The sequence below is a fragment of the Bufo bufo genome, chromosome 2 (genome assembly GCF_905171765.1).
Source record: "Bufo bufo chromosome 2, aBufBuf1.1, whole genome shotgun sequence".
Lineage (NCBI taxonomy): Eukaryota > Metazoa > Chordata > Amphibia > Anura > Bufonidae > Bufo > Bufo bufo.
Genome location: NC_053390.1, coordinates 251,709,406 through 251,853,584, shown reverse-complemented (window position 1 = coordinate 251,853,584; position 144,179 = coordinate 251,709,406). Strand labels below are relative to the sequence as shown.

The following is a 144,179-nucleotide window of genomic DNA, read 5'->3' as shown; positions in this document are numbered from 1 at the left end:
TTGTTATACTATAGCGCAATTGTTAATTGTTGTATTTTGGATATTTCACACTCTTTTGGAGTGTACCCTAATTTAAAAAAATAAATAAAAAATTATTAAAACCAAAAATCAGTGTTGGTTATCTCGTCCTCCTCCACCGCCACTTCCACCTACACCACTACATCCACCGTCTCCTCAAACTCCTACTCCATATGGACCTCCACCTCGTACATCAAGTTTATTTTTTTTAATTTGTACGTATTTTATTTTATGTCATTTCACTAATTTGTCTGTTACATTTTCTGGTGAAATTCACCAATTTTTGGGTGTGATATACCCCTGCTCTACCTAGTAGACAGGTAACATTTCATTAATTTGTCTGTTACATATTCGGGTGAAATTCACCAATTTTTGGGTGTGATATACCCCGGCTGTAACTAGTAGACAGGTAAAAACATTTCATAAATTTGTCTGTTACATTTTCTGGTGAAATTTACCAATTTGTGGGTGTGATATACCCCGGCTGTATCTAGTAGACAGGCAACATTTCACTAATTTGTCTGTTACATATTTGGGTGTAATTCACCCATTTCTGGAGATTAAAAAACCCTGCTCTGCATAGGTGACAGGGAATTAAATTTGTAAAATTCGTCTTTAATTGGCCCTTTCATTCGATCCTTCTGCTTTAATAACTTGTCCCACATTTCAGCTCAATCACATTGCAGCCATTGACCTCCCTTGGATGTGGTATCCCTTTCTCACGCTCCCTCTTTGGCGTGGAACCCTGATTCGCCGATAACCATGATCAACATGGTAGGCTCAGAAAAGAACATCAAAAGTTGATAGAGAAGATATCCAAATGGATCGTGGACGTCACGGGGACGTACGATCATGCAGAAGTTATCTAGAGTCAACAAAGCGGCAGCAGGGCCTCTCCTGTCTAACGTTTCCAAATCCAAAATACCCCAGTGACATTCCCTATAATTTTTTATTAATCATTCCAATAACAGGGCATCTTAAGAGTCCTGTATTGTTATTTATCAAGAAAGAAAGGTGTGCAGGAGCAGCACAGCAAGCGGCTAATGTAGAGCGATAATGGAAGTCATGCAGCAGCTGGGCAGGAGATCACAGATCCAAAGCAATCCAAGGTATGTAGAAAAAGTGGAGGGCCACAGCAGCATATCCAAAATCATTCTTTATTTCAATCGATCACCGCATAACACAGCATAAAAACAGCAGCAACGTTTCGGCTAAGAGTAGCCTTTGTCAAGCATATTTTACAATTAAAACACGAAGTATATATCAAACATATCAATGCCGCCCACAATGATAACAATCCAATCAACTGTTGTTTCTCTATGTTACACCCACCTAGTTAATATGCACCAAGCTGCTATACAACATTCATTAGCTGTTTCAAACAAACATGGGCTGAATTCACATATTCACATATTCACCTGTGTGGTATAGTGACGTGCAGGCATCCTCATAGTAGCTGGCGTCTCAAGCTAGAAAGTGCGCATGCACGTGAGCGTCATCAGAAGGCGACACAAACCGAGCCGCGCCACAACCACTATTGACAAAAAAAAAAAAAAAAAACAACGTGGTGGCTAGCGTCCCAATGTTCACACTGCGCATGTCCGTAAACGTCATCAGAGGGCGGCTGGCTAGCGTCACGATGCCGCGCCTATTAGTGACGTGGCAGGCAGCGTGACAGGGGAGGCAACATGACTGCAAATGAGGAATATCCGCGTTGCTAAGATACAAAGCAACGTGCAAACTGGTAGATACAATGACACATGGTAAAGATACAATGTGTAGCGTACCTCAGTTAAAACGGAGATCGCCATGTAGATGAATGGACGCAATACCCACACAGGTGTATACATATGATAATATACAGAAATACAGAAGTATAAAGCATGTGTAGCCAGCATATAGCATTATAATGAAAAAGATCATCCTGACTGATGACGTGTCAATAGAAACTAAAGATCGGGTTGTTATCAATTAGTAATCGCAGGGCTATGCATTGTGATATATTACAACGGTTTTCAAATACATAAAACATAACATAAAGAGATACATATAACAGAAAAGAGTCTAGCTGATTCCTGCCACATTGAACTCAAGATTGAGTCCAAACGGCTGTAAGGACCTCAGCGTATAGATCTATTTGAGTTCCTTTTTTCTCAATATCGCATCCTTGTCACCACCTCTCCGTAAAAAACCCACACTATCAATAACTCTAAAGCGAAGCTGGTTGACAGAATGTCCCGCCTCAACAAAATGTTTAGCGACAGGTTTATCCATGTTCTTCTTGCGTATAGTGCTTTTGTGCTTATTAATGCGTTCCCTAACTTCCATGGTAGTCTCTCCCACATAAGAGATTGTATTGTTATTTATCGTCACTACCTCCCCGAGTCAGGAGTGGGTAAAAGCCCTGAGAACCCGTTTAATTTCTAATACCTGTATTTTTAAAAAGTTGGGAATATATGCTTGCATTTTTATCCTACAGCGCATGTTGGAGCAGGGATACGACAATACCCGGTCCCAAGCTGACAAGCGATGTATAGTGAGGAGGATCGGGTATGAGCTGTGGAGGGATGGCCAGCACAAGCAGATGGCCATCTTGAAGAAATGGTCCGATCTGAAGTGTTGGATCTCAGATAGGATCAGAGAGATCCGTGACAAAATTTTCCCAGGTACAATGCTTACATAACTTTTGTATCTTTCACCAACACTCTGTAATGTATATGTACAGTTATGCTTTAAGAGTTGCTTTTATAAATTATGAAAATTGTGTCATTATAGATGTTCCTGTTACCTCCGTCCACCGCAGGCCTTCCAGAAAGGCGGTGGTGGAGGTCTCTGCGTCGGAGGAGAAGCATGCCGGACACTCTGGGCAGCAGAATGCCCCTACCCCACCTGATATGCGTGAAGTTATGGAGGCTGTAGAGGCCGCAGCCTCACACCACCCCGCTTCACCCCTCCCAGCTTCCCAGGAGGATGACGAGGACGAGGAAGAGATTATGACAACACCCCGCCAGGAGGGTAAATATGTGCTGTGGGTGTTTTAACTCAGTCACTGTTCATACACACACACACACACACACAGGTGTTAGTTTAGTCTTCACCACAGGCACAGTTTATTGTAGCAAACAATAATAAACATGTTCAAGCTTTACCTTTAATCTTTCTTCAGCCCACATATATTGGATAATATAAAGTCCCACACTTTGAGTTCAGTCCAAGCAGGGTACCAAAACAGTAGTATCTCATCACTCTTTACAGTCTTTCAGAGATCACGTTCCCCTCTCAGCTTGTTCAGCATTCAGATCGCCTGTCCACACTTTATCTCCCCAACCTTTTTAACCACATCTTTATAAAAAGCCTGGATGGAGTACGGGGGTGACCTGTCCCACTAATTGTCTCTGGTCATGCCTAAAACCCAAACCCAATATCACTTTAATGATAACCTCCCAGGAACCTAGTGTTACTGGCCTACTGATTCCCGGGAATTATCTCAATGAGGCATACATTTTCAGTGAGACATACCGACCATCCTTGATTCTCCCATTTTGGCTACTACAGTGCACACAGTAATATTAATCTTTATCTATAACATGGTAGAAATGTTATAAAAAAAAAAAAAAAAAAAATAAAGGGCAACGATGAAGGTATAAAAAAACACCACAGTAATATAAAACAGCAACACTATACACTTAATTAATTAATATACATTATAACCATTAACTTAATTACTAAATAACACTAGACGCTAATGAACTATTCCTAACTAAACAACTATATGATGAATTGAGATACAAATTGTCAGCTGCTTTATACACTAATCACTAATTGGCTTTTAATCTGATCAGAAATTATTATTATTATTTTTTTTTTTACACAGTACTAATACATCTGAAAATAAAAATCTTACAGCTGCAGCGGGAGCACTACAAAGATTTAAAGGAGCTACGGGAGCACCAGCTGCAAAAGTTGTGGGAGCTGAAACTGCAGTTTTCCCACAAAATTATGATGCTGGAGGAGAAGCTCAATAAGGCCGTGGAGGTGCTGTTAAACCTCCATGACCAACTTAAAGCTTTTCCATAGTTTTACATGTAAATATAAAGCTTTTTGATAATTTTAAATGTTAATATAAAGGTTTTCTAGTTAACTTATAACGTCAGTTTTTTTCTTGAAAATAATTTCATGGTTTCTGTTATATTTTAACCAATAGGGTTACAGTAATGACCCTTTAGTCCAGCACAAACTCATCATTAACATGAAATACAGCAGCTGCAGGTACATAGAAATGGTGGAGTATAAGGCCTACACATAACTCTGAAGGATCAGGATATCAGCAGCAGTCATTGGTAACGGTGGAGTATACAGCCTACACATAACTCTGAAGGATCAGGATAATAGCACCAGTTATTGTTAACGGTGGAGTATAAGGCCTACACATAACTCTGAAGGATCAGGATAATAGCACCAGTCATTGATAACAGTGGAGTATAAGGCCTACACATAACTCTGAAGGATCAGGATAATAGCAGCAGTTATTGTTAACAGTGGAGTATAAGGCCTACACATAACTCTGAAGGATCAGGATAACAGCAGCAGACATTGGTAATGGTGGAGTTTAAGGCCTACACATAACTCTGAAGGATCAGGATAATAGCAGCAGTTATTGTTAATGGTTAGGTATAAGGCCTACACATATAACTCTGAAGGATCAGGGTAATAGCAGCAGTCATTGGTAACGGTGGAGTATAAGGCCTACACATAACTCTGAAGGTTCAGGATAATAGCATCAGTCATTGGTAACGGTGGAGAATAAGGCCTAAACATAACTCTGAAGGTTCAGGATAATAGCATCAGTCATTGGTAACAATGGAGTATAAGGCCTACACATAACTCTGAAGGATCAGGATAATAGCAGCAGTTATTGTTAACGGTGGAGTATAAGGCCTACACACAATTCTGAAGGATCAGGATAATAGCAGCAGTTATTGTTAACGGTGGAGTATAAGGCCTACACATAACTCTGAAGGTTCAGGATAATAGCAGCAGTTATTGTTAACGGTGGAGTATAAGGCCTACACATAACTCTGAAGGATCAGGATAATAGTAGCAGTCAATGGTAACGGTGGAGTATAAGGCCAACACATAACTCTGAAGGATCAAGACAAGAGCAGCAGGCAGATGATAAGTTAACGTTATATTATAAGGCCTGCATAAAGCTCGGCCTATCTCAGCAGGAACAGACATGTTCTTAGTTTGCAGCAGGAAAGTGTTTCCAGAAATGGGGCCCCGGCAGACGGGGTAATTAACTATCAAAAAATTATACAACCCCAACTGCAGCATGTTTGTTCTTTGCTTATATCAAGAGTGTTCTCCCACTCATAAAAACTTCAATTTTTTCCACATAAAATTTATAATTTTATTAATTTTTTTAAATATTGTAAAGGCCAATATAAAATAGTACAATATACCAGATAAGAAAAAACAAATGCCCCGTAAGTTCTGTACGAAACTGTGTGTTTATGGGACCTTTCTCAAGTAGTAGTGACCAAACCAAATAGTGCCAAGTACAAGGCTAAATACCAAATGTGTTGATTTTTAACAATAACATATTATTACGTGCACCACCAAAAATTAACCTGATTATTAAATTTTTAATTAATTAAATATACTTAAAAAAAATAAGTACTTTTGATTCAAGTATCCATACAGTGAACAGATTATTAACCTCAATAACACTATGTTTAATAATAACATTAGCTTAATTCACATTACTGACAATTATAACAAAAATATGAAAAACCAAATGTGCCATAAAAAAAAAGCATTTCCGTTAAGAAAAAAATGTAAGGAGTGGGCTAAGAACTAGCCAGCATGAATCCGATATAGTGTCCCATTTTGTTAACTGTGCATGTCGGAGCATAGCTTCCGCCTTACAGACAGAAACATGTGATGCAATGAGTAGAATCACTCGAAAAATGGTGACATGGGTTCAAGAATATTATATAGTCCACAGTTTATACTGCAAAGTTTAAACCTGTGTTTATATAAAATTAGCATGTGCAAATTATCATTAAATAATTGTCAAGAAGTAACATTAAACATAAATGTATATATCGATATATACATGTGGCAATAACGCTCCATTCCTAAAACCGGATTACCACACGGATGAGTATAAAGCCAATCACACCCAACCATGTAGAGAGGTCAACACGGAAGTCAGGCATCCTTTCCAGGACAACAGACAACACATGTTTGAACCTAAGTCCGTATTCTAAACAAAAAAGAAAATAAGAAAATAATAAACTTTTATTACGTTCATCAATCAGTCCTGTACAATGTTATGTGCACAAAACCTTTTGACAAGGGAAGCCCACATACGGTCCCCACCTTGCTACAGTAAGAACCACAACAGGGCCACCCAAAACCCAAGTAAAGCAAAGTTATAACTTATAAACTGAAATAAATAAATAAAAAAATCTTTGGTGAATGAAGCGTAACACTGCATGATTGTATGTTATTTTAAAGTTTTTGAATATACATATAAATATATAATTTTTGACAATATACGATGAATAGTGCACATGCGCAAATATTAAACATGCACACCAGTTCACGAGAATTATAATACTCAATACTTGTCATAGTACGAGGGCGAATAAGTGGTCCATGCTGGTTGTCCTCAGCATGATCTTGACAGAAAACATCAACAGTTAATTATTAACACTTTACTATAATGCAGACACATAACTTGGCAGGATTAGGCCAGACAGTAGCAGGTAAATAGTAACGAAACAGTAGAAGGCATACAAATCGAAGGCTCAAACTATGCAGGATCCTGACAGACAGCAGCATGTAAATGGAAACTCTGTAGTATAAGGGCCACACATTCCTCGCCTCAAATCTGCAGGATCAGGACAGACCAAAGCAGGTAAATGGTAACACCATAGTTTAAGGTCTACACCTAGCTCGCCTAACTCAGCAGGAAAGGCAGCAGCAGCATGTAAAGGTAATCGTGTAGTATAAGGACTAAACATAAGTCAGCATGTTCAGGACAGACAGCTGCAGCATCAACAGGATGGAAGATGGAAATGGTCGAGGATAAGGCCTACACATAGCTCAGCATAACTCTGCAGGACAGGCAGCATCAGCATATAAAGGTAATGTTGTAGTATAAGGAATAAACATAACTCAGCATGTTCAGGACAGACAGCTGCAGCATCAACAGGATGGAAGATGGAAACGGTTGAGTATAAGGCCTACACATAGCTCGGCATAACTCTGCAGGGTAGGCAGCATCGGCATGTAAAGGTAATGTAGTATAAGGACTAAACATATCTCAGCATGATCAGAACAGACAGCAGCAGCATCAACAGGATGGAAGATGGAAATGGTCAAGTATAAGGCCTACACATAGCTCGGAATAACTCTGCAGGGTAGGCAGCATCAGCATGTAAAGGTAATTTTGTAGTATAAGGACCAAACATAACTCAGCATGATCAGGACAGACAACAGCAGCATCAACAGGATGGAAGATGGAAATGGTCGAGTATAAGGCCTACACATAGCTCAGCATAACTCTGCAGGACAGGCAGCATCAGCATGTAAAGGTAATTTTGTAGTATAAGGACTAAACATAACTCAGCACGATCAGGACAGACAGTAGCAGCATCAACAGGATGGAAGATGGAAATGGTCGAAGTATAAGGCCTAAACATAGCTCGGAATAACTCAGCAGGACAGGCAGCAGCAGGTTCAAGTGTGCAGCAGCAATGTGTTCCCAGGAATGGGCCCCCACCAGACCAAGGCAACACCATAACTAAAATAAGATACCTCTGACAGAAGCAGGTTCTAAGTGTGCAGCAGGAATGTGTTCCCAGGAATGGGCTCCCACCAGACCTGGGCAACACCATAACTAAAATAAGACACCTCTGACAGCAGCAGATTCTAACTGTGCAGCAGGAATATGTTCCCAGGAATGGGCCCCCACCAGACTAGGGCAACACCATAACCAAAATAAGACACCTCTGACATCAGCAGGTTCTAAGTGTGCAGCAGGAATGTGGTAACATGCATACTAATTGCAATATTTTACATTGTTAAACTTACATTATTTTTACGTTTAGATACCACACTAAAAATTTGTACTAAATTAACAAGACACGCTATACGCACTGGTCTGCTATCATTTTTCATATCAGGCACATCGAGTCAGTAGCAGAACACTGCGCTTGCACAGCCAGTCTAACCGTGTGATGATTCCTCCAAGCCAGAGGGCAGTAGGAGTGGTGGTGTTTCATCCTCCTTTAGTCTGTAAGGAGTAATGGGTACCACCGCTCTCCCCACCCATACATAATTATCACCGCACACACGCTGGGCTCCGGCCAACGGCAGGACTCATCCGTCCTGTGCCCGTCTGAGCACAGAAGGCAGTGATGAGCCAGCTTGCCTCGGCCAGGTTCTGGAAGTGTCCCCTGCTCAGGCGCCGGGATTAGTTCACCTTCCCATCGATGATGACTGGGCTGCATTCCCCGGCTGTCCTAGGAGGTTGCCTCCAATGCGCAGCCCGGATCATCGATCGTATGTCATGGTGTAGAATAAGCCTTTAGATGCGAGGCTTGTCTACACCCGGAGGGGTAGTGTCACACAGCCCGTGGCAGACTTCACCAGGAAGGGGCTGACAGACAAAGTGGAGCACCTTCACTGTCATTCAGCAGAGCGCAGTTTGGAGTCTGATCCGAAGGCACCATGTGTTCAGGAGTTACATAGAACTTGCAGTAAACTGTCCCCGCATAACGAATGCAGCTGTGCTTCATTTTGGTTGACTTGAAATATAAATTTATATTCCTTGAAGTTCTATAAAAATGTACACTAATACGGCCCTCTACAATGATGATGTCTCAAGGGAGAGAAAATTTGAGGGCTTCCATGGAGAGATGGGGTAGATAGATATATTATAGCAGGATAGACCACATGTATATATCTATCTACCCCATCTCTCCCGGGAAGCGCTGCATCAGCATTGTAGAGGACCTGATTAATGTATGTTTTTCTTGAACTTAAAGGAATAATAATTTATATTTCAAGTTAAAAAAAATGATGCACAGCTGCATTCGTTATACGGGGAAAGTTTACCGCAAGTTCTATGTAACTCCTAAAAAAATAGTGCCTTCACAACAGACTCCAAACTGCGCTCTGTTGAATGACAGAGAAGTTGCTCCACTTTGCCTGTCAGCCCCTTCCCGGTAAAGTCTGCAAGTGCTGTGTGACACTATCCCTCCGGATGTGGATAAGCCTCGCATCTAAAGGCTTATTCTGCACCATGACGTGCGATCGATGATCCGGGCTGCGCACTGGAGGCAACCGCCAAGGACCCCGCCAGCAGCCAGGGAATGCAGCCAAGTCGTCATCGATGGAAAGATGAACTAATCCCGGCACCTGAGCAGGGGACACTTCCAGACACTGGCCGAGGCAAGCTGACTCATCACTGCCTTCTGTGCTCAGACGGGCACAGGACGGATGGGTCCTGCCGTTGGCCGAAGCCCAGCGTGTGTGCGGTGATGATCGTGTAAGGGTGGGGAGAGCGGCGGTACCCATTACTCCTCACAGACTAAAGGAGGATGAGAGAGCCGCTGCTAAACACCACCACTCCTACTGCCCTCTGGCTTGGAGGAATCATCACACGGTTAGGCTGGCTGTGCAACCGCAGTGTTCTGCTACTGACTCGATGTGCCTGATATGAAAAATAATAGCAGACTGGTGCAAGCAGCGTTTTTAGCGCTGTGTGCCAATTACATTAATTAAATAAATTAACTAAAAACCTGATATTTAGAAAATAATCTATATAGAAAATAATTTATACATAGTTAAATATAATAAAAAAACAACCATTCAAAAAATTATAAAATGTATCTACATATACATGATTCCTCAAATTCATCAGTACAAATATGAAAATAAAGATAAAATCTAATATATTAAAAATTTCAAATTTCATTAACTTAATATATTATTAACAAAATACCTGATTATAATAATTTACTATATTATAAATATATAAATAAATAAATAAATACATATATTAAAATATTCAAACCTCAATCAATTAATCTAGAAATACATGATTTAAATAAATAAATAATAATAAAAATATATAAAAACATTATAACATAAATATATTTAACATTTCATCATTAAATAAAAACAAAAAATTATTATATACATCAATAAATACATTTAATAATTCATAATTAATTAAATAAATCATTAATCATATACATAAATAAATTAAGAAATTCATAATTAAAATTTTTTAATAAATAAATAATTTAAAAGATCAATAAATAATAAAAAAATAAAAAAAACAGAGTTTAGGAGGGAGAGACAAGGAGAGGGATGGACAAGGGACCTTCAACGGCCTGAAGCGACAGCAGGGCCCAAGAAGTCACTGCCGATCCAGGACTCGTTAATTTTGATGAATCCCATCCCACCTCATCCCTAACCTCACCACAGTGTTTATCCCAGCCCTAACTCATCTCTTCAACCTATCACTAACCTCTGGTGTCTTCGCCTCTGCTTTTAAACACGCTACCATTACACCCATCCTCAAAAAGCCTTCACTTGACCCATCTTCTTTGTCCAGTTATCGCCCCATATCACTTCTTCCGTATGCCTCAAAGCTACTTGAACAACATGTCCATTCTGAACTGCCCTCTCACCTTTCCTCCTGCTCCCTTTTTGACCGCCAACAATCTGGCTTCCGACCCCACCACTCGACTGAGACTGCCCTCACAAAAGTCACCAATGACCTACTGACAACCAAAACCAAGAAACAATACTCTGTCCTCCTTCTCCTTGACCTGTCCTCTGCCTACGACACTGTTGACCACTCCTTTCTGTTGCAAACTCTCTCATCTCTTGGCATCACTGACCTGGCCCTCTCCTGGATCACATCATACCTCACAGACCGGACGTTTAGCGTCTCCCACTCCCGCACCACCTCCTCGTTTCATTCCCTCTCTGTTGGTGTCCCGCAAGGCTCTGTCCTAGGACCCCTGCTCTTCTCTATCTACACTTTTGGCCTGGGACAGCTCATAGAGTCCCATGGCTTTCAGTATCACTCCTACGCTGACGACACACAAATCTACCTCTCTGGTCCAGACATCACCACCTTACTATCCAGAATCCCACAATGTCTATCTTCTCTATCATCCTTCTTCTCCTCTCGCTTTCTAAAACTTAACATGGATAAAACAGAAATAATCCTCTTTCCCACAATCTTGCTCTACCCCCCCAACAGACCTATCTATCACGATCAATGGCTGCACACTCTCCCCGTTCAACCAAGTCTGCTGCCTTGGAGTGACCTTGGATTCTGCCCTCTCCTTCAGACCGCACATCCAAACCCTTTCCACCACCTGCCGCCTCCAACTCAAAAACATCTCCCGCATCCGTGCTTTCCTTAACTTTGAATCTGCGAAAATGCTTGTACATGCCCTCTCCCGCCTAGACTACTGCAACACTCTCCTCTTTGGCCTTCCATCTAGCACTCTCGCACCCCTCCAATCTATCCTCAACTCTGCTGCCCGACTAATCCACCTTCCACCCTATTACTCCTCTGCCTCTCCCCTCTGCCAATCCCTTCACTGGCTCCCCATTGCCCAGCGAATTCACTTCAAAGTACTAACAAATACATACAAGGCTGTCCATAACCTGTCCCCTCCCTACATCTCTGAGCTACTTTCCCGATACACCCCCACACGCCCTCTCCGATCCTCACAAGACCTCCTTCTCTCCTCTCCTCTTATCGCCTCTTCCCACAATCGACTCCAAGATTTCTCCCGTGCATCCCCCATACTCTGGAACTCGCTACCCCAACATATCAGACTCTCACCTACAGTGGAATCCTTCAAAAGAAACCTGAAATCCCACCTCTTCAGACAAGCCTACAACCAGTGACCCTGCTGCCTCTATACCACCATGACCAACATCACCCGCACCTACTGTGTCCTTCTCCCATACCATGTAGATTGTAAGCCCTCACGGGCAGGGCCCTCTCTCCTTCTGTACCAGTTTGTAACTCGTCTTGTTTATGATTAGTGCAATTGTCTGTATTATGTATGTATACCTCTTCTCATATGTACAGCGCTATGGAATGAATGGCGCTTTAATAATGAATAATAATAATGAATGTCAGTCTGTCCACGGAGTCAGTGGACAGACGTGTCCGCTTGTCGGTGACGACCCCACCTGCCACGCTGAATGTCCGCTCAGAGAGTACGCTGGAGGAGGGGCAAAATAGTAACTCCAGGGCATACTGAGCGAGCTCACGGCAGGTGTCCAGCCTGGCAACCCAGTACTCCATGGGGTCGTCGGTGCTCATGCTGTCCAAAGCACCAACAGACCCCATGTAGTCTGCCAGCATGTGGGCCAGCCACTAGTGGTGACTGCTGCTGCTGCTACTGGGTCACGCAGACTGGTAGAACAACCTCATCTCACCTATAAGGTCACCTGCTCGGCTTGTGCTGCTGGGTCCAGCCGCCTGCTGGGTGAGATGGGCGGGAAGAACTGGAGTGAGAGGCCGAGGGTTTGCCTGCTCCAGCTGGTTGATCAGACAGGCCCGCAGTTGATCCATCTGGGCCTCTCTCCGGCTGGCTGGGATGAACTGTTCCAGTTTCCCCTTCCAGCGAGGGTCTAAAAGGGTGGCTAACCAATAATCATCCCTCTCATTCATTTTCCTGATCCAGGGGTCCCTCCTGAGGCATCGTAGCATGTGGGCAGCCACGGGGAAGAGGACAGCCCGCTGTGACTGTTCATGGCTGCCTGGGACCATGACCCCTTGGTCCTCCTGCTGCTGTTGCTGCTGCTCCTGGTGGGAGCTGCCCCACCCCCGGACTAACAGTGCCCCCAGCAGCGGCTCTCCCTCCTGACCAGGCCCAGACTCCTGGACATCGAAAAATTCTTCCTCCTCCTCATCCTGGGCCTGGTGGAGCATTGTTGCCTCTTCTTGCTCCACCAAGGCACTCTCCCCAGCCTTAAGCAGGTGATCTAGTGTCCTGTCCAGCACTTCATTGAGGCCATCATGTTCCCCGCTGACCATCTTGGGCGCCTGATAAAATAAGGCAAACACGTGGTAGACCTGCTGTATCTGCCCCCACTCCGCATTAGTGATGTAGGGGAGTGGGTGTGATGGCCCTGGAGTGCCTAGATCTAGCAGGTATTCCCTCACCGCCCGTCGCTGCTCCCATAACCTGTCCAGCATGTGGAGGGTAGAGTTCAACCGTGTCACGCTGTTCACAATCAGCCTGTGAGGGGGCAGGCTGTTGTCCCGCTGCAGTTTGGACAGGGATGTGGTGGCGGTTGGGGAGCGTCGGAAGTGGCTGGCAATCCTCCGTACCCTTGACACAATGTCACTCAACCTTTGGTATGTGCGGAGGAACTTCTGTACCACAAGGTTCAGGACATGTGCCATGCAGGGTACGTGTGTGAAACTGCCAGCATGGAGGGCGCTGAGTAGGTTGCTGCCGTTGTCACAGACAACCATGCCTGCCTCTAGCCTGCCGGGTGTCAGCCACTTCTGGACCTGAGCCTGTAGTGCGGCCAGAACATCAGGTCCATTGTGTCTCCGTTCCCCTAAGCTCACAAGCTGGAGCACGGCCTGGCAGCGGATGTGCCCCACACTTGCGTAGCTATAGGTGATGCTTGCTGTGGGGCTCAGCAGCCGTGGAGACAGTAGCTTGTGGGGGGAAAGCAGCAGTTCTCCCATGGACACCCCAGGGCAGCACCACAAAGTCAGATGCCGCTGATCCCTCCCTGGCGCCTCAGAGGGACACCCAATGGGCAGTAAAACTTATGTATCATCCCTGCCCATGTCTGCTGGTCCAAGCATCCGTTGTCAGATGCACCCTGTCGCTGACAGCGTGATCCAGCGACAGGGATACATTCTGAACAATGTGCTGGTGTAGGGCAGGGACGCCGGTCGTAGCAAAGAAATGGCGGCTGGGGACACGCCTTCTGGGTTGGGCCTGCTCCAACCTCTGCCTGAATGGATTGCTGTCCACAAGATTGAAGGGCAGCAGATGTTGGGCGATAACCCTTGCCAGGAGCCCATTGAGTAAACGCATGCGTCGGTCCCTGGGGGCGTAGGGCACGGTGCGTTTAAAGGCATCAGCAACTGATGGCTGGCGCTGGATGGCAGAGATGGAGGAGATAGAGGAGGGTGCAGTTGAGGCAGAGGTATGGCTGCCGGTACCAGTGCCTCTAGTAGAGGGAGCGGGGGAGTGGGAATGAATTGGTGGAAGGGGTTGGGATGGCTGCAGTACAGTGGCAGGAGCTACTGTCCCTTGCACACTGCTGGTGGCGCTGCTACCACCACCCGTTCCCACTCCCGCCAGTGGTTGACTCGCATGTGCTGGGTCAGGGCAGTGGTACCCAGCCGAAACACAGACCTCCCTCTCCTCACCCTGGCATGGTACAGCTGACAGATGCCAATTGAGACATCATCTGCTGCCAAGGGGAAGTAAGCCCAAACAGGCGACTTCCACACCGACCTCCTGTCAGATGAGTTGGTGCTCACTTGTGCCTTTTCGGGCTCAGTGTGCACAAGTAGAGCTGGCTGCTGCTGCCTACTCCTGCTGCCATTACAAGTGAAGCCCCTGACACTGGGCTCCCTGGTGACCTAGCGCACCATTTGCCTTGGGTGCCTACCTTCATCGGTGCGGCAGTTACCTGACAAAGGAGGTGGCACCCATTCTGGATCACCCTCCTCTTCATCCCCTATAATGTCAGACCCAGGGCCAACCAGTGGTGGACTGAGGGGAACAGCAGACGTGGAGCCCCTGACTGGGCTCCGCTGTCCCCTTGGTGACTTCTGGGTCTGACTAGGTGCAGGGGTTGTGTGGCTGACACCACCCACACCAGTTGGAAGGAATGTGACTGGTGTATTGACAGGCATTACCCCCTCCTCCTCCATCCCTTCCCAAAGGTCCTGCCCATCAGGAGGACTAAACTCCAATTCAGCCTCCTGCATTGCCTCCAACAAATCGTCCCTCTCAGTGTCTCTGTCATCATGTAGGAGCAGGGAAGATTCTTGGGGGCTGGGGTTTGGTCCTGCAGGAGGCGTATTGATGCTGCTGCTCGGAGCTGGGGCAGAGGACTCTGTGGCACTGGAATGTGCCACGAGAGCCACCACTGCCTCTGCGTTTTCGGAACTAATGGGGCGGCTGCCACACCCAAAGAAATCCTGTATCAGGCGAACGCCCCTGACACCTGCGCCCGCCTGTCCGTGGCTAGAGGAGTGGCCCCATGCTGGCAGCGGTCCAGCACCGGAACCAACTCCCCTAGTACCCCTACCACGACCACGGCTGCCTGCAAGGCCACTCATGCTGCTTATAAATATATCCCCCCCTTCCAAAAAAAAATATAATAATAATAATTTTATTAAAAAGTGAATTTGGCCAAACATTATTGGTGTAGGGACGATGGGGAAAAGATGAAATGAAATATAACAAAAAAAACTGTTAAACTTAATTAAAATTTTATACACACACTAAAGAGATGCAGACACCAACTAAAAGATTTAAAAAAATGAAATAAATAATTTTTTTTTTTTAACTAACTGAAGGAGAAAAAGCTACACTAAACACAGAAAAACTAAGGCTATAAGATTTTTTATTTTTTTTTAAACACAAAAGACTGACATTTACTAAATACTAAAATACAGAGACTAAAAGACTGTTTTGTTTTTGTTTTTTTTGTTTTTTTTCACTAACAGAAGATGAAAAAGCTACATTAAACACAGAAAAACTAAGATTATCAAACTTTTTTTTTTAAACACAAAAGATGCAGACACTAACTAAATACTAAAACACAGTTACTAAAAGACTGTTTTTTGTTTTCTTTTTTTCACTAACAAGATGAAAAAGCTAGACGAAACACAGAAAAACTGAGACTATAAAAGGTTGTTTTTCTTTTTTTTTTAACACAAAAGATGCAGACACTAACTAAATACTAAAATACAGAGACTAAAAGACTGCTTTTTTAGGGTTTTTTTCACTAACAGAAGACAAAAAAGCTACACTAAACAGAAAAACTAAAACTATAAAAGTTTTTTCTTTTTTTTTTTTTAACACAAAGACACAGAAGCTAACTAAATACTAAAACACAGAGACGAAAACACTACACTAAACGCAGAAAAACTAAGCTGTGTCAAAGCCTTCTCATTGGCTATTCAAGCTAGGCGAAGGGAGGGATAATGAGTCACCTCATGTACAGAAGAAGAAAAAAACAGCGAATATTCGTTATTACGAATATAGCGCTATATTCTACATATTCGGAAATTCTTTAAATAATGAAGAATATTCTAAATCACTACAGACTAAGATATTGCAGCCTTCTCACATTGGCCCACAAGCAAGAAGCAGGCAGGTAATGGGTTCAGATGAAAAAACAAAGACGAATATTTGTTTTTTCAAATATATATCACTATATATATATCACTATATTATAAATATTCGCGAATTCTCGAAGTGCCGATATTCACGCAAAATATTTGTTATTTGAATATTCGTGTTAAACACTAGTCGTCTTCCCTTCTAACTTGACAGACGTGGCTGTGGTAAGCAGGACTTGGTAAGGCCCCTCAAATCTTGGTTCCAGCATTTTTCTAACGTGTTTTTTCACGAGGACCCAATCTCCTGACTGGAGTGAGTGACTTCCAGGAATCTGGTTGAGATCTGGAAGGGAAGAAAACACGTGAAAATGTAGATCAGTCAACTGTTTACATAAAGCAGTCACATAATCTGTCATGCAGTCATGTTGCAGTGCAAGTTCCTGGGGGAAATATTGTCCTAACTTGGGTGCACTGCCAAACAATATCTCAAAGGGAGACAGTATATCTGATACTAGAAAGGGCAATGGGAAGAGTCTCAGGCCAGGGTCTTCCAGTTTCCTGTGGCATCTTTAACATCTTCAGCTTGAGGGTGCTATTCATTCTTTCAACTTTTCCGCTGCTTTGTGGTCTGTAGGGGTTGTTAAAAGCCAAGTGGGTCCCTAGTGCCTTCCATATTTCTTGTGCTATATCAGCTGTGAACGCAGCTCCTTGATCACTTTCTATCACCTCAGGTACCCCAAATCTGCAGACAAATTCGTTCAATAACTTTTTTACTGTTGTTTTTGCGGTCTGATTCTTCACGGGGTAGCCTTCAGGCCATCCAGAGAACATGTCTATGACCACTAATGCGTACTGCAATCCCTGGGCAGGGGGCATTTGTATGTGGTCAATTTGAACCCTTTGAAAAGGGTACAAGGGTTTTGGTAGGCACTTCATGGGGACCTTTTCTAGTTTTCCTGGGTTACACTTTGCACACACCATGCAGCTGTTGACATACCGGGTGGTGAACGTGGAGATGGCTGGGGCCAAGAAGATGGAGGATATGAGGTTATTCATGGCTTCTTTCCCGAGATGAGTAGGGCCGTGTGCCCAAGTCACAGTCATAGGGTAAAGACTTTGGGTTAGGCATATTAGATGCCCAAGCTTCCATATGTAATCATCATCTGAGTCTGGGCTCACTCCCTTTCTACCCCATTCAGCCACTTCTTCATCAGATGCTTCATTTTGTCTTTCTATCAAGAACCATTTGTCCCCATAGAGTCCTTTTGGAATTCTTTCAGAAGTTTTCTCCACCTTTCTTGGGACATGGACAGTTTCTTTGGTAGGGTGGGATCCACGTGGCATACCTGTCTTGTCTTTTTCCACTCTTGGGGGTGCTGATGTCATAATCGCCGTCTTTCTTGGCTGCCTTATCCGCTTTAGCATTCCCTTGGGTCTCTGGAGTATCCATTTTGGAATGAGCCGTAACTTTAAGTATTGAAACCCTAGTTGGAAGGGCAAGAGCTTCTATTAGTCTTTGTATGGCTTCGGCATTTTTTATTGGAGTTCCATTTGCTGTAATGAAGTTTCTACTTTTCCATATGGGTCCAAAATCATGGGCAACTCCCAAAGCATACTGGGAATCTGTGTAGATGTTGGCCGTCTTCCCCTCTGCAATCTTACATGCCTCAGTTAGTGCAATGAGTTCAGCTTCTTGTGCTGATTTGTCAGGTAGGAGTGGTTGGGCCTGTAGCACGTCACTAGGAGAGGTTACAGCATAGCCAGTGTGGTATGTGCCTCGTTCATCAGCATACCTGGACCCATTCACAAAGAGAGTAACATCTGGGGAGGCTAGTGGCATTTCTTCAATGTTTGGTAGGGGCTCAGTTTCCTGCTTGATGAGTTCCAAACAGTCGTGCGTGTCCCCAGAGTAAAATTCATAATCGGAGTAGACTTTGTCGGTGAACCTTTTGTGTATCTGTGTCTATCCCCCCTTGAGGGAAAGGAAGGAGGGAGGCGCGTTCAACACATGACATCTAGAGATTGTGACAGAATCAGGTAGGAGTAATGAACACTGCATTCTAAGGTGCAGGGCAGCCGAGAGGTGTTTTGGCTGTATTTGTTGTAGAATGGCTGAAATATCATGCGGGGCTAGGATTTGTAGGGGGTGTCCTAGCACCACATCAGAGGTTTTGTCCAGCAGGAGATGACAAGCATTGATGGCCCATATGCCTCTTCTGAGAGGTAAAACGTAAGTGTGAGATGCAGACATACAGGGGTTGCATTAATATTGAGGCATTCAATATCTATGGTCTACAGTAGGAGATAAGACCCAGGAAGGCCTGAAGTTGTTTAGCGGTTGTAGGCTGAGGAATGTCTAAGATAGCCTTTTTACTTTCTTCAGTCAGGTGTTTTTCCCCCTGGCTGAGGCAATGTCCGAGGAAACCAACTTTGTTTCTGCACCACTGGACTTTGTCCAGGCTAACTTTGCACCCTTGTTGTGCTAGGAAGAGAAGTAGAGACAATGAAGCTTCAGAGCAAAGGTGAGGGGTGTCAGCGCATACTAGGAGGTCATCCACATATTGTAGGAGGACTACAGATTCATGGCCTTGCCGCCACTCATCCAGAATGGAAGACATGGCTTTGCTAAACTGGGAGGGGCTATTCTGGGCTCCCTGGGGCATCACAGTCCAAGTGTACTGGGATCCTGCATGTGTAAAGGCAAATAGATACTGACATTCAGGATGTAGTGGGACAGAGAAGAAGGCATTTGCAAGATTTATGACTATAAAACTGGTAGCCTCAGGAGGTACAGCTGACAGAAGGGTGTGGGGGTTTGGGACTATTGGGATTTCCAAGACAGTGAGCTCATTAACAGCCCATAAATCATGAACCATCCTGCAGGTGTCAGGCTGACCTTTCTTGCCCTTCTTCTTTACTGGGAAAAGGGGTGTGTTTTGCACAGGCTGGTGGTAGGAAGTATGGCTCCCACCTTTAGGAAGACTTGGATCTGTTTAGTTACTGCATCCATTTGAGCCACGGACAGAGGGAATTGTGGTTTTCGTGGGAGAACTGCCCCAGGCTTAAGGACTACCATCACAGGCTGGACCCTTAGTCTCCATATATCTTGTGGACCAGAGGACCAAAGGGTATCCGGGATTGCCTTCATTATTTCAGGAGGGATGGGATGACTGATGGTGTCGGTGGTATCTGTATTGTGTACCATCTGCAGGGCTGCTAGCATTATAGTCTCTTCAGGCTGAAAGGGAGAGGTTAGGATTACTGTGCCATTAGGTTGGAATTGAATGTTATCTTGCATTTTCTGCTATAGATCTGCCCCAAGTAAGTTGAGTGGCCACGTGTTGGACATGACAAACTGAGACAAAACCACTGCATGATCATCATAGCAGAATTAAACATCCAATGGCTTTGTTATGACAGAGAACTGGGGTTTGCCATCAATACCGACACATTGTACTGTTATAAGATCATGGAACGAAGGATCAGTAATCTCATCACGTCAGAGCACACCTCTGGCTGCACCAGTATCCACAAGAAACGTATGGGTGTTGCCTTCTACTTGGAGCTGCACAGTAGGTGCAGGTCCACATTGAGGTGGTAACAGGGCCATGGTGTTATCTGCCCTACCGACGTGTGGATCTCGCTTGCCCATGTCCTATGCTGACTGCACCCCTTCCCCCTGTGCAGTGGTGGGGGGTGGAGACCATGGAAAGGTACGAGTCGGTCTTCGACGCCCCCTTTCCTCCTGAGGGCGGCGTGGGCATTCTCTTTTAAACTGTCCATTTTGACCACACCCATAACAAACAAGTGGGGGTCTGGTGTCCTGGGGTCCCTTCCCAGTTATTGGTTCTTCTCTGCCTGCGTACATTATGTGGGATCTGGGGGCTTCTTTGATTCCCTTTGCAACTAACACTGCTCTAAATTCTGGTCTGGAAATTTTTAGAGCTTTCTGAATATGCGGTTTTAGACCGTCAGCAAAAGCACTTGAAAACTTTTTTTTCTGTATTGCATCTGTTTTACTGAACCCCAGGTCTCTGAACATTTGTTCCATTCTGTTTGCAAATTTCTTTACTGACTCTCCCTTGTCTTGTTTCATGTCTTGAATTTGAATTGCCTGATCGGTTAGGCTAGTCCTAGCCCAATTCTGTAATAATTCACAGAACTGTTCTCCAGATTGGTATGTTTTCTGGTATTCGTCATCCCTGTGGTCATGGTTGGCCAAAAGGAATCCCCTGCCTTAATTTGAGTAAGCCCAGATAGGTCCCTTCATGTGGCAGAGTGCGTTTTTCTGATTTGTTCTAATGCCCTATAGAAGGGCATGGGATGTTGTTCAGGGTCAGGGAGAGAGTTCACCAGATTAGTGGCTTGCGTAGGGTTAAAAGTCACATATCTCCCTTGCTGGTTTATTTTAGGGGGAGATCTGGGAGTCAGGATTTGTCTAGCCAGGGGATCTATTTGTCCCGCTAACCTGTTCATCACTCTATCTCTCTCTCCCACTCTGCATTTCATACTATCTCAGTTTATTCCCCCTCCCCTCCTTCTGCTGCTCCATGCTGTGTGTCAGGAGGGGGGTTGTCTTCGGAGTCTGAATTTGTAGAAAGTTTTGATTCCTCCTCCCCCTGCTTGTTCTGTTTTATCCTGGCCATCATAATGGGCACAGAAGATAGAGCAAAACGTTTTTTACCCCTATACACGGCGCCAGCATCCCTTAGATCAGCAATATATACGGAAGATGAAAGCAGTTTGTTTTTTCAGATAAATTCAGAGTTTTTTGTGTATTTAAAATTCAAATTTCAATTTACTGGCATGTATATTCCCACCAGTTAAGGTAGTGGCTGTGATGTCATATAAGAAAATATATTGGATATACTATATATATAAAAATATTAAAAACAATTTTCACTCACTTCACCCAGGAGGCACCGGATGGGATAATCACAAAACACCCACCGGATCACCTCCTGCGCCTGGGTCGCCTATAAGATCCCACGGAATGACAGCAGTCCAGTCGAGCTTCTTGTCAATCGACTTTTATTCAAACCACAGGGTAGGGTGAAGGAATCTTGCTCTACGCGTTTCGGGGTATAGAGGACCCCTTCATCAGGAGCATATGACATCATACATCTTTTGGGGGGTATAAATACACAAGCTGTTTGTGGAAAATGCGCCAAAAAGCGCTGGAAAACGTCACTTCCGGTTTGCGTTCCAGCATGGAACGCACCGGGAGTGGCGTTCCCTCATATATGCATATATAATTCTATACAGATCGCAATATGTAGGTAATAAAATACAATTTCAGTAGTAGTAGAATGCAATTTTTCGTTATTTTAACATGGAATTTGTCTTGCCGTCTGTACAGGGTCCTTTGTGTTATTTCCGGTTTGTGTTCCACTAGGAACAAGCCGTATCTGATATCGAAACGTCACTTCCGGTATGCGTTCCACCATGGAACGCACCGGAAGTGACGATCCACTAATGCAAAGGACTCGACTCGGGCGATGTAAAGAGACTATTTCTTCATATATGTATATATATAAATCTCTATTTTTGTTTTGTTTAGATTGCTAGGATCCTGCGACCAGGCCTCTTATTGTTTTTTATTTATTATCGACTTGGAACATTTTCTCCTTATATATTTACGTTCTTAAGTAACTTCCGGTCTGCGGTTCACCCTGGAACGCATCGGCAATTTCTATTTTCCTGTAATAGGAGACATGATTCTTTGTGTCTATCTTCCTCTATATATATATATATATGTAAGGGGTATGGTCGGAGGGAAGTGATTGTGTGCTCCGGATGACCATGTATATGTCTGTGTGTACATGAGGCCACAAGGGTGTCAACAAACATATACACATGTACACATACATATACGGAAGTAAGCGATATATTACAAAAAATTGAATTTCATCAGAATAAAACTTCCTAACGGTATAAAAAATGTTGTTACATCGTTGTTTTTAAAATTATTAATAAAATTATTAGTATTGATTAATAGATATCTTAGATTGCAAAATGACCGTATAAAAAATATAAATAATATATGATGTAAAATACACACATAAAATATATATATATAATATACATATAAATATGATTAATCTGGATCCTTTTATAAGAAATGGTGTGTTGATATGTATAGCATTATATTGTATTGATTGAGATATTCGAAGAAGCATAATTGTTGATGCGCTAGTTTTGTTTATTTTTTATATATATAAATAGATATATAAATAAATAAATAAGATGTAGCAGAAATTTAATAGTTCGAATATTCAAGGGTCTCATTCAGTCCAAAAGGGGCAAGGGTATTAAGTTTGTAAATCCAGTGCATCTCTTTGCGACAAAGTTGCTGGTAGGTGTGTGTCTGTTCTAACGGTGACACCCTCAGGCTTGATGGGTCACTGTTATGAGTCTCTGCATAGTGTCGCGAGACGCTGTGGGTAAGAATACTCCGTCTGATGTTTGAGCGGTGCTCGTTCATCCGCTCTCTAACTGTCTGTGTGGTCCTTCCAATGTATTTTAGACCACACGGACAGTAGAGGAGATAGATTATGTTTCTCGACCCACAGTTTAATTCCTGTTTGATGGTCCAAACGGACTCATCTTTAATTTTTTTGGTGGTTTCTTTAGGATTAGGGATGCTGACTGTTTTGACCCCGTGGGTAATCATAGGGCAACAGAGACATTTTCTTGAGGTACATTTTTGTATTCCTGTCTTATCTATAGGGTCGATTGGGCTAGCTTCAGAATTCGAGGTTATTTTTGGACATGAGGGTGCAATCAAATTTTTTAAGGTTTTGGCTCTTCTAAACGTTATTGAAGGTTGTTTTGGTAAAAGTTTTTTAAGGATGGGGTCTTTGAGGAGAATGCCCCAATGTTTATTCAGAGTTTGTCTGATGTTGGTGTGATGAATGTTATACCGGGTGATGAGATTATACTGATATCTATCGTCTTTTATGGTTTTGACTGGGGCAGGTTGTAGCGCAGTGTCTTGACTGATGGAAGAGCCACTTCCATCAGTCAAGACACTGCGCTACAACCTGCCCCAGTCAAAACCATAAAAGACGATAGATATCAGTATAATCTCATCACCCGGTATAACATTCATCACACCAACATCAGACAAACTCTGAATAAACATTGGGGCATTCTCCTCAAAGACCCCATCCTTAAAAAACTTTTACCAAAACAACCTTCAATAACGTTTAGAAGAGCCAAAACCTTAAAAAATTTGATTGCACCCTCATGTCCAAAAATAACCTCGAATTCTGAAGCTAGCCCAATCGACCCTATAGATAAGACAGGAATCCAAAAATGTACCTCAAGAAAATGTCTCTGTTGCCCTATGATTACCCACGGGGTCAAAACAGTCAGCATCCCTAATCCTAAAGAAACCACCAAAAAAATTAAAGATGAGTCCGTTTGGACCATCAAACAGGAATTAAACTGTGGGTCGAGAAACATAATCTATCTCCTCTACTGTCCGTGTGGTCTAAAATACATTGGAAGGACCACACAGACAGTTAGAGAGCGGATGAACGAGCACCGCTCAAACATCAGACGGAGTATTCTTACCCACAGCGTCTCGCGACACTATGCAGAGACTCATAACAGTGACCCATCAAGCCTGAGGGTGTCACCGTTAGAACAGACACACACCTACCAGCAACTTTGTCGCAAAGAGATGCACTGGATTTACAAACTTAATACCCTTGCCCCTTTTGGACTGAATGAGACCCTTGAATATTCGAACTATTAAATTTCTGCTACATCTTATTTATTTATTTATATATCTATTTATATATATAAAAAATAAACAAAACTAGCGCATCAACAATTATGCTTCTTCGAATATCTCAATCAATACAATATAATGCTATACATATCAACACACCATTTCTTATAAAAGGATCCAGATTAATCATATTTATATGTATATTATATATATATATTTTATGTGTGTATTTTACATCATATATTATTTATATTTTTTATACGGTCATTTTGCAATCTAAGATATCTATTAATCAATACTAATAATTTTATTAATAATTTTAAAAACAACGATGTAACAACATTTTTTATACCGTTAGGAAGTTTTATTCTGATGAAATTCAATTTTTTGTAATATATCGCTTACTTCCGTATATGTATGTGTACATGTGTATATGTTTGTTGACACCCTTGTGGCCTCATGTACACACAGACATATACATGGTCATCCGGAGCACACAATCACTTCCCTCCGACCATACCCCTTACATATATATATATATATAGAGGAAGATAGACACAAAGAATCATGTCTCCTATTACAGGAAAATAGAAATTGCCGATGCGTTCCAGGGTGAACCGCAGACCGGAAGTTACTTAAGAACGTAAATATATAAGGAGAAAATGTTCCAAGTCGATAATAAATAAAAAACAATAAGAGGCCTGGTCGCAGGATCCTAGCAATCTAAACAAAACAAAAATAGAGATTTATATATATACATATATGAAGAAATAGTCTCTTTACATCGCCCGAGTCGAGTCCTTTGCATTAGTGGATCGTCACTTCCGGTGCGTTCCATGGTGGAACGCATACCGGAAGTGACGTTTCGATATCAGATACGGCTTGTTCCTAGTGGAACACAAACCGGAAATAACACAAAGGACCCTGTACAGACGGCAAGACAAATTCCATGTTAAAATAACCAAAAATTGCATTCTACTACTACTGAAATTGTATTTTATTACCTACATATTGCGATCTGTATAGAATTATATATGCATATATGAGGGAACGCCACTCCCGGTGCGTTCCATGCTGGAACGCAAACCGGAAGTGACGTTTTCCAGCGCTTTTTGGCGCATTTTCCACAAACAGCTTGTGTATTTATACCCCCCAAAAGATGTATGATGTCATATGCTCCTGATGAAGGGGTCCTCTATACCCCGAAACGCGTAGAGCAAGATTCCTTCACCCTACCCTGTGGTTTGAATAAAAGTCGATTGACAAGAAGCTCGACTGGACTGCTGTCATTCCGTGGGATCTTATAGGCGACCCAGGCGCAGGAGGTGATCCGGTGGGTGTTTTGTGATTATCCCATCCGGTGCCCCCTGGGTGAAGTGAGTGAAAATTGTTTTTAATATTTTTATATATATAGTATATCCAATATATTTTCTTATATGACATCACAGCCACTACCTTAACTGGTGGGAATATACATGCCAGTAAATTGAAATTTGAATTTTAAATACACAAAAAACTCTGAATTTATCTGAAAAAACAAACTGCTTTCATCTTCCGTATATATTGCTGATCTAAGGGATGCTGGCGCCGTGTATAGGGGTAAAAAACGTTTTGCTCTATCTTCTGTGCTTATATCCTCTCCATTAGGGGATCCCCCCTGATGGTGTGTTTACCCCTGGCAGCCTAAAGATCCCTCCAATATCAAAAATACGAAAAAACATAACAATTTTTTTTTGCCTTTGGCAAATACAAATACAGTTTTCAAATCCCTCCTCTGGCGCCCTGCTGGAAACTCTCAAAACTTCCCTTGGGAAGAATAGAGATTAACCCCCCTCCTTTTTTTCTCTCCTCCTCTCCATCATAATGGGCACAGGGAGGGGTGCAGCAAGGTGGGTGATCAGCCCCCCTGGCAAGTAGTAGGTGCCATCCGGATTTAACACAGGATACAGGGGGGGTATGGGCTTAAGCATTTTCCCCACTGTGTGACTGACTGAGTTCTCACAGGGCTGTTTTGTCTCCTCAAATGTTATCAGAGGAGAGTCAGGGCAACTAGGAGTGGTCTGTTCACCACTTTATGATGGGGGCTGGGCAGGGCAGAGGACCGTTTGTACCGGGATGTGGATATCTACAGGTTGGGGCTGCATTGTCACAGAGGTCCTCCCACTTCTGAGGGGGTGGGGTCGGGAAGCACCACAAGCAAGACAAGTAACACAGGAGTCAGCATTTTGTTGTCCGCAGACCTTACAGGTCCATCCCCTGGCCCCCTCCCCCTCCATTTCCGTGGTGGTCGGTGGCCTATGAGGGTGTTGGACAGCCGGGACAGATTTATCTGCGACATTCTAGGGTGGAGGCTAGCCCCCCCCCCCCCAACCACCATGTACAGATACACTTTTTGATCTTTTTCCCATCTTTCTGCCCCCCCCTGTAGCCCTTAATCACTTACACTGTCTCAAAACACATTTCCACAATTCAACATCTAGTTCTCCATTTGCATCACATCCTGCGATTTTCACTAACTTCTTGTAATTCTTCACATACTTGTTTCCTTCTTCACGGGCTACTAATTGGGGGGCGGTGTATTCACTGCCTTGCAAAAACTGAGACTGTCCCATCTCACTATGATTCAGACAAACCAAACAAAACAAACACACAGACTCATAGGACGTCCCCCTCCCTCTGACTGAGAAACGAGTTTACCTTTCTCTGGTGAGACCATGCTCAAGACTGGCTCTCCGCGTCCTGTCTGCCAAATCCTGGATCTACTATACTCCGTACCTCTCTCCAATATCAGATCAGGCGGATATTTTCTACCTCCGCAACACTGGGGTTCCTCCGCACCTCTCTCTGATATCAGATCAGCCGGTCTTAGTGATCCTCTCTCTCAGTGTCTGACGGGCTCTCCACGTCTGGTCTGCCAGGTCAGCACTCCCCGTTCTCATCAAGAAGTTACAGTATGTTATCATGTTCTCAAGTCAGGAGGAGTACACTACACAACGTTACATATAATTTCACAACACAGCGATCCTCTCCTCACTTCTCATACCGAGGTTCTAGGAGCCAGAATTTTCAACATCAGCCAAGTTAACCAAGATGTAACATCATCCAGCAGACTCAACCACAGCCACATTACGAAAACAATGCAACTTAGAGGCAGGCCAGATAAACAAGTTTTCTTACCTTCTCTTTGGGACCGCAGTTCCCCTCCTCCAGTGCGTTTGTCAGATTCCTGGGGTTGCTTTAGGTCAGCTATCGGTGTTACGGGAGGCTGATATTGCATTCTTTCTGGCCCCATGTTGGGTGCCATCTGATATAGTCACCCCTAAACAGTGTAATTAGGGTTTGCTCTGTTGCTCCAAATTAGAATGGTATTTCTGGTATATGTGCATGCACAGAAAGAAATCACACTGACTCAAGTAGGGTCAAAGTAACTTCTCCACTTTATTGAGGAACAGCTGACATTATATAGGGCAGCAAATATAGAAGAGGAAGAAGCGGGGGATGTAGGGTGGCGTATATCTTCTCTATTGGCTAAAAACTCTGCCTAGATACATCTATCTATTTTCTGCCACATCTGTGTGCAAGAGGTAGCCCCCCCCCCCCCCTTCTAGACGGGTGAAACTGTTAGCCTTTGTTTCTTTGTTTGCTTGAAGCTGCTTGCTTGAGATGAACAGAAGCTGTAGCCGGATATGGGAGCCATTTTGTCTGTGGAAGCCATCTTGTTCTGTTCTTTTTAAGCAGAAGCTGAGTAAGGGAAACTGAATGATATTCATTTCTCTATCAATCGCTTTCCCATATACTCTGCCACCTGCTGGTGAACCAGGCATATTACATGAACAAAACAGTTGCATAACAGTAATATCAATGCACACTTGTTAAGAACCTGGAATTAAATACACAGATGATATAGGCATTAGCAGTAAAAGACAGTAGCGAAGTGAAAGAATAGTAACACCACCCCGGGGTGTTACACAAGTAGCTTTGAGGCATATGGGAGAAGTGATATGGGGTGGTAACTGGTGTAGGAAGGCGCAAGGGGCCGTCATTGATGGAAGGTATGTCACCGAGATTCCTGGCCTCGGTGAGGTAAGAGCCAGTAATTTTAAGTGTCAGCGGCAGATAGTGCTGACTGACACAGTTTTTTGTTAGTATGGCTGTAAAGCAGATCTGGGCCCGCTCTTACTGGGAGTAGCCAAAGTGCTGGGTGGGTGGCTGGGTCTTTTTGGCCTATATAAAAAACCCAGCCAGAAATCTCAGCTGGGTGCGGTTTATTCTCCATCTGACAGAGGAGCTGGGGAGTCTCTTTGTTTTGGGACCTGTGAAGTTGTGCCATGCTAAAGGGCTGAGAGCCGCATGCCGGGAAACAGGCCCCTAAAGCCTGCTGTGGACTGCGGGTGGAAAACTGCTAACCAGGTGAAAATTTTGTTCTATGGACATTGCATGGTGTGAACAAACACTAAGACGGTGAACGGTCATTTTTGTTTTTCCTTATGTGTGAATAAACACCAAACTGTTTAAAGGGAGTCTGTCACCTCCATATGGCCATATACAGTGCTTACATGGCTCTGTAGCACACCTATACAGGATTGTAATGGTACCTTTGTTCTTTTCTTTAGACTTGCACCAGCAGGAAAAACGAAGTTTAATTCATATGCAAATGAGCACTGGCAAGTGCCCAGGGGCAGCGTTCAGTATGTAGGTGCCCAGGCTGCTCTGCCTTCTTTTCACTTTACTAATCCCCAGTCTCTGCCTTTGCCCACCCTCCAAGTCTCTTGCCTCATCGATAGGTCCAGACTTGGAGGGCGGGAAATGGCAGAGACTGGGGAGGAGTAAAGTGAAAAGAAGGCAGAGCAGCCTGGGAACTTACACACTGAACTACCAGAGCAAAACTCCACACTGGACAAAGAAGATGGGTGAAGGAAAGGCAGTATCAAATGATTAGAAGGTACAACTTCAAAGATCAAGCTCTCAAATGGCTAAGTGAACAAAAATTTTTTTTTAAAAAGTTACAGCTCCAGAAATGAAGGGAGTAAAAAAAAGAAAACAAAAAAATGGAAAATGGCTACATCAGGAAGATGATAATTGGGAGGTGTTTCAAGTTTATGGCAGCTGAGCTGTAGAAAACAATATGGCTGTACACAGAGAAGGGAGCTGTGCTTCTGGTTGTACTCTCTGTGTTAATCCAGGGGACAGCAGTTACTGAAAACTATTGATGGGTGGGGGTGTCCGGCGTCGGACCCCCATCATTCTGATACTGATGACCTGCCCTGAGAATAGTTCATCAATATCTGAAGCCCAGAAAACCTCTGTAAATGCTGTATAAATTCCATTCTGAGGGTCAGAAGACGGCATGTATACAGCTTTATGTCCTGTACATTATAGAGGTGGAGTTCTACCTGGTCACAGTATGTAGTCTCCTATCAGATGTCATCACATTTACATACATATACTATATAATAGAGCAGTAGAGCCATACACCGCAGAGATCTCAGGCTGACTTCACAAGCATCATGTCCTGGGCGGCCTTATTCATCACTATTGTCTATATTAGCACATGTAAGATGGGATCTGATGGGAAAAGGACTTTTCATTTATGACTGAATCTCACTTTATTCTGTATTTTCTGACATTTCTTTCTGTATTTCAGATTGTGCTGCACAGATCACATTGACACAGTCACCTTCTGAATCCGTGTCTCCTGGGAGTACAGTGAAAATCCCCTGTACGGCTAGTGGAATCACCATAAGTGATCGCTATGTTTCCTGGTATCAGCAGAAGGAAGGGAATAGTCCTCGATATCTTCTGTACTATTATGATGACAGCGACAAACACCAAGGAACAGGAGTCCCTGATCGGTTTTCTGGGTCTAAAGACAACTCAAAAAACGCTGGCTATTTAACCATCAGAGGGGCTTTGACAGAGGATGAGGCAGATTACTACTGTGCGGTGTGGGACTCTAACGCACACAGTGATACCTGACTATAGAGAAGTGAAACAATAATCTCATCAATGTGTCATTTCATAAGGGAACAATGTTCCTCCAGGGAAACCATAAAAACAGCTCAGACTTATAATTTATCAAATGTAAAAAGAGAAAATCATTAGTTATAAGGAATCCCTCATACAAAGAAGGATAGCGACCAGCAGAATGGTGGTAGAAAAAAATAAACTAAAAAGACGCAGACTTGGAGAAAATAGTAAGCAAATGGGGAATAGCAGATAGAGGTGCTAATTTTTATATCACAATTTATTCAGAGTGAAGTTTATAGGTCTGTGAAAAACCACTGACTGTTTTAACGTGCATTTGATGATTTGAGAATGAATATGCTTACACAGTCTAAGTGAATAAATATATTTAACCCCTTAAGGATTTAGGGCGTACCGGTACGCCCTATTTCCCGAATCATTAAGGACTCAGGGCGTACCGGTACGTCCTAAGTTTAAATCGAGTTTGCGGAGCTGCGGTGGTTAATCCGAACAGGATGCCGGCTGAAATCATTCAGCTGGCATTCTGTCACAACGCCAGGGGGGGTCATGTGACCCCCCGTATTGGCGATCGCCACAATCCGCAGGTCAATTCAGATCTGTGGTTTGCGGCGCTTTCTGCAGTTTCTGAATCCCCGCGGTCCCTGACCGCGGAGATCAGAAACTTTAGTGTGCCTAAAATATAGATTTTGCACACCCCCTGCACCCCTGCATGATTTTTTGCCGGCAGGTGGTGTAGGGGGGGGGGGGGTTGTGGGCGGTGCGGGAGGTGGGCGGTGCGACAGGCGGGATCGCGATCCCCCGCCCGCCTCCTCTTGAAAATTCGTTGGTGGCCAGTGGGTATACCAGGGTGTCAGCACATTGCTAACACCCTGGTATAAACGGCTGACATCTGTGCAGATGTCAGCCATTTAACCCTTTCCATACCGCGGTCCGTACAGACCGATATATGGAAAAAGTTAACAGTGAGAGGGAGCTCCCTCCCTCTTCCATCGGGGGGCTGCTGTGCCTTTGCAGCCCCCCAATGGAGAGCCCCCAGAGAGCCCCCCTCCTTACCCTTCCCCGTCTGCGAAGTTGTGGCCACAACTGAGCAGACGGGGAAGGTTCCCATGGCAACAGGGCGCCTTCTCAGGCATCCTGCTGTCCATGGTGCTGAACAGATCTGTGCTAAAGGCATAGATCTGTTCAGACAAAGTGTAAGTAAAATACAGTACAAAACACTATATAGTGTACTGTACTGTATTATGCAGACATCAGACCCACTGGATCTTCAAGAACCAAGTGGGTCTGGGTCAAAAAAAAAGTTAAAAAAAGTTAAAAAAAAGTAAAAATCAAAAAACACATTTATCACTGATTAAAAATGAAAAAAATAAAATTCCCTACACATGTTGGTATCGCCGCGTTCATAATGACCTGATATATAAAACGGTCATGTTACTTTCCCTGCACGGTGAACGCCATAAAAATAAAAAAATAAAAACTATGAGGAAATTGTAATTTTGCCCACCTTACTTCCCAAAAAAGGTAATAAAAGTGATCAAAAAAGTCGCATGTACGCCAAAATAGTACCAATCAAACCGTCATCTGATCCTGCAAAAATCATACCCTACCCAAGATAATCGCCCAGAAACTGAAGAAACTATGGCTCTTAGACTATGGAAACACTAAAACATGATTTTTTTTGTTTCAAAAATGAAATCATTGTGTAAAACTTAAATAAATAAAAAAAAAGTATACATATTAGGTATCGCCCGTGTCCGTATCGAGTGGCTCTATAAAAATATCACATGACCTAACCCCTCAGGTGACCACCGTAAAAAAATATAAATAAAAACGGTGTAAAAAAAGCCATTTTTTGTCATCTTACGTCACAAAAAGTGTAATAGCAAGCGATCATAAAGTCATATGCACCCCAAAATAGTGCCAATGAAACCGTCATGTCATCCCGCAAAAAATTAGACCCTATTTAAGATAATCGCCCAAAAACAAAAAAAAATATGGCTCTTAGACTATGGCGACACTAAAACATTTTTTTTGTTTTAAAAATGAAATCATTGTGTAAAACTTACATAACTAAAAAAAATTGTATACATATTAGGTATCGCCGCGTCCGTGACAACCTGCTCTATGAAATTACCACATGATCTAACCTGTCAGATGAATGTTGTAAATAATAACAAAAAAACTTCCAAAAAAGCTATTTCTTGTTACCTTGCCGCACAAAAAAGTGTAATATAGAGCAATCAAAAATCATATGTACCCTTAACTAGTACCAACAAAACTGCCACCCTATCCCGTAGTTTCTAAAATGGGGTCACTTTTTTTGAGTTTCTACCCTAGGGGTGCATCAGGGGGGCGTCAAATGGGACATAATGTCATGGTGCGCTTGCACAGCCAGCCTAACCGTGTGATGATTCCTCCAAGCCAGAGGGCAGTAGGAGTGGCGGTGTTTCATCCTCCTTTAGTCTGTAAGGAGTAATGGGTACCGCCGCTCTCCCCACCCATACATAATCATCACCGCACACACGCTGGGCTCCGGCCAACGGCAGGACTCATCCGTCCTGTGCCCGTCTGAGCACAGAAGGCAGTGATGAGCCAGCTTGCCTCGACCAGGTTCTGGAAGTGTCCCCTGCTCAGGCGCCGGGATTAGTTCACCTTCCCATCGATGACGACTTGGCTGCATTCCCCGGCTGTCCTAGGCGGTTGCCTCCAATGCGCAGCCCGGATCATCGATCGTATGTCATGGTGCAGAATAAGCCTTTAGATGCGAGGCTTGTCTACACCCGGAGGGGTAGTGTCACACAGCCCGTGGCAGACTTCACCAGGAAGGGGCTGACAGGCAAAGTGGAGCAACTTCACTGTCATTCAGCAGAGCGCAGTTTGGAGTCTGATCCGAAGGCACCATGTGTTCAGGAGTTACATAGAACTTGCAGTAAACTGTCCCCGCATAACGAATGCAGCTGTGCTTCATTTTGGTTGACTTGAAATATTAATTTATATTCCTTGAAGTTCTATAAAAATGTACACTAATACGGCCCTCTACAATGATGATGTCTCAAGGGGGAGAAAATTTGAGGGCTTCCATGGAGAGATGGGGTAGATAGATATATTATAGCAGGATAGACCACATGTATATATCTATCTACCCCATCTCTCCCGGGAAGCGCTGCATCAGCATTGTAGAGGACCTGATTAATGTATGTTTTTCTTGAACTTAAAGGAATAATAATTTATATTTCAAGTTAAAAAAAAATGATGCACAGCTGCATTCGTTATACGGGGAAAGTTTACCGCAAGTTCTATGTAACTCCTAAAAAAATAGTGCCTTCACAACAGACTCCAAACTGCGCTCTGTTGAATGACAGAGAAGTTGCTCCACTTTGCCTGTCAGCCCCTTCCCGGTAAAGTCTGCAAGTGCTGTGTGACACTATCCCTCCGGATGTAGATAAGCCTCGCATCTAAAGGCTTATTCTGCACCATGACGTGCGATCGATGATCTGGGCTGCGCACTGGAGGCAACCGTCAAGGACCCCGCCAGCAGCCAGGGAATGCAGCCAAGTCGTCATCGATGGGAAGATGAACTAATCCCGGCACCTGAGCAGGGGACACTTCCAGACCCTGGCCGAGGCAAGCTGACTCATCACTGCCTTCTGTGCTCAGACGGGCACAGGACGGATGGGTCCTGCCGTTGGCCGAAGCCCAGCGTGTGTGCGGTGATGAGCGTGTATGGGTGGGGAGAGCGGCGGTACCCATTACTCCTCACAGACTAAAGGAGGATGCTAAACACCGCCACTCCTACTGCCCTCTGGCTTGGAGAAATCATCACACGGTTAGGCTGGCTGTTCTGCTACTGACTCGATGTGCCTGATATGAAAAATAATAGCAGACTGGTGCGAGCAGCGTTTGTAGCGCTGTGTGCCAATTACATTAATTAAATTAATTAACTAAAAACCTGATATTTAGAAAATAATCTATATACAAAATAATTTATACATAATTAAATATAATAAAAAAACAACCATTAAAAAAATTATAAAAGTAATCTACATATACATGATTCCTCAAATTCATCAGTACAAATATGAAAATAAAGATAAAATCTAATATATAAAAAATTTCAATTTCAATATTTATTATATCTGGGTATCCAGATGGGGACCAAATTGGAACACTATACGAAATTGAACATACTTCCAATAATAGATAGAGTTAAGGAAAAAATTAAAACATGGCTTAAATTTCCCCTGTCACAAATCAATCGCATAGCACTTATAAAAATGACGTTACTTCCAATGTTACTATATGTATTCAGTGCTAGCCCAATAACGATAGAAGATAAATTTTTTAATAAGCTAGAGTCCCTCTTCAATGAACTAATATGGGGGCGCAAACGAGTCAGAATTAATCTATATAAAGAAGAGGGCGGACTTTCCGTCCCGTTTCTAAAAGGATATTATATAGCTGCCCAATTGAGATGGTGTGTGAGGAATCGAAAGAATAAATGCATTCGGCTTATTTATGGGGAGTACTGTAGACCCTGGGAGGATCTCTTTCACATTCTTGAAACGGGCACCATGGAGAAGAGAATAATAATGAACCCGTTTGGTAGGATGCTTGGGTATATTTGGCAACAAGTTAGATATATGGTTGGAGTAACCCAGGCAGTTCAGTACACCCCACTGTGGGGGAATGCACATTTACCGCAAGTTATGTTATTGGGGGATGTTGAATATTGGGAAAAATATGGGATATGCTTAATTGCACAAGTTTTTTATAAAGGACAGCTTAAGCCTTTAAATGAAATCCTACCAGATATTACTCTAGGATTTATCGATAAATTTAGATATGAACAATTACGACACGCTATTCACTACACGGAGAATAAGAATTATTTAAATATTGTAAGGAACACCTTTTTAGATTTCTGTCAAGATATGACTTTTGATACTTCTATATCACACATCTATGCAAAATTAAAATATGAATACACTAAAACAATCACATTTAGAAGTGAGGCTAAATGGGAAAAGGACCTGCAGAATGGGGAACCCATCCCGTGGAATGCTGTGTACAGAAATATTAAAAGATCGACGGTCTCCCCTGCCCATGCATGGATTCTTTTGAAAATTATACTCCGTCTCTATTATACACCAGCCTTTTTGCATTCTATTTATAATGATAGGAAACAGAATTGTTATTAATGCAGCAAAGATAGAGGAGACTATATACATCTACTGTGAGAATGCCCAGGGATTAAAGAGTATTGGATCAAAATATTCCGGAAATTGCGGGATAGTTCCCCTATGAAATACGAAGTTTGCATTAGTTATGCCATCCTGGGCGCCTTCCCAGATATAGATAAAAATAAAATTGAACAGATACTCTGGCTTCGGGGTATAGCACTGGCTAAAATATTAATTGTTAAATATTGGGGTACTACGGAATACCCTAACTTTCAGGAGTGGATGGAACGGATGAACAGGGTTAAGCAATATGAATACATCCTCGCCCAAAGAGTAAAAAAAAAAAAAAGACAGCCTGGATGCGGATATGGGGTAATTTGAAGTGATAATATTAGGCGTAATGACAGTAGCTCCGCGGAAAAGAAAAGGGGGTTGGAGGGAGGGAAGGGGGGGTTAAAAAATAAGAGGGAAATTTAGTATATGATGAGACTATGTACTACTGTATTATTGTTTTGTGATACCAAGCTGGAATATTGTAGATTTTTACTATCTGAAAATAATAAAGTGTTAAAAAAAAAAATTAAAATTTCATTAACTTAATATATTATTAACAAAATACCTGATTATAATAATTTACTAAATTATAAATATATAAATAAATAAATACATATATTAAAATATTCAAACCTCAATCAATTAATCTAGAAATACATGATTTAAATAAATAAATAATAATAAAAATATATAAAAACATTATAACATAAATATATTTAACATTTCATCATTAAATAAAAACAAAAAATTATTATATACATCAATAAATACATTTAATAATTCATAATTAATTAAATAAATCATTAATCATATACATAAATAAATGAAGAAATTCATAATTAAAATTTTTAAATAAATAAATAATTAAAAAGATCAATAAATAATAAAAAAAAAAAAAAACTGAGTTTAGGAGGGAGAGACAAGGAGAGGGATAGACAAGGGACCTTCAACGGCCTGAAGCGACAGCAGGGCCCAAGAAGTCACTGCCGATCCAGGACTCGTTAATTTTGATGAATCCCATCCCACCTCATCCCTAACCTCACCACAGTGTTTATCCCAGCCCTAACTCATCTCTTCAACCTATCACTAACCTCTGGTGTCTTCACCTCTGCTTTTAAACACGCTACCATTACACCCATCCTCAAAAAGCCTTCACTTGACCCATCTTCTTTGTCCAGTTATCGCCCCATATCACTTCTTCCGTATGCCTCAAAGCTACTTGAACAACATGTCCATTCTGAACTGTCCTCTCACCTTTCCTCCTGCTCCCTCTTTGACCGCCAACAATCTGGCTTCCGACCCCACCACTCGACTGAGACTGCCCTCACCAAAGTCACCAATGACCTACTGACAGCCAAAACCAAGAAACAATACTCTGTCCTCCTTCTCCTTGACCTGTCCTCTGCCTTCGACACTGTTGACCACTCCTTTCTATTGCAAACTCTCTCATCTCTTGGCATCACTGACCTGGCCCTCTCCTGGATCACATCATACCTCACAGACCGGACGTTTAGCGTCTCCCACTCCCGCACCATCTCCTCGTTTCATTACCTCTCTGTTGGTGTCCCGCAAGGCTCTGTCCTAGGACCCCTGCTCTTCTCTATCTACACTTTTGGCCTGGGACAGCTCATAGAGTCCCATGGCTTTCAGTATCACTCCTACGCTGACGACACCCAAATCTACCTCTCTGGTCCAGACATCACCACCTTACTATCCAGAATCCCACAATGTCTTATCTTCTTTATCATCCTTCTTCTCCTCTCGCTTTCTAAAACTTAACATGGATAAAACAGAAATAATCCTCTTTCCCTCATCTTGCTCAACCCCCCCCAACAGACCTATCTATCACGATCAATGGCTGCACACTCTCCCCGTTCAACCAAGTCTGCTGCCTTGGAGTGACCTTCTCCCATACCATGTAGATTGTAAGCCCTCACGGGCAGGGCCCTCTCTCCTTCTGTACCAGTTTGTAACTCATCTTGTTTATGATTAGGGCAATTGTCTGTATTATGTATGTATACCTCTTCTCATATGTACAGCGCTATGGAATGAATGGCGCTTTAATAATGAATAATAATAATGAATGTCAGTCTGTCCACGGAGTCAGTGGACAGACGTGTCCGCTTGTCGGTGACCACCCCACCTGCCGCGCTGAATGTCCGCTCAGAGAGTACGCTGGAGGAGGAGCAAGATAGTAACTCCAGGGCATACTGAGCGAGCTCACGGCAGGTGTCCAGCCTGGCAACCCAGTACTCCATGGGGTCGTCGGTGCTAATGCTGTCCGAAGCACCAACAGACGCCATGTAGTCTGCCAGCATGTGGGCCAGCCACTAGTGGTGACTGCTGCTGCTGCTACTGGGTCGCGCAGACTGGTAGAACAACCTCATCTCACCTATAAGGTCACCTGCTCAGCTTGTGCTGCTGGGGCCAGCCGCCTGCTGGGTGAGATGGGCGGGAAGAACTGGAGTGAGAGGCCGAGGGTTTGCCTGCTCCAGCTGGTTGATCAGACAGGCCCGCAGTTGATCCATCTGGGCCTCTCTCCGGCTGGCTGGGATGAACTGCTCCAGTTTCCCCTTGCAGCAAGGGTCTAAAAGGGTGTCTAACCAATAATCATCCATCTCATTCATTTTCCTGATCCAGGAGTCCCTCCTGAGGCATCGCAGCATGTGGGCAGCCATGGGGAAGAGGACAGCCCGCTGTGACTGTTCATGGCTGCCTGGGACCATGACCCCTTGGTCCTCCTGCTGCTGTTGCTGCTGCTCCTGGTGGGAGCTGCCCCACCCCCGGACTAACAGCGCCCCCAGCAGCGGCTCTCCCTCCTGACCAGGCCCAGACTCCTGGACGTCAACAAATTCTTCCTCCTCCTCCTCCTCCTGGGCCTGGTGGAGCATTGTTGCCTCTTCTTGCTCCACCAAGGCACTCTCCCCAGCCTTAAGCAGGTGATCTAGTGTCCTGTCCAGCACTTCATTGAAGCCATCATGTTCCCCGCTGACCATCTTGGTCGCCTGATAAAATAAGGCAAACACGTGGTAGACCTGCTGTATCTGCCCCCCACTCCGCATTAGTGATGTAGGGGAGTGGGTGTGATGGCCCTGGAGTGCCTAGATCTAGCAGGTATTCCCTCACCGCCCGTCGCTGCTCCCATAACCTGTTCAGCATGTGGAGGGTAGAGTTCAACCGTGTCACGCTGTTCACAATCAGCCTGTGAGGGGGCAGGCTGTTGTCCCGCTGCAGTTTGGACAGGGATGCGGTGGCGGTTGGGGAGCGTCGGAAGTGGCTGGCAATCCTCCGTACCCTTGACACAATGTCACTCAACCCTTGGTATGTGCGGAGGAACTTCTGTACCACAAGGTTGAGGACATGTGCCATGCAGGGCACGTGTGTGAAACTGCCAGCATGCAGGGCATTGAGTAGGTTGCTGCCGTTGTCACAGACAACCATGCCTTCCTCTAGCCTGCCGGGTGTCAGCCACTTCTGGACCTGAGCCTGTAGTGCGGCCAGAACATCAGGTCCATTGTGTCTCCGTTCCCCTAAGCTCACAAGCTGGAGCACGGCCTGGCAGCGGATGTGCCCCACACTTGCGTAGCTATAGGTGATGCTTGCTGTGGGGCTCAGCAGCCGTGGAGACAGTAGCTTGTGGGGGGAAAGCAGCAGTTCTCCCATGGACACCCCGGGGCAGCACCACAAAGTCAGATGCCGCTGATCCCTCCCTGGCGCCTCAGAGGGACACCCAATGGGCAGTAAAACTTATGTATCATCCCTGCCCATGTCTGCTGGTCCAAGCATCCATTGTCAGATGCACCCTGTCGCTGACAGCGTGATCCAGCAACAGGGATACATTCTGAACAATGTACTGGTGTAGGGCAGGGACGCCGGTCGTAGCAAAGAAATGGCGGCTGGGGACACTCCTTCTGGGTTGGGCCTGCTCCAACCTCTGCCTGAATGGATTGCTGACCACAAGATTGAAGGGCAGCTGTTGGGCGATAACCCTTGCCAGCCCATTGAGTAAACGCACGTGACGGTCCATGGGGGCGTAGGGCATGGTGCGTTTAAAGGCATCGGCAACTGATGGCTGGCGCTGGACGGCAGAGATGGAGGAGATAGAGGAGGGTGCAGTTGAGGCAGAGGTATGGCTGCCGGTACCAGTGCCTCTAGTAGAGGGAGCGGGGGAGTGGGAATGAATTGGTGGAAGGGGTTGGGATGGCTGCAGTACAGTGGCAGGAGCTACTGTCCCTTGCACGCTGCTGGTGGCGCTGCTACCACCACCCCTTTCCCACTCCCGCCAGTGGTTGACTCGCATGTGCTGGGTCAGGGCAGTGGTACCCAGCCGAAACACAGACCTCCCTCTCCTCACCCTGGCATGGTACAGCTGACAGATGCCAATTGAGACATCATCTGCTGCCAAGTTGAAGTAAGCCCAAACAGGCGACTTCCGCACCGACCTCCTGTCAGATGAGTTGGTGCTGACTTGTGCCTGTTCGGGCTCAGTGTGCACAAGTAGAGCTGGCTGCTGCTGCCTACTCCTGCTGCCATTACAAGTGAAGCCCCTGACACTGGGCTCCCTGGTGACCTAGCGCACCATTTGCCTCGGGTGCCTACTTTCATCGGTGCTGCAGTTACATGACAAAGGAGGTGGCACCCATTCTGGATCACCCTCCTCTTCATCCCCTATAATGTCAGACCCAGGGCCAACCAGTGGTGGACTGAGCGGAACAGCAGACGTGGAGCCCCTGACTGGGCTCCGCTGTCCCCTTGCTGACTTCTGGGTCTGACTAGGTGCAGGGGTTGTGTGGCTGACACCACCCACACCAGTTGGAAGGAATGTGACTGGTGTATTGACAGGCATTACCCCCTCCTCCTCCATCCCTTCCCAAAGGTCCTGCCCATCAGGAGGACTAAACTCCAATTCAGTCTCCTGCATTGCCTCCAACAAAACATCCCTCTCAGTGTCGCTGTCATCATGTAGGAGCAGGGAAGATTCTTGGGGGCTGGGGGTTGGTCCTGCAGGAGGCGTATTGCTGCTGCTGCTCGGAGCTGGGGCAGAGGACTCTGTGGCACTGGAATGTGCCACGAGAGCCACCACTGCCTCTGTGTTTTCGGAACTAATGGGGCGGCTGCCACGCCCAAAGAAATCCTGTATCAGGCGGACGCCCCTGACACCTGCGCCCGCCTGTCCGTGGCTAGAGGAGTGGCCCCATGCTGGCAGCGGTCCAGCACCGGAACCAACTCCCCTAGTACCCCTACCACGACCACGGCTGCCTTCAAGGCCACTCATGCTGCATATAAATATATCCCCCCCTTCCAAAAAAAAATATAATAATAATAATTTTATTAAAAAGTGAATTTGGCCAAACATTATTGGTGTAGGGACGATGGGGAAAAGATGAAATGAAATATAACAAAAAAAACTGTTAAACTTAATTAAAATTTTATACACACACTAAAGAGATGCAGACACCAACTAAAAGATTTAAAAAAATGAAATGAATTTTTTTTTTTTTTTAACTAACTGAAGGAGAAAAAGCTACACTAAACACAGAAAAACTAAGGCTATAAGATTTTTTTTTTTTTTTTAAACACAAAAGACTCGGACATTTACTAAATACTAAAATACAGAGACTAAAAGACTGTTTTGTTTTTGGTTTTTTTGTTTTTTTTCACTGACAGAAGATGAAAAAGCTACACTGAACACAGAAAAACTAAGATTATCAAACTTTTTTTTAAACACAAAAGATGCAGACACTAACTAAATACTAAAACACAGTTACTAAAAGACTGTTTTTTGTTTTGTTTTTTTCACTAACAAGATGAAAAAGCTAGACGAAACACAGAAAAACTAAGACTATAAAAGGTTGTTTTTCTTTTTTTTAACACAAAAGATGCAGACACTAACTAAATACTAAAATACAGAGACTAAAAGACTGCTTTTTTAGGGTTTTTTTCACTAACAGAAGACAAAAAAGCTACACTAAACAGAAAAACCAAGACTATAAAAGTTTTTTCTTTTTTTTTTTTTAACACAAATACACAGACACTAACTAAATACTAAAACACAGAGACAAAGACACTACACTAAACGCAGAAAAACTAAGCTGTGTCAAAGCCTTCTCATTGGCTATTCAAGCTAGGCGAAGGGAGGGATAATGAGTCACCTCATGTACAGAAGAAAAAAAAACTGTGAATATTCGTTTTTACGAATATAGCGCTATATTCTACATATTCGGAAATTCTTTAAATAATGAAGAATATTCTAAATCACTACAGACTAAGATATTGCAGCCTTCTCACATTGGCCCACAAGCAAGAAGCAGGCAGGTAATGGGTTCAGATGAAAAAACAAAGACGAATATTTGTTTTTTCAAATATATATCACTATATATATATCACTATATTATAAATATTCGCGAATTCTCGAAGTGCCGATATTCACGCAAAAAATTCGTTATTCGAATATTCGTGTTAAACACTAGTCGTCTTCCCTTCTAACTTTACAGACGTGGCTGTGGTAAGCAGGACTTGGTAAGGCCCCTCAAATCTTGGTTCCAGCATTTTTCTAACGTGTTTTTTCACGAGGACCCAATCTCCTGACTGGAGTGAGTGACTTCCACGAATCTGGTTGGGATCTGGAAGGGAAGAAAACACGTGAAAATGTAGATCAGTCAACTGTTTACATAAAGCAGTCACATAATCTGTCATGCAGTCATGTTGCAGTGCAAGTTCCTTGGGGAAATATTGTCCTAACTTGGGCGCACTGCCAAACAATATCTCAAAGGGAGACAGTATATCTGATACTAGAAAGGGCAATGGGAAGAGTCTCAGGCCAGGGTCTTCCAGTTTCCTGTGCCATCTTCAACATCTTCAGCTTGAGGGTGCTATTCATTCTTTCAACTTTTCCGCTGCTTTGTGGTCTGTAGGGGTTGTTAAAAGCCAAGTGTGTCCCTAGTGCCTTCCATATTTCTTGTGCTATATCAGCTGTGAACGCAGCTCCTTGATCACTTTCTATCACCTCAGGCACCCCAAATCTGCAGACAAATTCGTTCAATAACTTTTTTGCTGTTGTTTTTGCGGTCTGATTCTTCACGGGGTAGCCTTCAGGCCATCCAGAGAACATGTCTATGACCACTAATGCGTACTGCAATCCCTGGGCAGGGGGCATTTGTATGTGGTCAATCTGAACCCTTTGAAAAGGGTACAAGGGTTTTGGTAGGCACTTCATGGGGACCTTTTCTAGTTTTCCTGGGTTACACTTTGCACACACCATGCAGCTGTTGACATACCGGGTGGTGAACATGGAGATGGCTGGGGCCAAGAAGATGGAGGATATGAGGTTATTCATGGCTTCTTTCCCGAGATGAGTAGGGCCGTGTGCCCAAGTCACAGTCATAGGGTAAAGACTTTGGGTTAGGCATATTAGATGCCCAAGCTTCCATATGTAATCATCATCTGAGTCTGGGCTCACTCCCTTTCTACCCCATTCAGCCACTTCTTCATCAGATGCTTCATTCTGTCTTTTTATGAAGAACCATTTGTCCCCATAGAGTCCTTTTGGAATTCTTTCAGAAGTTTTCTCCACCTTTCTTGGGACATGGACAGTTTCTTTGGTAGGGTGGGATCCACGTGGCATACCTGTCTTGTCTTTTTCCACTCTTGGGGGTGCTGATGTCATGATCGCCGTCTTTCTTGGCTGCCTTATCCGCTTTAGCATTCCCTTGGGTCTCTGGAGTATCCATTTTGGAATGAGCCTTAACTTTCCTGCTCAGTTTCCTGCTTGATGAGTTCCAAACAGTCGTGCGTGTCCCCAGAGTAAAATTCATAATCGGAGTAGACTTTGTCGGTGAACCTTTTGTGTATCTGTGTCTATCCCCCTTTGAGGGAAAGGAAGGAGGGAGGCGCGTTCAACACATGACATCTAGAGATTGTGACAGAATCAGGTAGGAGTAATGAACACTGCATTCTAAGGTGCAGGGCAGCCGAGAGGTGTTTTGGCTGTGTTTGTTGTAGAATGGCTGAAATATCATGCGGGGCTAGGATTTGTAGGGGGTGTCCTAGCACCACATCAGAGGTTTTGTCCAGCAGGAGATGACAAGCATTGATGGCCCATATGCAGGAAGAAGTGCTACCGCATCCAGCCGGGCGGAGTAATACCCCAATGAGCGATTGCAGCCTCCATGTTGTTGTGTGAGCACTCCTGTGGTGTGGCCTTGTCTTTCCATGACATATAATGGAAAGGGGATGTCATAATTGGGTAGGCCCAATGCAGGAGAGGAGGCTTCTGCAAGTTGAAGCTGTTTGAAACATCCCTGTGCCTCTTCTGAGAGGTAGAACGTAAGTGTGAGATGCAGACATACAGGGGTTGCATTAATATTGAGGCATTCAATATCTATGGTCTACAGTAGGAGATAAGACCCAGGAAGGCCTGAAGTTGTTTAGTGGTTGTAGGCTGAGGAATGTCTAAGATAGCCTTTTTACTTTCTTCAGTCAGGTGTTTTGCCCCCTGGCTGAGGCAATGTCCGAGGAAACCAACTTTGTTTCTGCACCACTGGACTTTGTCCAGGCTAACTTTGCACCCTTGTTGTGCTAGGAAGAGAAGTAGAGACAATGAAGCTTCAGAGCAAAGGTGAGGGGTGTCAGCGCATACTAGGAGGTCATCCACATATTGTAGGAGGACTACAGATTCATGGCCTTGCCGCCACTCATCCAGAATGGAAGACATGGCTTTGCTAAACTGGGAGGGGCTATTCTGGGCTCCCTGGGGCATCACAGTCCAAGTGTACTGGGATCCTGCATGTGTAAAGGCAAATAGATACTGACATTCAGGATGTAGTGGGACAGAGAAGAAGGCATTTGCAAGATTTATGACTGTAAAACTGGTAGCCTCAGGAGGTACAGCTGACAGAAGGATGTGGGGGTTTGGGACTATTGGGATTTCCAAGACAGTGAGCTCATTAACAGCCCATAAATCATGTACCATCCTGTAGGAGTCAGGCTGACCTTTCTTGCCCTTCTTTACTGGGAAAAGGGGTGTGTTTTGTACAGGCTGGTGGTAGGAAGTATGGCTCCCACCTTTAGGAAGACTTTGATCTGTTTAGTTACTGCATCCATTTGAGCCACGGACAGAGGGAATTGTGGTTTTCGTGGGAGAACTGCCCCAGGCTTAAGGACTACCATCACAGGCTGGACCCTTAGTCTCCATATATCTTGTGGACCAGAGGACCAAAGGGTATCCGGGATTGCCTTCATTATTTCAGGAGGGATGGGATGACTGATGGTGTCGGTGGTATCTGTATTGTGTACTATCTGCAGGGCTGCTAGCATTATAGTCTCTTCAGGCTGAAAGGGAGAGGTTAGGATTACTGTGCCATTAGGTTGGAATTGAATGTTATCTTGCATTTTCTGCTATAGATCTGCCCCAAGTAAGTTGAGTGGCCACGTGTTGGACATTACAAACTGAGACAAAACCACTGCATGATCATCATAGCAGAATTAAACATCCAATGGCTTTGTTATGACAGAGAACTGGGGTTTGCCATCAATACCGACACATTGTACTGTTATAAAATCATGGAACGAAGGATCAGTAATCTCATCACGTCAGAGCACACTTCTGGCTGCACCAGTATCCACAAGAAACGTATGGGTGTTGCCTTCTACTTGGAGCTGCACAGTAGGTGCAGGTCCACATTGAGGTGGTAACAGCGCCATGGTGTTATCTGCCCTACCGACGTGTGGATCTCGCTTGCCCATGTCCTATGCTGACTGCACCCCTTCCCCCTGTGCAGTGGCGGGGGGTGGAGACCATGGAAAGGTACGAGTCGGTATTCGACGCCCCCTTTCCTCCTGAGGGCGGCGTGGGCATTCTCTTTTAAACTGTCCATTTTGACCACACCCATAACAAACAAGTGGGGGTCTGGGGTCCTGGGGTCCCTTCCCAGTTAATGGTTCTTCTCTGCCTGCGTACATTATGTGGGATCTGGGGGCTTCTTCGATTCCCTTTGCGACTAACACTGCTCTAAATTCTGGTCTGGAAATTTTTAGAGCTTTCTGAATATGCGGTTTTAGACCGTCAGCAAAAGCACTTGAAAACTTTTTTTTCTGTATTGCATCTGTTTTACTGAACCCCAGGTCTCTGAACATTTGTTCCATTCTGTTTGCAAATTTCTTTACTGACTCTCCCTTGTCTTGTTTCATGTCTTGAATTTGAATTGCCTGATCGGCTAGGCTAGTCCTAGCCCAATTCTGTAATAATTCACAGAACTGTTCTCCAGATTGGTATGTTTTCTGGTATTCGTCATCCCTGTGGTCATGGTTGGCCAAAAGGAATCCCCTGCCTTAATTTGAGTAAGCCCAGATAGGTCCCTTCATGTGGCAGAGTGCGTTTTTCTGATTTGTTCTAATGCCCTATAGAAGGGCATGGGATGTTGTTCAGGGTCAGGGAGTGAGTTCACCAGATTAGTGGCTTGCGTAGGGTTAAAAGTCACATATCTCCCTTGCTGGTTTATTTCAGGGGGAGATCTGGGAGTCAGGATTTGTCTAGCCAGGGGATCTATTTGTCCCGCTAACCTGTTCATCACTCTATCTCTCTCTCCCACTCTGCATTTCATACTATCTCAGTTTATTCCCCCTCCCCTCCTTCTGCTGCTCTATGCTGTGTGTCAGGAGGGGGGTTGTCTTTGGAGTCTGAATTTGTAGAAAGTTTTGATTCCTCCTCCCCCTGCTTGTTCTGTTTTATCATGGCCATCATAATGGGCACAGGGAGGGGTGCAGCAGGATGGGTGATCAGCCCCCCTGGCAAGTAGTAGGTGCCATCCGGATTTAACACAGAATACAGGGGGATTATGGGCTTTAGCATTTTCCCCACTGTGTGACTGACTGAATTCTCACAGGGCTGTTTTGTCTCCTCAAATGTTATCAGAGGAGAGTCAGGGCAACTAGGAGTGGTCTGTTCACCACTTTATGATGGGGGCTGGGCAGGGCAGAGGACCGTTTGTACCGGGATGTGGATATCTACAGGTTGGGGCTGCATTGTCACAGAGGTCCTCCCACTTCTGAGGGGGTGGGGTCGGGAAGCACCACAAGCAAGACAAGTAACACAGGAGTCAGAATTTTGTTGACCGCAGACCTTACAGGTCCATCCCCTGGCCCCCTGCCCCTCCATTTCCATGGTGGTCGGTGGCCTATGAGGGCGTTGGACAGCCGGGACAGATTTATCTGCGACATTCTAGGGTGGAGGCTAGCACCCCCCCACCACCACCACCGTGTACAGATACACTTTTTGATCTTTATCCCATCTTTCTGCCCCCCCTGTAGCCCTTAATCACTTACACTGTCTCAAAACACGTTTCCACAATTCAACATCTAGTTCTCCATTTGCATCACATCCTGCGATTTTCATTAACTTCTTGTAATTCTTCACATACTTGTTTCCTTCTTCATGGGCTACTAAATGGGGGGCGGTATATTCACTGCCTTGCAAAGACTGAGACTGTCCCATCTCACTATGATTCAGACAAACCAAACCAAACAAACACACAGACTCATAGGACGTCCCCCTCCCTCTGACTGAGAAACGAGTTTACCTTTCTCTGGTGAGACCATGCTCAAGACTGGCTCTCCGCGTCCTGTCTGCCAAATCCTGGATCTACTATACTCCGTTCCTCTCTCCAATATCAGATCAGGCGGATATTTTCTACCTCCGCAACACTGGGGTTCCTCTGCACCTCTCTCTGATATCAGATCAGCCGGTCTTAGTGATCCTCTCTCTCAGTGTCTGACGGGCTCTCCACGTCTGGTCTGCCAGGTCAGCACTCCCCGTTCTCATCAGGAAGTTACAGTATGTTATCGTGTTCTCAAGTCAGGAGGAGTACACTACACAACGTTACATATAATTTCACAACACAGCGATCCTCTCCTCACTTCTCATACCGAGGTTCTAGGAGCCAGAATTTTCAACATCAGCCAAGTTAACCAAGATGTAACATCATCCAGCAGACTCAACTGCAGCCACATTACGAAAACAATGCAACTTAGAGGCAGGCCAGATAAACAAGTTTTCTTACCTTCTCTTTGGGACCGCAGTTCCCCTCCTCCAGTGCGTTCGTCAAATTCCTGGGGTTGCTTTAGGTCAGCTATCGGTGTTACGGGAGGCTGATATTGCATTCTTTCTGGCCCCATGTTGGGTGCCATCTGATATAGTCACCCTTAAACAGTGTAATTAGGGTTTGCTCTGTTGCTCCAAATTAGAATGGTATTTCTGGTATATGTGCATGCACAGAAAGAAATCACACTGACTCAAGTAGGGTCAAAGTAACTTCTCTACTTTATTGCGGAACAGCTGACATTATATAGGGCAGCAAATATAGAAGAGGAAGAAGCGGGGGATGTAGGGTGGCGTATATCTTCTCTATTGGCTAAAAACTCTGCCTAGATACATCTATCTATTTTCTGCCACATCTGTGTGCAAGAGGTAGCCCCCCCCCCCCCCCCCCCCTTCTAGACGGGTGAAGCTGTTAGCCTTTGTTTCTTTGTTTGCTTGAAGCTGCTTGCTTGAGATGAACAGAAGCTGTAGCCGGATATGGGAGCCATTTTGTCTGTGGAAGCCATCTTGTTCTGTTCTTTTTAAGCAGAAGCTGAGTAAGGGAAACTGAATGATATTCATTTCTCTATCAATAGCTTTCCCATATACTCTGCCACCTGCTGGTGAACCAGGCATATTACATGAACAAAACAGTTGCATAACAGTAATATCAATGCACACTTGTTAAGAATCTGAAATTAAATACACAGATGACATAGGCATTAGCAGTAAAAGACAGTAGCGAAGTGAAAGAATAGTAACACCACCCCGGGGTGTTACACAAGTAGCTTTGAGGCATATGGGAGAAGTGATATGGGGTGGTAACTGGTGTAGGAAGGCCACAAGGGGCCGTCATTGATGGAAGGTATGTCACCGAGATTCCTGGCCTCGGTGAGGTAAGAGCTGGTAATTTTAAGAGTGTATGGCTGTAAAGCAGATCTGGGCCCGCTCTTACTGGGAGTAGCCAAAGTGCTGGGTGGGTGGCTTCTCCCCATGCTCCAGGCTGGGTCTTTTTGGCCTATATAAAAAACCCAGCCAGAAATCTCAGCTGGGTGTGGTTTATCCTCCATCTGACAGAGAAGCTGGGGAGTCTCTTTGTTTTGGGACCTATGAAGTTGTGCCGTGCTAAAGGGCTGAGAGATGCATGCCGGGAAACAGGCCCCTAAAGCCTGCTGTGGACTGCGGGTGGAAAACTGCTAACCAGGTGAAAATTCTGTTCTATGGACATTGCATGGTGTGAACAAACACTAAGACTGTGAACGGTCATTTTTGTTTTTCCTTATGTGTGAATAAACACCAAACTGTTTAGAGGGAGTCTGTCACCTCCATATGGCCATATACAGTGCTTACATGGCTCTGTAGCACACCTATACAGGATTGTAATGGTACCTTTGCCTGCCCTCCAAGTCTCTTGCCTCATCGATAGGTCGACTTGGAGGGCGGGCAAAGGCAGAGACTGGGGAGGAGTAAAGTGAAAAGAAGGCAGAGCAGCCTGGGCACCTACACACTGAACGCCGCCCCTGGGCACTTGCCAGTGCTCATTTGCATATGAATTAAACTTCGTTTTTCCTGCTGGTGCAAGTCTAAAGAAAAGAACAAAGGTACCGTTACAATCCTGTATAGGTGTGCTACAGAGCCATGTAAGCACTGTATATGGCCATATGGAGGTGACAGACTCCCTTTAAGTTAAAGACTTTGTGATTGCCTCTATACTGCGTCCGCTAGCCTGTCTACCAGAGCAAAACTCCACACTGGACAAAGAAGATGGGTAAAGGAAAGGCAGTATCAAATGATTAGAAGGTGCAACTGCAAAGATCAAGCTCTCAAATGGCTAAGTGAACAAAAAAAATTTAAAAAAAGTTACAGCTCCAGAAATGCAGGGAGTAAAAAAAAAAAGAAAAAAAAAATGGAAAATGGCTACATCAGGAAGATGATAATTGGGAGGTGTTTCAATTTTATGGCAGCTGAGCTGTAGAAAACAATATGGCAGTACACAGAGAAGGGAGCTGTGCTTCTGGTTGTACTCTCTGTGTTAGTCCTGGGGACAGCAGTTACTGAAAACTATTGATAGGTGGGGGTGTCCGGCGTCGGACCCCCATCATTCTGATACTGATGACCTGCCCTGAGGATAGTTCATCAATATTTAGAGCCCAGAAAACCTCTGTAAATGCTGTATGAATTCCATTCTGAGGGTCAGAAGACGGCATGTATACAGCTTTATGCCCTGTACATTATAGAGGTGGAGTTCTACCTGGTCACAGTATGTAGTCTCCTATCAGATGACATCACATTTACATACATATACTATATAATAGAGCAGTAGAGCCATACACCGCAGAGATCTCAGGCTGACTTCACAAGCAACATGTCCTGGGCGGCCTTTTTCATCACTATTGTCTATATTAGCACATGTAAGATGGGATCTGATGGGAAAAGGACTTTTCATTTATGACTGACTCTCACTTTATTCTGTGTTGTGACATTTCTTCCTGTATTTCAGATTGTGCTGCACAGATCACATTGACACAGTCACCTTCTGAATCCGTGTCTCCTGGGAGTACAGTGAAAATCCCCTGTACGGCTAGTGGAATCACCATAAGTGATCGCTATGTTTCCTGGTATCAGCAGAAGGAAGGGAATAGTCCTCGATATCTTCTGTACTATTATGATGACAGCGACAAACACCAAGGAACAGGAGTCCCTGATCGGTTTTCTGGGTCTAAAGACAACTCAAAAAACGCTGGCTATTTAACCATCAGAGGGGCTTTGACAGAGGATGAGGCAGATTACTACTGTGCGGTGTGGGACTCTAACGCACACAGTGATACCTGACTATAGAGAAGTGAAACAATAATCTCATCAATGTGTCATTTCATAAGGGAACAATGTTCCTCCAGGGAAACCATAAAAACAGCTCAGACTTATAATTTATCAAATGTAAAAAGAGAAAATCATTAGTTATAAGGAATCCCTCATACAAAGAAGGATAGCGACCAGCAGAATGGTGGTAGAAAAAAATAAACTAAAAAGACGCAGACTTGGAGAAAATAGTAAGCAAATGGGGAATAGCAGATAGAGGTGCTAATTTTTATATCAGAATTTATTCAGAGTGAAGTTTATAGGTCTGTGAAAAACCACTGACTGTTTTAACGTGCATTTGATGATTTGAGAATGAATATGCTTACACAGTCTAAGTGAATAAATATATTTAATAAGTGTGGTTAAATATAAGGCAATACAGACAAATTACACACAGAAAAAATAATAATCACATGGCCTGCCCGATACAATATGGAGGGGACTCCATGTCCGCCATGTCATAGCACATGGCCGACGTGCCATGGTCATACAAGAGATAGGAATAGAATTTCAATCACATCCTACCCGAATGCTTTCTTCAATGGAGTGCCAGTTACCTATCTGTGTGCAGCCAAGTTTATACCCTTTCAGCCCCTCCTCCCAAAGATGTCCAGTGTGCAGCAGTTATCGCCGAGGAATATGAGGGGTTGTGTATGTACCTAATTCACTATGTTACAAGGAATGTCATTATACGGAATATTAACCCCTTCAGGACCCTGACATTTTTGACCTTCAGGACCAGGCCATTTTTTGCAAAATCTGACATGTGTCACTTTATGTGGTGATAACTTTAAAACGCTTTTACTTATCCAGGCCATTCTGAGATTGCTTTCTCGTCACATATTGTACTTCATGACAGTGGTAAAATTGAGTTAAAATATTTCATTTTTATTTATATAAAAATACCAAATTTACCATGTTTGGATCATTCTGTAAATAATATTTTCTTTTTTTGGGACGTTAGAAGGCTTAGAAGTTTAGAAGCAAATCTTAAAATTTTAAAGAAAATTTCCAAAACCCAATTTTTAAGGACCAGTTCAGGTCTGAAGTCACTTTGTGGGGCTTACATAATAGAAACCACCCATAAATGGCCCAATTTTAGAAACTAGACCCCTCAAGGTATTCAAAACAGATTTTACAAACTTTGTTAACCCTTTAGGTGTAAGTGGTACCTTGGAACCGAATCAGAGTTTGGGAAATGTTTTTTTTACAGTAGAAATTGATTTATGAAGTTATTATACAAGACTTCATGAAGTAAACGCTTCGGCTCATCGGAGCCAATACATTCTAATACTGTACGGAGCTCCTGCTCTGTACTGTATTAGAACAAAGTTTTATACGAATCGACTTCGGATGTTTCATCCAAAGTCGATTCGCTGATCCCTAAATACAACCTGTATTTTAATGCATTGGCTGTCAGCTTTTATGCTGACAGCCTGCCTGTGAGACCCAGCCTAAGGGCTGGATCACACAGGCTTCCGTAGAAGGCAAGCTCCGATGCCTATGGAAGGCATTGGGCTTGCCTTCTCTGCCATCGGGTCCCCTTGACTGCAGCGCGGGGACTCGATGGGGAAGCGGAGGGCACCCGTACCCTCTACAAACTCTCTGCATGCCGTGGTCAGCTTTGACCATGGCATACAAGGGGTTAACACGCCGGCATCAGTGTTTTCACTGATGCCGGCGTATGCAGCAGGGGCCCGACTGTCAGTGACTGCCGGGTCCATGCCGCTGATCGGTACATGTACATGTAGGGCGCTGGTCCTTAAAGGGTTTCTGTCATGAGAAATAACGTTATGTAGCTGACTGACATTAGCGATGTGCTAATGTCAGCAGTACATAACAGTGTGCTTTATAACTCCCTGCCTGCCGCCGTTCCCTCAAAATGAAGACTTTTATAATATGCTAATGAGCCTCTAGGTGCTATTAGGGCAATGCTTCAGCACCTAGAGGCTCCGTCTACGCACCCTTTGGCACGCCCAGGTCTAGTTGATTGACTTTCGAGTTCTCCTCATCGTCGTGTAAATCCCGCGACAGCGCCGTCCAGTTTAGTATTTAGGAAAGAAAGCTGGCAGCAGGAGTGCGTCCTTCACTCACTGCGCCTGCGCCGAATAGTAAACGGAGGGCGCAGGCGTGGGATTTACGGGACACTGAGGAGAACTCGAAAGTCAATCAACTGGACCTGGGCGTGCCAAAGGGTGCATAGACCGAGCCTCTAGGTGCTAAAGCACCGCCCTAATAGCACCTAGAGGCTCATTAGCATATTATACAAGTCTTTATTTTCAGGGAACGGCGGCAGGCAGGGAGTTATAAAGCATACTGTTATGTACTGCTAACATTAGCACATCACTAATGTCAGTCAGCTACATAACGTTATTTCTCATGACAGAAACCCTTTAAGTCACGTACACCAGCACCGTACATGTCCTTAAGGGGATAAAAGGGACAGAACCAATCAGTACTTAAAAATACTCTAACAACACATTCTACCTCTGGTTCTTCCACTTTAATCAATGTTCATGTATCCCAAAATATAGTAACCAATATCATTGTTGGAAAAGCAGGATTAGATATGATGGCCCGCCATGTTGTCTAAGGCTACTTTCACACCTGGATTCAGTGCGGACTCATTTTGTATTGCACAGACTGATCCGCACCGATAATGCAAACGCTTTTATCCATTCAGAACGGATCCGTTTGCATTATTCTTTCAAAAAAAAGTCTAAGTCAAAACGAATCCGTCCTGACTTACATTGAAAGCCAATGGGGGACGGATCCGTTTTCAATTGCACCATATTGTGTCAGTGAAAACGGATCCGTCCCTATTGACTTTACATTGTAAGTCAGGACGGATCGGTTTGGCTCCGCATCGTCAGGCGGACATCAAAACGCTGCAAGCAGCGTTTTGGTGTCCGCCTCCAGAGTGGAATGGAGGCTGATCGGAGGCAAACTGATGCATTCTGAGTGGATCCTTATCCATTCAGAATGTTCATGCCCCCCAGAGCGTTTCGCTTGGGGGACACATGGGGGCAATGACACCATTATTATGTGTTTTTGTATGGTTTTGCTGGTTTTTCTATCTCCCCCCCCTCCTTTTTCTTGTTTTCCCGCTCTTTTATTTCAGGTTTTTATGAAAGGGTTAAGTCCTGTCAGAATCAGCTGGTTTTATCCGGTCTCACCTGAGCCTTGGATGTCAAGCAGTGATCCTCTCTGATTGGTGCAGCTGGTTGCTGGGGGAGATTTCTGGACAGCTGATTGGTTTTGGATGTCAGCGGCGGGAAAGTTTAGTCCTTAAAAAGAGGGTCAGTTTTATCAAGACCGGATCGTCTCCCCGCCCTCCCTCCCTATTCTTATGCTCATGTCGCTTTGCTTTATTAGAGGGGCTGTATCACTCAGCTATTGCTGAGTGGATTTCGGTAATTATTGGAATTTTTAATGGTTATTTATTTATGAATTTGAAGTTTTAATTATTTATTAATTTATTTACCCTTAATCAAGCATTGCGGCCATTTTTATTCCACCACAAAGTTGTCATGTCATTATTTTTAGTATTTATTTAGGTTAAGTTAAGTCAGAAATAGGTCATTTGCCTCCATGCATTTGGGGTGAACTGATCCGTTTTGGGACGCTTGTGAGAGCCCTGAACGGATCTCACAAGCGGACCCAGAAACGCCAGTGTGAAAGTAGCCTTAGTCAGACATCTTCTATTTCTATCTTAAAGCTTAGCTAAAGAGTTACCTTGAATACTGATATACTCTTGCTAAGAAAATATAGGTCCTTAGGTGAACAATTAAAGCATATGTTCTCTGTTTAGGACTAGCGAGTAATGAGATCATGAAGTCTTAGTGACATATTTATGTCCTCCATAGCTTCTTTTAGATACTTGGTTAGTGGACACTTGTCAGCTTCTTTAGTTTGTGGCAAACAAACATTTTCAAGAATAATGGAATCACAGGATGATGGATCAAAGGTTAAAAATGAATTAGATATTCATTCTCATACGTGTTAGAGTTTTTTTAGCCAATTAACTATCATGAAGTATAAAGAGGCATAACTGTTCCTTATGCATACTGATGTTGGAGGTGCAACATGTACGTCAATGGTCATGAATAGTAAAGCATTTGCGAGGTCACATGTTATGTATAATAATGATGTACTGATGTAGTTTAGGTGTGTCACCATTCACTCCTATGAAGTGCGATACACTGCGTCAAACCTGAATTATAATACTAAATATTCCTTTGTTCTCTGGGGTATAAAAAAAAGCGTATTTGGGGACATAAACACACACAGCGCTGCCATTTTTCTACTGCTGCTTCACACTTCCATCTACCTCATGTCATATTCTCATATTCTGCCTGACTTTTATATTTATTTCAGTGCTGTCTTGCTGCTCTTGTCTCTGAATAAACAAAAGAATCTTCTCCAGAAGAAGTCATCTCAAGAAGTTTTGTATTGCTGCGGCCAATTTCCAACAATCATGACCTTTTTTCTGTAATATAATATAAACCCTAGACAGAAAACCACTTTGGAGCCATTGGATTAAAAAAATTAATAATAATTCATAAAAACTGTGTGTTGGACTAACAAGAAATGTCTTTTACAGAGTCTGAAGTGTACTCTGCTCAGCACTCGCAGGATAAACATAAAATGCCTTTTTTTCATCTCGGGACATAAACAAGTTAAAAACATTGTGCCAACCGGTTTGGGCAGAGGAACCTTTGAGCATAATACATAAAACATAAAATGGGTTTAAATTCAGAAAAGCAAGTCATGCATGACGAACAACACTTTGGAAAATCTGGCATAGAACAATGGACTGTGCCTATAAAGAATAAGCAAGAAAGCATAGAAATACATGAAAAACACAAATGGTTTTAAGTAACATAAAGTAACCAGACACCAATAACAAATAATCATGGAAAATAATGACATAATTAATACAAATAAGCGAATCCTTTTTAAGGTTTAAGCCATTTGGATAATGGCTGCCCATAGTCAGCATTCAAAAGGGTTCATGTCTGAGGAGAACCCTCCTCCAATCCCTTCCTCGTTTGGATATTGCATATTGCATATTCCGGCCGGAGTTTCGATGGGGCCACTAATTCGTTGAGTCTCAGGGTGCCGAATAATGCTAAACAAAAACTAGCCCGAAATAACGCTGCTTCCAAAGAGGTAGGGCAAATTGCATCAGTCGCTCCGAGTAGGTGCACAGTAACGAGTAGGACATACTCCTTACGCCAGCCTTGTATGACCTACCAGACTAGAAAATGCCTGGTGACACCTGTCCAGCCATTAAGACGGAAATTAAAGCTGTCGCCAGCCATGCGGCGCTGGGCCACCACTGCAGAAACCCCGTGGTCACGTAGCCAAAGTAGATAAGCTAGCATTACAGATAAGGACTCCTCAGTATAAACCAACACCTGTTTATCAACAACTAACGACCACCATTCTGCCCACACCTTACCGTGACCTAGCCAGGTGGCTGGTGCAACCAAAGCCTGGACCAAAGATATCAACTGCTGGTCACCAGATCCCACAGGTGGGGCGGACATGGGCAGCCCTCCATCTCCGCGCCCGGCAACAATTCTCAAAACTTCTGCAACTGGAAACAAGAGAGAGCATCAGCAATGGTATTATGTGAACCAGGGACATGACGAGCCCGAAACCAGATGTTAAGTTCCAGGCGAACGACGTGAAACCAGCGGCAAGGGGGCGTTCGCCGGCGCATGCGCAGTAGTTAAAGCGATGCTGTGCCCACAATGGGCATCGCAGTGCGCATGCCCCGGCCCGGCGAGGCAGTGCGCAGGTGCGGGATCTCAGCCGGACCGAAGGATGACGAAATGGAATAGAAGGGCGGGCAGAGGCTGGGGCGGGGAAACAAAGGCAGAGTAGCCTGGGCACCTACACACTGAACGCCGCCCCTGGGCACTTGCCAGTGCTAATTTGCATATGAATTAAACTTCGTATTTCCAGCTTCTGCAAGTGTAAAAAAAAAGACAAAGGTACCATAACATTCATGTATAGATGTGCTATAGGACAATGTAAGCACTGTATATAGCCATATGGAGGTGACAGACTCCCTTTAAGCGCCACGGGGGTGCCTGTGAGAATGGTGTTCCCCGCAGCAGGTGCCTGAGCAGGACTAGGAGATACAAGGGGCACGGAGGGAGCCTGCAGCCCATCCAATAGGCAGGACAGAAACCCTTCACCCTCAGCCTGCACCCAGGAAAGGAGGACAGCCACCAACTTCTCCTCAGCCATACCTGCAGGATAAAGCAGCCGTTCCCCAGATTTGCTCCTCTTTTAACACTTCACAGGAAAGGGGCTGGAGGAGACCAGGGGAGAAAGCATTCCTGCCTTATTTTGAAGGAGGGGGGAAGGAAGGACCACACCACTTGCAGCTACAGGACACTGTACACTCCGTCCACTAACGCCTCCTCATCTGATGGCTACATCTGCTCCGGCAGGCTGGCTGCTCTATTAACCCTTTCCACACTCAAACTTAGGAAGTCTCTGCAGTCAAAGACCCCCTCCTTTTGCAGTCCGGTGTCTATCAAAAAAAAAAAATCTATGGCTCCTGAAAAGCAGGGAGTAAAAAAACAAAAAAAAAAACTTTGAAAAAAAAAACTGAAAATGGCTGCATTAGGAAAGTGGGCAGGGTTTTCCACTTGAATGGGAGGTAAGCTGTAGTAGCTTAGCATGGCAGTACACAGAGAACGGATAATGTGTGTTAGTCCTGGGGACAGCACTTGCTGAAAACTATTGATGGGTGGGGGTGTCAGGCGTCGGACCCCCATCATTCTGATACTGATGACCTGCCCTGAGGATAGTTCATCAATATCTGGAGCCCAGAAAACCTCTGTAAATGCTGTATGAATTCCATTCTGAGGGTCAGAAGACGGCATGTATACAGCTTTATGCCCTGTACATTATAGAGGTGGAGTTCTACCTGGTCACAGTATGTAGTCTCCTATCAGATGACATCACATTTACATACAGTGGGGGAAATAATTATTTGACCCCTCACTGATTTTGTAAGTTTGTCCAATGACAAAGAAATGAAAAGTCTCAGAACAGTATCATTTCAATGGTAGGTTTATTGTAACAGTGGCAGATAGCACATCAAAAGGAAAATCGAAAAAATAACTTTAAATAAAAGATAGCAACTGATTTGCATTTCATTGAGTGAAATAAGTATTTGAACCCTCTAACAAAAAAAGACTTAATACTTGGTGGAAAAACCCTGGTTTGCAAGCACAGAGGTCAAACGTTTCTTGTAATTGATGACCAAGTTTGCGCACATTTTAGGAGGAATGTTGGTCCACTCCTCTTTGCAGATCATCTCTAAATCCCTAAGGTTTCGAGGCTGTCTCTGTGCAACTCTGAGCTTGAGCTCCCTCCATAGGTTTTCGATTGGATTAAGGTCCGGAGACTGACTAGGCCACTCCATGACCTTAATGTGCTTCTTCTTGAGCCACTCCTTTGTTGCCTTTGCTGTATGTTTTGGGTCATTGTCGTGCTGGAACACCCATCCACGACCCATTTTCAGTTTCCTGGCAGAGGGAAGGAGGTTGTCGCTCAGGATTTCACGATACATGGCTCCGTCCATTTTCCCGTTTATGCGAATAAGTTGTCCTGTGCCCTTAGCAGAAAAACACCCCCAAAGCAAAATGTTTCCACCCCCATGCTTGACGGTGGGGACGGTGTTTTGGGGGTCATAGGCAGCATTTTTCTTCCTCCAAACACAGCGAGTTGAGTTAATGCCAAAGAGCTCTATTTTGGTCTCATCAGACCACAGCACCTTCTCCCAGTCACTCTCTGAATCATTCAGGTGTTCATTGGCAAACTTCAGACGGGCCTGCACATGTGCCTTCCTGAGCAGGGGGACCTTGCGAGCCCTGCAGGATTTTAATCCATTGCGGTGTAATGTGTTTCCAATGGTTTTCTTGGTGACTGTGGTCCCTGCTAATTTGAGGTCATTAACTAACTCCTCCCGTGTAGTTCTAGGATGCTTTTTCACCTTTCTCAGAACCATTGACACCCCACGAGGTGAGATCTTGTGTGGAGCCCCAGAGCGAGGTCGATTGATGGTCATTTTGTGCTCCTTCCATTTTCGAACAATCGCACCAACAGTTGTCACCTTCTCTCCCAGCTTCTTGCTAATGGTTTTGTAGCCCATTCCAGCCTTGTGCAGGTCTACAATTTTGTCTCTGACATCCTTGGACAGCTCTTTGGTCTTTCCCATGTTGGAGAGTTTGGAGTCTGCTTGATTGATTGATTCTGTGGACAGGTGTCTTTTATACAGGTGACTAGTTAAGACAGGTGTCCTTAATGAGGGTGACTAATTGAGTAGAAGTGTCTAACCACTCTGTGGGAGCCAGAACTCTTAATGGTTGGTAGGGGTTCAAATACTTATTTCACTCAATGAAATGCAAATCAGTTGCTATCTTTTATTTAAAGTTATTTTTTCGATTTTCCTTTTGATGTGCTATCTGCCACTGTTACAATAAACCTACCATTGAAATGATACTGTTCTGAGACTTTTCATTTCTTTGTCATTGGACAAACTTACAAAATCAGTGAGGGGTCAAATAATTATTTCCCCCACTGTACATACACTGCGTGCAGAATTATTAGGCAAATGAGTATTTTGACCACATCATCCTCTTTATGCATGTTGTCTTACTCCAAGCTGTATAGGCTCGAAAGCCTACTACCAATTAAGCATATTAGGTGATGTGCATCTCTGTAATGAGAAGGGGTGTGGTCTAATGACATCAACACCCTATATTAGGTGTGCATAATTATTAGGTGACTTCCTTTCCTTTGGCAAAATGGGTCAAAAGAAGGACTTGACAGGCTCAGAAAAGTCAAAAATAGTGAGATATCTTGCAGAGGGATGCAGCACTCTTAAAATTGCAAAGCTTCTGAAGCGTGATCATCGAACAATCAAGCGTTTCATTCAAAATAGTCAACAGGGTCGCAAGAAGCGTGTGGAAAAACCAAGGCGCAAAATAACTGCCCATGAACTGAGAAAAGTCAAGCGTGCAGCTGCCAAGATGCCACTTGCCACCAGTTTGGGCATATTTCAGAGCTGCAACATCACTGGAGTGCCCAAAAGCACAAGGTGTGCAATACTCAGAGACATGGCCAAGGTAAGAAAGGCTGAAAGACGACCACCACTGAACAAGACACACAAGCTGAAACGTCAAGACTGGGCCAAGAAATATCTCAAGACTGATTTTTCTAAGGTTTTATGGACTGATGAAATGAGAGTGAGTCTTGATGGGCCCGTGGCGGGATTGGTAAAGGGCAGAGAGCTCCAGTCCGACTCAGACGCCAGCAAGGTGGAGGTGGAGTACTGGTTTGGGCTGGTATCATCAAAGATGAGCCTGTGGGGCCTTTTCGGGTTGAGGATGGAGTCAAGCTCAACTCCCAGTCCTACTGCCAGTTTCTGGAAGACACCTTCTTCAAGCAGTGGTACAGGAAGAAGTCTGCATCCTTCAAGAAAAACATGATTTTCATGCAGGACAATGCTCCATCACACGCGTCCAAGTACTCCACAGTGTGGCTGGCAAGAAAGGGTATAAAAGAAGAAAATCTAATGACATGGCCTCCTTGTTCACCTGATCTGAACCCCATTGAGAACCTGTGGTCCATCATCAAATGTGAGATTTACAAGGAGGGAAAACAGTACACCTCTCTGAACAGTGTCTGGGAGGCTGTGGTTGCTGCTGCACGCAATGTTGATGGTGAACAGATCAAAACACTGACAGAATCCATGGATGGCAGGCTTTTGAGTGTCCTTGCAAAGAAAGGTGGCTATATTGGTCACTGATTTGTTTTTGTTTTGTTTTTGAATGTCAGAAATGTATATTTGTGAATGTTGAGATGTTATATTGGTTTCACTGGTAAAAATAAATAATTGAAATGGGTATATATTTGTTTTTTGTTAAGTTGCCTAATAATTATGCACAGTAATAGTCACCTGCACACACAGATATCCCCCTAAAATAGCTAAAACTAAAAACAAACTAAAAACTACTTCCAAAAATATTCAGCTTTGATATTAATGAGTTTTTTGGGTTCATTGAGAACATGGTTGTTGTTCAATAATAAAATTAATCCTCAAAAATACAACTTGCCTAATAATTCTGCACTCCCTGTATACTATATAATAGAGCAGTAGAGCCATACACCGCAGAGATCTCAGGCTGACTTCACAAGCAACATGTCCTGGGCGGCCTTATTCATCACTATTGTCTATATTAGCACATGTAAGATGGGATCTGATGGGAAAAGGACTTTTCATTTATGACTGACTCACTTTATTCTGTGTTTTCTGACATTTCTTCCTGTATTTCAGATTGTGCTGCACAGATCACATTGACACAGTCACCTTCTGAATCCGTGTCTCCTGGGAGTACAGTGAAAATCCCCTGTACGGCTAGTGGAATCACCATAAGTGATCGCTATGTTTCCTGGTATCAGCAGAAGGAAGGGAATAGTCCTCGATATCTTCTGCAGTATTTTACTGACAGCGACAAACACCAAGGAACAGGAGTCCCTGATCGGTTTTCTGGGTCTAAAGACAACTCAAAAAACACTGGCTATTTAACCATTAATGGGGTACTGACAGAGGATGAGGCAGATTACTACTGTGCGGTGTGGGACTCTGATGCACACAGTGATACCTGACTATAGAGAAGTGAAGCAATGTCATTAACATCTTCAAAACAGAGGTTGTTTTGTCCCGATACATGCAAAGCAAAATTTTACCTATGGTCAATGCTGCATTATAGAGGTGTTTTGTTGTTGTTTTTTTAGTCTACCCAGTAATGTATTTTTTATATATTTTTATATTATTTATATCTTATTTTGATGACCCAGCTTTGCATGGGTATGTTTTGACAATTTCATTTAATGTTTGTATGTGAGCTTAAAGGATATCCACAGTGTTCCCAATAACATTGACCACTACAGCACACCTCCCCCTTAATAGTGACCTCCACAGCAGCCCACCCCCTTAAATTTGACCTCCACAGCAGCCCACCCCTTTAACAGTGACCTCCATAGTGCCCCACCCCACTAACTGTGACCTTCACAGCCCCCACCCCCATAACAGTGTTCTCCACAGCAGCCCATCTCCTTAACAGTGTGACCCTCCACAGCACCCTGCCCCTTAAAGGGAATCTGTCACCTGCTTTTACCATTTTAAGCTGTCACCATCGCTATGTTCACTAAAGTACCTTATTTCCAGCAGTCTTCTTTTTACTTTATTTCATTTTGTGCTTTTGATATAAAAGCCCTTTTTATGATATGCTAATGAAGCTCAAAGGTGCCCAGAGGGGCATTTTTTCCTCTCTGGTGCCCAGTGACGCCCCCCTGCAGTGCCCAAGAACGCCTCCTGATCATCAAATAACCTCCCACAGCCCCGGCAAACGGTTCCACCCCCTCCCCACGTCATAGTCTACCTTCTAGAAATGCCCCGTCCTTCTTCCTGTCGGCGGCCAGAAAACTTGCGCAGGCGCAGTACCGCCTGCAGCCTGCGCCTGCACGATTATCAACCTCCTCAGGGCAACAGCGCTCAGGTTACATCACTGGGCTCGGCGCATGCCCAGTGAGACTTTTGAGGCTGTTGCCCTCAGGAGGTTGATGATCGCGCAGGCGCAGGCCGCAGGCGGTACTGCGCCTGCGCGAGTTTTCTGGGCGCCGACAGGAAGAAGGACGGGGCATTTCTAGAAGGTAGACTATGACGTGGGGAAGGGGCGGAACCGTTTGCCGGGCTGTGGGAGGTTATTTCAGGATCAGGAGGCGTTCTTGGGCACTGCAGGGGGGCGTCACTGGGCACCAGAGAGGGAAAAAAACGCCCCTCTGGGCACCTTGGAGCCTCATTAGCATATCATAAAAAGGGCTTTTATATCAAAAGGACAAAACAAAATAAAGTAAAAAGAAGACTGCTGGAAATAAGGTACTTTAGTGAACATAGCGATGGTGACAGCTTAAAATGGAAAAAGCAGATGACAGATTCCCTTTAACATTGACCTCCACAGCAGCCCACACCATTAACTTTGACCTTCACAGTAGCCCGTTCCCTTCACAGTGACCTCCACAGAGGCCACCCCCTGAACAATGACATTTATAGCACTTTGCCCCTTAACAGTGACATCCAAAGCACACCGTCCCCTTAACAGTGAACCCCACACACAGTGGCCTGCCCCTTTAACAGTGAGCTCCACAGCATTCCTCCCCTTAACAGTCACCTCCACAGTGACCTGCCACCTTAAAGGGTTTCTGTCACCCCGCAAAACTCATTATTTTTTTTTTGGATAGTTAGATTCCTCATAGTGCGATATAGGAGAATATAATGCTCTTACTTACTTTCATGCGGCCGATTCTTTATAAAACGAACTTTTATAATATGTAAATGAGGGCTCTACCAGCAAGTAGGGCGTCTACTTGCTGGTAGCTGCTGCAGAAATCCGCCCCCTCGCCGTGTTGATTGACAGGGCCAGCCGTGATCTCCTCCTCCGGCCGGCCCTGTCAGTAATTCAAAAATCGCGCGCCTCGCGTCATTCGGCGCAGGCGCTCTGAGATGAGGAGGCTCGTATCCTCAGCACTCCCTCAGTGCGCCTGCGCCGATGACATCACCGAAAGAGAAGACGTCATCGGCGCAGGCGCACTGAGGGAGTACTGAGGAGACGAGCCTCCTCATCTCAGAGCGCCTGCGCCGAATGACGCGAGGCGCGCGATTTTTGAATTACTGACAGGGCCGGCCGGAGGAGGAGATCACGGCTGGCCCTGTCAATCAACACGGCGAGGGGGCGGATTTCTGCAGCAGCTACCAGCAAGTAGACGCCCTACTTGCTGGTAGAGCCCTCATTTACATATTATAAAAGTTCGTTTTATAAAGAATCGGCCGCATGAAAGTAAGTAAGAGCATTATATTCTCCTATATCGCACTATGAGGAATCTAACTATCCAAAAAAAAAAAAAGGAGTTTTGCGGGGTGACAGAAACCCTTTAACAGTGACCTCCCACAGTGGCCAGCACCCTTAACATTGATGTGAACAGGGACCCTCCCCTTTAACAGTGACCCCCCCCCCCTTCCGCCTGCACCACGTCTCCTTAATACAGTGCTTCTCAATTATTTTCTGTCATGCCCCCCCTAGGAAGAAGAAAACATTTTGCACCCCCCACGCGACTGTAAATAGTATCATTTGTCTATAAAATTGTTATAAGTACACCTCTGCATAACACTGTATCCTTATTAACGTATGGGGGGATCTGTGGATGACGGACACTTATGGGGGGATCTGTGGATGACGGACACTTATGGGGGATCTGTGGATGACGGACACTTATGGGGGGATCTGTGGATGACGGACACTTATGGGGGGATCTGTGGCTGGCACTGTTACAGGGGGATCTGTGGCTGGCACTGTTATATATGTGCCATCCACAGACCCCCCACCCCATAACAGTGCCATCCACAGTGCCCCCCCAGCCCATAACAGTGCCATCCACAGACCCCCACCCCTTAACTGTGCCATCCACAGATTACGTGTGCCCGCCGCCACCGTTTAAAGTTATTAAACATGCCCCCCTCACTCCTAATAGTACCGTATATCCGAATTTCTTCTGTATAATGCCAGCAGGCGGGCCGGGCGGCCGGCGCGTCCCTCAGTGACGTCACTTGTCTGCGCTGCCTGCTTCATTCATAAAGCAGGCGGCGCAGGCACGTGACATCACTGAGGGACGCGCCGGCCGCCTGGCCTGCCTGCCGGCATTATACAGAAGAAATTCGCACACCCCAAAGGCCGGCCCTGAACGAGCCCCCCTTTACGGAGCCTGGCGCCCCACCTGGGGGGCGCGCCCCACTATTTGAGAAGCACTGCCTTAATATAAGACTTCCGCAGCACCCCTTAAAATTGCCCCCTAAAAATGTGACATCCAAGGCACCTCACCCCTTAACAGTGACCTCCACAGCCCCACACCCCCTTAACAGTGACCTCTAACAGTGAACAAAATCGGGCGAGTTGTTTTGGAAAACTGGTGTGTAACAGTGTATGTCAAGACTGAAGGACCTGCAAGTTTCAATTTGATAATAAAGGTCATGTGACTTTGTGAATGGCAATTAGAATGTGAGTGAAACTGCGAGCTCCTATTGGCTAATACATTTTTTGCGACTGTCTCAAGAACGGTGTGTCCTAGAGAGCTGAGATCTTCCCGGACACCTGATGTATCTATGTGCCAAACAGACAGACAGAAAATCATTTCATATATATATACACTGCTCAAAAAAATAGGGAACACAAAAATAACACATCCTAGATCTGAATTAATTAAATATTCTTCTGAAATACTTTGTTCTTTACATAGTTGAATGTGCTGACAACAAAATCACACAAAAATAAAAAAAATGGAAATCAAATTTTTCAACCCATGGAGGTCTGGATTTGGAGTCACACTCAAAATTAAAGTGGAAAAACACACTACAGGCTGATCCAACTTTGATGTAATGTCCTTAAAACAAGTCAAAATGAGGCTCAGTAGTGTGTGTGGCCTCCACGTGCCTGTATGACCTCCCTACAATGCCTGTGCATGCTCCTGATGAGGTGGCGGACGGTCTCCTGAGGGATCTCCTCCCAGACCTGGACTAAAGCATCTGCCAACTCCTGGACAGTCTGTGGTGCAACGTGACGTTGGTGGATAGAGCGAGACATGATGTCCCAGATGTGCTCAATTGGATTCAGGTCTGGGGAACGGGCGGGCCAGTCCATAGCATCAATGCCTTCGTCTTGCAGGAACTGCTGACACACTCCAGCCACATGAGGTCTAGCATTGTCTTGCATTAGGAGGAACCCATGGCCAACCGCACCAGCATATGGTCTCACAAGGGGTCTGAGGATCTCATCTCGGTACCTAATGGCAGTCAGGCTACCTCTGGCGAGCACATGGAGGGCTGTGCGGCCCTCCAAAGAAATGCCACCCCACACCATTACTGACCCAATGCCAAACTGGTCATGCTGGAGGATGTTGCAGGCAGCAGAACGTTCTCCACGGCGTCTCCAGACTCTGTCACGTCTGTCACATGTGCTCAGTGTGAACCTGCTTCATCTGTGAAGAGCACCGGGCACCAGTGGCGAATTTGCCAATCTTGGTGTTCTCTGGCAAATGCCAAACGTCCCGCACGGTGTTGGGCTGTAAGCACAACCCCCACCTCTGGACGTCGGGCCCTCATATCACCCTCATGGAGTCTGTTTCTGACTGTTTGAGCAGACACATGCACATTTGTGGCCTGCTGGAGGTCATTTTGCAGGGCTCTGGCAGTGTTCCTCCTTGCACAAAGGCGGAGGTAGCCGTCCTGCTGCTGGGTTGTTGCCCTCCTACGGCCTCCTCCACGTCTCCTGATGTACTGGCCTGTCTCCTGGTAGCGCCTCCATGCTCTGGACACTACGCTGACAGCCACAGCAAACCTTCTTGCCACAGCTCGCATTGATGTGCCATCCTGGATAAGCTGCACTACCTGAGCCACTTGTGTGGGTTGTAGACTCCGTCTCATGCTACCACTAGAGTGAAAGCACCGACAGCATTCAAAAGTGACCAAAACATCAGCCAGGAAGCATAGGAACTGAGAAGTGGTCTGTGGTCACCACCTGCAGAACCACTCCTTTATTGGGGGTGTCTTGCTAATTGCCTATAATTTCCACCTGTTGTCTATCCCATTTGCACAACAGCATGTGAAATTGATTGTCACTCAGTGTTGCTTCCTAAGTGGACAGTTTGATTTCACAGAAGTGGGATTGACTTGGAGTTACATTGTGTTGTTTAAGTGTTCCCTTTATTTTTTTGAGCAGTGTATATATATATCTACTAGAGATGAGCGAATCGAATCCAACAAAGTGGAATTCATTCTGAATTTCAGGATAAATTCGATTCTCCACAAAGCTGAATTTCCTCGTGCTTCATGGTAGCGAATCTATTTAACCTGAAATAGTGTAAAAAAAAAAAAATCATGCTTACCTCCTGTAAACCTACTGTGCCATGTGTCCTACCTCCTCTAAGGGCATTGTCTAAATTAACTTCTCGATCTTCACAGTACCCCTGATGTAGGGCATATACTTTCCCGAGGGGAACACCAGGTCGCTACCTCTTGAGGAGGATTGGTACACAAGACAGCTGGTCCAGGCGCACCAGGAGGTGCCTGAGCAAGGTACCAGAGGTACAGGCATTGTCAGCAGGCTGAGTCGTAATCAGGAGCAACAGTGCAGGACCGAAGGATGAGGCAGAGGCGAAGTCAATCAGGCAATTGGTCAGGGTAGGCGGCACAGGTACAGGTCAGGCAATCCGGTTCAGCAACAGGAGAGTAAAGGCAAGCAGGCAGGGATCAAACAGGAAGCAGAGTCAGGAACACAGGACCACAAGCAGATTGTCACGATCAGTGTGGGGCAGTGCAGTTTCTAGGTAAAATTTCTCTCAGGGCGAGTGTCAACCCCCCCATCAAAACTGCTCGATGAAATCATATCAGAAGAGTACTTGCAACCGTCTCACAATATATATATTTTTTTTTTATGCTTAACACAAGATTTCTTGAGAGCAAAAGAAAATCATAGATTACTGCTTAAACTGCTAAAAGTCGCAGGCAGAGTGGTACAGGAGAACTGCAGTATAAAGGAAGGCAATACCCTTAGAAAAAACTGTCATGTTAGCATTTAATAACTAACTAAAACCCAATCCCAGCAGGTCTCAACTAGCACACGCAAGTAAATGTACAAAAACCAAGTAACATATATAACCAGATTCAAAGCATAGATGGCAAGGCGGATTACTGTATACGGTACATAAAATGTATGGAGGTTACACCATGCCGGACAATATAACCTCTGTGCCTTGCTGTACAATAAACAGTATAACCCCTACACAGTGTAGCGGTATACTGTATATTGTGTGGCACAGTGTAGAGGTATACTGTATATTGTGTGGCACAGTGTAGAGGTATACTGTATATTGTGTGGCACAGTGTAGAGGTATACTGTATATTGTGGGGCACAGTGTAGCGGTATACTGTATATTGTGTGGCACAGTGTAGGCTAAACATACTCCACATTTAAAACTTACAATTACTTGGCTTGGCCCTTGGGGATCTCGGACACCACTTCAACACTTTGGCCGGGGGCTCGGCGGAGCTGATGTTGTGTTTTAGCCTAATGAGAGAGATTTAATAATAAGGATTTGGAGAAAGGACAGAGGGATAGCAGAGCAGGGAGAGGCTGGTGCTGCTACTAGGGGGTCATACCATGGGGGAGTAATAAAGCCCACCATAATGCCCCCCCCCCAGTAGAAATAATTCTCCTTATAATGTGCAAAACATACCCCTTTGTAATGCCCCCAGTTGAGCTAATGTTCCCATAATGTGCCAATATAAAATACCCCTTCTCAGTGCACCCATAGATGACCCCATAGTGCTCTTCTCCCCCTTCCCCATAGTACCCACCATAATGTGTCCCAGTATAAAATGCCCCTATACAGAGCCCCCCATATAAAATACCCCTTCTTTTTAGCCTCAGTAGATGCCCCTATAGTGCCACCCAATAATGTGTCAGTAATAAGTGCCCCAATAGATGCCCCCCAATCATGTGCCAGTAAGATGTGCCCCCATAGATGCCCCCAATCATGTGCCAGTAATAAGAGCCCCCATAGATGTCCTCCAATCATGTGCGAGTAATAACAGCCCCCCCACCATCATGTGCCAGTAGCCAGAGTGCCCCCCATTATGTGCCAGTAGCCCCCTTATGTGCCAGTTGCCCCCCTATCATGTGCCAGTAGCCCCCCTATAAAGTGCCAGTAGCCCCCCTTATGTGCCAGTAGCCTCCTATCATGTGCCAGTAGCCCCCCTTATGTGCCAGTAGCTCCCTTTATGTGCCAGTAGTCCCCCTTATGTGCCAGTAGTCCCCCCCTATCATGTGCCATTAGTCCCTCTTATGTGCCATTATGTGCCATTAGTCCCCCTTATGTGCCATTAGTCCCCCTTATGTGCCATTAGTCCCCCTTATGTGCCAGTAGCACCCCTTATGTGCCAGTAGCCCCCCTATGTGCCAGTAGTCCCCCTATGTGCCAGTAGTCCCCCTTATGTGCCAGTAGTCCCCCTTATGTCTGTGCCAATAGCCCCCCTTATGTGCCAGCAGCCCCCCTTATGTGCCAGCATACCCCCTTATGTGCCAGTATTTTAATTTGTGCATATATATAAAAAAAACTTATACTTACCTCGTCCAGCGATACAATACAGGCCTCTTCCGGCCTGTGTCCCTCGCTAGCTCAGGCGGCGCTATGACGTCATCGCGCCGCCTGCACCGGCCTCTGATAGGCTGCCGGCCTAGTGCTATCACAGGAACAGGGAGGGGACACACCTCTCCCTCCCCTGCCGCAGTACAGACATTTGTATCGCCGTCCTGAGGAAGGCGATACAGATGACTATGGAGATGAGTGAGCGCTCATCTCCTGCTGTGCCCTGCCGCCGCCCCCCCCCCCCCCCCCTTCTGACAGCGCCCCGGACGGCCACCCGGCCCGCCCGGTCCAAGAAACGGCCCTAGTGTGGGGGAGAAACTCCACACTAAACACAGGAGGGAAGAGGAATAGTAACTGGGCCTGGAAACTAGGGAAGGAACAGGTCACCTCCTAAACAACCCTAATCCAGGCCCTAACTACCTATCAATATGAATAGACCTTGAAGGTAGGAATATTAATATGCTGTATACCTAGGCCCTTATATCCCTATAAGGCCCTGTAATGAGGTTAGGACCAGAGACAACCCATTCCTCCCAAAATGGACGAATGGAAGTCTCTGTCTCAGGCCCAGATACAAACAACAGGAAATATAACAAAAAAACAATAAGAATAGACTTATCTGAAAGTAGAAAGCTGGCAACTCAAGAAGCACCAAAGAGTACAACCGACCAGCTAGTTAGAAGGCAGGAAGAAAATCTATAAACCGCACCTCCAAAAAATCTATAAACCGCAAAGCAGCCAATCAACAAGCATCATACTACTTGCCCCAAGAGGCCATCACAGCCATGCCTACTATTGGCATGGCTGTGATTGGCCAGTGCAGCATGTGACCCAGCCTCTATATAAGCTTGGGTCACGTAGCGCTGCACGTCACTCTGCTGATACAAGCGTAGGGAGAGGTTGCAGCTGCGACGTTAGGGCGAGATTAGGCAGATTAACTCCTCCAAAAGACTTCATTCAGTGATCGATCTACAGCTGTGGATCATTGAACTGCTGATATTCAATTGCTCACTGTTTTTAGGCTGCCCAGAGCGTCTTTCAGTCACTTTTTTCTGGGGTGATCGGCGGCCATTTTGTGGCTTGTGGTGCGCCAGCACAAGCTACCACCAAGTACATTTAACCATCAATAGTGTGGTTATTTTTTGCTATATCCTACATCAGGGTCAAGCTTTCATCAAGTGCATTTAACCATCAATAGTGTGGTTATTTTTTGGCCATATACTACATCAGGGGCAAGCTGAGCCTGTGTTTCCCAAGTGCATTTAACCATCAATAGTGTGGTTATTTTTTGCTATATCCTACATCAGGGTCAAGCTTTCATCAAGTGCATTTAACCATCAATAGTGTGGTTATTTTTTGGACATATACTACATCAGGGGCAAGTTGAGCCTGTCACCCAGCGCCTAAAAAATAGGCCTCACATTTATATTCATCCAAATCTGTACTGTTTTAGCTGGTCAAGTTATTTTTAGTGACCGTCAAAGCACAGTTGTTGTTCTGGGTTGAAAAACAATTCCCAAATTTGCAATTCTCAAAATTAGTGGTTTCTGCTGTATCAGGCCTACTTTAAATCTATCCCTAAAAGGGTATATTAGATTCAAGGTGCTGATAGGGTCATTCTACAAAAACTTAACACACACGCTACAGTGCAGATCCAAGTCTAATTCTGTGATTAAACGTACACTGTGTGCAGAATTATTAGGCAAATGAGTATTTTGACCACATCATCCTCTTTATGCATGTTGTCTTACTCCAAGCTGTATAAGCTCGAAAGCCTACTACCAATTAAGCATATTAGGTGATGTGCATCTCTGTAATGAGAAGGGGTGTGGTCTAATGACATCAACACCCTATATCAGGTGTGCATAATTATTAGGCAACTTCCTTTCCTTTGGCAAAATGGGTCAAAAGAAGGACTTGACAGGCTCAGAAAAGTCAAAAATAGTGAGATATCTTGCAGAGGGATGCAGCACTCTTAAAATTGCAAAGCTTCTGAAGCGTGATCATCGAACAATCAAGCGTTTCATTCAAAATAGTCAACAGGGTCGCAAGAAGCGTGTGGAAAAACCAAGGCGCAAAATAACTGCCCATGAACTGAGAAAAGTCAAGCGTGCAGCTGCCAAGATGCCACTTGCCACCAGTTTGGCCATATTTCAGAGCTGCAACATCACTGGAGTGCCCAAAAGCACAAGGTGTGCAATACTCAGAGACATGGCCAAGGTGAGAAAGGCTGAAAGACGACCACCACTGAACAAGACACACAAGCTGAAACGTCAAGACTGGGCCAAGAAATATCTCAAGACTGATTTTTCTAAGGTTTTATGGACTGATGAAATGAGAGTGAGTCTTGATGGGCCAGATGGATGGGCCCGTGGCTGGATTGGTAAAGGGCAGAGAGCTCCAGTCCGACTCAGACGCCAGCAAGGTGGAGGTGGAGTACTGGTTTGGGCTGGTATCATCAAAGATGAGCTTGTGGGGCCTTTTCGGGTTGAGGATGGAGTCAAGCTCAACTCCAAGTCCTACTGCCAGTTTCTGGAAGACACCTTCTTCAAGCAGTGGTACAGGAAGAAGTCTGCATCCTTCAAGAAAAACATGATTTTCATGCAGGACAATGCTCCATCACACGCGTCCAAGTAGTCCACAGCGTGGCTAGCAAGAAAGGGTATAAAAGAAGAAAATCTAATGACATGGCCTCCTTGTTCACCTGATCTGAACACCATTGAGAACCTGTGGTCCATCATCAAATGTGAGATTTACAAGAAGGGAAAACAGTACACCTCTCTGAACAGTGTCTGGGAGGCTGTGGTTGCTGCTGCACGCAATGTTGATGGTGAACAGATCAAAACACTGACATAATCCATGGATGGCAGGCTTTTGAGTGTCCTTGCAAAGAAAGGTGGCTATATTGGTCACTGATTTGTTTTTGTTTTGTTTTTGAATGTCAGAAATATATATTTCTGAATGTTGAGATGTTATATTGGTTTCACTGGTAAAAATAAATAATTGAAATGGGTATATATTTGTTTTTTGTTAAGTTGCCTAATAATTATGCACAGTAATAGTCACCTGCACACACAGATATCCCCCTAAAATAGCTAAAACTAAAAACAAACTAAAAACTACTTCCAAAAATATTCAGCTTTGATATTAATGAGTTTTTTGGGTTCATTGAGAACATGGTTGTTGTTCAATAATAAAATTAATCCTCAAAAATACAACTTGCCTAATAATTCTGAACTCCCTGTATACCTGTCACCCAGTGCCTGAAAAATAGGCCTCACATTTATATTCATCCAAATCTGTACTGTTTTAGCTGGTCAAGTTATTGTTTGTGACCGTCAAAGCACAGTTTTTGTTCTGGGTTGAAAAACAATTCCCAAATTTGCAATTCTCAAAATTAGTGGTTTCTGCTGTATCAGGCCTACTTTAAATCTATCCCTAAAAGGGTATATTAGATTCAAGGTGCTGATAGGGTCATTCTCAAAAACCTAACACACACGCTACAGTGCAGATCCAAGTCTAATTCTGTGATTAAACGTATACCTGTCACCCAGCGCCTAAAAAATAGGCCTCACATTTATATTCATCCAAATCTGTACTGTTTTAGCTGGTCAAGTTATTGTTTGTGACCGTCAAAGCACAGTTTTTGTTCTGGGTTGAAAAACAATTCCCAAATTTGCAATTCTCAAAATTAGTGGTTTCTGCTGTATCAGGCCTACTTTAAATCTATCCCTAAAAGGGTATATTAGATTCAAGGTGCTGATAGGGTCATTCTCAAAAACTTAACACACACGCTACAGTGCAGATCCAAGTCTAATTCTGTGATTAAACGTATACCTGTCACCCAGCGCCTAAAAAATAGGCCTCACATTTATATTCATCCAAATCTGTACTGTTTTAGCTGGTCAAGTTATTGTTTGTGACCGTCAAAGCACAGTTTTTGTTCTGGGTTGAAAAACGATTCCCAAATTTGCAATTCTCAAAATTAGTGGTTTCTGCTGTATCAGGCCTACTTTAAATCTATCCCTAAAAGGGTATATTAGATTCAAGGTGCTGATAGGGTCATTCTCAAAAACTTAACACACACGCTACAGTGCAGATCCAAGTCTAATTCTGTGATTAAACGTATACCTGTCACCCAGTGCCTAAAAAATAGGCCTCACATTTATATTAATCCAAATCTGTACTGTTTTAGCTGGTCAAGTTATTGTTTGTGACCGTCAAAGCACAGTTTTTGTTCTGGGTTGAAAAACAATTCCCAAACTTGCAATTCTCAAAATTAGTGGTTTCTGCTGTATCAGGCCTACTTTAAATCTATCCCTAAAAGGGTATATTAGATTCAAGGTGCTGATAGGGTCATTCTACAAAAACTTAACACACACGCTACAGTGCAGATCCAAGTCTAATTCTGTGATTAAACGTATACCTGTCACCCAGCGTCTAAAAAATAGGCCTCACATTTATATTCATCCAAATCTGTACTGTTTTAGCTGGTCAAGTTATTTTTTGTGACCGTCAAAGCACAGTTTTTGTTCTGGGTTGAAAAACAATTCCCAAATTTGCAATTCTCAAAATTAGTGGTTTCTGCTGTATCAGGCCTACTTTAAATCTATCCCTAAAAGGGTATATTAGATTCAAGGTGCTGATAGGGTCATTCTACAAAAACTTAACACACACGCTACAGTGCAGATCCAAGTCTAATTCTGTGATTAAACGTATACCTGTCACCCAGCGCCTAAAAAATAGGCCTCACATTTATATTCATCCAAATCTGTACTGTTTTAGCTGGTCAAGTTATTGTTTGTGACCGTCAAAGCACAGTTTTTGTTCTGGGTTGAAAAACAATTCCCAAATTTGCAATTCTCAAAATTAGTGGTTTCTGCTGTATCAGGCCTACTTTAAATCTATCCCTAAAAGGGTATATTAGATTCAAGGTGCTGATAGGGTCATTCTCAAAAACTTAACATACACGCTACAGTGCAGATCCAAGTCTAATTCTGTGATTAAACGTATACCTGTCACCCAGCGCCTAAAAAATAGGCCTCACATTTATATTCATCCAAATCTGTACTGTTTTAGCTGGTCAAGTTATTGTTTGTGACCGTCAAAGCACAGTTTTTGTTCTGGGTTGAAAAACAATTCCCAAATTTGCAATTCTCAAAATTAGTGGTTTCTGCTGTATCAGGCCTACTTTAAATCTATCCCTAAAAGGGTATATTAGATTCAAGGTGCTGATAGTGTCATTCTCAAAAACTTAACACACACGCTACAGTTCAGATCCAAGTCTAATTCTGTGATTAAACGTATACCTGTCACCCAGCGCCTAAAAAATAGGCCTCACATTTATATTCATCCAAATCTGTACTGTTTTAGCTGGTCAAGTTATTGTTTGTGACCGTCAAAGCACAGTTTTTGTTCTGGGTTGAAAAACAATTCCCAAATTTGCAATTCTCAAAATTTGTGGTTTCTGCTGTATCAGGCCTACTTTAAATCGATCCCTAAAAGGGTATATTAGATTCAAGGTGCTGATAGGGTCATTCTCAAAAACTTAACACACACGCTACAGTGCAGATCCAAGTCTAATTCTGTGATTAAACGTATACCTGTCACCCAGCGCCTAAAAAATAGGCCTCACATTTATATTCAGCTAAATCTGTCATTACTGGTGTGCCTGTATTAGTGTAATACGGTACCTAAATAGATAGCCAGATAGTGTTAGGTGTCTGTAAAAAAAGGCCTGAATTTTAATTCAATACATTGGCCTGAATAATATTTTTCTTATTGTGGTGAACGGTAACAATGAGGAAAACATCTAGTAAGGGACGCGGACGTGGACATGGTCATGGTGGTGTTAGTGGGCCCTCTGGTGCTGGGAGAGGACGTGGCCGTTCGGCCACAGCCACACGTCCTAGTGTACCAACTACCTCAGGTCCCAGTAGCCGCCAGAATTTACAGGGATATTTGGTGGGGCCCAATGCCGTTCTAAGGATGGTAAGGCCTGAGCAGATACAGGCATTAGTCAATTGGGTGGCCGACAGTGCATCCAGCACGTTCACATTATCTCCCACCCAGTCTTCTGCAGAAAGCGCACAGATGGCGCATGAAAACCAAGCCCATCAGTCTGTCACATCACCCCCATGCATATCAGGGAAACTGTCTGAGCCTCAAGTTATGCAGCAGTCTCTTATGCTGTTTGAAGACTCTGCTGGCAGGGTTTCCCAAGGGCATCCACCTAGCCCTTCCCCAGGGGTGGAAGAGATAGAATGCACTAACGCACAACCACTTATGTTTCCTGATGATGAGGACATGGGAATACCACCTCAGCACGTCTCTGATGATGACGAAACACAGGTGCCAACTGCTGCGTCTTTCTGCAGTGTGCAGACTGAACAGGAGGTCAGGGATGAAGACTGGGTGGAAGACGATGCAGGGGACGATGAGGTCCTAGACCCCACATGGAATGAAGGTCGTGCCACTGACTTTCACAGTTCAGAGGAAGAGGCAGTGGTGAGACCGAGCCAACAGCGTAGCAAAAGAGGGAGCAGTGGGCAAAATCAGAACACCCGCCGCCAAGAGACTCCGCCTGCTACGGACCGCCGCCATCTGGGACCGAGCACCCCAAAGGCAGCTTCAAGGAGTTCCCTGGCATGGCACTTCTTCAAACAATGTGCTGACGACAAGACCCGAGTGGTTTGCACGCTGTGCCATCAGAGCCTGAAGCGAGGCATTAACGTTCTGAACCTTAGCACAACCTGCATGACCAGGCACCTGCATGCAAAGCATGAACTGCAGTGGAGTAAACACCTTAAAAACAAGGAAGTCACTCAGGCTCCCCCTGCTACCTCTTCTGCTGCTGCCGCCTCGGCCTCTTCTGCTGCTGCCGCCGCCTCGGCCTCTTCCTCCGCCTCTGGGGGAACGTTGGCACTTACCGCCCAGCAAACATGGGATGTACCACCAACACCACCACCTGCGTCACCAAGCATCTCAACCATGTCACACGGCAGCGTTCAGCTCTCCATCTCACAAACATTTGAGAGAAAGCGTAAATTCCCACCTAGCCACCCTCGATCCCTGGCCCTGAATGCCAGCATTTCTAAACTACTGGCCTATGAAATGCTGTCATTTAGGCTGGTGGACACAGACAGCTTCAAACAGCTCATGTCGCTTGCTGTCCCACAGTATGTTGTTCCCAGCCGGCACTACTTCTCCAAGAGAGCCGTGCCTTCCCTGCACAACCAAGTATCCGATAAAATCATGTGTGCACTGCGCAACACCATCTGTGGCAAGGTCCACCTAACCACAGATACGTGGACCAGTAAGCACGGCCAGGGACGCTATATCTCCCTAACTGCACACTGGGTAAATGTAGTGGCGGCTGGGCCCCAGGCGGAGAGCTGTTTGGTGCACGTCCTTCCGCCGCCATGGATTGCAGGGCAACATTCTTTGCCTCCTGTCTCCTCCTCCTCCTACTCAGCTTCCTCCTCCTCTTCTTCCACCTGCTCATCCAGTCAGCCACACACCTTCACCACCAACTTCAGCACAGCCCGGGGTAAACGTCAGCAGGCCGTTCTGAAACTCATATGTTTGGGGGACAGGCCCCACACCGCACAGGAGTTGTGGGGGGGTATAGAACAACAGACCGACGAGTGGTTGCTGCCGGTGAGCCTCAAGCCTGGCCTGGTGGTGTGCGATAATGGCGAAATCTCGTTGCAGCTCTGGGACTAGCCGGTTTGACGCACATCTCTTGCCTGGCGCATGTGCTGAATTTGGTGGTGCAGAAGTTCATTCACAACTACCCCGACATGTCAGAGCTGCTGCATAAAGTGCGGGCCGTCTGTTCGCGCTTCCGGCGTTCACACCCTGCCGCTGCTCGCCTGTCTGCGCTACATCGTAACTTCGGCCTTCCCGCTCACCGCCTCATATGTGACGTGCCCACCAGGTGGAACTCCACCTTGCACATGCTGGACAGACTGTTCGAGCAGCAGCAGGCCATAGTGGAGTTTCAGCTGCAGCACGCACGGGTCAGTCGCACTGCGGATCAGCCCCACTTCACCACCAATGACTGGGCCTCCATGCGAGACCTGTGTGCCCTGTTGCGCTGTTTCGAGTACTCCACCAACATGGCCAGTTGCAATGACGCCGTTATCAGCGCTACAATACCACTTCTATGTCTCCTTGAGAAAACACTTAGGGCGATGATGGAAAATGGGGTGGCCCAGGAGGAAGAGGAGGAAGAGGGGTCATTTTTAGCACTTTCAGGCCAGTCTCTTCGAAGTGACTCAGAGGGAGGTTTTTTGCAACAGCAGAGGCCAGGTACAAATGTGGCCAGACAGGGCCCACTACTGGAGGACGAGGAGGACGAGGATGAGGAGGAGGTGGAGGAGGATGAGGATGAAGCAGGTTCACAGCGGGCTGGCACCCAACGCAGCTCGGGCCCAACACTGGTGCGTGGCTGGGGGGAAACACAGGACGATGACGATACGCCTCCCACAGAGGACAGCTTTTCCTTACCTCTGGGCAGCCTGGCACACATGAGCGACTACATGCTGCAGTGCCTGCGCAACGACAGCAGAGTTGCCCACATTTTAACGTGTGCGGACTACTGGGTTGCCACCCTGCTGGATCCCCGGTACAAAGACAATGTGCCCACCTTACTTCCTACACTGGAGCGTGATAGGAAGATGCGCGAGTACAAGCGCACGTTGGTAGACGCGCTACTGAGAGCATTCCCAAATGTCACAGGGGAACAAGTGGAAGCCCAAGGCGAAGGCAGAGGAGGAGCAAGAGGTCGCCAACGCAGCTGTGTCACGGCCAGCTCCTCTGAGGGCAGGGTTAGCATGGCAGAGATGTGGAAAAGTTTTGTCACCACGCCACAGCTAACTGCACCACCACCTGATACGGAACGTGTTAGCAGGAGGCAACATTTCAATAACATGGTGGAACAGTACCTGTGCACACCCCTCCACGTACTGACTGATGGTTCGGCCCCATTCAACTTCTGGGTCTCCAAATTGTCCACGTGGCCAGAGCTAGCCTTTTATGCCTTGGAGGTGCTGGCCTGCCCGGCGGCCAGCGTTTTGTCTGAACGTGTATTCAGCACGGCATGGGGCGTCATTGCAGACAAACGCAGCCGCCTGTCTACAGCCAATGTGGACAAGCTGACGTTCATAAAAATGAACCAGGCATGGATCCCACAGGACCTGTCCATCCCTTGTGCAGATTAGACATTAACTACCTCCCCTTAACAATATATTATTGTACTCCAGGGCACTTCCTCATTCAATCCTATTTTTATTTTCATTTTACCATTATATTGCGGGGCAACCCAAAGTTGAATGAACCTCTCCTCTGTCTGGGTGCCGGGGCCTAAATATGTGACAGTGGCCTGTTCCAGTGGTGGGTGACGTGAAGCCTGATTCTCTGCTATAACATGAAGACTGATTCTCTGCTGACATGAAGCCAGATTCTCTGTTACGGGACCTCTCTCCTCTGCCTGGGTGCCTGGGCATAAATATGTGACAGTGGCCTGTTCCAGTGGTGGGTGACGTGAAGCCTGATTCTCTGCTATAACATGAAGACTGATTCTCTGCTGACATGAAGCCAGATTCTGTGTTACGGGACCTCTCTCCTCTGCCTGGGTGCCTGGGCCTAAATATGTGACAGTGGCCTGTTCCAGTGGTGGGTGACGTGAAGCCTGATTCTCTGCTATGACATGAAGACTGATTCTCTGCTGACATGAAGCCAGATTCTCTGTTACGGGACCTCTCTCCTCTGCCTGGGTGTCGGGGCCTAAATATATGACAATGGACTGTTACAGTGGTGGGTGACGTGAAGCCAGATTCTCTGCTATGGCATGAAGAGACTGATTCTCTGCTGACGTGAAGCCAGATTCTCTGCTATGGGACCTCTGTCCAATTGATATTTTTTTTTTAAATTCATTTCCCTATCCACATTTGTTTGCAGGGGATTTACCTACATGTTGCTGCCTTTTGCAGCCCTCTAGCTCTTTCCTGGGCTGTTTTACAGCCTTAATAGTGCCGAAAAGTTCGGGTCCCCATTGACCTTAATGGGGTTCGGGTTCAGGACGAAGTTCGGGTCGGGTTCGGATCCCGAACCCGAACATTTCCGGGAAGTTCGGCCGAACTTCTCGAACCCGAACATCCAGGTGTTCGCTCAACTCTAGTATTCACCAAAACACAGATCCAATAAGATCCACAGTGAACTTGTCAATTTAACCCACGAGTTGCCAGTCTCTCCGATCTCCTGGTACCTGCCACGCGAACGTCTGTGACACAGATATCAGGAACCTTAGCAGGACACAAGGACCTTTGTTCTGTCCCCAAGTAAAGATCCAGTTGTTTCTGTCTGTTTAGCAATTGATATTGCATTTACTGTGTTGTAATTCATTTGCATTACATTGTGTGGTAACAGCACCATCTATTGATGAGTTTAGGTATTTCATCCTGCCTGTTTTTCTCTATGCATTATGGGAGTCCCAGAGCATTGTGGGTAGTTCCTGGTTCTTGCTAGTCTTGTGCTGGTACAGCAAGCAGCCACCATCTTATGTCAGGAGCTGCACGCTCTCACTGGTTTTCCTGCCACATCATCTGTTATTCAGCCTGTTTTTTAGCATAGTCGGTAAGAGCACTATCTATGTGTCATTTAATGCAGTTTATTATGTTTATTGTATCTGATAGCTCACTATCATTGTATTATCTCATATACTGAATGTATAGCAGATTATTCTGTGTCTTATGCCATGTACCATGATATTTATGTTCTAAAATACTACTGTTTTATTCTGTAGTTTCACCTTTCCTGTCAGTCTACGAGCAATGAAGAGAACCTTAAAGCGAAAAAGTTTCTTTTTCTCTCAGAGGACAAATGGTTTAGCTACATGTCAGATTACACACCGTGCTAACGTGTATGAGGACAGTATAACCTTGACACTAAAGCATCTGGGAAGGGGGCTGAGCCACTTATATATGTGCAGGAGGGCTAGGATTGGTTAGCGAGTCACATGACCTAACCCATAAAGCACAGGAATTGACGCGTGCAGGCCCTTAGGGAAGTGGTACAGGAAACAAACAGCAAGCATGCTTTGGCCAGGGCTGAGAAGAAACTGTGGAGGGGATCCCAGAATAACAGTACCTACACAGACAGAGCCCAGGACTGCAGCAGTGAATGAGAAGCACTGGCAGCAGATTACTGCTGAACATGGCACCTGGGACCGCATCGGTAAGCAGGGGAACATCGGGGCACAACAGCCGCTGTTACAGCGACAGGCCGGCTGCCACCATCTTCGGCAAAAGTCCCGTGCGCAGTGATGTATGATGTCTCCACGCCGACCGACATCATCTTTGGCCGGGTGAGATTTCGCGCCAGATCTTCAAGCAAGATGGTGGCGTCCGGTCCGTCGAAAGCAAATGGAGGCGGTAAGTATGATTAAAAAAAAAATTCTGTTAATTTTACAATGTATTATTACTCTCAGATGCCGCAATCGCAGCTCCCTGTCATTGCACCCACTACTTGCCCAAAACAAAAATGTAAAATTTGGTGAACCTGACGAATCGAATTTTCTAAAACTTCGCTCATCTCTAATATATATATATATATATATATATATATATATATATATACACTGCTCATAGTTGAATGTGCTGACAACAAAATCACACAAAAATAAAAAAATGGAAATCAAATTTTTCAACCCATGGAGGTCTGGATTTGGAGTCACACTCAAAATTAAAGTGGAAAAACACACTACAGGCTGATCCAACTTTGATGTAATGTCCTTAAAACAAGTCAAAATGAGGCTCAGTAGTGTGTGTGGCCTCCACGTGCCTGTATGACCTCTCTACAACGCCTGTGCATGCTCCTGATGAGGTGGTGGACGGTCTCCTGAGGGATCTCCTCGCAGACCTGGACTAAAGCATCTGCCAACTCCTGGACAGTCTGTGGTGCAACGTGATGTTGGTGGATAGAGCGAGACATGATGTCCCAGATGTGCTCAATTGGATTCAGGTCTGGGGAACAGGCGGGCCAGTCCATAGCATCAATGCCTTCGTCTTGCAGGAACTGCTGACACACTCCAACCACATGAGGTCTAGCATTGTCTTGCATTAGGAGGAACCCAGGGCCAACCGCACCAGCATATGGTCTCACAAGGGGTCTGAGGATCTCATCTCGGTACCTAATGGCAGTCAGGCTACTTCTGGCGAGCACATGGAGAGCTGTGCGGCCCTCCAAAGAAATGCCACCCCACACCATTACTGACCCAATGCCAAACCGGTCATGCTGGAGGATGTTGCAGGCAGCAGCAGAACGTTCTCCACGGCGTCTCCAGACTCTGTCACGTCTGTCACATGTGCTCAGTGTGAACCTGCTTTCATCTGTGAAGAGGGCACAGGGCGCCAGTGGCGAATTTGCCAATCTTGGTGTTCTCTGGCAAATGCCAAACGTCCTGCACGGTGTTGGGCTGTAAGCACAACCCCCACCTGTGGATGTCGGGCCCTCATATTACCCTCATGGAGTCTGTTTCTGACCGTTTGAGCAGACACATGCACATTTGTGGCCTGCTGGAGGTCATTTTGCAGGGCTCTGGCAGTGCTCCTCCTGTTCCTCCTTGCACAAAGGCGGAGGTAGCGGTCCTGCTGCTGGGTTGTTGCCCTCCTACGGCCTCCTCCACGTCTCCTGATGTACTGGCCTGTCTCCTGGTAGCGCCTCCATGCTCTGGACACAACGCTGACAGACACAGCAAACCTTCTTGCCACGGCTCGCATTGATGTGCCATCCTGGATAAGCTACACTACCTGAGCCACTTGTGTGGGTTGTAGACTCCGTCTCATGCTACCACTAGAGTGAAAGCACCGCCAGCATTCAAAAGTGACCAAAACATCAGCCAGGAAGCATAGGAACTGAGAAGTGGTCTGTGGTCACCACCTGCAGAACCACTCCTTTTTGGGGGTGTCTTGCTAATTGCCTATAATTTCCACCTGTTGTCTATCCCATTTGCACAACAGCATGTGAAATTGATTGTCACTCAGTGTTGCTTCCTAAGTGCACAGTTTGATTTCACAGAAGTGTGATTGACTTGGAGTTACAGGAGTTACAGTGTGATTGACTTGGAAATTATAGGCAATTTGCAAGATCCCCCCAATAAAGGAGTGGTTCTGCAGGTGGTTCACACAGACCACTTCTCAGTTCCTATGCTTCCTGGCTGATGTTTTGGTCACTTTTAAATGCTGGCAGTGCTTTCACTCTAGTGGTAGCATGAGACGGAGTCTACAACCCACACAAGTGGCTCAGGTAGTGCAGCTTATCCAGGATGGCACATCAATGCGAGCTGTGGCAAGAAGGTTTACTGTGTCTGTCAGTGTAGTGTCCAGAGCATGGAGGCGCTACCAGGAGACAGGCCAGTACATCAGGAGACGTGGAGGAGGCCATAGGAGGGAAACAACCCAGCAGCAGGACCGCTACCTCCGCCTTTGTGCAAGGAGGAACAGGAGGAGCACTGCCAGAGCCCTGCAAAATGACCTCCAGCAGGCCACAAATGTGCATGTGTCTGCTCAAACGGTCAGAAACAGACTCCATGAGAGTGATATGAGGGCCCGACGATCACAGGTGGGGGTTGTGCTTACAGCCCAACACCGTGCAGGACGTTTGGCATTTGCCAGAGAACACCAAGATTGGCAAATTCGCCACTGGCGCCCTGTGCTCTTCACAGATGAAAGCAGGTTCAGACTGAGCACATGTGACAGACGTGACAGAGTCTGGAGACGCCGTGGAGAACGTTCTGCTGCCTGCAACATCCTCCAGCATAACCGGTTTGGCATTGGGTCAGTAATGATGTGGGGTGGCATTTCTTTGGAGGGCCGCACAGCCCTCCATGTGCTCGCTAGAGGCAGCCTGACTGCCATTAGGTACCGAGATGAGATTATCAGAACCCTTGTGAGATGCTGGTGCGGTTGGCCCTGGGTACCTCCTAATGCAAGACAATGCTAGACCTCATGTGGCTGAAGTGTGTCAGCAGTTCCTGCAAGACGAAGGCATTGATACTATGGACTGGCCCGCTCGTTCCCCAGACCTGAATCCAATTGAGCACATCTGGGACATCATGTCTCGCTCTATCCACCAATGTCACGTTGCACCACAGACTGTCCAGGAGTTGGCAGGTGCTTTAGTCCAGGTCTGGGAGAAGATCCCTCAGGAGACCGTCCGCCACCTCATCAGGAGCATGCACAGGCATTGTAGGGAGGTCATACTGGCACGTGGAGGCCACACACACTACTGAGTCTCATTTTGACTTGTTTTAAGGACATTACATCAAAGTTGGATCAGCTTGTAGTGTGTTTTTCCACTTTAATTTTGAGTGTGACTCTAAATCCAGACCTCCATGGGTTGAAAAATTTGATTTCCATTTTTATATTTTTGTGTGATTTTGTTGTCAGCACATTCAACTATGTAAAGAACAAAGTATTTCAGAAGAATATTTAATTAATTCAGATCTAGGATGTGTTATTTTTGTGTTCCCTTTATTTTTTTGAGCAGTGTATATATATATTTGTGGTCAGAACCTATACGAGTGGAAGAAGCCCAACCACCACCCCCCTACCTAATTGGCCTGAGGTGTGCCTTGGCCTCACTAGGTCGGTATGCCTGAAAAAGGGGGCACACTCTGAATGTGATGATTGAATGACTGAATGAAGAATGGGAATAGGTGGGCAGGGGACGTCCGAATGCCGACAAGCTGCCTGGGAGAGCCGGACCGCTTATGACAGGTACCGGCCCCTCCCACAAATCCAGGCTAGCCTGCAGCCAGCCTTAACACTTGTGGTCAGAACCTATACGAGTGGAAGATGCCCAACCACCACCCCCCTACCTAATTGGCCTGAGGTGTGCCTTGGCCTCACTAGGTCGGTATGCCTGAAAAAATGGGGCAAAACCCACCAGTGAGGGAAGGATTGGCCTGACGTGCTACTCTGCCAACGAACTGAACGCTTGGACCAGCTCCGCCTGAGGCTCCGGGATATACCGTGCAAAGCACCCCGAGCGCCAGCGCCCCAAGTGTTTGATGATATGCACTGGGACTCCATGCTTGGACGCTGTGGATGCTGCAACGATGCGGAAAGAATGCCCCGAGAATTGAGCCGGATTCAATCCTATATTGGACAACAGGATGTGAATATGCTTGATGAACTGGCTAGACGTCAGTGTCACCCCTAGGATATGCCAACTGAAAATTCGAGAAAACCACCCACGCTCGGTGGTACGACCTCAGCGTACTGGCCGACAAAGACTTCGTAATGAGTGAACTGGCGACCACCATCAGAGAGTCTAATCCAAGACCAGCAGCCGCCAGTCCGGTATCGGGGTCTGCTTCTGGGTTCTGTAAGAAAAAGCGTGAAAAATCAAAACGAGATAATGCATCAGCTGCAACATTGCTGACCCCGTCCAAAAACAGGGCATGAAAATGAAACCCCTGTTCCATAGCTATCCAGGTCAATCTACGCATGAAAGACATGATGAGTAACGATTTAGCCCTTGTTAATGATCTCTGCAGTCGCCATGTTGTCAGTGTGGAAAACCACCGTGTGACCCGAACACCTATGCCCCCAAACTATAGCTGCTGCTACGATAGGATAGATCTCGAACAATGCCGGCATCTGTAGCACGTGCGTGGGCCATGAGCCGGCGAACCAATGTGAGCCAAATATGGCCGCGAAACCTACCGAGGCAGCCGCGTCTAAAAATACGTGTGGAGAATCAGAAGTGGCCCTCGGAATAAACATGGAAATGCCATTCCACCCGCTGAGAAATCTGTCCCACATGAACAGATCTGCTCGGGCGTTCGCATTAAGATGCACTGATGCGTCCAAATCACTGGTCTGTTGTAATAAGACTAGCAATCTTGAAATGAATGATCTACCCTGAGGAATGATCCTCATGGAAAAGTTTAACATGCCCAACAGAGACTGCAATTCTCTCTTGGTGCAAACCTGAGACATGAGCAAGGAACGGACACCTGACTTGATTCTGTCGAGTTTGTCTTGTGGCAGACTGGCTGACATGGCGCGTGAATCCAGAGAGATCCCCAAGAACGTGACAACCTGCGCAGGCCCTTCGGTTTTGTGTGTAGCCACCGGAATGTTTAACTCCTTGAAGACTTGCAAGAGAACCTGCAAGTCAACAGGCGCCTGTGAGGGTTCTTCGATCAACAGAAAATCATCCAGGTAGTGAATGACATTCTGGCAACCCCGTTCCAACAAAATCCATTCCAGTGCCTGCGCTAACTTGTCAAACAGACTGGGGCTGCTCTTGGAACCAAACGTCAACTTGGTGGCAAAATAGTATGCATCTCTCCATTTGATGCCATGCCACTGCCAGAGAGATGGGCAAATGGGTAGCAGTTTGAACGCATCAGAGACATCTGCTTTGGACAGCCAAGCCCCTTTGACTGTCTGAAGAATGACCTGGATAGCCTGGTCCACGGAAGTATACTTCAAAGAAAATTCCTCGGACGAAATCAACGAGTTGAGACTTGGAACGTGGGAAGAATGTGGAGCTGACAAATCATAAATCAAAAGAAATTTATTAGAATATTTTCCCTGCACCACCCCCACCGGGCTCACCCTCCAAGTGCAGAAAGGAGGGGACTGGAAAGGACCAATGATGAAACCCTTGTCCAGCTCAACTGCCAAGAGTGAATCCACCAGACCAGCATGTTTAGAAGCCGACTGCAAGTTGGGGCATTCATGAGTCGGCTGAGGCAAAGTGATGAGCCCAATGTGGAACCCCCGTGAAAACCCTTCCACCAGGAATGTACGGAACGACTGAACCGGATGAAGCCGCAGCAGCTGGTCTAGTACCTCCACATTCACCTGGCTCAGTCATGCCGGCTTCAATGTGCAGACCGTGACCGGATGTGCCCTGAAACATGTGGCACAGACATGCAGGAGCCTGCACTGGCTGAAATTGCAGATAGCATAATTAAAGTAATTGCAGAGCTGGGCTTTGCCCAAATAGTGAATGGGTCTCCCTAGCTTGTCAAACTGGGTTGACTGCTGGCTAGGACCCGGGTTTAACCCCCTCTCGGAGGTACTGGGGGCGGCTGTGAGGTCAGCCAATGGGCACCAAGCAGTAGTATGAGCAAGAGACTGACATGTAGCGCACACCGGGGACTTCAAACTGGCGAAGTGCCTACAAAATAGTTCCATGTCAATATTGCTCCAGTCTGTGACTACCTGGAACTGGGCCCAAATGGCTGCCGCTTTGGCCGAGAAGGAATCTCGTGGTGATCACAGCACTCTATCAATAACTGACTGGTTTGGGTGCACGTCTCGGCATGATGCCGGCCACACACCCGTATGAGCACATTACTGCCTGATAAAGGGCATACCTGTTGCCCGAAACGTTGCTTCAGTCTGAAAAAAGGACCACTATGTCCGGCTAAAACAAAATAAAAATCAATTAACTACACTTGGAGTGCTGTCTAAATTGTTGAAGCTTTGGCCGAGAAGGACCTATGATAATCATAGAACGCCGAACCCCCGTACTTGTGCGCCAAATCTACCACCCTGTAGAGGTAATGTCCAACTCTTCTCTCCTGTTAGGGCTGGCAGAACACAAAACGTCTCTGAACAGGCTGAAGGCCAGGACGAACTCGGCCAGAGACAGTTTGCGACTGAGCTTGGGGTCCTTGGACTTAAGTACCACCGACATTTCGCTACAGCCAAAGGACTTATTCTCTGTAACGTCGTGGGACGTTATTAACAAGGATGCCAGGTTGACATCCTTGCCCTCCAGGATGTCCTTCTTTATGCTAGGCCTAACAAAATATACTGGTGCCACTGAAGGTACTCCCCCTCCCTGTGACAGGTTAGCTGTAGACAGTAGAGTAGGCCCAGTACCTGCTACAACAGCCGGAGGTGCCGCGCCACTGGCTGGCCCAACTACTAGGGGGGGGTCGCGACGCTGCTCCATCACCTCTATCCGGGCTTGTAAATCCTGGATGGAACTCGTGAGTGTGTTCAACACCGTGTGAATCTGCACCAACGAATTAGTGATGGTGGTATTGTCGCTGGTAGCAGCAGGCCTGGCCTGTGGAGTAGCGGGGAAAAGAAGTCTGAAGAGTTCCGCCTTTCTGGCTGTAGCCGCGAACGGAATTCCTCTCCTGAGCAGTTCGGCCGTCAGTTTAGGCACTGTCCAAGACCTGAGGGATGGAGTACTGCCGTGTTCGGACCCTCTTGGAGACAGAGGCAAGGACACAAACTCCTCAATGTCTGAAGGCTGAGACATGACCACTGCAAACAACACAACAAACACCACAAAAAAAAAAAACGAAGAAAGAAAAAGAGAAGAGAAAAAAAAAACAACCTGTTAACCCTACGACCTGCTGCCCGTAAGCCGACAGACAAGGTGACGGAATCTAAGCCCCTCCCCTTCCCCCCCCCCCCCCCCCCCCAGCAGCGTGAAACGATTGAACGAAAAGCCGGCGAGGCTGACAGGGAGTATGATAGTCGTTTCCACTGACGTATGAAGCGAGCCCGAGTTTGTCTGAATCTGTGACCCGCAGATTAATTAAAAACTAACACTGCGGGCTAACGAACCTACAGACGTGGTAGGTGATGTATGTAAGTATAGGATTTGTGGAAAACAGACCGTATGAAGTATGACACTAGTCTACGAGATGAAACGGGGTGTATCTGTATGTCGTGCGAGAGTGTGGCTGTATTGGCGGATATACCTATGCTAGTGGTGTATGGATGAAGCTTGGTGGATAAAGGTTCCCAAATTTTTTTTTATTTTTTTTTTATATATAATCCCACTATTTTATTTTATTTTTTTCATTTTTTATTTAACAACCCACTCTATTTTTTATTTATTTTTTCTCTTTATTTAACAATCCACTTGTTCCTTTTTTTTTTCTTTTTTTTACTTTCTTTTTCGTCAACCTGCCTGATGTGCGAACTATGTGTCTAAGGTATGTATGTAGTGTATGTGAAGAGTGTCAAACATGTGCACAACCAGCAACCTTATAAGTGATTAACCCAGCAATGGCACCAGGATCCAGCTACCAGAGTTTAACCTGCTGTGCCCAGATGACTCGCAGCCCCTGTATGAACTTAAATACAGGTTGTGCTGAAAGTGCTGAACAGGCAATGAGCTCCAACCATGTAACAATGCTGCCCCCTGGTGCCAAAACTCGAATTGCATGTGCCTGATCGCAATGAGGAGAAGCGATCCTCCGGCACACTTCCCCCTCTCTTCACATCCTCCTACCCTCCCTCACGTTGCCACGCTCCACAAACAAACCAGCTATCCTGGAAAACGACTTGTGCAGCTTGCAGGCTGAAGGGAAAGGTACACCCGGCTTCTCTGAGATCCGACTCGTGCGGGACGCTTGCTGATGACGTCACACCCGGAAATAGCAGACGTCCGAATGCCGACGTGCTGCCTGGGAGAGCCGGACCGCTTATGACAGGTACCGGCCCCTCCCACAAATCCAGGCTAGCCTGCAGCCAGCCTTAACACATATATATATATATATATATATGTTGAAAGGCTGAACAGTCAGCCTGAATTTGTGGGAGGGGCGTCTGTTCACACTCGCTGGATAAGGAGCCGCCTCGCCTCCACTGCTACAGCCCGATCCGTTCGCCACTCGTACACCGCCTGTACGCGTCTCCAGGACAGGTAACTGCCTTCACTCAGTCCCGTCCCCTCCACAGGGCTCCTCCGATCAGCGGTCACATGTTTTCCTGCTTCCGGTCGCGGGGTCGGCGTGCGTTCCAGCGTGGAACGCACGTGGATAATCACTCCCGACCTACACGCAGCTCCAGGTCGGGTAGGCTCCTTCCCTCAGTTAATCCCCTCCACAGGGCTCCTCCGACCCGCGCTAATGTGTTTCCCTGCTTCCGGTCGCGGGGTCGGCGTGGGTTCCAGCGTGGAACGCATGTTGAGAACCACTGTTGTAGATATAGTGTAGGACAGTGTGTCCATGTAATGTGATTTATGAGATCTGTAGGTCACATGTAGCTGTAGTGTAGGGCAAGTCCTGGATCTCATATTCTTTCCCAGTATGAGAGCTCCTGAATCTTTTGGTAGCATTAACCTGGCCACAGGCTACGCACTTGCCACATTTGAATGTTCCTAGTGGTCTTCTAGACCAGTGTTTCCCAACCAGTGTGCCTCCAGCTGTTGCAAAACTACAACTCCCAGCATGCCCGGACAGCCTTTTTGCTGGGAGTTGTAGTTTTGCAACAGCTGGAGGCACACTGGTTGGGAAACACTGTTCTAGACAACCAGTTCCCAGTTTTTTCTGAGAGCTGAAAATGGCTATTCACGAGTCTATCTCTCAGACTTCGTCCCTTTCTAAATGTAATCTGAGAGTATGGTCCAAGCACTTCTTCAAGGTCTGGGTCAGCACATAGTATATCCCAGTATTTTGTAAGTATTTGTCTAATTTTTACACGTGATTATCATATGTACCATATGTATCATATGTTTTTTCAGATTTTGGGCAATTGTCTTAGGTAGGGTATCATTTTTGCAGGATGAGATGCCGATTTTTTTGGCACTATTTTGGGGTGCATATGATTTTTTGATCGCTTGCTATTACACTTTTTGTGATGTAAGGTGACAAAAAATGGCTTTTGACACCGTTTTTTTTTTTTTTACGGTGTTCATCTGAGGGGTTAGATCATGTGATATTTTTATAGAGCCGGTCATTACGGACGTGGCAATACCTAATATGTCTATTTTTATTTTATTAATTTAAGTTTTACACAATAATATTTTTTAAACCCAAAAAAATCATGTTTTAGTGTCTCCATAGTTTTTTTTATTTTTTTGGGAGATTATCTTAGGTAGGGAATCATTTTTTGCGGTGACTACTATTTTGGGGGGCATACGCTTGGTGTTGCACTTTTAGTGATGTAAGGTGACAAAAAAATGGTAAAGACACGGCAATACCTAATATGTCTACTTTTTTTTATTTATGTAAGTTTTACACAATAATATTTTTTAAAACAAAAAAAAATAAAATGTTTTAGTGTCTCTGTATTATGAGAGCCATAGTTTTTGGGCGATTGTCTTAGGTAGGGTATAATTTTTGCAAGATGAGATGATGGTTTCGATTGGCACTATTTTGCGGTGCGTATGAATTTTTGATCGCTTGCTATTACACTTTTTGTGATGTAAGGTGACAAAAAATGGCTTTTGACACCGTTTTTCTTGAATTATTTTTTTTTTTTACGGTGTTCATCTGAGGGGTTAAATCATGTGATATTTTTAGAGACGGTTAGTACGGACGTGGCGATACCTAATATGTCAACTTTTTTTTAATTAATTGAAGTTCTACACAATAATATCATTTTTTAAACAAAAAAAATCATGTTTTAGTGTCTCCATATTCTGAGAGCCATAATTTTTTTATGTTTGGGCGATTGTCTTAGGTAGGGTATAATTTTTTGCGGGATGAGATCAGATTTTCACTATTTTGGGGTGAATATAACTTTTTGACTGCTTGCTATTACACTTTTTGTGATGTAAGGTGACAGTAAATGGCTTTATTGACACCGTTTTTATTTTTTATTCTTTACGGTGTTCACCTAAGGGGTTAGGTCATGTGGTATTTTTATAGAGCAGGTTGTTACGGATGCGGCGATACCTAATATGTATACTTTTTTTCATTTACTTAAGTTTTACATAATAACAGCATTTTTTAAACCAAAAAAAATATGTTTTACTGTCTCCATAGTCTGAGAGCCATAGTTTTTATATTTGCTAGGCGATTATCTTAGGTAGGGTATAATTTTTTGCGGGATGAGGTGACTATTAGATTGGTACTATTTTGGGGGGCATACGCCTTTTTGATCATTTGGTGTTGCACTTTTAGTGATCTAAGGTGACAAAAAAAATGGTTCATTTGAGGGGTTAGGTCATGTGATATTTTTATAGAGCTGGTCGATAAAGACGCGGCGATACCTAATATATCTACTTTTCTTTTTGTCCCTATTTAAAAAAAATAAAAAATACTTTATTTTAAGAAAAGGACACTTTTTTTTTACTTGAAACATAAATTTTTTTTGTAAAACTTTATTTTTTTAACATTTTTTTACACTTTCTTTTTTTGTCCCACTCTGGGACTTCAACTTTTGGGGGTCTGATCCCCTTTACAATGCATTACAATACTTCTGTATTGTAATACATTGGCTGGAAATGTATTACTGAATGTAATACAATTACAGCCTGCTTCCTGTAAGATCCAGGGGGCTGCCTTCTCTGCCATCGGGTCCCCGTCACAGCAGTGCGGGGACCCGGTGGCTGCTCTCTCCCTCCCTCCACACATCACACGTGCCGCGGTCAGCGCTGACCACGCTACATCAAAGGTTAATGCGAAATGTGATTTCACCGATGCCAGCGCATTCAGCAGGGGACCAGCTATCAGTGACTATCGGACCCCTTCTGCGGATCAGGCGGGCGCAGTTCCTGCACCCGCCCGATCACATCGCTGTACATATACGGCACTGGTCCTTAAGTCACGGACATCTGTGCCATGCATGTACGGTGCAGGTCCTTAAGGGGTTACTTTACCTAGTAATAGATGCTTTCTTTATGCTCCTCCAGCCACTTCAGTGGTGCAGCTAAAACAGCGTTCCAAGGTCTCCCCTGTCATTGATCTTGTATATACAGAAGATGGAGGACTTAGTTGTGGGCGGTCCTGAACTCTGCGTGCGTGCTCTTGTCTGACTGCGAAGGTGCCTTCTTTCTAGGGTGATGTAATTCCCGCTTCAGCACCTGTAAAGCACTCAAGGGAGGAAGAGGGTGTGTTTAACTGTGGAGGAAGCTGATTGGTTGTAGGAAAAAAGCACTCTTCCCGAGATGAATGAAAGTAATTCTGGTAAGTTATGGATGGCGGTCTTAGCCTCAGGGAAAGAGCATCAGCGGCCATTTTGATATTGCAGGGTTGTGAGGAGCAGCCGCTATGGACAGAATCGTATGAAAAAGTGGTATGTCAACAAAATAATTAGTGATTATGGTATAGTACCGCAGCAGGAATGATATTTATGAAAAAGGTATTTTGAGTGAAAATATGACAGTTACACTTTAAAGGAAATATGTCACCAAAATTTTTATTTGCCAGTTAAAACTAGATAGCGACACATCTTTTTTTCTAATCTGATTTTATTTTCCAATTACAGTTTTTTTTTATTCTGTTCTCTGAACATGATTATGGGGTCGGCCTTGCCTGAGCTGTTCTTAACAGCATTTAGAAAGCATTAATGAAACTGCTTTACGGCAGCCCCATGGGCCATAGACACAATGGTCAGGAGGGGACCTCATTGACTTCTATAGGAGAGTCTTATAGGCATACTCTGTGACCTGTGCAGAGGTCATTGTACAAGGAAAGAATAGATAATCTTTGACAATCAGCTATTGTGAATGGTGTATCCTGTCTTATCTATACACTGAGGCGATATCATTACAGGCAGGATTAGAATGGTACAGTATATAACTGCAGTAAAGTGATCTGTACAGACCAAGAAGTGGCGCCTATTTTTAGGCCAGTGCGAAAACTGCAGTATTTTATGGTTTTTGTTTTAATATAGATATTGACATGGAAAATTAAAAATAACTAATATCTAAATAAAGTCCGTGACGCATGTAATAGCACACACTTCTTTGTCTTTGCTTATTCTATCCAACATCAATGGTATAATATTACAAATGCTTCATTATGGTATATTCATACAGCAAAGGATCCTGAGCTGAGTGCGCAACAGACATGTAGCTACATTTAAGGGGACTGCCCCCTTTGCCAAGCATGTGTGTTACACAGCTGTCTAAATACCCACACCGGATGCCCTCTACATCTATTAACCATTGATTCACCAAAGTCTCATGTTAAAAACAGCTAAACAATATGCTACAAAAAGACATTAAAGTTACAACATTCATTTAATCCAACATTCAGGATCAGGAAGCACAGGGGTATCATCCCTGGATGAGGAAGCTGAGAGCAGCAGTACACTGACTAGTGCTGGTGCAAGTACATACATTGCACACTCCATGGAGCTCTCATATCTCACTCAGGGTAACATAAAACTGGTGATAGATTCCCTTTAAAGCCCTTATGTCCAGTCTAAACAGGGAGACTATTAACCTATAGATGAGCAATGCTTATTTGGTGGGTAATCATATCCTTTAGGAGCCCTTAACATGGGCCAATGACTGGGAAAAATCTTTGTTGGGAGATTCAATTGCCTGATTGCAGAATGTAACATTGAGTAGGGTTAGTACATGAAGACAATTTGGTGGTCAACTATTGTTGTTGTTGTGATAAGCCATCATGTGTATGGGATTTCCCTTAAGGAACAGGCTTGCTGCTGGATCTGATTGACCCATGTCAATTCAGAAAACCATTACAATGGTAGATTTTTGTCCATAACAAGCACCAGTCAATTATATAGGAATTTGATCAGTGATCATTTAAAAGGGTTTCCTGGTACTTAGATATTGATGGCCTATCCTCAGGATAGCTCATCATTGTCAGATTGGTGGAGGTCTGACCTCCCCAGCACCCCCACTGATCAGCTGTTTTGGGCACCCACCAAAGCCGGAAACTATACAGTGCATGAAATGCTCCATCCATTATGTGGTTTCTGGCACCCACATGCTGCAGCTTAGCTCCCACTAATTTAAATGGGAGCTGAGCTGCAATACCCCAGCAGGGCCACTAGACAGTGGATGGAACATTGCACTTCCAGCTCCTTTACTGTATAATTTTCAGTGCCGGTAGTTGCCTGAAACAGCTGATCGTTGGTATGCTGGGAGTCAGACTCCAACAGATCAGACAATTAACTATTCTGAGGATAGGTCATCAATATCTAAGCATCAGAAAATCTTTTTAAATACCTTTCACACAAGCAGATAATTTATTAAAATGACCAATCACTCACTGCATTGTCTGTAGTACATTCCCTGCTTAAACAGAGCAATGTCCTGCCGACAGACAAGCATTTTTATACTCACATAGAAGATCTGATCAGCCAACAAATAAGGAGCCAACAAATGAGGGTTTGCACACTTGTCAGCTTATCGGAGGATGTTTACATGTGGCAACACAGCTTACATAGACTAAGGCTACTTTCACACTAGCGTTAATATTTTCCAGTATTGAGATCCGTCATAGGGTCTCAATACCGGAAAAAACGCTTCCGTTTTGTCTCCATTCATTGTTAATGGGGACAAAACATAACTGAACAGAATGGAGTGCTCCAAAATGCATTCCGTTCTGTTCTCATACCGGAGAGCAAACCGCAGCATGCTGCGGTTTGCTTTGCATCCTGGGATGCGGAGCAGAATGGATCCGTCCTGACCCTCAATGCAAGTCAATAGGGACGGTTTTCTCTGACGCTATCTGACACAATTGACTTTCCTATTGACTTTCAATGGAGTTCATGACGGATCCGTCTTGGCTATGTTAAAGATAATACAACCGGGTCCGTTCATAACTAGTGTTGGGGGAGCATGCTCAGCCGAACACTAGTTCGGCTCGAGTATCCCGATGCTCGGCACTTCACGGTGTTCGGATGAATACCGCTTGTGCTCAAGCGCAATGCTCGAGTCTCCTTCCCGCGCGTTTGTTGGCTGCTACGCAACCAATAAACGTGCAGGTAAGTACTGCCATTCACTGTAATGCCGTAGCCATGTTGGCTGCTGCCATTACAGTGATTGGCTGGCAGGAACGCGTCATCGGGTGCTATAAGGAGAGATAGAAGGGAGAGATAGTGTAGGGATTGAAATAGCAATATTTTAGTTTTTATACTTGTTAGGCCTCATGCACACGACCGTATTTTTTCACGGTCCGCAAAACGGGGTTCCGTTGGTCCGTGATCCGTGACCGTTTTTTCGTCTGTGGGTCTTCCTTGATTTTTGGAGGATCCACGGACATGAAAAAACTGTCGTTTTGGTGTCCGCCTGGTCGTGCGGAGCCAAACGGATCCGTCCTGAATTACAATGCAAGTCAATGGGGACGGATCCGTTTGATGTTGACACAATATGGTGCCATTTCAAACGGATCCGTCCCCCATTGACTTTCAATGTAAAGTCAGGAGTTAATATACCATAGGATCAGAGTTTTCTCCAATCCGATGGTATATTTTAACTTGAAGCGTCCCCATCACCATGGGAACGCCTCTATGTTAGAATATACCATCGGATTTGAGTTAGATCGTGAAACTCAGATCCGACAGTATATTCTAACACAGAGGCGTTCCCATGGTGATGGGGACGCTTCAAGTTAGAATATACTGAGAACTGTGTACATGACTGCCCCCTGCTGCCTGGCAGCACCCGATCTCTTACAGGGGGCTGTGATCCGCACAATTAACCCCTCAGGTGCTGCACCTGAGGGGTTAATTGTGCCTATCATAGCCCCCTATAAGAGATCAGGGGCTGCCAGGCAGCAGGGGGCAGACCCCCCTCCCTCCCCAGTTTTAATTTCATTGGTGGCCAGTGCGGCCCCCCCCTTCCCTCCCTCTATTGTATTATTTTCATTGGTGGCACAGTGTGCGCCCCCCCGCCCCCCTCCCTCTATTGTATTATTTTCATTGGTGGCACAGTGTGCTGCCGCCCCCCCCCCTCCCTCCCTCTATTGTATTATCATTGGTGGCCAGTGTGCGCCCCCCCCCCCCTCTAGTGTATTAATATCATTGGGGGCCAGTGTGCGGCCTCCCCTCTCCCCCGCCCCGCCCCCCCCCCCCCCGTCATTGGTGGCAGCGGAGAGTTAGAAGCATCATACTTACCTGCGAGCTGCGATGTCTGTGACCGGCCGGGAGCTCCTCCTACTGGTAAGTGACAGGTCTGTGTGGCGCATCGCACACTGTGCCACCAATGAAAATAATACAATAGAGGGAGGGGGCGGGGGGGCCGCACACTGTGCTACCAATGAAAATAATACAATAGAGGGAGGGGGCGGGGGGGTCCGCACACTGTGCCACCAATGAAAATAATACAATAGAGGGAGGGAGGGGGGGCCGCACTGGCCACCAAAGAAATTAAAACTGGGGAGGGAGGGGGGTCTGCCCCCTGCTGCCTGGCAGCCCCTGATCTCTTACAGGGGGCTATGATATGCACAATTAACCCCTTCAGGTGCAGCACCTGAGGGGTTAATTGTGATGATCACAGCCCCCTGTAAGAGATCGGGTGCTGCCAGGCAGCAGTGGGCAGTCATGTACACAGTTCTCAGTATATTCTAACTAGAAGCGTCCCCATCACTATGGGAACGCCTCTGTGTTAGAATATACTGTCGGATTTGAGTTTTCACGAAGTGAAAACTCAGCTCTGAAAAAGCTTTCATACAGACGGCAGTGGTGACAGCGACAGTACTTGCGCTATACCTTCTGTTTAACGTGTGCGCATCCTAAATATCAGTGACATTCAGTCAGTGTAATTTTTATTAGGTGGTGGTGACAGCGACATTACTTGCGCTATACCTCCTGTTTAACATGTGCGCATCCTAAATATCAGTGACATTCATTCAGTGTAATTTTTTATTAGGCAGTGGTGACAGCGACATTACTTGCGCTATATCTCCTGTTTAACGTGTGTGCATCCTAAAGATATCTGTGACATTCTGTGTACTTTATTTGCGCATACACTTACAAAACCTGCGCTACTGTACGTGGGACATACTTGCAAGCATATATACTATTTAATATGCGCGAGCAGTAAGGGACGGGGAAGTGGCAGTGCTGTTGATGGTGCACGCAGAAGCCGTGGCCCTGGGCACAGTGAAACTGTGCCTGCTGCCAGAGAACAAGAAACACTCATCCACGATACCCAGCTTCATGTCCCAGTTTGCAGGGCGGTGCAGGACACCACTCTCGAAGTCAGACCAGTGCGACCAGGTGGTCGGTTGGATTGCAGCAGATAATGCTTCCAGTCAGTTAAGCACCCCCCTGTCTTCCACAAAGTTCAGTCTCAGTAGCCAAGAGTCTGGTCAACAGAATCCTCACCCTGATACTCCTTCACCCACCATGGAGAGCCTTGGCAAACAAGTGATCCCACACTTGGATATTCCGAGGAGCTGTTTTCATCGCGATTCCTTAATTTGGGCCTCTCGCCAAGCCCGCTTGAAGAGGGACATGAGGAGATCTTGTGCCCTGATTCCCAAACTCTGGAGCATCCACAGTCAGAAGAAGATGATGGTGGGGAACGGCAATTAGTGTTTCACGAGGTGGGTGATGATGATGATGAGACACAGTTGCCAGTAAGTCAACCGCAATTAGAGTCTCAATAGGTTCATGATGAGAATGAGACATAGTTGTCAATAACTGAGGTTGTTGTTAGGTCAACAAGTCAGGATGATGACCAGAGTGAGGAAGTGGAAGAGGAGGTGCTGGACGATGAAGTCACTGACCCAACCTGGGAAGGTGGCAAGCCGAGCGAGGACAGCAGTACAGAAAGAAGGGATCCGCAGCACCGCAACAGGCTGAAAGAGGCAGTGGGGTGGCAAAAGGGAGAAGGCGGGCCACACCAAACAGGCCCGCAACTGTACCCCGGAGCACCCCCTTGCGGCAATCTCCCTTGCCAAAGAGTAGGTGTTCCGTAGTCTGGCGCTTTTTTGAGGAAAGTGCGGACGATAAAAGAATTGTCATTTGCAACCTGTGCCGCACTAAAATGAGCAGGGGCGTGAACACTAGCAACCCCACCACCACCAGCATGATCCGCCACATGGCATCAAAGCACCCTAATAGGTGGGCCGAACGCCTGGGTCCAGAACCAGTGTCTCTGGGTCACACCACTGCCTCCTCTTCCACTGTGATATGTGCTGGCCAATCCCCTGTCCAATACGCAGGCCCAGATGCCTCCTGCCATGCACCTGGACCTTCGCAAGCACCATCAGCTAGCACATCCACTTCTGTGTCCCAGCGCAGCGTACAGATGTCTATACCCCAGTCCTTTGAACGCAAGCGCAAATACCCAGTCACCCACCCACAGACCATAGCACTAAATGCGCACCTTTGCAAATTGCTGGCCCTGGAAATTTTGCCATTTAGGCTTGTGGACACTGAGGCCTTCCGCAGTCTGATGGCGGCAGCTGTCTCACGGTACTCTGTCCCCAGCCGCCAATATTTTTCACGGTGTGCAGTCCCTGCCTTACACCAGCATATGTCCGGTAACATCACCCGTGCAATGACCAACGCAGTTATTGGGAAGGTCCACTTAACAACTGACACATAGACAAGTGCTTTTGGCCAGGGACGCTACATTTCCCTGAACGTTGTGGAGGCCGGAAGTGAGTCGTACCCTGGGATGGCACAGGTGCTACCGATGCCAAGGATTGTGGGCCCTACTTCCATCCGGGTTTTCTGCCACCACCTATGTTAGTGGCTGCAACCCCCCCCCCCCCTTCTCCTCCTCCGCATCCTCCTCCACTTCCACCTCTGAATTATCATCTAGTAGCACCAGTCACACATCAGTCAGTAGCTGGAAGCAGTGTAGCACTGCAGTGGGGAAGCGGCAACAGGCTGTGCTTAAACTGATCTGCTTATGTGACAAACAGCCCACTGCCGCAGAGCTGTGGCAGGGGATAAGGGACCAGACTGAGCTGTGGCTCTCACCACTCAACCTACAACTAGGCATGGTTGTGTCTGATAATGGCCATAGCTTGGTGGTGGCTTTGGAGCTCGGCAAGCTCACACACATACTATGCCTAGCCCACATGTTCAACTTAGTGGTTCAGTGGTTTCTCAAAACCTACCCCAATTTGCCTGAGCTACTGGTAACGGTCGCCTTTCCAGTCAGCTTCCGCTCTTTACCAGCGATGAGTGGGCATTGATGTCTGACCTCTGTGTGGGTTTACTCAACTTTGATGAATCAACACAGATGGTGTGCGGCGATAACGCTATTATCAGCGTAACGATCCCTCTTTTGAGTCTACTGAAACGCTCACTGCTCACAATTAACCACTTCAGCCCCCAGTGCTTAAACACCCTGAAAGACCAGGCCACTTTTTACACTTCTGACCTACACTACTTTCACCGTTTATTGCTCGGTCATGCAACTTACCACCCAAATGAATTTTACCTCCTTTTCTTCTCACTAATAGAGCTTTCATTTGGTGGTATTTCATTGCTGCTGACATTTTTACTTTTTTTGTTATTAATCAAAATTTAACGATTTTTTTGCAAAAAAATGACATTTTTCACTTTCAGTTGTAAAATTTTGCAAAAAAAACGAGATCCATATAGAAATTTTGCTCTAAATTTATAGTTCTACATGTTTTTGATAAAAAAAAAATGTTTGGGTAAAAAAAAAATGGTTTGGGTAAAAGTTATAGCGTTTACAAACTATGGTACAAAAATGTGAATTTCCGCTTTTTGAAGCAGCTCTGACTTTCTGAGCACCTGTCATGTTTCCTGAGGTTCTACAATGGCCAGACAGTACAAACACCCCACAAATGACCCCATTTCGGAAAGTACACACCCTAAGGTATTCGCTGATGGGCATAGTGAGTTCATAGAACTTTTTATTTTTTGTCACAAGTTAGCGGAAAATTATGATTTTTTTTTTTTTTTTTTTTTTTTTCTTACAAAGTCTCATATTCCACTAACTTGTGACAAAAAATAAAAACTTCTATGAACTCACTATGCCCATCACGAAATACCTTGGGGTCTCTTCTTTCCAAAATGGGGTCACTTGTGGGGTAGTTATACTGCCCTGGCATTCTAGGGGCCCAAATGTGTGGTAAGGAGTTTGAAATCAAATTCTGAAAAAAATGGCCTGTCAAATCCGAAAGGTGCTCTTTGGAATATGGGCCCCTTTGCCCACCTAGGCTGCAAAAAAGTGTCACACATCTGGTATCTCTGTATTCAGTAGAAGTTGGGGAATGTGTTTTGGGGTGTCATTTTACATATACCCATGCTGGGTGAGAGAAATATCTTGGCAAAAGACAACTTTTCCCATTTTTTTATACAAAGTTGGCATTTGACCAAGATATTTATCTCACCCAGCATGGGTATATATAAAATGACACCCCAAAACACATTCCCCACCTTCTCCTGAGTACGGAGATACCAGATGTGTGACACTTTTTTGCAGCCTAGGTGGGCAAAGGGGCCCATATTCCAAAGAGCACCTTTCGGATTTGACAGGTCATTTTTTTCAGAATTTGATTTCAAACTCCTTACCACACATTTGGGCCCCTAGAATGCCAGGGCAGTATAACTACCCCACAAGTGACCCCATTTTGGAAAGAAGACACCCCAAGGTATTCCGTGAGGGGCATGGCGAGTTCCTAGAATTTTTTATTTTTTGTCACAAGTTAGTGGAAAATGATGATTTTTTTTTTTTTTTTTTTTTTTTTTTTCATACAAAGTCTCATATTCCACTAACTTGTGACAAAAAATAAAAACTTCCATGAACTCACTATGCCCATCAGCGAATACCTTGGGGTCTCTTCTTTCCAAAATGGGGTCACTTGTGGGGTAGTTATACTGCCCTGGCATTCTAGGGGCCCAAATGTGTGGTAAGGAGTTTGAAATCAAATTCAGTAAAAAATGACCTATGAAATCCAAAAGGTGCTCTTTGGAATGTGGGCCCCTTTGCCCACCTAGGCTGCAAAAAAGTGTCACACATCTGGTATCCCCGTACTCAGGAGAAGTTGAGGAATGTGTTTTGGGGTGTCTTTTTACATATACCCATGCTGGGTGAGATAAATATCTTGGTCAAATGCCAACTTTGTATAAAAAAATGGGAAAAGTTGTCTTTTGCCAAGATATTTCTCTCACCCAGCATGGGTATATGTAAAATGACACCCCAAAACACATTCCCCACCTTCTCCTGAGTACGGAGATACCAGATGTGTGACACTTTTTTGCAGCCTAGGTGGGCAAAGGGGCCCATATTCCAAAGAGCACCTTTCGGATTTGACAGGTCATTTTTTTCAGAATTTGATTTCAAACTCCTTACCACACATTTGGGCCCCTAGAATGCCAGGGCAGTATAACTACCCCACAAGTGACCCCATTTTGGAAAGAAGACACCCCAAGGTATTCCGTGAGGGGCATGGCAAGTTCCTAGAATTTTTTATTTTTTGTCACAAGTTAGTGGAAAATGATGATTTTTTTTTTTTTTTCATACAAAGTCTCATATTCCACTAACTTGTGACAAAAAATAAAAACTTCCATGAACTCACTATGCCCATCAGCGAATACCTTGGGGTCTCTTCTTTCCAAAATGGGGTCACTTGTGGGGTAGTTATACTGCCCTGGCATTCTAGGGGCCCAAATGTGTGGTAAGGAGTTTGAAATCAAATTCAGTAAAAAATGACCTATGAAATCCAAAAGGTGCTCTTTGGAATGTGGGCCCCTTTGCCCACCTAGGCTGCAAAAAAGTGTCACACATCTGGTATCCCCGTACTCAGGAGAAGTTGAGGAATGTGTTTTGGGGTGTCTTTTTACATATACCCATGCTGGGTGAGATAAATATCTTGGTCAAATGCCAACTTTGTATAAAAAAATGGGAAAAGTTGTCTTTTGCCAAGATATTTCTCTCACCCAGCATGGGTATATGTAAAATGACACCCCAAAACACATTCCCCACCTTCTCCTGAGTACGGAGATACCAGATGTGTGACACTTTTTTGCAGCCTAGGTGGGCAAAGGGGCCCATATTCCAAAGAGCACCTTTCGGATTTCACTGGTCATTTTTTACAGAATTTGATTTCAAACTCCTTACCACACATTTGGGCCCCTAGAATGCCAGGGCAGTATAACTACCCCACAAGTGACCCCATTTTGGAAAGAAGAGACCCCAAGGTATTCGCTGATGGGCATAGTGAGTTCATGGAAATTTTTATTTTTTGTCACAAGTTAGTGGAATATGAGACTTTGTATGAAAAAAAAAAAAAAAAAATCATCATTTTCCACTAACTTGTGACAAAAAATAAAAAATTCTAGGAACTTGCCATGCCCCTCACGGAATACCTTGGGGTGTCTTCTTTCCAAAATGGGGTCACTTGTGGGGTAGTTATACTGCCCTGGCATTTTCCAGGGGCCCTAATGTCTGGTAAGTAGGTAAATGACCTGTGAAATCCGAAAGGTGCTCTTTGGAATGTGGGCCCCTTTGCCCACCTAGGCTGCAAAAAAGTGTCACACATCTGGTATCTCCGTACTCAGGAGAAGGTGGGGAATGTGTTTTGGGGTGTCATTTTACATATACCCATGCTGGGTGAGAGAAATATCTTGGCAAAAGACAACTTTTCCCATTTTTTTATACAAAGTTGGCATTTGACCAAGATATTTCTCTCACCCAGCATGGGTATATGTAAAATGACACTCCAAAACATATTCCCCAACTTCTGCTGAATACGGAGATACCACATGTGTGACACTTTTTTGCAGCCTAGGTGGGCAAAGGTGCCCAAATTCCTTTTAGGAGGGCATTTTTAGACATTTGGATACCAGACTTCTTCTCACGCTTTGGGGCCCCTAATATGCCAGGGCAGTATAAATACCCCACATGTGACCCCATTTTGGAAAGAAGACACCCCAAGGTATTCAATGAGGGGCATGGCGAGTTCATTGAAAAAAAAAATTTTGGCACAAGTTAGCGGAAATAGATTTTTTTGATTTTGTTCTCACAAAGTCTCCCTTTCCGCTAACTTGGGACAAAAATTTCAATCTTTCATGGACTCAATATGCCCCTCAGCGAATACCTTGGGGTGTCTTCTTTCCAAAATGGTGTTATTTGTGGGGTGTTTGTACTGCCCTGGCATTTGAGGGTCTCCGCAATCATTACATGTATGCCCAGCATTAGGAGTTTCTGCTATTCTCCTTATATTGAGCATACGGGTAATGAGATTTTTTTTTTTCGTTCAGCCTCTGGGCTGAAAGAAAAAAATGAACGGCACAGATTTCTTCATTCGCATCGATCAATGTGGATGAAAAAATCTCTGCCAAAAAAAGAAAAAGGAGGGGAAAGGCGTCTGCCAGGACATAGGAGCTCCGCCCAACATCCATACCCACTTCAGCTCGTATGCCCTGGCAAACCAGATTTCTCCATTCACATCAATCGATGTGGATGAATAAATCATTGCCGGGATTTTTTTTTTTATATATACAAAGTGTTTGCCAAAGTATATGAACACCGCCACCTCCTCAGCTCATATGCCTCGGCAAACGTATCTTTTACTGCAGAGGAGAAATCTCGTCTTGCAGCGCCGCATACACCGACTTGCGTGTAATCTGACAGCAGCGCAATGCTTCTGTCCGAATGCACATCAGTGCTGCAGCTAGTCGATCGGTTGGTCCACCTGAAAGGTAAAAAAAACAAAACAAAAAAGAAAAAACCAGGCCGCAAAGCAATAACTTTATTAACTGTTGAACAGAACATAGAAACTTTTTTTAAACTTTTTTAACTGAACATTTAACTTTTTTACTTACCGGTATTTTTTTTTTTGTTTAGTTTTTTTTACCTTTTATAGAACAAACCTCTCCTTCCCCATGGGACAATGTGCAAAGCGCAAATCGCCCAAAGATGTGGCGAAGTACGTTATGCACTTTATCCCAGGTGAAAGGAGAGGTTTGCAGCAACTGTGAGTGAATGGGCCCTAATAGCCCTGTGTGCCTGTCCTGGTGAGATGTGATCCCTATGCTAGGTGTACCTGTGTGTGGTACTTCCGGAAACACTCTCCATAGCATAGGGCAGGGTGGTCAGCACAGTCAGGACAGAAATAGCGGGTGTCACGCCTTATTCCACTCCTGCTACAGACACGACATCTTTTTCGGGGTGACGGTTGGGTTGAGGTACCAGGAACGACACTGGGGAAATGTCGCTCGTGTAGACGGCTAACTACACTGGTGGATGGGGCCACGGAACCTCCTGGGTAAAGGAGGTTCTCGATGATCTCTTCCTGGAATTTGAGGAAGGATCCTGTTCTCCCAGCCTTACTGTAGAGAACAAAACTATTGTAGAGCGCCAATTGAATTAAATATACAGACACCTTCTTATACCACCGTCTGGTTCTGCGGGAAACTAAATACGGAGACAACATCTGGTCATTGAAGTCCACCCCTCCCATGAGCGCATTATAGTCGTGGACACAGAGGGGCTTTTCAATGACACGGGTTGCTCGCTCAATTTGGATTGTCGTGTCTGCGTGAATGGAGGAGAGCATGTAAACGTCACGCTTGTCTCTCCATTTCACCGCGAGCAGTTCTTCGTTACACAAGGCAGCCCTCTGCCCCCTTGCAAGACGGGTGGTTACAAGCCGTTGGGGGAAGCCCACGCGACTAGTTCGCGCGGTGCCACAGGCGCAAATCCGTTCTAGAAACAAATGCCTAAAGAGGGCCACACTTGTGTAGAAATTGTCCACATAAAGATGGTACCCCTTGCCGAATAAGGGTGACACCAAGTCCCAGACTGTCTTCCCACTGCTCCCCAGGTAGTCAGGGCAACCGACCGGCTCCAGGGTCTGATCTTTTCCCTCATAGATCCGAAATTTGTGGGTATAGCCTGTGGCCCTTTCACAGAGCTTATACAATTTGACCCCATACCGGGCACGCTTGCTTGGGATGTATTGTTTGAAGCCAAGGCGCCCGGTAAAATGTATTAGGGACTCGTCTACGCAGATGTTTTGCTCAGGGGTATACAAATCTGCAAATTTCAGGTTGAAATGGTCTATGAGGGGCCGAATTTTGTGGAGCCGGTCAAAAGCAGGGTGGCCTCTGGGACGGGAGGTGGTATTGTCGCTAAAATGCAGAAAACGTAGGATGGTCTCAAATCGTGTCCTGGACATAGCAGCAGAGAACATGGGCATGTGATGAATTGGGTGCGTTGACCAATATGACCGCAATTCATGCTTTTTTGTCAGGCCCATGTTGAGGAGAAGGCCCAAAAAAATTTTAAGTTCGGAAACTTGGACTGGTTTCCACCGGAAAGGCTGGGCATAATAGCTTCCCGGGTTAGCGGTTATAAATTGTGTGGCATACTGGTTGGTCTCTGCCACGACTAAGTCCAAGAGCTCCGCAGTCAAGAACAGCTCAAAAAATCCCAGGGCCGAACCGATTTGAGCCGTCTCAACCCGAACTCCAGACTGGGCGGTGAAAGGGGGAACTACTGGTGCGGCTGAAGTTGGTGACTGCCAATCAGGATTTGCCAGCACCTCAGGGACTCTAGGGGCTCTACGGGCCCGTCTTTGCGGTGGCTGCGACGGGGTAACTATTGCACGTGCCACCGTACCAGCTTCAACTGCCCTTCTGGTGCTCGCTACTTCACCATGTTGTACGGCAGTGCTGGTACTAGGTCCAGGAAGGGCTGCGCTGCTGGTGTATGCCTCACCACGTGATCCGGCAGCGACAGCCCCACTCTGCTGCTCTTGAAGCGGATCCTGCGTAACCTGTGGTCTAGCGACATGGGGCCGGGTACGCCTGGTGCTGCCAGGGACCTCAACCTCCTCGTCCGAACTTTGGGTCAGAGAGCCACTGCTTTCTACAGGTTCATATTCTGACCCGCTAGATTCGTCAGATGAGGGTTCCCACTCCTCATCCGACTGGGTCAGAATCCTGTAGGCCTCTTCAGAAGAATACCCCCTGTTTGACATTTTGGACTACTAAATTTAGGGGTATTCCCTGAGACTACCCAAGAAAAAAAGCAAACCTGTCTTACAAAGGGGAGGCTAGCGAAGTACCGGAGGCTGCTGCGGTTGATAAAAAATATCAAAACTGATTTTTTTATCGCCGCAGTGCGTGTAAAATGAATGTGCAGTGATCAAAAAATATATATTTTTTGTCACTGCGGTGGGGCGGGCGTGGGTGAACGCACGTGTGGGCGACCGATCAGGCCTGATCGGGCAAACACTGCGTTTTGGGTGGAGGGCGAGCTAAGGTGACACTAATACTATTATAGATCTGACCGTGATCAGTTTTGATCACTTACAGATACTATAAAAGTACAAATGCTGATTAGCGATACGCTAAACAGCGAATAAAAGTGACTGTGGTGCGGTGGGGTGGGCGCTAACTGACGCTAACTACCTAACCAAGGGGCCTAAACTATCCCTAAAACCTAACAGCCAATACCAGTGAAAAAAAAAAAGTGACAGTTTACACTGATCACTTTTTTTCCTTTCACTAGTGATTGACAGGGGCGATCAAAGGGGTGATCAAAGGGTTAATTGGGGTGCAGGTGGGTGATCTGGGGCTAAGGTGTAGTGTTGGTGTACTCACAGTTCAGTCTGCTCCTGTGCTGGATCCAACCGACGAAAAGGACCAGCACAGGAGCAGACAAGCCATATAACAGATCATATTTACTAATATGATCTGTTATATGACTTTGGATTGGATTTTTTGAAAATCGCCAGCCTGCCAGCCAATGATCGTTGCTGGCAGGCTGGTGACGAAATACTTCTTTTAATTTTGCCGGCCCGCGATGCGCATGCGCGGGCCGGCTTTGAGCGAAATCTCGCGTCTCGCGAGATGACGCGTATATGCGTGACTCTGCGCAGCGCTGCCACCTCCGGAACGCAATCCTGCGTTAGGCGGTCTGGAGGTGGTTAAGGCGGATGCTTTGCATGTGGAAGAGGGGGAAATGGGGGAAGAAAGTACACAGATAGCCAGACCACCCTCAGTTCGTCTTCTCAGCACGAATTGGATGATGAGGAGGAGCAGGAGACGGTTGCCTCCGCTACAGAGGGTAGTGTCCATGGAAGCTTTATTCCATCTGTTCAGCGTGGATGGGTAGAAGAGGAGGAAGAGGATGAGAAGATTGAGAGTCATCCTCCTGATGAGGACAGCAAAGTCTTGTCTGTTGGGACTCTGGCACACATGGCGTGACCCTAGCGTTGTACGCATTTTGGCCAACACCGATTACTGGTTGTTCACCCTTCTTGACCTCCGCTACATAGAGAACTTCTCATCTCTCATTCCTGTGGTGGAGAGGACAAGCAAAATGGTGTAATACCAGAAGGTCCTTGTGGAAAAATTGCTCCAAAAATTTCCAGCTGACAACGCTGGCTGCAGAGTACGTAGTTCCTTGACCAAACGAGGAGGGGAGACGAGGGGAACACACAGCAGTTCCAACAGAGGCAGGACAACACTCTCCAAGGCCTGGGACAGTTTTATGACACTCCGCCAGCACCCTCAACCTGATGCGCGGCCTAGTGTCACAAGGAGGGAAAAATGTTGGAAGATGGTGAAGGAGTACGTAGCAGACCGTGTCAGCATCCTCAGTCATCCTTGTCCAAGCTGCACACATGGCACGAACTGGTGCTCTACGCCTTGGAGGTGTTGGCCTGCCCCACCGCCAGCGTTTTGTCAGACCGTGTATTTAGTGCTGCTGACCGGTTAACTCTTATAAAAATGATCAAGGCCTGGATTTCCCCTGACTTCTCTACTCCACCAGAGGAAAGAGGCTGAACATAAAGGCACTCTAAATGTGGCTTTTATGGTGTATTGAATACACTGTATTCCCATGCACCCCTTCCACCACTAAAAAGGGTATATGGTTCAATCTCCCTTTTCTCGTCCTCCTCTTCCATCATATCAACATGCTTATTAGGTTGCCCTCGCTCCTAATGTTGTGGAGGGTCAGCTCAGCAGCGGGCCCTCACCCATAATGTTTTAGAGGGTCACCAGCAGGCCCTCACCCATAATATTTTTGAGGGTCACCAGCAGGCCCTCAACCAAAATGTTTTAGAGGGTCAGCTCATCAGCAGGCCCTCGCCCACAAAATATTTTTGATGGTCAGCTCGGCAGCAGGCCCTCGCCCACAAATTTTTTTAGATGCTCAGCTCGGCAGCAGGCACTCGCCCATAAAATTTATTAGATGGTCAGCTCGGCAGCAAGCCCTTGCCCACAACATTTTTTAGATGGTCAGCTCAGCAGCAGGCCCTTGCTCCAAATGTTTTTGAGGGTCACCAGCTGGCCATCAATCATAATTTTTCAAGGGTGTATATAATGCCCTCCTTTATGTGTAATAAAGGGTGTATTGGAGCGCCGGTTCCTTGTAATTTTTGACAGCCCTTTCCCTTAGTGCATAGGCCTTATGAGTGTAGGAGTCCCACTACCTGAACAATTGTACCACAATTTAAATGAGGCCCTCCTTTATGTGATATACAAGTTGTATCCGAGTGCCTCTTCCTTGTAATTTTTGGCAGCACTTGCACTTTATATACAAGTAAATATACAGGAAAGAATGTTTCGTAACAATTTTTCCTCTAAAATCGACTTTATCTTTGGTTTGGTGCGTATTATTGTCAGTCTGTAAAAGTGGCGTACTACTCGGACAGCATCGTTCCCAGGAGTGACCTGGGAGTCCAGGATGCATCCAGACATCCTCCCCATGCTGTTCCCAAACCATTTCAGTGGTGTTTCCGTCAATTTCTGACCTTTTACTATGAACCAGACACCCTCCCCTCTTCAGAGCAGGGGGTGCCTGGTTTAATGCTCGGGTTCTCCCAATGACTTGTGCTCGGGTGCTCGGTAGAGCACCCAAGCACCCAAGCACTTTGGTGCTCGACCAACACTATTCATAACAGATGCAGATGGTTCTATTATCAGTAACAGAAGCATTTTTGCTGATCCATGCCGGATCCAGCAAAAACGCTAGTGTGAAAGTAGCCTAAAAGATGATCCTGGGCATCAGTGCTTTCCAAGAGGATCCTTTTTTTGTAGTAATAAGAAACATCCAAAGAATGCATGTTGGGGACCCGTCCCTCAGTGGCATGCCTAAGGTGTTTGGCCCCCCTCCTCCAATACTTGACTACTTACCTCTTACATCCAGGGACAGCTCCTGCCATGTAGACCTTCTCTTTCCTCTTCTCCTTTGTTAGACCTCCATGACATGTTCTTTCAGCCGCATCTCAATTTTTCCATTAACCTCCCCATCCTGGTTTCCCGACAATGTCATCCTGCTGCCACTCCCAATATTGTGCCCGTGGTGCCCCCCAATGCCCCAGGTACTATACTGCTGAAAAAATAGTGACCCCAGTAGACATAATTGGGGTCATTTATCAAACTGTTGTAAAGTAGAACTGGATTTCCAAAAGAGCTGTCAAAAATGAAAGATGGAATCTGATTGGCTGCTATGGGCAACTTAGCCAGTTCTACTTTACACTAGTTTGATCAATTACCCCAAATTTCCCTATAGTGTTCACAGCAGTTATACTGTCCCCTAGAGTGCCCTTAGTAATAATAACACCCTATATTGTGCTCCAAAAAATAATCCCTGTATAGTGTCCACACAAAAAATTGTATTGCCCCTACAGTGCCTCCCTAATAGCAACGCCCCTACATAGTATTTTCCCCCATACTGCCCCATGTAGTAATTTGCCCCATACTGTCCTATACAGTAATTTCCCCCACACTGCCCCACATAGTAGTTTCCCCACACTGCCCCCACAGTAATTTCTCCCACACTGCCCCCACAGTAATTTTCCCCACACTTTCCCCACATAGTCGTTTCCCTCACAGTAGTTTCCCCCACACTGCCCCCACAGTCATTTCCCCCACACTGCCCCACATAGTTCCCCCCACACTGCCCCACATAGTAGTTTCCCCCACACTGCCCCCCCCACAGTAATTTCCCCCACACTTCCCCCACATAGAAGTTTCCCACACACTACCCCCCCAAAGTAATTTCCCCGACACTGCCCCCACATAGTAGTTTCCTTCACACTGCCCCCCACAGTAATTTCCCCCACACTGCCCCCACATAGTTTCTCCCACACTGCCCCCCCCCACAGTAATTTCCACCACACTGCCCCCACATAGTTTCCCCCACACTGCCCCCCCCCCCCACAGTAATTTCCACCACACTGCCCCCACATAGTTTCCCCCACACTGCCCCCCATAGTAATTTCCACCACACTGCCCCCCCCCCCAGTAATTTCCCCTGCACAGCCCCTACATAGTAGTTTCCCCCACACTGCCCCCACAGTAATTTCCCCCACATAGAAGTTTCCCCCACACTGCCCCCTAAAGTACTTTCTCACACACTGCCCCCCACAGTAATTTCCCCCACATAGTAGTTTCCCCCACACTGCCCCACAGTAATTTCCCCCACACTGCCCCTGTATAGTAGTTTGCCCCCACACAGTAATTTTCCCCACACCTCAGTGACGTCACACATCTCACCTCGCGCCTCACGAATACTTCCGTCACAGTTTTACCTCACTGCCTCGTCTCACACAGTCCTGGCCACTATCCTGCAGGAGGCGGGGCTAGTTGATGTGGGTATGGTTTCAGAGCTGCGTGTCATCTGGCAATAGGAGGGTATATCCGCGTGGCTACGGAGTTACGGCTCATAGTGAGATAAGTGGGACTGTGCACAGCCTTAACCAGGGGTCACACGGGGCTCAGAGAGTACTCTGTATCCATAGCACTCAGTGTGGGACCGAACGATGACATCTTCTGGCGGGTGACACAAGACACCCAACTCCAGCAATGAGCGCTACCATCTGTATTGAGGGAAGCGCTCATTGCTTGGCACCCCTCAGAGAGCCGGCATGTTGGATTTTTGCACCTTTAAATGCACTCATGTCAATTGCCATCTTAATGTCATGCACCCCATGGAGCCTCAGGCTACATGTAGACATTTTGTAGAAGAAAATTATCATCATCATATACTTAACCTCTAAGAATTGCTGAAGAGTCTCTAATGACCAGACACATGTTCTGCATATGACTGCTCTGCCAGTAGTGCAGATCTCCTACCTCTGTCAGCAACAGTCACTTTACCATGCATGATGTGTTATGTATGACATAGAAAGATGTACTAGAAATCTAAGTACAGTTAGCTCACTGGGAGAACAATGATATAGATGATGGCCTCAGTGAGGTAAGTACAATTGTTCATCTTATTATGGATATGAAGTAGATATCAATATAGATTAATTATTTATCTACGCAAATGTATTTTTAATACACTTTTTAGTTTTACATGCTAAAAATCAATTGTTCAACCTTACCATCTACCATTCCGTTTTTCCAAAGCTTATCTTGAATCCTTTTCTATAGATTATAACTTTGCATTTTTACGTGATACATCACGGTATTTTGATCTGATTTGACAGGCTGTGCACAAGTTTGTTTAATGAAAACCCCAAAAATTGTAAAATATAGAATATGCAAATGATATACAGGGAAAAAAATACAAGAAAATGTATAGGTGTAGCTTTTTATCATGGAGATACACAAGGTCTCTAATCCCTGACCACCAAAATTCAAAAACATGAGTTATGACACTAACCACAGACTATATACAACTGTATGAATAATTTGTACACACAGCTGAGTATACCAGCATTATGCATATGAGCATAATGTGGTTCTATACAATTTCAAAGCTGTTTGGAGCTTTAAAATTGAACTCATTGACAACTACATGGCTCTTATGTGCCTCCTACATGAAGACAGAGTTTTTTTCTGCCAGAATCATACAATCATGACATACATCATTGGATGCCATATTATGGAAATATTCTTTTGCTTCCTAGAGATAATATTTTCATAAAAGTGTGCAGTATCATGTACTGTAGTATAAAGCCGCAGAGACCCCATGTGTCTCCTTATAACAGGTGTGAACACTGCTGTATGCATGAGACCCACAGAAATATTACTTTAAGCTCTAAACCTGATTGATAATTTCTCATTTCTGCTACCATATTTCCTTGTTAATTCCTACCCAAAATAAACCTGCAGGTTTGAAATTGAGTGCAATCATTTTTGGGGCTAACTATAGATATCAAATGATATAAAGATGGTTGGGGATGCTAAAAACACTTTTTGTGTTTTTAGCATCCTCAACCATCTTTATATCATTTGTTAACTAACTAGGGGTGAATACCTATTGTTATTTGCTGTTTCAGTGAGCTTCTAACTATAGATATGACAACATGATTTCTAAAATACTATATTTGGGAGCACTGTGCTGCATAGCAGCTTCAGAAATAACAGCAAATGGGGCAGTAACAGGGCCTGGGTTGGGGATAGCAGTATATATTGGGGAGTTTGTGCAGATAGGAAAAAAATAAGGGTGCTGGAAAAGCGAGGAGAGAAAGATTTCTGTGCAGCAAACTCTGCAAAACAAGACTGTTTTATCTAGTCATAAGACATAACTGGAAGAAGTCTTCATGGCAGTCTGGGCCGAATGGATGAGACTGGAACCATGAACTTCTCTGGTCAAAAAAGACATGCCAGGCGTATGCCAGGCAAGGATAACCAGGCCAGTTGCCAGATGTTCTTCTACTCCATAAAAATGCCGTAGAAGATGATAAATATGGCAGGGCTACAGAAAGACACCTCCTCCGCACCCTAGCCCTCTCCCCTTTTCAGGAAAGTGGCAAGGCTGGCACAGAAAAGTCACTTGTGCAAAGAATTTTGCACAAGTGACATTGAAAAAGTTAAAATATGCAGTATCTTTATGATGAATCTACCCCATCAACTGGGAGTCACTGGATTTATTCACTTACAGAATTTCATGGCCTGCAGGGTGCCTATGTACACCTGGTATCTACCATTGTACGGTGGTAATACTGCTTTTTGTTATTGTGGTTTTCATTTGGTAACAGCATAGTGGTATTATATTCACTATATAGTTTGGTGGTTATGGTGTGGTGTACTATTTGGGACCTGTATATTAGAATTACTGGTAGAACTGATGTGTATGTAGTTAAAATGTAATCACTGTATGGTGGTAATATTTCTGTAATACAGTGATACCTCGGTTCACGAACGCTTCTGTTCACGAACAACTCGGTTCACGAACAGAAAAGTTCATAAAAATATGCTCCGGTTCACGAACTCCGCCTCGGTTCACGAACAGGAGCCGCGGCCATTTTAATGCTATTTCCAGGCTGTCACATGGTCGTGACTTCTTGTAGGAAGACCGTGGAGAGAAGAAGAGACACAGAAAGAAGTACTGTGAGTACTCTGCAAACATTTTAAGTGATTTTTTGATTTTTGGTGTGCTTTTTAGCACATACAGTACTGTACAGTTCACGGGACACCCAATATGGCTCCCAAGAAGCATAGTGGAAAGAAGAAAGTGCGGAGCAGCAATGAAGGTGACAATGTGCAAAGTGGAAATGCAAGTGACAATGTGCAAAGTGGAAATGCAAGTGACAATGTGCAAAGTGGAAATGCAGGTGACAAGAATGTGCAGCGCAAGCATGGTGGCAAAAAGAAAGTGCAGAGCAGTAGTAAAGGTGACAGCAAGGTTGTGAAGAAAATAACCATTGAGCTATACTATACTGTACTAATGTGTATTGTAATTTGTTTCATATTTTTGTGCTTCAAAAACCCCCAAAAAAAGGTCAGCACGGATTAACCGGATTTACATTGAACCCTATGGGAAAATGTGCCTCGGTTCGCGACCAATTCGGTTCGCGACCAGAGTCAGTTCACGAATTAAGTTCGTGAACCGAGGTATCACTGTATATTGTACATTTCCCCCAATATACTGCACCATAATTGGAAGTCCAAACTTTTAAATCCCTTTAATATATTCCTCTGAGCTGAGCATGACATTATTAACTTATTTAAAGAGTTTTCATACAGTAGACTTGCACTTATGGAAAATCAATTACATGTGCATCTAGTAAGTTACTAGTTATGGATCTATTCTAACATTGTTCTGTAAAACAAATCTATCAAATATTACACATGTTTTCTCCTAGATTATGTGGCTATATGTTGCCAGGGTGGTAATAGTTTTAATTTTATCAGAAAATAGTATAGAAACAGAGATATTAATAGTGACATTGACAGAAAATGTACCTACAGTATGTGAGGCCCTGCTGTGTATATTGTCACACACGTTACATGGTTTTTGTATGGGTCTGTACTATAGTGTGTATATTTTCGGAGGTGGGACCACGCTATCCGTTCACTGTAAGTACCTTTATAATGTATGTTTGCTAATACATGCTCTACAAGTCATAAAATTCATCCATATATTTCATATTTTCTATTGAAGACTTTTTATTGCTTTTATGGAAAACTGTAAGTCAAACAACAATTATTAAACTGAACATGAAATTTACTAAATCATCAATATACAACACCCAAAGTTCAAGTTTATTATGTAGCCGAGTGTGTATTATTTAAACACTTTGACAGACCAAAATTAATATGCTTTGTGTTTCCAATACAAACACCCTGCTCGCTTACAAGTGATATATCCCCATTGTCTCTATGTGAGAATGTAGATACTCCAATGGGGCCATTCTTGCTACATATTTCTGAATATTTCAATATATAATACATTTTATGTATATTTTTTTAAATATTAGTTATAAAAAAAGGAACATACATTAACAATACAAATATTCATATATTTAATATTCACAATTCCACACAGAATTTTGGGCTTACAATGTTCATTCAATTACGGATACATTTTTGATTACTAAATCATATTTCATACTGAAGTTTTTTCTATTATGCTGTTTTACATGTCTTATGTTGTTAATCTTCATTTTATTGTACTCCTAATAATGTCAATAAATGAAAATAGATGTATAGATGTATAGAAAGATAGATAGATAGATTATTAATACATTTTTGGAATATATAACATTTCAGATTTAAAGTGTTAAACTAATGTAATATTCAATACTATTAAAGTGTATGCAATAAATATTGTTTGCTTTATGTCTATATATTAACAGTGTAAATAACACTGTATATCATATATATATATATAGTCAGTCATCATCATCAGGTAAATGTGAATGAATAGAACTTATTCTAAACAATGTACATGTACAATACACTTATTATAACTACTGTTTTACCCTCTTTAATTTTTTATGACCTTTTTATCTAACAGCCGGAGACGTGAAGACTCCCTCTGTATTTATGTACAAACCTTCCGATGAAGAACTAAAGACAGATAAGGCCACTGTGGTCTGCACTCTGAGTGCCTTCACTCCAAAGATTGCGTCAGTGGAATGGATGGTGGATGAGAAAAAGTGGACAACTGATATATATACCACACCGGCCAGCAAACAGGCTGATAACCTGTACATGGAGAGCAGTCTCCTCAGCATGTCCTCCACAGAATACATGAAACATGAGAAGTTTGCCTGTAAAGTGACACATCAGGGGAAAGAGATTATCCAGACGATAAATCGATCAGAATGTTCTTAATATTTACTTTCTCTAAATCTTTATGGCCCAATTAATGCTTTCTTTTACACTCGCTATAGGGGCCATAAATGTAATTTTATATAACAGTATTATTTTTCTTTTTTCTTATTAAACTGTTATACTTCCATATTTCTACTAGTAATTATTCTTTCACTTCAATCTCTTCATGTGGAACTCTTTAATAGAGTTATTGTCACTTTTCTGTATGAACTTGAAAATAAAATGATAGTATCTTCATTCAGTATCTGTAGTTCTTACATTTGATAAATTATGTAGTTCTGTGGGTTATTTTATATTATGTATGAAGTCTGAAAAGTCATCACATCACTTAGCACAATACACATAATGCACAGAATGCACATAAATACCTTTTCTTATTATCATATATCAATATGTGTTTGTAACATATTTGTATATCTAAGTAATTCATTATAGTGGGTGAGAACAATAACCACAATACCAACAACAACCATTTCTTCTTAGAGAGCAAAAAATAATATGATACAGTATATTTCCCAGTGTTCAGACACAGAAATATTTTAATTATTGGGAGACATCATTCATTTGTAGTCAGAGTATTTTAACATTGATCAAAGTGACCTTTAATATATCAAGCTGGACTTAAAGGGTTTCTGTCACCCCACAAAACTCATTATATTTTTTTTTGGATAGTTAGATTCCTTATAGGGCGATATAGGAGAATATAATAGTCTTACTTACTTTCATGCGGCCGATTCTTTATAAAACGAACTTTTATAATATGTAAATGAGGGCTCTACCAGCAAGTAGGGCGTCTACTTGCTGGTAGCCGCAGCAGCAATCCGCCCCCTCGCCGTGTTGATTGACAGGGCCAGCCGGGACCTCCTCCTCCGGCCGGCCCTGTCAGTAATTCAAAAATCGCGCGCCTCTGGTCATTCGGCGCAGGCGCTCTGAGATGAGGAGGTTCGTCTCCTCAGTGCGCCTGCGCCGATGACATCACCGAAAGAGAAGACGTCATTGGCGCAGGCGCACTGAGGGAGTGCTGAGGAGACGAGCCTCCTCATCTCAGAGCGCCTGCGCCGAATGACCAGAGGCGCGCGATTTTTGAATTACTGACAGGGCCGGCTGGAGGAGGAGATCCCGGCTGGCCCTGTCAATCAACACGGCGAGGGGGCGGATTGCTGCTGCGGCTACCCGCAAGTAGACGCCCTAATTGCTGGTAGAGCCCTCATTTACATATTATAAAAGTTCTTTTTTTAAAGAATCGGCCGCATGAAAGTAAGACTATTATATTCTCCTATATCGCCCTATAAGGAATCTAACTATCCAAAAAAAAAAATATGAGTTTTGTGGGGTGACAGAAACCCTTTAAAGGTGGAACAGCATGAAGCCACTGAATTGTCATTCCTATGCACTTGAACAGTACATTATAGCTGTGTTCAAATAGAGAAAAGTGGTAAAAGACAAAATTCAAATAATAATAATAGTAATAATAATAATCTTTATTTATATAGCAGCCACCAACATATTCCGCAGCGCGTTGTAATCAGTAAAAATTATTATGTACAGTATGTATTATATAGAATATAATTGAATGTTTTTCGGAGTCTTTGGGGAATCCATTCCTAGTTTTCATTACAAGAAAATGCAGCAAAATGTAAATTGGGTCTAAATTTGCTATGATAGCAATAAAAATACATTATTCTGTAGAAATGAGGCATAAAACATTGCTTGTAATTTCATAAAACTACTATTTAATGTTAGATTGTAACTGATATGAGGCCCTTCATACTGAGTACAGTTCTTCAGAATATTTTGATATTCCATACACAACATATTTCTTGTGAATCACTGGGAGTGACAAACTGGGAACCACATAAACAATAGGCAACTTGTTTTAAACTAATTATGCATCAAATTGCAAACTTATAAAACCCCAGAATAATATGACATAAGATATATATATATATATATATATATATATATATATATATATATTTATAGGCCATTGGAGTACTATAACAAAGAACAATTGACACAAAGTTGCCCAGGTTTCCTACTAGTGTGACAGGATCTGATGCATCTATAGATTGTGTATCTCAAAGTTTAGGTCATCTTTTAGCTCACTGTCTTTCATGTTTTTACATCAGAAATGTTGGCGTATTGTGACACACAAAAAAAAAAATCGCATTTTACAACATTCATCTTTTACTACTTAGCCATATCCCTTTTCAATAAATATATACCCCCTTGTTAATCAAGTGTAAGAAAGAGTAGATATGACTTCTTGTGTCAAATTGTGAAATATTTTGCACCAAGGTCAAGTCCAAAACACCTCAGTAAATCTAGGCCACTGTTCCTGGAAAATGATCACTGGGTTTCCCATCTAATGGTAGACCTTATATCAGAAATGGAGCCCTATTGGCATACAATACAAATAGCAATCATCTCATACGGCGAAGCATCTTATAGTTTCCTACTCTCAGCCATTCTCTATAGTATGTGACTAGACATTATAGTTTTTGTACAGGTCTGTAACACTGTGATGGATTTTTGGAAGTGGAACCACGGTTAGCGTTCATAGTAAGTACCATAATTTCTCTCTTCCAAGGCTTGTCCTCGTCTTCTCCATTCTTTCTTTATTAGAAAACATTATTAGATATTTATTTTTATGCCATACATGTATATTCATATGTTAATGCATTTCTTTACATTTGTTATTTAGTTGATATTATCATATCATTTCACTTTCTACCATCACTATGTTTTGCTGTCTCCCTCTCTCTCTCTTTCGAGATGTATATATAGCATTTATTTTTGTAAAATAAAACCATTCATAATAATTGCTGTACAGTTTGGTTTCAAGAACCTATGTTAAAATTATACATTTAGTATTCTTATTTTACTACTCATTTAGACTCATAGATTAACACTACTATGTTTTAGTGCTATAGGCTGCTATGTACATTAGGGAAAATCCAACACTACAACAATCCAATAAAATAAGTCCTGGGTTCAGTCCTCCTGGCTCTTATTCTTCATTATCACAAGAAGAACAGATTTCAGTGACTCACAGGTCAACCATTATTAATAAAGTTCTAAAAATGTAAGCTGTTGGAAATCCTTCAGAATACAAATGTAATGAATCATATAGCATAGTCTCTGCTATAGATAGCAGCATAGAGAGTACAATATAGATGAACTTATACAGCTACATAATAGACCATGGTCATTAACATATAAAATAACAATGTTTACTATTACTACTATTCTGAAAGTACTCAGCTTTCTGTATGTGACTCTTCTCTCTGTAAACCTACAGTACTTCCTTAAAACATCGATGAGTAGACAAGTCACTGTGAGTTTAGAATGATGATCTTCAGTAATATAGCTCTAATACACTCAGCCATGTTGTGAAGAGATATAGTATCAGGATATAGTTTTTGGACAATAGGAATTTTAGGTCATATTGTATGTAATTAAATAGTGGTTTTCTACCTTATTGCCAACTCTTCTGTAATTCCCTACTTGCCCTAGACACTAAGAGATGATTAGAAATTAACTTTTATTGTACCCTTTTAAAACCAATTACATAACTGTGCCATGAGCGGTGCTCAATAAAAATAGCTATCCCTCTATTATTATAATGCTACCGTTCTGCTGTGGCAGACGCCAGAGGTTGTGCACTACCCTAACTGCGTTCTGCTATTTCTTCTGCTTTATTTCTTTGTCAATTCACCCTAGCCCTGTTCCCTTTTCATGAAAGTAGCAAGGCTGGCACAGAAACAGCACTTGTGCAAAACATTTTGCGCAAGTGCCATTGAAAAAGTCTAAAACATACAGTATCTATGTGATGAATCTGCCCCATCAACTGTGAGTCACTGGATTTATCTGTACTTTATTCACTTACAGTATTTCATGGTCTGCAGAGTGCCTATGTACACCTGGTATCTTCTATTGTATGGTGGTAATACTGCTTTTGTTATTGTGGTTTCTATTTGGTAACAGCACGGTGGGATAATATTCACTATATAGTGCCAGAAGTAGTGGTTATTGTGTGGTGTACTATTTTGGTACTACTTGTATATTAGTATTTTTGGTAGGGGTGCACCACCAATGAGGCAAGGTGAGGCGATCACATCAGGCAGCACCATTAGGGGAGGCAGTAGAAGGGCCATGGGGAATGAGCACTTTTATTGTGGCAAAGGGGTTATGTTAAGAAATTGGCTTTGGGGGGGCATTTAACTTTTTGCCTCAGGCAGCAGAAAGGCTAGGTGCACCCCTGATTACTGGTAGTATTGATATGTTTTGTTCAGTAAACATATGTAGGTAATATTTAATCTCTGTATAGTGGAAATATTTTTCTAATATATTGTACATTTTCCCCAATATACTGCACCATAATTGTGAGTCCAGCCCTTTAAATCCCTTTAATATATTCCTCTGAGCCGAGCATGGCATTATTAACTTATTTAAAGAGTTTTCATACAGTAGACTTGCACTTATGGAAAATCAATTACATGTGCATCTAGTAAGTTACTAGTTATGGATCAATTCTAACATTCTTCTGTAGAACAAATCTATCAAATATTACACGTTTTCTCCTAGATTATGTGGCTATCTGTTGTCAGGGTGGTAATAGTTGTAATTTTATCAGAAAATAGTATAGAAACAGAGATATTAATAGTGACATTCACAGAAAATATACCTACAGTATGTGAGGCCCTGCTGTGTATATTGTCACACACGTTACATGGTTTTTGTATGGGTCTGTACTATAGTGTGTTTATCTTCGGAGGTGGGACCACGCTATCCGTTCACTGTAAGTACCTTTATAATGTATGTTTGATAATACATGCTCTACAAGTCATAAAATTCATCCATATATATTATATTGAAGACTTTTTATAGCATTTATTGAAAACTGTAAGTCAAACAACAATTATTAAAAACGTAAGAAAACTGAACTTGAAATCTACTAAATCATCAATTTCACTAAATCAACACCCAGAGTTCAAGTTTATTATGTAGCCCAGTGTGTATTATTTAAACACTTTGACAGACCAAAATTAATATGCTTTGTGTTTCCAATACAAACACCCTGCTCGCTTACAAGTGATATATCCCCATTGTCTCTATGTGAGAATGTAGATACTCCAATGGGGCCATTCTTGCTAAATATTTCGGAATATTTCGATATATAATACATTTTATGCATATTTTTTGAAATATTAGTTATAAAAAAAGGAACATACATTAACAATACCAACGTATTCACAATTCCACACAGAACATTGGGCTTACAATGTTCATTCAACTACAGATACATTTTTGATTACTAAATGATATTTCATATAGAAGTTTTTTTCATTAAGCTGTTTTAAATGTCTTATGTTGTTAATCTTCATTTTATTGTACTCCTAATAATGTCAATAAATGAAAATAAATGTATAGAAAGATAGATATGAGATAGAGATAGATAGATAGATAATGAATACATTTTTGAAAAATATAAAATTTCAGATTTAAAGTGTTAAACTAATGTAATATTCAATACTATTTAAGGTGTATTTAATAAATATTGTTTGCTTTATGTCTATATATTAACAGTGTAAATAACACTGTATATCATTTATATATAGTCAGTCATCATCATCATCAGGTAAATGTGAATAAATTGAACATATTCTAAACAATGTACATGTACAATACACTTATTATAACTACTGTTTTACCCTCTTTAATTTTTTATGACCTTTTTATCTAACAGCCGGAGAAGTGAAGACTCCATCTGTATTTATGTACAAACCTTCCGATGAAGAACTAAAGACAGATAAGGCCACTGTGGTCTGCACTCTGAGTGCCTTCACTCCAAAGATTGCGTCAGTGGAATGGATGGTGGATGAAAAAAAGTGGACAACTGATATATATACCACACCGGCCAGCAAACAGGCTGATAACCTGTACATGGAGAGCAGTCTCCTCAGCATGTCCTCCACAGAATACATGAAACATGAGAAGTTTGCCTGTAAAGTGACACATCAGGGGAAAGAGATTATCCAGACGATAAATCGATCAGAATGTTCTTAATATTTACTTTCTGTAAATCTTTATGGCCCAATTAATGCTTTCTTTTACACTCGCTATAGGGACCATAAATGTAATTTTATATAACAGTATTATTGTTCTTTTTTCTTATTAAACTTTCATATTTCTTAGAGTAATTATTCTTTCACTTCAATCTCTTCATATGGAACTCTTCAAGAGTTATTGTCACTTTTCTGTATGAACTTGAAAATAAAATGATAGTATCTTCATTCAGTATCTGTAGTTCTTACATTGATAAATCATGTAGTTCTGTGGGTTATGTTCTATAATGTGTGGGCTAAGTCTGAAAAGTCATCACATAACACAGCACAATACACATAATGCACATAAATACCTTTTATTATTATTATATATCAATATGTGTTTGTAACATATTGTATATCTAAGTAATTCATTATAATGGGTGAGAACAATTAACCACAATTCCAACAACAACCATTTCTTCTTAGAGAGCAAAAAATAATATGATACAGTATATTTCCCAGTGTTCAGACACAGAAATATTTTAATTATTGGGAGACGTCATTCATTTGTAGTCATAGTATTTTAACATTGATCAAAGTGACCTTTAATATATCAAGCTGGACTTAAAGGTGGAACAGCATGAAGCCACTGAATTTTCATTCCCATACACTTGAACAGTACATTATAGCGGTGTTCAAATAGAGAAAAGTGGTAAAAGACAAAATTCAAATAATAATAATAGTAATAATAATAATCTTTATTTATATAGCAGCCACCAACATATTCCGCAGCGCGTTGCAATCAGTAAAAATTATTATGCACAGTATAAATTATATAAAATATAATTGAATGTTTTTCAGAGTCTTTGGGGAATCCATTCCTAGTTTTCATTACAAGACAATGCAGCAAAATGTAAATTGGGTCTAAATTTACTATGATAGCAATAAAAATACATTATTCTGTAGAAATGAGGCATAAAACATTGCTTGTAATTTCATAAAACTACTATTTAATGTTAGATTGTAACTGATATGAGGCCCTTCATACTGAGTACAGTTCTTCAGAATATTTTGATATTCCATACACAACATATTTCTTGTGAATCACTGGGAGTGACAAACTGGGAACCACATAAACAATAGGCAACTTGTTTTAAACTAATTATGCATCAAATTGCAACCTTATAAAACCCCAGAATAATATGACATAAGATGTATATATATATATATATATATATATATATATATATATACACATACATATGACATAAATATATATATATTTATAGGCCATTGGAGTACTATAACAAAGAACAATTAGCACAAAGTGGCCCAGGTTTCCTACTAGTGTGACAGGATCTGATGCATCTTTAGATTGTGTATCTCTAAGTTTAGGTCATCTTTTAGCTCACTGTCTTTCATATTTTTACATCAGAAATGTTGGCGCATTGTGACGCAAAAAAAAAAAAAACGCATTTTGCAACACTCATCTTTTACTACTTAGCCATATCCCTCATATGCCTTTTCAATAAATATATACCCCCTTGTTAATCAAGTGTAAGAAAGAGTAGATATGACTTCTTTCGTCAAATTATGACATATTTTGCACCAAGGTCAAGTCCCAAACACCATAGTAAATCTAGGCCACTGTTCCTGGAAAATGATCACTGGGTTTCCCATCTAATAGTAGACCTTAGATCAGAAATGGAGCCCCATTGGCCTACAATACAAGTAGCAATCATCTCATATGGCGAAGTATCTTATAGTTTCCTACTCTCAGCCATTCTCTATAGTATGTGACTAGACATTATAGTTTTTGTACAGGCCTGTAACACTGTGATGGCTTTTTGGAAGTGGAACCCAGCTTAACGTTCACAGTAAGTACCATAATTTCTCTCTTCCAAGGCTTGTCCTCGTCCTCTCCGTTCTATCTTTATTAGAAAACATTATTAGATATTTATTTTTATACCATACATGTATATTCATATATTAATGCATTTCTTTACATTTGTTATTTAGTTGATAATATCATATCACTTTCTACCATCACTATGTTTTTCTGTCTCCCTCTCTCTCTCTCTCTCTCTCTCTCTCTCTCTTTCGAGATGTATATATAGCATTTATTTTTGTAAAATAAAACCATTCATAATAATTGCTGTATAGTTTGGTTTCAAGAACCTATGTTAAAATTATACATTTAGTATTCTTGTTTTACTACTCATTTAGACTCAGAATAACACTATTTTCTTTTGCTATAGGCTGCTATGTACATTAGGGAAAATCCAACACTACAACAATCCAATAAAATAAGTCCTCCTGGCTCTTCTTCTTCATTATCACAAGAAGAACAGATTTTTAGTGACTCACAGATCAACCATTATTAATAAAGTTCTAAAAATGTTACCTGTTGGAAATGCTTCAGAATACAAACGTAATGAATTATATAGCATAGTCTCTGCTATAGATAACAGCATAGAGAACACAATATAGATAAACTTATACATCTACATGACAGACCATGGTCATTAGCATACAAAAAGAAAACAGTTTACTTATATCCAGGATATTTCACCTGTACTCTTTAAAATTTAAGGGGAACAATTCAGACATGTTATGTTAGCTGTACTATTAATACTATTCTGAAAGTACTCAGCTTTCTGTATGTGACTCTTCTCTCTGTAAACCTACAGTACTTCCTTAAAACTGTGAGTTTAGAATAATGATCTTCCGTAATATAGCTCTAATACACTCAGCCATGTTGTGAAGAGATACAGTATCAGGATATAGTTTTTGGGCAATAGGAATTTTAGGTCATAATGTATGTAATTAAATAGTGGTTTTCAACCTTATTGCCAACTTTTCTGTAATACCCTACTTGCCCTAGACACTAGAAGATGATTAGAAATTAACTTTTATTGTACCCTTTTAAAACCAATTACATAACTGTGCCATGAGCGGTGCTCAATAAAAATAGCTATCCTTCTATTATTATAATGCTACCGTTCTGCTGTGGCAGACGCCAGAGGTTGTGCACTACCCTAACAGCGTCCTACTATTTCTTCTGCTTTATTTCTTTGTCAATTCACCCTAGCCCTGTTCCCTTTTCATGAAAGTAGCAAGGCTGGCACAAAAACAGCACTTGTGCAAAAAAAATTGCGCAAGTGCCATTGAAAAAGTCTAAAACATACACTATCTATGTGATGAATCTGCCCCATCAACTGTGAGTCACTGGATTTATCTGTACTTAATTCATTTACAGTATTTCACCTGGTATCTTCCATTGTATGGTGGTAATACTGCTTTTTGTTATTGTGGTTTCTATTTGGTAACAGCACGGTGAGATAATATTTACTTTATAGTGCCAGAAGTAGTGGTTATGGTGTGGTGTACTATTTGGGTACTACTTGTATATTAGTATTATTGGCAGGGGTGCACCACCAATGAGGCAAGGTGAGGCGATCACATCAGGTAGCATCAGGAGGGGGGCAGCAGAAGGGCCATGGGCAATGAGTGCTTTTATTGTGGCAAAGGGGTTATGTTAAGAAATTGGCTTTGGGGGGGCATTTAGATTTTTGCCTCAGGCAGCAGAAAGGCTAGGTGCACCCCTGATTACTGGTAGTATTAATATGTTTTGTTCAGTAAACATATGTAGGTAATATTTAATCACTGTATAGTGGAAATATTTTTCTAATATATTGTGCATTTTCCCCAATATACTGCACCATAATTGTGAGTCCAGCCATTTAAATCCTTTTAATATATTCCTCTGAGCCGAGCATGGCATTATTAACTTATTTAAAGAGTTTTCATACAGTAGACTTGCCCTTATGGAAAATCAATTACATGTGCATCTAGTAAGTTACTAGTTATGGATCAATTCTAACATTCTTCTGTAGAACAAATCTATCAAATATTACACGTTTTCTCCTAGATTATGTGGCTGTTGCCAGGGTGGTAATAGTTGTAATTTTATCAGAAAATAGTATAGAAACAGAGATATTAATAGTGACATTCACAGAAAATATACCTACAGTATGTGAGGCCCTGCTGTGTATATTGTCACACACGTTACATGGTTTTTGTATGGGTCTGTACTATAGTGTGTATATTTTCGGAGGTGGGACCACGCTATCCGTTCACTGTAAGTACCTTTATAATGTATGTTTGATAATACATGCTCTACAAGTCATAAAATTCATCCATATATTTCAAATTTTCTATTGAAGACTTTTTATTGCATTTATTGAAAACTGTAAGTCAAACAACAATTATTAAAAACGTAAGAAAACTGAACTTGAAATCTACTAAATCATCAATTTACAACACCCAGAGTTCAAGTTTATTATGTAGCCCAGTGTGTATTATTTAAACACTTTGACAGACCAAAATTAAAATGCTTTGTGTTTCCAATACAAACACCCTGCTCGCTTACAAGTGATATATCCCCATTGTCTCTATGTGAGAATGTAGATACTCCAATGGGGCCATTCTTGCTAAATATATCTGAATAATTTAATATATAATACATTTTATGCATATTTTTTGAAATATTAGTTATAAAAAAAGGAACATACATTAACAATGCCAACATATTCACAATTCCACACAGAACATTGGGCCTACAATGTTCATTCAACTACAGATACATTTTTTTTACTAAATCATATTTTATATGAAAGTTTTTTTCATTATGCTGTTTAGCATGTCTTATGTTGGTAATCTTCATTTTATGTCATTTTATGTCAATAAATGAAAATAGATGTATAGAAATATAGAAATATAGAAATGAGATAGAGACAGATAGACAGATAGATAGACAGATAGACAGACAGATAGATAGATAGATAGATAGATAGATAGATAGATAGATAGATAATGAATATACATTTTTGGAATATATAACATTTCAGATTTAAAGTGTTAAACTCATGTAATATTCAATACTATTTAAGCTGCATTTTATTAATATTGTTTGCTTTATATCTATATTAACAGCGTAAAAAAAAACAAAAAAAAACAGTGTAAAAAACACTGTATATCATATATAATTATATAGTCAGCCATCATCATAAGGTAAATTTGAATGAATAGAACTTATTCTAAACAATGTACATGTACAATACACTTACTATAACTACTGTTTTACTGTTTTACAGCCGGAGAAGTGAAGACTCCATCTGTATTTATGTACAAACCTTCCGATGAAGAGCTAAAGACAGATAAGGCCACTGTGGTCTGCACTCTGAGTGCCTTCACTCCAAAGATTGCGTCAGTGGAATGGATGGTGGATGAGAAAAAGTGGACAACTGATATATATACCACACCGGCCAGCAAACAGGCTGATAACCTGTACATGGAGAGCAGTCTCCTCAGCATGTCCTCCACAGAATACATGAAACATGAGAAGTTTGCCTGTAAAGTGACACATCAGGGGAAAGAGATTATCCAGACGATAAATCGATCAGAATGTTCTTAATATTTACTTTCTCTAAATCTTTATGGCCCAATTAATGCTTTCTTTTACACTCGCTATAGGGGCCATAAATGTAATTTTATATAACAGTATTATTTTTTCTTATTAAACTGTTATACTTCCATATTTCTACTAGTAATTATTCTTTCACTTCAATCTCTTCATGTGGAACTCTTTAATAGAGTTATTGTCACTTCTCTGTATGAACTTGAAAATAAAATGATAGTATCTTCATTCAGTATCTGTAGTTCTTACATTGGTGAATCATGTAGTTCTGTGGGTTATTTTATATAATGTATGGGCTGTTAAAGGGGATATTAATTATTGGTATTTATGCAAATCTCAATAATTAATATTCATAAATAGGGGTGGGTTGTCTTATGATAACTCCGCCTATTTATGCCTTACTTAACAACAAATCGCTACTGATTGCCTTACACTAACCACTAAACTAGCTGCATGCGCCTTACTAACTACCGCTAGTAACCACACGTTACACAATAGGTATAAATATGACAGTATTTATTAATCCTTACTGAACATAACATACATAATACACTAATAATACAGTACCAACAATACACTACAACTATGGCTGTCGCGCCTTACTACTACGACGGATTTATGTTTCCAACTATATATATCTATATCAAAGGGAATAGGTATATATAGTTTATGGCAACCCACAGCAATGTAAGTACACACACTAATACGGTTCTGTCTACGCTAACACAATCCCAATTCCTCCCCAGTATCTAACTATAATACACATACATACATTTACCAGAAGCCCACCCAATCCTATCAATATACTCTCCCTACGGGAATAACAAGGGGAAATCCAGACACTGCTGCGTCTGGGATAAGCAGGGCAGCCGGGAAGGGGTGTCAGGGGTAGGATCCTGGGGGAACACAGTGGGATTAGGCTCAGGGCAGGGGAAGGTACCAGGGGTTATGGGGAAACCAGGGGCTTATAGGGGAACACAGAAGTTGGTGGGTTGAGGGTTAGGGGCTATAAGGGGTTACTCAGGGGACTACAGGGAATGCAAGGGAATCAGGGGATATGAGGGGTTAATCAGGGACAGGGGATCGTTGGTGGTATAAGGGGTTATATGGCAGGGGATAATATATATATATATCTATATATGTCGTATATATATATATATATATATATATATATATCGTTGGTGGTATAGGGAGGGGGATATACTTAGCGGTAATATGCTCGTTGTCCAGGGGGGCTCGTTGTCCAGGGGATGCCTCGCTTGCTGGTGGACTTACCTGACTGCAGAGCGGAGCGCCGCCGGTCTATTTAAACTTCGCGGCGCCCGCTCGCAGTCCTCTTCTTGGCGCCGTGCGCATGCGCACCGCCGGCCTCAACCCGTGGGCCGGCGTGGTGATGTGACGTCACCGCGCCGGCCCGAGGATCTCGGAGCGCGCTTCCAGGGGGGGGGATCCTTTGATTAATTGTAATTACAGCGCCGGAGGTCAGCCACTCACAGGGGCATGGGAACTCTTTGTTCCCATGTCTCTGTTAGGCGCACCATCTCCGGCGCGGCCGGAGATGGTGACAAAGGGCAGAGGATCTTATTGATCCTCTGTCCTTTGTAGAGGCCGACGCTGGACATAATTGTCCAACTGTCGGTCTCCTCCACCCACCTGGCAGGCGCACTTCGGCGGGATTCCGGCATATATGCGTATAGATGCTTGGGGCACATCTATACGCATATATGAACGGACATCATATTAACATAGGGGCAGGAATAAGCCCTCCTATATTATAGGGGCCCATATACATCCATAGATGTCTGGGCCACATCCATAGATATATATGTACCCATATGGCTTACACACATAGAGATGCATGCTGCCCAGGGGGCACACATACATCTCTATGTGTGCAACACATCACAACTGGACGGGCCCAGAAGAAGGGCCTATATATACATATATATATACATACATATATACACATATATATATATATATATATATATACATATGCACACATGTCAGGGCACACATACACATGCATATCTGAATATGTCACTTCCCTCAACAATCCCCCTGTTGTCGGGAACACGACAATAAACATTTTGGGGGAAGGGTTGGGATGTATTAGTCTCCTCTCAATCGCCCTCTAGGTGACGATTCAGGAAGGACTGAAGTAATATGACCCTTAGGTACCTAGACATCACCTATAATGACCAACATCTCCGACCTGCCCTTCACCAAGCGCTTCCACCCACCGAATACACCGTCTTCTCTTTGGATAACTTCCTTGGCCTCTTATATTATGATCCTCAGGTGTCAGCCACTCCCTATGTAGTCTATTTCTGACTCTGGAATGGCTTCACCCTCACTGTCTTTAAATCACTCTACTCAGTGACCGTGTTCTCTCTTTGCCAGTGTTGTTCTTCTGGCGTCCGTTACCCCCAATGTTAGTGCCGGAAATTAATGTAGCACCTCCTTATGGGGTACGGACGGCCGTAGGCTGACCTTTCAACACCAGTATGACTTTCATCTTAATTGAAGACTCAGTTGTTGGAGAGGTTCTCCCATGGACAGATACATAGGTTTTTACAAGGCAGGTCAGATTTTCAGGTGAGAGGTGATGTCATAGTACCTAAATCCTACCTGCGGGAAGGAACCCCGCACTACCATCATTCAGTCCAACCCTTACAAAAAGTCACCATTGTCGATATTGAAGCGGCAAATACCTTAGTGATGAGGGGCCTGACCCTAGGGAATCTATCCTACCCCACTCATACAAACATGTCACATCCCTCCCAATACAGCCCAATTCAATTCAGTGTGTACCCATAGAGACTCATACCATAGGATGCAAGTGTGCGTCCAGCCATTTTGTATCATGGCTGTCGCACACTTGCACCCAGAGTGTCCATGGGTACATGAGGAACTCACATGCAAATAATCAATATAAATCTATACACGATATGATGAGGTCCCAGGGTGGCCTATGATTATACCCCGAACCCTCCTACGAAAATCTACTATAATACGTGTATACATACACACAATGCTATGAGGTCACAGGATGGCTTTGGAGGTACATCCTGAACCCTCATAGGAAAAGCTACTACCACACAATATTTATATACACACACAATACTATGAGGTCACAGGATGGCTTTTGGATTTTCATCCCGACCTTCATAGGAAACCGTATGTCCATGCGATCTCTGGCTTCAGGACTTTGTTGGAGCTAAGTCCTGAGCCTCCTACGATTAACTTCGTGAAGTTCTGTCTGGTTCTGGTTTAGCTGGTCCGCAAGTCTCTTGACCCTCCTGTAGATTAGACACAGTCCCGTGTACATGACGATTACCAGAACCAGAAGAACTATCACCGGATGAATCAATAGGTTGAAGAAGGATGTTGCCTTTGGACTGTAGCCGAACAGACTTTCCCACCAGGAGATCTTGGAGTCTTTGTCCAACGCAGTTGTGATTGCCGTTATTTTATTCTTGTCGTGCATCAGTTGGATGGTGGCCTGTTTCTCTGTTTCTCGAAGATTCTTAATTATTTCGTCTTCTTGGCTGAAGTCTAGCAGGAGATGTTTGAGTTCTATCCCAAAGCCAAGAGGGATCTTCTGGAGTCTCACGGGTACGTCAGGGCGGATGTCGAGTCTCTTCTCCGGGGTGATTGGTGTCCTTCCTTGTAACTCTGCGACATCTAAACCTAGGACGGGACTAAGGGTGCAATACGCTCCAGGGAGGAGTTCTCCTCTCTCAGTGCAGTTAGTTCCATAGATTGTATAAGACATGTTTTGCCTTTGGTACCAGCACCAATACCCCTGTCCCAAGTATTTAAGGGATGAGGGTATTGGGCTGGCCTTCATCTCACAGGACCCCTCGGTGCTCCAACATTGGTGTCTTAACACCCGATCCTGACTACCTTGACAGAGGATAGCATCCTCTTTCTTCCAACATCCCTCTGTGTCTAACAGATAAGGATGGCCTCTCTCATAGGTTAGAACGCCCGGGGGGAGCTGTGGATGAAGCACCGTCTGGTTATTTATGACAATCCCTAAGTTAATTGCACTGTAACCCTGTCTAAGATGGCCAGATACAGGAGCCAATGACGAAGCAGTGCAAGTGAGATTCCTACAGCCGTGCCACTGGACTACCCACCAGTTGGTGTGATTGGCTGCAAAAGGAGATATAAGAGGACTTACCCGTTGGCGGAGGTTAAATGGGAAGTGGCCGCCGTACAATGATGATACAATATGTTTAAGGTTGCCTGAGAGTTCACTCTGGACCTGCGTACACGCCAGTGCGAGCTGAGCTCTATCCTGTTCTTCCAAGAGACCCCCAACTAACCTTCTAAACTTCTCTCGTAAAGCAGAAGATAGAGAGGTAGTGGCATCTATGTGCGAATGTTGCAAACCCTCTAAGACGTGGTTTACATCAAGCTGGGTCTCGAATCCTTCTCCGGCGTGTCGCGCAACATCCCCAAGTTTACCTCTCAGGACTTCCATATCCATAGTGTTCAGGGCGCCCACTCCCAATGCACCTCCGCCTAGTCCCATGGCTATCAGGTCTCTTCTTCCCCTGTGATTTCTGTGTATGAGATCGTCCTTTCTTACCTCTTGCCCCGCCTCTATCCAACCTCTTATCATGTCAATTTGGTTCCTCACAAACTCCCCACATCTGTGATCCCACTGGTCGACTCGGAAGTCATCTACAGAAATTCTCCAAGTAAATAGGACGAATTTTGTCCCCGTGATGATCTTCCATGGGGAGGACAGTTGAGGAGCTATAGGATCTGCCAATTGATGGATAGGGGCGTTGCAAGAGTCTAAATGCATTTTTACAGGTTGTAGACCTGTCGCTTCAAGGGGATCCTCACCACCGTTACACAAACTTGCCCTCTACCTCTGAACGGATACCATTGGTCATTTTCTCCAACCTGTAGCACTAGTTTTCCTACGGGTTTGGATTTAGACAGATAGGCCCATTGTGTAAATGTCCAGCACCCTTCATCTACTGCCTCGCAAAAAGGCCATCTAAACGAACCATCTATATTGATGTCAAAGTTAATATCCCTGCCACTGGGGTCTTTCCAATCGGAAGACACATACCTACCCCGGTATTCCTCATTCATAGGGGTACCGTCCATCCATACATCCACTGTAGGGGTATCCACCCCATTGCACACTAAATCCCAACTCCAGGGATTAGTGTCCAAGGTTACCATCTGGGTATCTTGTTCCCAGTGGGCATAGGTGACGAAATAATATCCAGTCACCTCCTGAACACAATTGTCTCTCATGATGGTGATCATAAAGGACCGTATGGATGGAGATCCCTTTAACTGAGCATACCTGGGATCCTTGGCATCTGTCCGTACTTTTAAATGGTGGCTCGGTAAAAGCCTTCCAGTTTTACCGGACCACTCTGGTCATTCCATAGGGCCTGGCCAGAGTTACTGCAGTTTAACTTTAGCATCACTATACTGGTTCGTATGTAATCTGTGGACACATGTCCTTGAACATAACTGGATTCCCTAGTGATAATCATCTGGGAATCTCTTAACATACAATAAGCTTTTAGGGTGCCCTTTACCGGAATGGGTCTGTCAAAATATGTCCTTACCCTCAGCCCATCTTGGCTATCCCTCCTTATGAAGGTAGCTTTAAGGATATACCAGCCACTATACTCTGCACCCGTGACATCCTCGGGACTCAGAACCCCCTCCTTGGTACACAACACTGTGGTAGTGTTGGCTTCCACTTGTTTGTAAGGATGTAAGTGAGGGTCCTTAGACACCCATCTTAAGGATCTCATAGGAGTAGGGTCAGAGTCCCGAAAATGTCTGAATTCTTTGAGGCAGAGTGCATGTAAATCATGTTGTATGGCAGACACATTCTCCACAGGGGTATAATGTTGAATTACACCTTGGGCAAAACTCTCCCTCTGGAAACCATACAGATACCACTGTCCTGGTGTAAATGAAAAGTTCTCGTATGGTTTCAGGATTTTGCCCTCCAAACATTCCACCATTAAAAGGCCGGGTTTATTCATAGATATGTCAGCCATATCTATCTTAACTCCCCGGCCCTCCCCCAAAGAGGTTGAACCTGCCATCATCATGCTTACCACCAGTGCCACAAGTTGGGGATATGCCATGTTCAGAGGATTTGTATATCTTTTCAGGCTAGTCGTAACCTTGGTGAGTCTCCCTCCCGTGATCTGTTAATTCAATGTGAATGTAATTAGTTTCATGGATCCACCCTCGACCCACCAAAACACCCCCCCCCCCCGGTCACCCAACTCTGTGAGGGTTCATGTTATTGAGTTGGGGAGGCTCGGGTGGCCTTGGCCTGGTCGATATGGATCCATAAAACTCCCTGTCGCCTACGTGACTTTTTCTTGGTCGTCATCGGCCTTTGCACCTTTAGCATGGTGTCACCCATTACTTCAAGAACCTGATAGGGTCCTTCCCAGTTTGCATCCCAGGGGCCGGCCCGACGGAAGATTTTCACCATCACTAGCTCTCCTACAGAGGGCATTGGCGTTTCCCCCTGTAGATACGGTCTGTGTAGCCGTATCGCTGCATGAGGCAATAACTCCTTCAGGTTTAGTTGTACCTGTTGGAGAAACAGGTCTCTGGCGATGGCGTTCTTCACTGGTTCTGACACTAGGGGTTCATTGGGTAGGCATAGGGGCATTTTGCGTCCGGTCATTAGTTCAAATGGGGTGATACCGGTACTAGTAGCCTCGGTAGCTCGGATTCCCATTAGCACGGCTGGCAGAGAGGTTACCCATGAGGAACCTTTCTCCAGTAGTGCTTTAGAAAGTCGTGTTTTTATGGTCCGGTTCATCCGCTCCACGATGCCCGCAGACTGAGGGTGGCAAGGCACATGAAACCTTTGCTTTATATCTAAAAGACCACAAAGTGCTTTCATTACCTTACCCGTGAAATGGGTCCCTCTGTCCGACTCTATCAATCTGGGGATACCCCATCGTGACAGAACCTGTTCCCAGAGAACACGGGCATTGGTTGTAGCCGAATCATTAACCGTGGGGATGGCTTCTACCCACTTAGAGAAGACATCCACTACCACCAGTGCGTAACGATAGTTACGACTTCCTGTTGGTAAAGGTCCGATAAAATCTATTTGTAGTGCGGACCACGGACCATCTGCAGGAGGAACTCGCTGCAACACCGGCTTCAGGGCTGACGCCCTTGGGTTAACCTGAGCACAAACCAGGCACTGTTGTGTTACTTCCTCTACTGTGTTGGACATTCCCGGCCAGTATAATTTGTCTCTCAGGAGAGACAAGAGTTTATCCCGGCCCAGGTGTCCAAACAGTTGGTGGTTCAATCTGGTTAGCTCTGCTTGCAGATGCTGTGGAACCACGGGAAGAGGAAGTTGCTGTGTACCGGTATCGTAACACAGGATCCCCTGTTGTATTGACCAGGGATGCTGTGGAGATGTGAGGTGTGTCATTAGAAGAGGATCTTTTGCTTGTTCCTCCTCAAATGACACCGGGCCTTTACTCAGGTTGGTACGAACTGCAATCTGGTAGGCCGGTAACGGCTCAGTGTCTGTTTCCTGAAGGATCCCAGACACTGCCGCTAGTTTGGCCAATTCATCCGCCTTGTTGTTACCTAACGTCAAAGGCTCATCCCCTTTCTGATGCGCAGGGATTTTTATGATGGCTGCTTCCGCCGTGTGTGCCATGCCCCATTCCCAAAGTTCTTTCAGGACCGACAAATGAGCCAGAGGTTTGTTTTGGCTATCCACAAATCCTCGTCTTTTCCAGGTGTCCAGGTGCAGGGTGAGAGAACGAACTACATATGAACTGTCGCTATATGTAGTTCGTTTCCCTGGGGGTTGAAGAAGCAAGGCTTTCTTGACCGCCTCCAGTTCTGCCCGCTGTGCCGACATGTGACCTGGTAACTTGACAAGATTCTGGGTACCTGTGGTCTCATCCAGCACAGCAAAACCTGTGACATAGGTCCCATCCATGAAAAATCGAGAGCCATCCACAAAGATGACTCTGTCTTCTGGATGTTTATCGGTCCTGAAAATTTGTGGCGCGTTGATATGCGCTGGTTGGCCACAGTCATGTTCGGTGCCAGTTAGGTTCAATAACTGGGACAGAACATACTTGGCTTTGTGGTTCACCTGCAGACTCCGGCCACTGAGATCCATAATCCACCTCCCGAATCTCTGTTGGGAGACTCCAGGGAGTGTATCACGGAGCAAGAGGGCCAATGGAGAGTGTGGAGTCTGTAAAGTGAGGGGCCTGAAGCCTACAATATGCTCAGTGGTTTTGACGGCATAGTGTATGGCTGCCAGTTGTTTGGCACACTCATCGAACCCTCGTTCAACAGGCGAAAGTAACCTGGAGAAGTATCCCAGCGGTCTAATGTCATACCCTATCTGCTGTAGGAGGACCGCTGAGATAGACTCCGTCCCTGCATGCGCCTGTATGGCTATTTCCCCTTCAGGATGGGGAGTGGCCAATACAGGGGCAGAGGAGAGGTCCCTTTTCAAAATAGAAAAGGCCTCTTCCTGTGCATCAGACCAACCTTTGATTGAGGGGTCTTCTCCTCTGAGGAGTTCATAGAGGGGTTTTGCTTTGGCAGCAAAATCCTCTATGAACTCCCTCATAAAATTAGCAACTCCCAGGAATTTTCTCAAATCCTGTAGAGTGCCTGGTCTAGGTAATTTTACCATGGCTTCCACTCTGGCTGCCACGATTCCTTTGGCTCCAAAAGAAATTTGGACTCCAAGGAAAGTCACCTCTGTTCTGGCCAAATTTGCCTTGTGGGGACTCAGCTTGAGTCCTGACTTGGCCAGGAGTCCCAATAGCTCTTTTAACAGAACCAAGTGTTCTTCTATGGTTTCTGTGTGTAAGAGCAGGTCATCCACGTATTGCAGAAGGCATTCTGGCCGTGAGAATACACTCAGAACAGCTGCCAATGCCTGGTGAAAATATGTGGGACTACTGTGGAACCCCTGGGGGAGTACACCAAACATGTACTGTTTGTCCCCTACTGTAAAGGCAAATTTGTACCTACAGTTTTCAGTGAGTTCAATTGAGAAGAACCCATTGGCAACATCTATGGTTGAGAATATGCGACTTTTGCCGCTTATTCTGGCCATGATGTCGGGAGTCTGTGCCACCACTGGAGCGGACATTGGGGTGTATTTGTTGAGGACCCGGAGGTCTATGGTGAGCCTCCATGCATTGGTGTCCTTTTTCTTTACTGGCCAGAGGGCATTGTTGCATTTAGAATTGCCCTCTATGACCACCCCCCTAGTTTTCAATTCTTGGACGGTGTCCAAAATTGAATAGGTGGCTTCTGGCGGAAAGCGGTATTGGCGTTGAGGTGGAGGGTCGGGACCCTGAATGTCCACCTGAACACCAATCAGTCTGCCACAATCGTTTTTTCCCTGGGCCCACAGATCGGGGTACTCATACACAATAGGCTCAAGGTCTGGATTATGCGAGATCTCAGGCCATTTGTGTTCAAGTACTTCAGTAGAGTCATCTATTGTTGGCAATGGTGGTCCCAGAAACTGGCGTTGGATGACAAACACCTTGGATTGTCTGGGACCCTTCCATACAATACTATTTGCCAGATCTAAGATCCACCCATTTTGTGTCATTACGTCGGTTCCAATAATGTTGTCAGAACCGGGGTAATACCACATGGGGATCCTAAGGGTCGTGTGACTGGTAATCTGGACAATTACTTCTTCTATTCTGTGGGCCCTCACCCCCCCTTGTTGGTGATCAAATCCGATCACCACACACTGAGGGCTGTTGGGATGTAAATCATGTTTGACATTGGTAATGGAAATTTCCCCACCAGTGTCAAGCATGATTTCGGCGTCCTGATTTTTGATTTTGGCCTTTATGTGGGGTCTCCCTGAAGAATCCAGTATGATGGGACATACTGGCGCCAGATCTTTAGGGATCCCTGATCTTCAATCAATTTCTACCAGACTCCCAGTAGGTACCTGTGAGGTACATACTGCCACTTGTGGGTTCTTGCTATGGACCCTTCGTGTGGATTCCAGGGATTCCACACTCATTACCGAACGCGCTGGGTGATTCACAACAGCCACACGTTTTGGTGTCTGGACCTGTGAATGTCCCAGATATTCCCCCACTGGTTTGGCATAATTAGGTTTCATCTTGAAACCGTTATTATTGCCTGTTCTCTCAGGATTTGTCCGGTTGTTACGTGACCATTGTGGACAATTCCTCTTTATGTGCCCGTATTGTAAACATAGGAAGCATCGAATGCCTCCCATCCTTTCCAATGGCGGGGCTGTGGGGCGAATAGCCGAGTTACCTTTTGTGTGCTGTACCCGTTCATCTTGAGATGTATCGTGTACAGGCGCACGCTCCGTCACTTTGACGGATTTCCTATTGAGCAGTGTATCCTGTCTGCACTGCTCAATAATCATAGCAGCATCCGTGAGGGATGGCTCCCTAGCTGCACTCAACCGGATTGCAGTGTCAAGGTATGGGAATTTTTCCACAAACATGCGTATCATACCCTGTGGAATTCCAATACCGTGATCCTTTGTAACCCTTCTGTACATCGCTTCAAACCGACTACACATAGACAGAGGTTCGTCATGTATAGTGGGTTTGAACTTGGACAGGATATCCGGAGTGACGTCTCAATGGCCCGTTGCCAGTCTCATGAGTATGGAGAGACGTTCCTCCTTGTCATAAAACTGTCCATTCATGGGTTGCGTCCTCCCCGTTACCTCATACCTTTGGTTTAGGTGTGTAGGTAACCATAACTTGAATAACTCCATGCGATATTCGTGAGCCACTGAATACTTGTTACAGTGACCCTCGAAGATATCACATGAAGTAAACGGATCTACACTGGGATCATATGTTGGGATCTCCTTGCAGATCCGTAACAGGAAGTTTATCCTTTCCATACTGGAATGGTTAGGATAAAAATCTTCCTGTCTTTCCGGACGCGTTGGCGGATTGGAAGTGGTAAATGGCCAACCACTTTCCTCTCTCCAATCGTTGCCCTGTTCCTGGGATCGGTTGCTACTATTCTCCCTGGGTGTGTGGGTGAAATGTAGCGTCCGTTCCACCTGTCCCCTAGTGTCTACTGTATCGGATGTTTGATCCATGGAAGATCTTGGCGCTGTCGCCGCTATCTCCCCCTGTGCCGTTTCCGAAACACAAACCTGTTTCGTGGGCACCATACTGTTAGCACCAGGCCGTGACAGATTCGAGATGACCTGCTGCAAATCCGCAATGGTTTGCGTTTTTGCAGCCAGGTCCTCTCGAAGTTGAACAATCATGTTATGCATAGATACCGTATTGTTCCTGAACTGGTTTATCTCAGTGTACAGTCTGAGCAGTTCCTTATCCATGTCAGAGTAGAAACTCTCCTTGTCCGAGAGTCTAGACTCTAACACGCAAATCTCCCTGCCCCTCTCGACCGTACACTGGGATTTCTCTTGTAATTGTGTTTGTAATGTGTGCAACTGTTTAATGTTCTCAACACAACAATTGCAGTGGAAGTTTGCAGTGTTGGAAACTTCCTCTGCCTTTGACGTGCTGTTAAGTGTTTCCAGATGTTCCGGCTTCCAAATGATATCCTCAAAGGTGTGAACCAATTTGGCTAACATTTGGAGTCGTTTTTTGGTTTTTTTAAACATGCTGCGATTAATGCAGAGTTTGTCATGAGCATATGCCTGGTCCAATAAAGTGGACCATAGCAGCTCAGTGGATTTGTACGTGGTGGGGATGATGGGGTTGTATGTGCTATGTTTGCTGAGGTGTTGCAGTGTGGCGAGGTTCATACTTACTTTTTGACGAGAGGCCATCTTCATTGGTGTCGTTTGTTGTGCTGTGTTGCTGCGTGGAGGAGGTCCTTCAATATTCGGAACGCCTTCTCCCGACCAGCCAGACGACTTATGTTCGACTTCAATGACGACGGTTCTCTCTTCAGTGGGCGTGTAAAGGAATCAGAAAATATTAATACAGAAAAATTTTTAGATTCTCTGCTGTAGAGATTGCTCTGTGTCTGGTTCTGATTGAACAAACCGCTTTACCTGTACGAACTATCAGGCAATGGACGCTCAGAATCCACTGACCGCGTCCCTCCCGCCTGACTAGTTCACAGCGTAATCGATTCTTTTCACCAAAACCAAACACAGAAAACAAATTCCTAGCAGTGGGCCTGGCTCGCCAATGTTAAAGGGGATATTAATTATTGGTATTTATGCAAATCTCAATAATTAATATTCATAAATAGGGGTGGGTCGTCTTATGATAACTCCGCCTATTTATGCCTTACTTAACAACAAATCGCTACTGATTGCCTTACACTAACCACTAAACTAGCTGCATGCGCCTTACTAACTACCGCTAGTAACCACACGTTACACAATAGGTATAAATATGACAGTATTTATTAATCCTTACTGAACATAACATACATAATACACTAATAATACAGTACCAACAATACACTACAACTATGGCTGTCGCGCCTTACTACTACGACGGATTTATGTTTCCAACTATATATATCTATATCAAAGGGAATAGGTATATACAGTTTATGGCAACCCACAGCAATGTAAGTACACACACTAATACGGTTCTGTCTACGCTAACACAATCCCAATTCCTCCCCAGTATCTAACTATAATACACATACATACATTTACCAGAAGCCCACCCAATCCTATCAATATACTCTCCCTACGGGAATAACAAGGGGAAATCCAGACACTGCTGTGTCTGGGATAAGCAGGGCAGCCGGGAAGGGGTGTCAGGGGTAGGATCCTGGGGGAACACAGTGGGATTAGGCTCAGGGCAGGGGAAGGTACCAGGGGTTATGGGGAAACCAGGGGCTTATAGGGGAACACAGAAGTTGGTGGGTTGAGGGTTAGGGGCTATAAGGGGTTACTCAGGGGACTACAGGGAATGCAAGGGAATCAGGGGATATGAGGGGTTAATCAGGGACAGGGGATCGTTGGTGGTATAAGGGGTTATATGGCAGGGGATAATATATATATATATCTATATATGTCGTGTATATATATATATATATATATATATATATATATCGTTGGTGGTATAGGGAGGGGGATATACTTAGCGGTAATATGCTCGTTGTCCAGGGGGGCTCGTTGTCCAGGGGATGCCTCGCTTGCTGGTGGACTTACCTGACTGCAGAGCGGAGCGCCGCCGGTCTATTTAAACTTCGCGGCGCCCGCTCGCAGTCCTCTTCTTGGCGCCGTGCGCATGCGCACCGCCGGCCTCAACCCGTGGGCCGGCGTGGTGATGTGACGTCACCGCGCCGGCCCGAGGATCTAGGAGCGCGCTTCCAGGGGGGGGGATCCTTTGATCCTCCCGCCTGTGAAGCGGACGCTTACCTCCGGCGCTGTAATTACAGCGCCGGAGGTCAGCCACTCACAGGGGCATGGGAACTCTTTGTTCCCATGTCTCTGTTAGGCGCACAATCTCCGGCGCGGCCGGAGATGGTGACAAAGGGCAGAGGATCTTATTGATCCTCTGTCCTTTGTAGAGGCAGACGCTGGACATAATTGTCCAACTGTCGGTCTCCTCCACCCACCTGGCAGGCGCACTTCGGCGGGATTCCGGCATATATGCGTATAGATGCTTGGGGCACATCTATACGCATATATGAACGGACATCATATTAACATAGGGGCAGGAATAAGCCCTTCTATATTATAGGGGCCCATATACATCCATAGATGTCTGGGCCACATCCATAGATATATATGTACCCATATGGCTTACACACATAGAGATGCATGCTGCCCAGGGGGCACACATACATCTCTATGTGTGCAACACATCACAACTGGACGGGCCCAGAAGAAGGGCCTATATATACATATATATATATATATATATATATATATATATATACATACATATATACATATATATATATATATATATATATATATATATATATATACATATGCACACATGTCAGGGCACACATACACATGCATATCTGAATATGTCACTTCCCTCAACATGGGCTAAGTCTGAAAAGTCATCACATCACTTAGCACAATACACATAATGCACAGAATGCACATAAATACCTTTTATTATTATCATATATCAATATGTGTTTGTAACATATTTGTATATCTAAGTAATTCATTATAATGGGTGAGAACAATAACCACAATTCCAACAACAACCATTTCTTCTGAGAGAGCAAAAAATAATATGATACAGTATATTTCCCAGTGTTCAGACACAGAAATATTTTAATTATTGGGAGAAGTCATTGATTTGTAGTCAGAGTGTTTTAACATCGATCAAAGTGACCTTTAATATATCAAGCTGGACTTAAAGGTGGAACAGCATGAAGCCACTGAATTTTCATTCCCATACACTTGAACAGTACATTATAGCGGTGTTCAAATAGAGAAAAGTGGTAAAAGACAAAATTCAAATAATAATAATAGTAATAATAATAATCTTTATTTATATAGCAGCCACCAACATATTCCACAGCGCTTTGCAATCAGTAAAAAAATATTATGTACAGTATGTATTATATAGAATATAATTAAATGTTTTTCGGAGTCTTTGGGGAATCCATTCCTAGTTTTCATTACAAGAAAATGCAGCAAATTTACTATGATAGCAATAAAAATACATTCTGTAGAAATTAGGCATAAAACATTGCTTGTAATTTCATAAAACTACTATTTAATGTTAGATTGTAACTGATATGAGGCCCTACATACTGAGTACAGTTCTTCAGAATATTTTGATATTCCATACACAACATATTTCTTGTGAATCACTGGGAGTGACAAACTGGGAACCACATAAACAATAGGCAACTTGCTTTAAACTAATTATGCATCAAATTACAAACCTATAAAACCCCAGAATAATATGACATAAGATGTATATATATATATATATATATATATATATATTTATAGGCCATTGGAGTACTGTAACAGAGAACAATTGACACATAGGGGCCCAGGTTTCCTACTAGTGTGACAGGATCTGATGCATCTATAGATTGTGGATCTCAAAGTTTAGGTCATCTTTTAGCTCACTGTTTTTCATATTTTTACAGAAATGTTGGCGCACATTGTGACACCAAAAAAAAAAAATCGCATTTAACGACATTTATTTTTTACTACTTAGCCATATCCCTTTTCAATAAATATATACCCCCTTTTTAATCGAGTGTAAGAAAGAGTAGAGTAGATATGACTTGTGTCAAATTGTGACATATTTTGCACCAAGGTCAAGTCCCAAACACCTCAGTAAATCTAGGCCACTGTTCCTGGAAAATGATCACTGGGTTTCCCAACTAATAGTAGACCTTAGATCAGAAATGGAGCCCCATTGGCATACAATACAAATAGCAATCATCTCATATGGCGAAGTATCTTATAGTTTCCTACTCTCAGCCATTCTCTATAGTATGTGACTAGACATTATAGTTTTTGTACAGGCCTGTAACACTGTGATGGCTTTTTGGAAGTGGAACCCAGCTTAACGTTCACAGTAAGTACCATAATTTCTCTCTTCCAAGGCTTATCCGTCTCCCTTCCTTTCTTTATTAGAAAACATTATTAGATATTTATTTTGAGGCCATACACGTATATTCATAGGCCATCACTTAAAATCTGGACAACCTCTTTAATCCTGATACTGTGGGCATATCTATAAGAGATGCAGAGGAATCATTTGCTCATCCTACACATAAAAAGGCATAATTTGCTCATCCTACACATAAAAAGGCATCAGTATTATAAATGGCACATGGTAGATGGGGGTCCTGTTACAGATTTCGCACTGGAGCCCAGAAGGTTCAAGGACCGTTGCTTGGTACACACATTGCCTCCAGACTGGCTTTAGCTATCTGTTCTAAGATAAATAAGTAATGGCTTATATAACTAATTCATAAATTAGGCGAATAGTACATATGATGAGAAGGCTGTCAAAATGCTATATAAGATCGTTTATTTTCTATGGCAGGGGTATTCAGCTCAGATTTACCAGTGTAACCAGTTTTTGTACAGCCATGAACCACTGTGAGCTATTTACGGAGGTGGAACTCCGCTCACCGTTCTCAGTAAGTAGTATTACCATCAAGTCTAGCTTTCATCTTTTTATATTCATGAATTATTTATCAACCATTGTAGGTCATACCTCTTCTTCTACTATACCTACTGTACCATTTAAATTTAGTTCTTACAGTTAAATTGTATGACCTAATTATGTTATATAAGGAATTTTACAATTTAAAAACAGGCACTCACCATCTGACAATTAAAAAGTTTTATTTTAATAAAATAAGAATAAAAATAAATAATATATTTACCCCTACAATATTCTGTGATTATAATATTCTGCGATTATTTGGGCACTAGGTAATAGGTCTCAAGTTTCAGCTATTTGCAATCATAAAAATAGACTGTGCATTGGTGTTAAAACAATGTATCAAAATTTATAGCAGTGTCCGTTAGTGCTTAGACATAATATAGGTAATAATCAAGTGACTGGTTGTGCACAATTGATAATAATACCTTAACCTAATATAACATAAATATTACAATAATCATATATGACTGTGAAAAAATGTGAATACTATATTTCTTCCCAATGATGATTGTCACTGATATTGTGTGACGGTATAGGAGGTTGCTTGTGTGACGATATAGAAAGTTACTTGTAAATCTGAGATATAGAGCCAGATGTAAACAGGTAAAATCAATTGTTTAGGAGGCCAGGTATCAATAGTAGGGCTGGTGTCTGGGGCCTCCCCCTCCCACAGCCTCTTACCTGTTCCCTCCATTCACTGATCTCCGAGCTGTGTCTCCTTGCAAGTGTCACGTAGTCCTGCGATATCTCTGGTCTTTCGGTATGTCGATTGTTGTTGCCATCATGCGAACTTCCCGGCTCTGTAAAGCGTAGACCTTGGCGTCTCAGGTGGGAAAAGTTAGTAGTCTTTGCCGTAGAATAGCAGCTGTGACGTGACGTCAGCCGGATCAGGTGGAGATTTTACTCTGGTTAAGATATAGAGTAAACTTTAAGGGCCCAATGTCCTATATAAATTAGAATTGGAATATAGAGTATAATCACTTTGTGGTGGTCTTAGGTGGGTAGTTGCAAATCCAAAAACGGCCATGTTTCTCTATATCTTAACCAGAGTTAAAATCACCACCTGATCCGGCTGACGTCACGTCACAGCTGCTATTCTACGGCAAAGACTAACAACTTTTCCCACGTGAGATGCCAAGGTCTACGCTTTACAGAGCCGGGAAGTTTGCATGACGGCAACAACAATCGACATACCGAAAGACCAGAAATATTGCAGGAGTACGTGACACTTGCAAGGAGACACAGCTCGGAGATCAGTGAACGGAGGGAACAGGTAAGAGGCTGTGCGAGGGGGACGCCCCAGACACCAGCCCTACTATTGATACCTGGCCTCCTAAACGATTGATTTTACCTGTTTACATTTGGCTCTATATCTCAGATTTGCAAGTAACTTTCTATATCGTCACACAAGCAACCTCCTATACCGTCACACAATATCAGTGACAATCATCATTGGGAGGAAATATAGTATTCACATTTTTTCACAGTCATATATGATTATTGTAATACACTGCTCAACAAAATAAAGGGAACACAAAAATAACACATCCTAGATCTGAGTTAATTAAATATTCTTCTAAAATACTTTGTTCTTTACATAGTTGAATGTGCTGACAACAAAATCACACAAAAATAAAAAAATGGAAATCAAATGTTTTAACCCATGGAGGTCTGGATTTGGAGTCACACTCAAAATTAAAGTGGAAAAACACACTATAGGCTGATCCAACTTTGATGTAATGTCCTTAAAACAAGTC

At 44.1% G+C, this 144,179-nt stretch overlaps 1 protein-coding gene and 2 long non-coding RNA genes across 3 annotated transcripts; 2 read left to right on the top strand and 1 right to left on the bottom strand.

Moving 5' to 3' along the window:
• The first annotated feature begins 49,797 nt into the window (after positions 1-49,797).
• VPREB3 (V-set pre-B cell surrogate light chain 3) lies at positions 49,798-114,976 on the top strand. The gene is made up of 4 exons (XM_040419671.1): positions 49,798-49,843; positions 49,933-50,248; positions 113,442-113,479; positions 114,420-114,976. The coding sequence occupies exons 1-4, from the start codon at positions 49,798-49,800 to the stop codon at positions 114,737-114,739; spliced, it is 720 nt and encodes a 239-aa protein (XP_040275605.1). The 3' UTR covers positions 114,740-114,976.
• LOC120988722 lies at positions 60,467-71,488 on the top strand. The gene is made up of 3 exons (XR_005776167.1): positions 60,467-60,568; positions 60,658-60,756; positions 71,476-71,488. It is a non-coding gene; the product is annotated as an uncharacterized LOC120988722 (long non-coding RNA).
• A 5,788-nt stretch (positions 114,977-120,764) lies between the features above and the next one.
• LOC120988726 lies at positions 120,765-126,553 on the bottom strand. Its single transcript, XR_005776172.1, has 3 exons — positions 126,435-126,553; positions 121,938-121,947; positions 120,765-120,921 (listed from the first exon to the last, which is right to left on the bottom strand). It is a non-coding gene; the product is annotated as an uncharacterized LOC120988726 (long non-coding RNA).
• Positions 126,554-144,179: the final 17,626 nt, after the last annotated feature.

Excerpts from the sequence above, each read along its gene's own strand:
- VPREB3 (XM_040419671.1), top strand. The coding sequence starts at position 49,798 with ATGTCCTGGGCGGCCTTTTTCATCACTATTGTCTATATTAGCACAT. Across the intron at positions 49,844-49,932 it reads TATTGTCTATATTAGCACAT|ATTGTGCTGCACAGATCACA; the intron begins GTAAGATGGGAT and ends CCTGTATTTCAG. Across the intron at positions 50,249-113,441 it reads GCGGTGTGGGACTCTAACGC|GTATATTTTCGGAGGTGGGA; the intron begins ACACAGTGATAC and ends GTACTATAGTGT.